The 141,084-nt window shown below is 52.4% G+C and overlaps 3 protein-coding genes and 1 pseudogene across 10 annotated transcripts in view; 1 reads left to right on the top strand and 3 right to left on the bottom strand.

Moving 5' to 3' along the window:
* PACSIN1 (protein kinase C and casein kinase substrate in neurons 1) overlaps nt 1-39,357 on the top strand; it is a 45,150-nt gene extending 5,793 nt beyond the window's left edge. The window contains exons 1-10 of one of the 3 annotated variants that reach the window (XM_084752507.1): nt 22,391-22,489; nt 29,750-29,867; nt 30,609-30,765; nt 32,684-32,919; nt 33,250-33,405; nt 33,797-33,972; nt 35,212-35,332; nt 35,428-35,555; nt 36,122-36,309; nt 36,857-39,357. In XM_084752507.1, coding sequence (XP_084608633.1) covers nt 29,814-29,867; nt 30,609-30,765; nt 32,684-32,919; nt 33,250-33,405; nt 33,797-33,972; nt 35,212-35,332; nt 35,428-35,555; nt 36,122-36,309; nt 36,857-36,966 — 1,326 coding nt within the window. In that variant the 5' untranslated portion in view covers nt 22,391-22,489; nt 29,750-29,813 and the 3' untranslated portion in view covers nt 36,967-39,357. Of the gene's footprint in view, nt 1-22,390; nt 22,490-22,553; nt 22,574-29,749; nt 29,868-30,608; nt 30,766-32,683; nt 32,920-33,249; nt 33,406-33,796; nt 33,973-35,211; nt 35,333-35,427; nt 35,556-36,121; nt 36,310-36,856 lie in introns of those variants that run through there. The other 2 variants (XM_084752508.1, XM_084752506.1) reach the window with 2 other exon arrangements.
* Nucleotides 39,358-42,805: 3,448 nt separating this feature from the next.
* SPDEF (SAM pointed domain containing ETS transcription factor) lies at nt 42,806-49,156 on the bottom strand. The gene is made up of 5 exons (XM_084754180.1): nt 48,671-49,156; nt 46,433-46,630; nt 45,591-45,638; nt 45,342-45,488; nt 42,806-43,182 (listed from the first exon to the last, which is right to left on the bottom strand). The coding sequence occupies exons 1-5, from the start codon at nt 49,098-49,100 to the stop codon at nt 43,004-43,006; spliced, it is 1,002 nt and encodes a 333-aa protein (XP_084610306.1). The 5' UTR covers nt 49,101-49,156; the 3' UTR covers nt 42,806-43,003.
* A 23,569-nt stretch (nt 49,157-72,725) lies between these two features.
* On the bottom strand, nt 72,726-73,109 carry LOC311580742 (large ribosomal subunit protein eL36-like; annotated as a pseudogene). Its single transcript has one exon. The product of its transcript is annotated as a large ribosomal subunit protein eL36-like (transcript).
* Nucleotides 73,110-75,645: 2,536 nt separating this feature from the next.
* On the bottom strand, nt 75,646-140,778 carry ILRUN (inflammation and lipid regulator with UBA-like and NBR1-like domains). 5 transcript variants are annotated; one of them, XM_084754182.1, is made up of 5 exons: nt 140,382-140,776; nt 116,105-116,259; nt 108,508-108,705; nt 92,118-92,446; nt 78,155-78,344 (listed from the first exon to the last, which is right to left on the bottom strand). In XM_084754182.1, exons 1-5 carry the CDS (start codon nt 140,537-140,539, stop codon nt 78,309-78,311), a joined length of 876 nt encoding a protein of 291 aa, XP_084610308.1. In that variant the 5' UTR covers nt 140,540-140,776; the 3' UTR covers nt 78,155-78,308. The 5 variants fall into 5 exon arrangements, with proteins under 5 accessions (XP_084610309.1, XP_084610308.1, XP_084610311.1 ...); XM_084754185.1 differs by having other exon boundaries at nt 92,343-92,446; XM_084754183.1 differs by lacking the exon at nt 92,118-92,446 and having other exon boundaries at nt 75,646-78,344; nt 140,382-140,777.
* Between the last annotated feature and the right edge of the window lie 306 nt (nt 140,779-141,084).

Here is a 141,084-nt window from a genome sequence, read left to right as displayed (position 1 = left end):
GCTTTCTTCCTTTTCTTTTCAGACAGGATTTCACTATGTTGCCCTGGCTGGCCTCGAACTCACAGAGATCTGCCTGCTTCTGCCTCCCAAGTGCTGGGTATGTGCCACCATCCCTAGTCTAGCTCATTTTTTAAATTTTAATTTTTTGTGTGTAAAGGCCTGTATGGATGGACACGTACCACATGCGTGTGCCTGGTGCCCGCAGAAGCCAGAAGGCAGCGTTGGATGTCCTTGGGTTGCAGTTGGTCACATTGTGAATAGATGTCGTCTGAGGCAGGGCCCGCTGCTGTGTGGTCTGGCTCCGCTGGCTCTCGTGCCAGGCCATCACTGGTCTCAGAGCTTGGGCAGGCATGCTGGGAGTGTTGGGGGGCTACTGTGTGAGAAGGGAAGGGAAGGGTAGGGTGCTGTGTTCAGGGGAGGGAGATATAGCCAAGAGATTGGTGAGACAGCTGGCAACTGCTGATGCTGGACAGTTAGTTAATTAAATGTTTGAACCGACGTCTCATGTAGCCACATGACTGCCTCAGACTGGCTGTATAGCCTAGGCTGGCTTTGAACTTCTGGTCCTCCTCCTCCTCCCTCCTCAGTGCTGGGCTTACAGGCATGTACCAGCATGCCTGGCATTGATGACAAACTTTTTTTTTTTTTGGTCTTTTGAGACAGGGTTTCTCTGTGTAGTCTTGGCTGTCCTGGACTCGCTCTGTAGACCAGGCTGGCCTCGAACTCACAGCGATCCGCCTGCCTCTGCCTCCCGAGTGCTGGGATTAAAGGCGTGCGCCTCCACGCCCGGCTGATGACAAACATTTTCAATGACCAACTTCATTGGAGCTTCTAGAACAGGTGACCCAGGGCTCAGCCAATCCTCATAGGGTCTGGAGGGAACCCTTCGTTCCTCAGCCCCACTCTGCAGTACCAGGGCCTTCCTGGGGGCACATGTGCCACCTTGACTCTCCTGGGTCACTGCCACTAAGGGCTGTTTCCTCTTCAGCCTTAAAAAAAAAACGCTTTATTTATTTTGAGACAGGGTCTCACTGTGTAGCCTTGGCTGGCCTAGAACTCACTATGTAGACTAGGCTAGCCCTACTTTATTTTGAGACAGGATACCACTAAATTGCCTCTGTAGCTGGCTTCTACCTTGGAATCCTCCTGCCTCACCCTCCTAAATATTCTGTCTTTTGTTGTGAGTGTATGGCAGGGGCTGGGGGATGGCAGGGGCTGGGGGTGGCAGGGGCTGGGGGATGGCAGGGGGTGGGGATGGCAGGGGGTGGGGGATGGCAGGGGTGGGGGATGGCAGGGGTGGGGGATGGCAGGGGTGGGGGATGGCAGGGGCTGGGGGATGGCAGGGGTGGGGGTGGCTAGGGATTTACTCAAGGTCTTGACATCTCCATCTCCTGTCTGTAGTTTGTAAAAAAAAATTGTAAAAGCTTATTATATTAAGGTGCGTGGTGGCACGTGCCTTTAATCCCAGCACTTGGGAAACAGAGGCAGACAGATCTCTGAGTTCAAAGGCCAGCCTGGATCTACCAAGTGAGTTCCGGGACAGCCAGGGCTACACAGAGAAACCCTGTCTCAAAAGCAAACAACAATGATTTATTTATTTCTGTATATGGGTGTTTTGTTTGCATGTACAGCTGAAGAGGACATTGGAGTCCACGGGACTGTAGCGATGGATGATTGTGAGCTGCCATGTGGGGGCTGAGAATAAACTCGGGGCCACTTGGTGCCTGACTCCACCTCCCCCTTCCCTGCCCGCTCCAGTAATGCAGCCGTTCGAACCAAATCTCAGGTATCAGTTCACTGTGCCTCTCTCAAGGCACAACTCTAACCCAAGGACTTTGTTTTATGTGCAGGGTCACACTGTGTAGCCTTGACCGGCAGGCCTCAAACTCACAGAGATCTGCCTGCCTCTGCCTCCCAGAGTACTGAGACAGGTGTGCACCACTAGGCCCGCCTATGAATTCTATTTTTTTTTCTTTTTTTAAAAATATACTTTATTAATTTATTCATATTACATCTCAATTGTTATCCCCTCCCTTGTATCCTCCCATTCCTCCCTCCCTCCCATTTTCCCCTTACTCCCCTCCCCTATGTCTGTGACTGAGGGGGATCTCCTCCCCCTGTATATGCTCATAGGGTATCAAGTCTCTTCTTGGTGAATTCTATTTTTTAGCAATAAAAAAATGTTTTAAAAAGGCTGGAGAGGTAGCTCTTTGGATAAGAGCACTGCCTGCACTCGCAGAGGACCCAGGTTCGGTTCCCAGCACCAAGGTTCACACACATCTGTATCCCAGGTTCCAGTGGATCCCACGCTGCCTTCTGCCCTCTGAGGGCACTGAATGCGTGTAGTGCGCATGGACTCACACAAAGACATGCATGAAAACAAATAAGCAAATAAATAACTTAAAAATACTTTACTACTGGCCAGGCATGGTGGTGCACACTTTTAATCTCAGCACTCAGGAGGCAAAGGCAGGCGGATGGCCGTGAGTTCGAAGCCAGCCTGGTCTACAAAGTGAGTCCAGGACAGCCAAGGCTACACAGGAAAACCTGACTCAAAAAAACCAAAACCAAAACCAAAACCAAACCAAACAAAAAAACAAAAAACAAAAAACAAAAAACTAAAAAATATTTTACTACTAAATTTTTTTCTTGCATCTGTGTGCACGTGGCTGTTGAGCACACACACTCTCATTTGGAGGTCGGAGGGCAACTTACAGAAGTCGGTTCATCGCCTCCTACCACGTGGGCCTCTGGCGTCAAACTCAGACTCTCAAGCATGGCAGCCTGTACACACTGAGCCATCTTGTCTACCCAAGAGAGGGACTTTCTCTGGGCAACTTTCTCCTTTGTTTTTGCCTGCTTCCCTTCCCCCTCCCTCCCCTGCCCTCCCCCTCCCTCCCCCTCCCTTCTCTTCCCCCTCCTCCCCCTCCCTCCTCCTCCTCCTCCTCCTCCTCCTCTGCTGTAGCCTTGGAGCCCAGGCCCTTACATGCTGGGAAAACACACCTTCATCCCAAGAGACTTCGTCTAACTGAGTCCCCCACTATTTATTATACCTCAGAAGGAACAGTTCCTTGATGCCGTCAGCTGTCAGTCAGGACGCCATTTCCTGTTGTCTCAGATGGATCCTCCTCCTCCTCTCCCCCCTTCCTACTCCTCCCTCTCTACTCCCCGAACCCACCCCATCCCCTTCTCCTCCTCCCCTCTTCTAGTTTGAGAGCTGGGCCTGTAATCCCAGCATTTAGGAGGTAGAGACAGGCGAATAGGGAATTTAGGGTTAGCCTGAGCCACACCTTAGATCTGAGGGTAGCCTGGGCTACATGAGACCCTGTCTCAAAACAGCAATCAGAAGAAGAAGAAGAGGAGGAGGAGGAGGAGGAGGAGGAGGAGGAGGAGGAGGAAGAAGAAGAAGAAGAAAATGCCCAAAGGGCCTGTGCACTGTGGTTGGCTGAGACCCTGGATCCTTTCTGCGCATGCCTCTTACTCCATCTCACTCTTGCTTTGTTGTGAGTCATCTGCGTTGTTTGCACAGACCACAGCCTGGGCTCTGTTGACTCCACAGCGCTGTTCAGCTGAGTCCTCTGTCTGTCCTCTCTGTGAGGTGGTAGCTGGGTCCATCTGTCCTGATGCTGTCAGCTGCAGGAACCCGGCCAAGCTCTGCCTTCAGGATCCTCCCCTGACGCGCGTGGCCCTCTCTCCTCCTGGCTTCCACTTGATGCTTCTGGGCCACTGCGCAGCCACCACAGGGCTGCCTGCTTCCCCACCCCCACCTCTGGGAGCTGCCACTACAGGGCTGCCTGCTCCCCCACCCCTGGGAGCTGAGGAGCATAGCCCTCCTCTCTCCAACTTTTTAATGACTCTCCTGTCCCTCAGAATGAAACTCAAAGCCCTGAAAAAAAAAAAAAAGTCCTAGCCGGGCACAGTGACACACATCTTTAGTCTCCTCAGTACTCAGGTGGCAGAGGCAGGCGGGTCTCCATGAATTGAAGGTCAGTCATAGACCATAGCCAAGCTCTACAGAGTGAGCTCCAGGACAGTCAGGGCTTCAGAGTGAGACTCTCTCAAAACACACACACACACACACACACACACACACCCATGTATAGGTATTAAAAATAAAATAAGCCAGGTTCATCTTGGGAAATGGAACTAGGAGGGTCTGGAGTTTAGGGTTATCCTCTACTACAAAGTGAGTTCCAGCCTCAAACTATAAGGTGGTGTGCTCTGCCTGGGTGCTGGCCGCTCAGCAGTGAAGGACGCATCCCTGTTACTTGGAGCTTCTGCCCAAACCTCAGTTACCCCTGCAGAGCTCTGCGGTCCCTCTTCCCAGTGACTACTGCGTGCTGTGCACCGCGCTGGGTTCCTTCACGCGCGCGCTCACACACCGTCCTTCACGGCGTGGTTGGCGATGCCTCACTTTGCTTTTACAGCGCTGAGACACAGGCCAGAGGCGCAGCGTGCGAGGCGAGCGCTCTCCCTTTGGGCTCCAGCTCCGGGCCTCTATTTCCAGTTGCAGATGGGGAAATAGAGACGCCGAGGGGCCTCGGGCTCCCAGCCAGGTCCCTCAGCGAGAGCGTGAGTCCAACGCCAGACTGCGTGGAGGCTTTCTTCTCCTGCGACTCCCCCCCACCCCCGCAGGGTATCCAGTGTCCCCCTATCACCAGCCCCATCAGGCTCCAGCCCCACCCCCCTCTGCCCGATCTGGGTATTGGGTGACTGGTTGTCATTGTACCTGCCCTATTTGGCAGGCTCTTCTGATTGGTTCTCCCAGTCTCACTGGCGGGGGAGGGGACAGGGGAGTGAGTGAGGGGGCGGGGGAGAGGGGGGAGGGGGTCATCTTCAGCTCTACCCAGTTCCCAGCCCTTTGTCATAGGCTCTGATGAAGGGGCAGACCCTGCTTGGTTGGCAGTGCGTGGGTGGCGCCTCCCTCCCCTTGGCACAGGGCAGCCTGGTGAGCATAGTGAACTGGGCTGGATCAGCAATAGGGCCCAGGACTGGGCTGAAAATGGATGGCAGCCACCGCCAGATTCACAGGAATCAGTCTTGAGATAGTGAGGAGGGAGCGCAGGGCAGGGCTAGGCCTCCTGGGAGGTGAGTGTGAGCAGGAAAAACAGCATGGGGCCTCCCGGAGAGTTTATTCTCCAGCTCCCTTCTCTCCCCCCCATCCCCGTTCCCCCACTACCCTCCCCCCCCATCACTCCTGGTGGAGGCTGAAGCTGCCTGAGGTCTGGGTCTCATGTATCCCAGACTGGGTTCAAATTCACTGTGTAGGCAAAGATGACCTTGAACACCTGATGTTTCTGCCTCTGGTTCCCCAGTTATCACAGGTGTGCACCCCCACACCCAGTTATCACAGGTGTGCGCCCCCATGCCCAGTTATCACAGGTGTGCACCCCCACGCCCAGTTACCACAGGTGTGCACCCCCACGCCCAGTTATCACAGGTGTGCACCCCCACGCCCAGTTATCACAGGTGTGCACCCCCACGCCCAGTTATCACAGGTGTGCACCCCACGCCCAGTTATCACAGGTGTGCACCCCCACGCCCAGTTATCACAGGTGTGCACCCCCACGCCCAGTTATCACAGGTGTGAACCCCCACGCCCAGTTATCACAGGTGTGCACCCCCACGCCCAGTTATCACAGGTGTGCACCCCCACGCCCAGTTATCACAGGTGTGCACCCCCACACCCAGTTATCACAGGTGTGCACCCCCACGCCCAGTTATCACAGGTGTGCACCCCCATGCCCAGTTATCACAGGTGTGCACCCCACGCCCAGTTATCACAGGTGTGCACCCCACGCCCAGTTATCACAGGTGTGCACCCCCATGCCCAGTTATCACAGGTGTGAACCCCCATGCCCAGTTATCAGAGGTGTGCACCCCCATGCCCAGTTATCACAGGTGTGCACCCCCACGCCCAGTTATCACAGGTGTGCACCCCCACACCCAGTTATCACAGGTGTGCACCCTACGCCCAGTTATCACAGGTGTGCACCCCCATGCCCAGTTATCACAGGTGTGCACCCCACGCCCAGTTATCACAGGTGTGCACCCCACGCCCAGTTATCACAGGTGTGCACCCCCACACCCAGTTATCACAGGTGTGCACCCCCACACCCAGTTATCACAGGTGTGTACCCCACACCCAGTTATCACAGGTGTGTACCCCACACCCAGTTATCACAGGTGTGCACCCCCACGCCCAGTTATCACAGGTGTGAACCCCCACGCCCAGTTATCACAGGTGTGCACCCCCATGCCCAGTTATCACAGGTGTGCACCCCCATGCCCAGTTATCACAGGTGTGAACCCCCATGCCCAGTTATCACAGGTGTGAACCCCCACACCCAGTTTCTCTGGTGCTTGGGATAGAATCTGGGACTGCATTCGTGTTAGGCAGGCACTCTGCCCATTGAACGATCCGCCAGCCTGCACCTGTATGTGTGTTTGTTTTGGTTTTTTTTCAAGACAAGGTTTCTCTCTGTAATAACCCTGGCTGTCCTGGACTCTCTTTGTAGACCAGGCTGGCCTTGAACTCACAGAGATCTGCCTGCTTCTGCCTCCCAAGTACTGGGATTAAAGGTGTGTGCCACCACGCCTGGCTGCACCGGTATATGTGTACATATACTTGCTAGAGTGCGTTTTCTCCTTCACCATGTGGGTCCAGGGGATTGGGCTCAGGTCCGCAGGTGTGTGTCATGGGTCCAGGGGATTGGGCTCAGGTGTGCAGGTGTGTGTCATGGCTCCAGGAGATTGGGCTCAGGTCTGCAGGTGTGTGTCATGGGCCCAGGGGATTGGGCTCAGGTCTGCAAGTGTGTGTCACTGGTCCAGGGGATTGGGCTCAGGTCCGCAGGTGTGTGTCATGGGCCCAGGGGATTGGGCTCAGGTCTGCAGGTGTGTGTCAGCCAGTGCCTTTACCTGAGGAGCCATTCACCGCCCCCTCCTTTGCTGTGGAAACAAAGTCTCATATAGCCCAGGTTGGCTCTATTGCTCCTTCCTGTCTCTCAAGTGCTAGGATTAAGGCATGGGCTGCCCCACCCGGATGGGAGTGTACTTTACAGCTGAGCTAATCGGGGCCTTAATATGCTGTGGGGGTTGCAAATGCGAGGACGTGCCGACACTTAGAAGCCATCAAGATGCCCTTTAAGGTGTTAGTAAGTGGTGGGCAGTTTGTCTGGACAGTTAGATAGCACCCGAAGACCTGAGCCATTAGTGCTTGAAAGGACGAACAGAAGCCAAAATGCATTTTACGGAGTCAAGAGCCAGTCTGGGAAGGTTACATGGCTGACTTTAGCTTGTCTTTGCTACTTTGTGGGTCTTCTTTTTCCCACTACTTACCTGCTCATCACCCCCCCCCCCCCCATTTCACGCCCATCACTAGATAGGAGAGAAAGGAGGAGAGAGGGGAGAGAGGGAGATCGAGACCCTTGAGTGTAATATCTTGCCTTTTGTTTCTTCTTTGAGCACAACTACTAACAAACTGAGACCAACAACCACCAACCCCGCCTCTTGGGGCCCTAGCATTTGTATACCTCTAAAAGGTTCCCTGAATTCCAAACGTCACACAATTGCAGAAACTATTTGCAGCTGGCAAACCACACTTCTGCTAGAGCACGAGGCAAATCATAGTCAGCTGCCAGGAAGCAGCTCCATGTTCCACACCTGGGATTAAAACGAAAACATATTCTTACAATATTGCTGTGTTTTTTGTTTTGTTTTTTAAAGATTTACTTATTTATTATGCATACAGTGCTCTGCCTGCATGTACACCTGCAGGCCAGAAGAGGGCATCAGATCACATTATAGATGGTTGTGAGCCACCATGTGGTTGCTGAGAATTGAACTTAGGACCGCTGGAAGAGCAGCCAGTGCTCTTAACCTCTGAGCCATCTCTCTAGCCCATGTTGGGTTTTTTTATTTATTTATTTATTTATTTATTTATTTATTTATTTATTTATTTATTTTTGTCTTTTGAGACAGGGTTTCTTTGTGTAGCTCTGACTGTCCTGGAACTCACTCTGTAGACCAGGCTGGCCTCAAACTCACAGACATCCACCTGCCTCTGCCTCCCAAGTGCTGGGATTAAAGGTGGCGCCTGGCTCATGCTGTGTTTTTTAAAGAAGCCAAAATTCCAGATGTCACTACACCTGCCTGAGGGTCAAGGGAAGGAGAAGTAAGTGTGCAGACAGTGAGTCGATCAGCGGTGCCAGGAGGTTAGCGGGGAACGGGCTGGATCGGCAGGCCTTCCAGGGAGCTATTCTGTATGGTCCTGTCAGGGCAGACACCTGTTATCACAGCTGTCAAGTCCTATAGACTCTACAACGCCAGTGTGACAGATGTGGCCCCTAGGTGCAGGGTACTCTAGGTAGGGGAGACCCTGCGGGGACCTGGCGGGGCCTCGGGGGCCTGGGGAAGCATTCTGTTCCTTCTGATCACTTAGCTGTGAACCTTACACTGTCTAAAATATAAAGGGAGAGCCAGGCGGTGGTGGCACACGCCTTTAATCCAAGCACTCGGGAGGCAGAGGCAGGTGGATCACTGGGAGTTCAAGGTGAGCCTGGTCTACAAAGCGAGTCCAGGACAGCCAAGGCTACATAGAGAAACCCTATCTCAAAAAACAAAAAATAAAACAAAACAAAAACCCCGGGTTTTGATTCTCAGCACCCACAGAGAGGCTCAGAACCATCCCTACCTTAAGTTCCCAGGCTTCTGGCCTCCTTGGGCAAAACATGTGTGTGAAAGTGTGCGTGCGTGTGTGTGCATGCGTGCATGCGTGTGTGTGTGTGTGTGTGTGTGTGTGTGTGTGTGTGGCGGTGCATGCTTTTGAGGCATACCACACCATGCCTGGACCCCTTTTTTTCCTTTTGTGTGGGAGAAAGGCCAGTGTCTCTCGATGGGGGACAGGAGGAACAGCTTTTGCTCTGTGTGCTTTGTGGGGAAGGCAAAGCATGGTGGGGCAGACACTGGAGAGCAGGGAGCAAGCTGGGGGCACTGCCTTTGGCTGCTCCCTTTTCTCAAAATAAATAGCACAGTTGTCAGATGTGGGGGAGCGGAGGTGCCGCCGTGAAACATCTCCCCACAGCCGCCTTGTGACGTGGGTGCCACCGTCCCTGCTCTGAAGATGAGAAAACAAGAACACGGAGGTGGTAACCGGCCCGGGAAGAGGCAGGGTTGGTGTTTGGAGGGGCTCTCGAAACAGGGCGCATCACCCGTGCGGCCTCTTAGGGGGACTTGGTGAAGGTTTGGCAACAGGAGGGTTAGATGCTGGAAGCTTCAGATACCGGAAGCTTCAGATACAGGAAGCTGATCCTAAGGCTGAGTGACTTCAGCTTGAGTTGAGGAAGAAGCCACAGTGGACGCCTCAGCTGACCCCTGCAGGAGCCCACGAGCGGGGCTGACTCCTGAAGGTTGTCCTTTATTGAGACAGTGGCCAGCTCCTCACACTTACCCACGGGCCAGTCACAGGACACAGGCTGTCTCCAGGGAGAAGGGACAACCATGGGCCAGCTCTTCCCCTCACCTGAGGGCAATGCCCACAGGAAAAGGCTCGGCTCCCAGCTATCCGCCACGAGGAGTATTAAAAGTGCCCAAGCCCTGGCAGGGTGATCCTGGGCACTCCCAGCATCCCCTGCGGCACTTGAAGTCTCTGCTCTGGGAACAGTTTACTCTGTGTGGGACAACTTCTTCTGGCTTCTGACTAGTCACTAGGGAAACTGAGCCAGGCCAGTGACACGAGCTACAGGACCGTGACAGACATTTCTTTCCTTTTCCTGCCCCGATAGAGGTTTTGTGTGTGTGCGTGTGTGCAGACATTTGACCAGGCAGCTGCTGACCTGGGTGGCCTGCCAGGTGGCCCGGACACTTAGCTCCTGGATGCTACACTCCTCCTCCGCTTCTGTCGTCTTTGTGGGGTGATGTTTGTTCTTAGGGCCCTTTGGACAATGGAGGCTGATATTCCTGCCGGCAGGGTGAGCCCGGCCTGTTCCCTTTACCATGAGGCACCTGAGGAAGTGGGGCAGCCATAGCTGAAGTGTCATGGTATTGTGAGGGTTGATGTGTAAACCCTCTAAGGCTTGTCACTGGCTGTGGCAGTGAGTGGAGTCACCTCTTCACCCTGCAGTCCTGCCTGGGGGTGGGCGGGGCTGAGCACCACAGATTGGCTGTTCTTAGAGTGTGTTCACTGTCCTACAGATCAGATGGCTCTCTAGACTCAGAGGTTCCAACATGGCACCTCAGCTGCATTTTTTTTTTTTTTGCCTTTGTTATTACTTTATTTTGCTTTTAATTAGCTTTTTTTTTTTTTTTTTTTTTTTTTTTGGTTTTTTGAGACAGGCTTTCTCTGTGCGTAGTCTTGATTGTGCTGGACTCACTTTATAGACCAGGCTGGCCTCAAATTTACAGAGATCCTCCTGCCTCTGCCTCTTTGAGACACGGTCTCGCTGAGTAGCTCTGGCTGTCCTTGAGCTCACAGAGACCTGTATGTCTCTGTCCCTCCAATAGAGTTAAGGGCATACACCATGATGGTTGGCCCTTTTATTTATTTATTTTTCCTTTAACTTTTTTTTTTGTTTGTTTTTTGTTTTTTGTTTGAGACAGGGTTTCTCTGGGTAACAGCCCTTGGCTGACCTGGACTCACTTTGAAAATCAAGCTGGCCTCAAACTCACAGCGATCTGCCTGCCTCTGCCTCTGCCCCCCCAGTGCTGGGGTTACAGGTGCGCGCCACCACGCCCGCCTCCCCGCAGTGCTGGGGTTACAGGTGTGCGCCACCACACCCGCCTCCACCAGCTGTTCTTGTAGAAGCAGGACCTGACTATGGCGGAGGTTCAGGCTAGAGGGGGCTTATTATCCGCCCCTCCCCCCACACCAACTCTGAGCGCAGGACAGAGTCAGAAGGCTCTGGCCTCTGCATTCAGCCTGCAATAGAGGCCTGGGCCTTTCCGTCATTCCCCAGGCTGCCAGAGCTCTAAAACTGCATTTTATATATAACCACCTCGGTTAGCTCATTCTGTGATAACCTATCAGCCTCGAGCTCACTGGCTGAGTGAGACTGCTTGGGGGCATCTCCACCTCCCCAGTGCTGTGATTGCCAGCGTGCGCTGCGAGCCTTGCTCTTTACATGAGCCCTGGCATCTGGAATACCGGTTCTTCACGTACGCATGCCTGGCTGAGCCATCTTTGTCCTCCTCCTCCTCCCACCCCCACCCCCCCACCCCGTCTCCTTTTTTCTTTTTCAAGATAGGGTTTCTCTGCATAGACCTGGCTGTCCTGGAACCCATACCATAGATCATGCTGGCCTTGAACTCAGAGATCTGCCTGCCTCTCTTTTAAACTCATAATCCTTTCCTCCCTTTGGCCTCCATCCCTGCCTAAGCCTTGCACCGCTCACACCCGTGAGGAGCACCTCTCTTCTTACTTGGTTTTCTCTCTTCATCAGCATTTCTAATTTATCCCCTCCCCACTAAGTGAGCAGGATCTCAGCTAGGCATTATGGGTAGAGCTAGCTGAGTAGACTTAATTATACTAATGTGTGAATGACTCACAGCTCTGTCCTTAACTCTCACGGTGACTATTTAGATGTATGTAAGGGGGAGGCTTGAGTGCTGGGGGCGAAGCACAGTGACAGGGTGCTTACTTAGCGTCTAAGCTTGGTCAACCTCCCCAGCACAATTACCATCAAATTAATAACAAACAAATAACTAAACCAACAAATGGTTTTAGAAATGTCAAATCAGAGAAAGAACTAGAAGGGACATAAGAATGGGGCCTGGAGAGTCAGCTGGGCCGCTAAGGGCACCGGCTGCTCCCCGTTACTCACGTCACGTCACGTCACGTCACGTCACGTCACTCCCCGTCACTCACGTCGGCTCGCAGCCATGCATGCTCCAGTTGCGGAGGATTCGATGGCCTCGTCTGGTCTCTGAAGGCACCAGGATTGAGTGTGGTGCACAGTGTACATACAGCCAGGGCACTCGCGCCACATACAATGAAAATAAATCTGGGAGGCGGCTCAGCGATTAGGAGCTATGGCTGCTCTTCGAGAGGACCCGGGTTCAATTCCCAGCATGTATGTGGCAGATTACTACTGTCCGTAGCTCCAGTTCCAGGGGATCTGACCCCATCTTCCGGGCTCCACAGGCATGCATGCCGTGTAAATACATACATGCATACAGGCAAAGCACTCATATGAGTAAAAAGAAGTAAATCTTTATAATAAAATATTAAAAAATAAATCTGGAAAACATGAAAGCAGAAATGAGGCCAGGGCTGGCAAGATGGCTGGGCAGGTGCAGAGCTTTCTGACAAGCCTGGAGGCTGCTCCCAAGCCCCGCGTGGGGGGAGGGAACTGACTTGTGCACATTGCCTCGTGACCTCCGCATTTGTGCTGTGGCGCACTCACTAAGTTGTCTAGGATGACCCTGAAGTTTTTATTCTCCTGCCTCAGCTGTGTGTTGTTGTTACAGATGCCAGCCCTGATGCCCAGGCGTAAAGAATTTACACAATTGGACAACAGTTTAAAAGCAGGCATGCAGCCGCGCATTGTGGCTTCCAACTTTAATGCCAGCTCTCAGGAGGCAGAGGCAGGAGGATGTCTGTGATTTCTGGTCCAGCCAGGGCAACATAGTGAGACCCTGTCTCTTTTTTTTTTCTTGAGACAGGGTCTCTCTGTGTAGCCTTGGCTATCCTGGACTCACTTTGTAGACCAGGCTGGCCTCGAACTCACAGAGATCCGCCTGCCTCTGCCTCCTGAGTGCTGGGATTAAAGGCGTGTGCCACCACCGCCCGGCTGAGACTGTGTCTTAAAACAAAACCATGAGAGTGAGTATCTAGTAGCAGAGAGATGACTGGCACTGGCTGCTCTTGCTAGTGTCCTGTCCCCAGCACCCACATGCCATCTGGTGGCTCCAACAGCCTGCCGCTTCATCTCCAAGGGGTTTGACACCCTCTTTCACCCTCTCTGGGCACCCATACACATTGGACATATGCACACAGAGACATTAAAAAATAAAAATGTCTGGGCATGGTGGCGCATGCCTTTGATCCCAGCACTTGGGAGGCAGAAGTAGGTGGGTCTCTTGACTTCTAGGCCAGCCTGGGCTACAGAGTGAGTTCTAGGACAGCCAAGGCTACACAGAGAAATTTTGTCTTGAAAAAACTAGACAGACAGATAGACAGAAAGAAAGAAAGACAGATATTAATACATTTTAACGGGGTATGGTGGTACTCAGCTTTAATCCCAGCACCCGGGGACAGATGCAGGTGGATCTCTGAGTTCAAGGCCATCTGGTTCTATAGAGTGAGACCCTAACCCTTAAAAAAAAAAAACCAATAAGCAAGCACTGTGGCTGGGTGGTTGGGGACTTGCAAGGCCCTGCCTTCCATCCCCACAACCAAAAGCCAAAATCAAGCAGGAAAAGGCCTTGAAAAGACCATTTCTCCTGAGAAGGCCCGCAGCTGGTCAGGAAACAGTGTCCAATATCAGTGATCACTAGCAAAATGCAAATCAGGTCCACAATGCATTCCACCTCATGCTCACTGGTAATGGCCAATAGCCCAAGACAGAAAATGGCCATGATCAGAGAGCATGTGGGAAAACCGGGACCCAGTGCCTCGCACAGGCCTGCAAAACCGCACAGCCGACGGGGTCCAGGAACTCAAATCTTTGTTTCCAATTCTTCTGGGTACAGAAAACTTTTTCTCAGCAAGTCTCCTAAAATCTACCTAAGTGCTGGGATTAAAGGTCAGCATGTTTTTTAACATGCCTGCTTGGACTTAGAGTGAGGCCAGGAATGCTGGTTGGGTCTCACAGTGCCCAGGGAACCCCCACATGTCAACCAGGACTGAGTCAGAAAGCCCTGTTGGGGACCAGTGTGTGTATGTTCTCTGCACTCCCCTCTCCCAGTGTGTGTGTGTGTGTGTGTGTGTGTGTGTGTGTGTGTGTGTGTGTGTGTGTGTTTACATTGGAGGTGGAACCCGTGGCCTCCCACACGTGTGAAGTATGTGCATGCCACTGAGCACACCCTGGCACCCTCCCCAACCTGCAGTGGGACCCTGGTCAGGAAGGCAGAGGAGGAAGGGTGTGGGGCACTGGCATTTACTTTCACACTGGAGTTTGATGTCCCCACTCACTGCCTTTCCACACTGTCCCCTTGCGGGTCACAATGGCAGAAATAGATGTGGGACTTGCAGGTCCCAGAGTGCCTGGGTGTCGGCATGGGGCACGTGAGCATGAGCGCCCAGCCCCTGTTGTCTCCTCCTGGGGGGCAGGCTCGGCTCGGTTTGCCTCATGCTGTTCCTAATGCTGTTTTATCGGGGCAATGGACCGTCGTCATCTCTAAATATAGACGTGACTGTGGCGGCTGCTGCATCCCTAAGTGTGATTTTTACACTGTTGGGGGGGGGGAGTGGTCAAGGCTTTTGTCCTGTCACAGCAGGAGAGGCTGGAGCATGATCCAGGAACATGCCTAGGGCACCGTGAGGCCTGGCACTGCACCTGTCTGCACTTCCCTCCCCTTCCCCCTTCCCTTCCCCCTCCCCTTTCCCCCTCTCATTCCCCCTTTTTCTTCCCTCCTCCCTCCCCCTTCCCTCCTTCCTCCCCCCTTCCCTCCTCCCCTTAGCCTTCCCTTCCCCTACCCCTTCCCCCACCCCCTTTCCCCCTCCCCTTCCCCCACTCCTTCCTCCTCCTCCCCTTCCCTCCTCCCTTTTGCCCTCCCCTCCCCTTTCCCCCTCCCCTTCCCCCACCCCTTCCCCCTCCTCTTCCCCGTCCCCTTCTCCCTCCTCCCCTTCCCTCCTCCCTTTTGCCCTCCCCTCCCCTTTCCCCCTTCCCCCACCCCTTCCCCCTCCTCCCCTTCCCCCACTCCCTTCCCTCCTCCCTTTTTCTTCTCTTTGTCCTTTGATTGTGAACCTTAGCTTTAAAGACTGGGGCAGGTCCCACAGCCTTTTTTTCTTTTTCTTTTCCCCCAGTCAGGGTTTCTCTGTGTAGCCCTGGCTGTCCTGGAACTTGCTCTGTAGACCAGGCTGGCCTCAAACTCAGAGGTCTCCCTGCCTCTGCCTCCTAAGCACTACCTATTTTATGGGGTGGAAACCAGGGCTTCATGTGTGCTGACAAGCACCCCACCAGGGAAGCCATGCCCCAGCCCTGCACTTGTGTGCCCTGGTGCCACCTTTCACCACTGACTCTGATTAATTGGTGCCAGACTGGCCACTTGTTGGCCACCTCTGTTATTAATTAAGGAAGCTGCAGAATTGGATTGTTTGAGGCAGGGTCTCACTCTGGCTGTCCTAGAGCTCACTGTGTAGACCAGGCTGGCCTTGAACTCACAGAGATCCTCCTGCCTCTGCCTCCCCAGTGCGGGGACTAAAGGTGTGTGCTCCACCACACTGACTTAAATGTATATTTTGACATTTTTATCTGCTCGTCATCTTGGTGGTGTTTTGCTTTTTGAGGCAAATTATAGAAAGCCTACCCACAGCCTCGAAATCCTTCGCACTGATTTAAATGCCTCTCCTGTGCCGTGGAAGGCATAGGCGATGTGATAACAATGTGGTAATCGGTACCTCAACTTGGAATATAGAACGTTCCAGACAAGTGCAGCCTGTCTTCGTCTTCCGTGCCCCACAGTTTTCCTCCCCGCCTCGTTCTCCTGCTTGACGTTCCCAGAAGCCTTCTCTCCTGTTCCTTCTGCTTCCCAGAGCTTCCTTCAGCTTCTTCTGCGGCAGCAGGCGCTCAGTGTCCTTCCCTGAGACCCTGCCCCGGGTCACCCACGAGAGCTTTCTCTTTCAGCCTATTCTCTCTGGGTCCCACCCGTGTCTTCTGGGCCAGCCCTTGGACAAGGCGCCACTCCTCACCGTGTAATTTCTGAGTCTTCAGAACCCACTGTGGTGCTTGGTGTTGCTGCCTGCGTTCTTATCTACTTGGGTCTTGTTTGTTTGTTTTTCCTGTCCTCTCTTTGAAAGCCTTTTTGGCTCTCACACCACCACCGCCACCACCGCCACCACCGCCACCCTCTTTTTGGACTCAGACACAGGCATGGTCGATCACTGGTTATGGCGACACAGCTCTGTCTCTTTCCCCATCCCCAAGCTCCTTTTCTCTCTGTTGTTCAGACTGAAGATTTTCTGAGCTTCGAGTGATTTCCTTCTCCTTGTTTTGAACGTCACTGCTTTCCCTCTCCTCTGTCACGGTTATTTCGCTGCCAAATCCTTCCCGAGAACTAATAAAAAGGCCCCTTCCATCACTGGAATGGTTTCAGACGGTCGGTACGGCTGACAAGTTCCATAGGGTCGAAGGCCTGCTTCCCCCTTTGTGTCCTTGTTGCTCTCTGTCCAGGTAATTCTTCCCGTCACCTACCCACCCACCCATCACCCATCCGTCCATCATCCATTGGCTGCCTACCTATCCATCCACCCAGCATCCATCCACCCATCCACCCTCCCCCCACCAGTCTACCCATCCACAAACTTATGATCCAGCCATTTTCCCACCCATCCTCCATCTGCCTGTCCATCTATTTACTACTTTTTTTTTTCTTTTTGAGATAGAATCTCACTCTATAGCACTGCCTGGTTGGAACCCAGCATGTAGGCCAGGCTGGCTTTGAACTCACCTGCCTCTGACTCACCAGTGCTGAGATTAAAGGTATGCACCCCCACACCTGGCCCATCCGTCTGTCTGTCCACCCATCTGCACCCCACACGAGTCCATCCATTTGCCAGTTTTGGGTTCCTCCCACTTCAGGACCCTCGCCTTTCCCGGTTCCTCTGCCGGAAACACTCGTCCCACAAATCAGGACACGCCTCCCTCTCTTTAGGTCTGTTCACATGTCACCTCTTCAAAGAGAGGCTGTAGTCTCGGTGTAGCTCAGTGGGATGGAGATTCTGTAGCACCTGCAAGGCCCTGGGCTCTGAACGCACCTCACAGGGACTAGCACTTGACGTTACGTTTTATTTATCGCATAGCTCCCCTTTTGGCATGAAAGGTCCTTGACCTTACACGGATGGTGCCTGGCTAGTTATCTGCCATGTGCCCCACCCCTATCCCCAGGGGAGCACTGCATATAGTAGGTGTGTAGGAAATACGTACAGAGTGTACTCAGGATACCAGCATGAGATTTATCCAGACAGAGCGCAGTGCTGGTGCCAACTTCATCTTCTCGCTGTGTACTGGATGGAGGGTGAGTCCCGTTCACAGGGTCCCAGGCTCTTGTGAAATACAGATGCTGATGTGGGGTGTCTGTGGTGAGGTGATTTCTGCACGTCTTGATGGGTAATGCGGATTGTGACTGCTCTCTGTGTCTCTCTGTCTCTGTCTCTCTGTCTCTCTATGTCTGTCTGTCTGTCTGTGTCCATCTGTCTGTGTCTGTCTGTCTGTCTGTGTCTCTCTCTCTGTATGTTTATAACCCATACCCTCACCCTCACACCTGTTTAGGTCTGTGCTCTCCCACTGACCTCCATCCCCAGCCTGGGACCCAGGTTTTAAACAGTGGAGCCTCATCTGCTTTGAGACTCCCTCACTCTCTGTAACTCCAAAGCCCTGTGCCTGGTGCGGGATCTCAGCAGGCTGCTCACTGGGGTCCAGCACCCTCCTACCGGCCTGAGGGGCTCACGTCTCAGCGCCCATGTGTTCAGCGTCCCATACATACAGACCCTCGCCTGCTGTATTACTGCAGAGATGCTTGGGGTCGAGGAGGATTTTGGCATTTTGACAGTCAAGAGAACATTATGCAAATGGTATGCAAAGCAGCAGCTAATGAGCCCTGATTGCATTGGCCCTGGTGCTGAGGGACACGTGGATAACTGTGCAGGGAGGGTGGGGGTGGGTGGGGGGGAATGTTTTGGAGGCTGGGTAAGAAGACACAGCAGGGGTGATGGAAGTGGGTGTCTGTCGCAGGGGAGGGCATGCGAGCAGCTGCCGTGTGGCCTAGGCATGATACTGTCCTGACTACGCTGTCCAGATTAAGGGGTGGGAACAGGGGCTAAAGGTCAGTCATGGGAGAACTGAGGCCCGCAAGTGGGGGAGCAAAAGGCTGTGACTGGGTGGGTGACTGGGGCCTTCCCAGCGGTAGAAGGGCCAGATTAGGCTAATGGCGTGGGGAGCGTGCTCTCTATGGAGAGAGAGAGAGAGAGAGAGGTGACAGAAGGGGTTTGCTCCTCCTCAGGGTCTGTCTGGTATGGGATGGTGTGGGAAGCCAGGCGACAGATGGGCCAGGTCAAGGTCTCTGGGAGGGGGCAGCGGTCTTCAGTGTCCCTGGGTGGAGTTCCTTGGCTTGGGGACTAGCTGGTGGGTGGAGGACTTTGCTACAGCACCTGAGAACCCCCTCCCTCGCTCCCTCCCCCACTGTGGCCTTCTCTCTAGAACACTGGGCACCTCTACCTTCTAGGCCTGAGGACAACTGACAGCAGACATGCCCTGGGTGTGCCCTGTGCCTGCCACTTCAGATAAAGTGGCTGTTTCGCCTTTGATGGCTGAGGGTGAGCACGGAACTGGCTCCAAGCCTTACAGACTGAGTGGCTGCTGCCATGTTTTCCAGTCAGGTCTTTCAGAATGCAGTCACAAAAATCGTAAAGATTTAAGGACTGAGTCAGGTGTGATGGCACACACGCCTTTAATGCCAGCACTTGGGAGGCAGAGGCAGGAGGATCTCCGTGAGTTCGAGGCCAGCCAGGTCTACAGAACAAGTCCAGGACAGCCAGGGCTATACAGAGAAATCCTGTCTCAAAAAAAAAAAAAAAAGCCAAAAAGATTTTTGTGTTTTTGTTTTTGTTTTCATTTTGAGACAGGATCTCACTATATAGCATCGGTGCCTTGGAGCTCACTCAGATTGGTCTTGAACTCACGGAGATCTGCCTGCCTCTGCCTACTTAGTATTGGGATGAAAGGCATATACCACCACACCAAACATTCTAATATCTTGTGTCCTTTATAAATAACTTTATTGTCTTTAGAAAACTCATTGTAAGGTCAAACTTTTAGTCTTATTGATCCCATGTTGTTCCTTTTAAAATTGCTTTTCAAAAAAAAAAGAAAGAAAGAAAGAAAGAAAGAAAGAAAGGAATAAAATTGCTTTTCCCCTCTTGACTCCATTCTAACGGTCCACCACCGGGCTCACGTTTTCCGTGTCATTTGTGTCCTCTTTCCCTTGGGACATTAGGCTCACTCCCCGATTCTCCTGGTGAATCAATCCAGTGCTGTTTCTCGAGGAGTAACTGCTCTTCTGGCTAAGGAACACACATGAATTGAAACATTTCTACTTCTGTAGATTCTCAGGTTTATTTTTATTTTATGAATGTTTTGCCTGCTTGCATGTCTTGTATCATGTGCATGCCTGGTGCCCATGGAGGCCGGAAGAAGGTGATAGACCTCCCGGAGTTGGAATTACAGTGATGAGCCGCCATATGGGTTCTGGGAACTGAACTCAGGTCCTCTGAAAGAATAGCCAGTGCTCCTAACCCAAGTGCTTTCTAGTCCAACAAAGATATACATACATACATACATACATACATACATACATACATACATATATACACACACATATATGTACACATACATTTTATGTATATGTGTGTATATATGTATGTGTGTATATATATGTATGTATGTGTGTATATATACAAACAAAGAGGGCTGGGATGTAGCACGGTGCACAGTGGTTGAGCACCATTGTTCTGAAGGCCCTGGGTCAACGCCCAGCACTGCAAGAGGAAAACAAGACCAAACAAACAAAACACGAGGCTGTTTGTTGTTTGTTTTATAGCGGAGCTTGGCCCATGAAACAAGACTTCCGCCGTGAATCTTTATTTGTGTGTTTATGTATAAGCACTCTGTTTGCATATGTGCAAGCACGCCAGAAGAGGCATCAGATCGCATTATAGATGGTTGTGAGCCACCGTGTGGTTGCTGGGAATTGAACTCAAGACCTCTGGGCGAGCAGCCAGTGCTCTTGACCTCTGAGCCATTAGCAGAGGAGGCTGGGGACCCAGAGACCATGTGAGGAGCTCTGAGGGACAGCCTGCCTCTTGCACTGAGTGTGTATTAGGAGCAACTACATGCAGAGATACTGTAGTGTGGTAAGCCGTGCTCACGCAGCATGGGAGGGCAAAGGCAGGGAGGTGCAGGTGGAGAAACATATGGGAGGGAAACGGGCCTTGGGTTGTAAACAACAGCGCGTTTCTGTGTCCTCGCAGTGGAGAACTCTGGTCTAGATCAGTCCCCTCCGTCCTTAGTGTTCCGAGAGCCAGTGCTCTTAGATGCAGAACAAGGCTGTTGGCATCAGAGAAGGCATCCCCGGAGGGACAGAAGCTACAGCGACTCTTGCCTGAGGCTCCACTGCCTTCTCAGCTGGGGACAGATGTCCTGTAGGTCAAGCATATAGCCTGGTCTGGTCTCCTGCCACCACTCTAACTGGGGCGGTCACAGGGCTGTGTGGAGCCTGGAATTCAGAAGATAGAGATGGCTGCTTCCTAACTCCAAGGATGGCCGCAGTGGCGTGGGGGGGCCCAGGGCTCCAGGCAGCATCAGGTCTGGATCACAAAGAGGAGTTTCAGCAAGGGACAGTGGCGGCTTGACTCTGCCCCTGGTCCCCCTTCAGCTGCACAGCTGAGTCCCAGCATCCAGCACGGTACTGCCTGACTTATGGGAGGCAGAGCCCTGTGGCCAGAGCCTCTCTGAGGACCAGGAGAGCTGGCTGTGTTCGGGGAGCCCCTCACTCTTGGCCTGAGGGCTGAGATGCGGAGCTGGGATCGTATAGGACGTTTGAGTGTTTTGGGTTCTGGATCAGTGTACATATGTGTGTACACGTCCACTGATGTTCATGTTGTATGTGTGCTTCATGTGCGCAGGCGAGTTGGTACACAGACTTGTGGGAATTCGTGGATGCACATACATACGGTAGACGCTTGTACATGTGTGTTGTGGGTACGAGTGTGTACTGACACACGTGGGTGCACCCATCAGATGCGTAGTGTTGCCTATAGGTGAGCCTCAGAGGCCTGGGTGCCAGCAGACAGCTGGGGAGCTTCTGTGACTCTGAGGCTCAGGTCCGCTCTATAAAATGGAGTACTCAGGAGGTGGAGGCAGAAAGATCAGGAGTTCAAGGCCAGCCTCAGTTACATAGCAAACTTAAGGGCTGCATAAACCCCTGACAGACAGACAGACAGACACATGCACAGGCACGGCTGGAGACATGGCTCTGTGGTTGAGAGCATGCATTGCTCCTGCAGAGGCACTGAGTTCAAATCCCAGCACCCATATCTGAGGATACCTCTGGCTCCAGGGGAACCAATGCCTCCAGTCTCTGTAGGAACAGGCATAAATAAAATAAATCTTAAAAAAACAAAGAACAAAAAAAAACAAAAACAAAACCCAAACACCTGGGAGCCATGGCGATAGCTCGGCCAATAAAATACTTGCCAAAAGAGCTTGAGGACCTGAGTTCAAACCCCCAGTACCACATAAAAACCAGTGGTGCACGCCTATAGTCTTCCACTGGGGAGGTGTGGACAAGAGGACCCCAGCACTCCATGAGCACTAGTCCAGGCCACCTGGTGAGCTCCTGACTCAGAGGAGGAACCTTCACTTAAAGCTCCCTGAGGTCGGAAGCCGGAGCTTGTCAACTGGCCTCCACACACACCTGCATTAAAAAACTGTCTTTGTTTTGTTTTTTTGAGACAGGGTTTCTCTGTATAGCCTCGACTTTCCTGAACTCACTCTGTAGATCAGGCTGGCCTGGAACTCAAGAGAATTCCCCCTGCCTCTGCCTCCAGAGTGCTGGGATTAAAGGCGTGAGCCACCACTGCCAATTATCCTTATTTTTAATAAGGCGACATGGTGGTTCTCCACCATCCAGCGCTCACTGTATAGTGAGGCCCAGGCTAGCCACGACAACACAGCGAGACTGTCTCGCATGTAAATCCATAAATCTGTATAATGGGTACGAACTCTCATGGTTCTGGACTGTGTGAGGATATTTCACAATCAACCTGGTAGGTCTTGGGGGGCGGGAGGGGGGGGTCTGGCCACTGAACATCGCGAGATGAGGTGTGAAGGCCAGAGGTGGAGCAATGCACTCCCTGCAAGGAGGCTGGCCAACCGTGCTGGCAGCCGGGTCACCGCGGTGTGGTGGTGCAGAAAGAGGGCGTCCCCTGCCGTCCACCCCGGCGGACGACTGTGCGCAGCTTTGCCCGGTTGCCATAGAAACGAGCAGCAGCGGGCGGTGGGTGGCTGAGGAAGGAGGCGGGTCGGGATGGGGGGGGGGCAGGCCGGCGCGTGGGGGCGGGGAGCTGGCTCCTGCAGTTCGGGCGCTGTCGTCGCCTCCAGAGCCAGAGCGCGCCGGAGGGGACCCCGAGGACGGAGCCCGGAGCCTGACGCCAGGCCCCCCGCCCCCCCGCCCCGCCCGCCACCACGGAGCAGGTGGCCGGCCAGCCCCTCCGGCCTGGCCCAGGGGGGCCAGTAAGCACCCACCTGTCCCCAGTTTGGTGCTCAGCCGGGCTCAGGTAGGCGATGGAAGGTCTGGAGAAGTCTGCGTGGAGAGTGGGGACCCAGCGCCCCTGCCTTCCTGTTGGTCGCACTTGGTGCAGGTCCGAGGGGCTCGGCGGCGGGCGGGGGGGCACGGGAGGCTGGGGACCCGGCACTCTGCATCGCTTCGGGACTGTCTCCGGTCTTCTGTGGTCTTGTCACTCCTCTGTACCTCCTTCCCTGTCAGCACCACAGACGTGGATTTAGAGCAGCCCCACTCCCTGGGTGCTAAGGACTCAAGGGGGCAGGTCGGTGTCAGACAGGGAGGGGCCAGGCGTGGAGAGAAGCGCGCTTGTCTCTCACCCCCACTCTAGGGGATCTGCGAGTCATTTGTCCCAAACCTCCCCCATCTGACACCAGAGCCTCAAGGGGTGACTTCTGGGTGGTCTTGCACAGTGGGCTGAGTCAGCTCAGCCCCTCCCACTCCGTGCTCTTATTGCCAGTGGGATGACCCTGCAACTCTCAAGAGGGCTCCGGTCCCAGCCCCCAGCCAGCCAGGGATTTCCATGTTGGGGCGGGCCTCCCCAACTCTGTCCATCTGCAGCAGTGCTGCTGGGGACCTGCTCACTGCTACTGGGGGAGCAGGGACACTGCAGAGAAGCCGCGCCGCCGCCGCCACCGCCGCGGCAGCTGCTCCTCCTCCGGAGGGGGCAGAAGGGAGCCTTGTGAGGTGCTGAGCAGGCATAGCCTGGAAACCCTGCTCAGAGGGCCAGAGGATGGTACCTCAAGAGTGGGCTAGCCCTACTTCTGTGCCTAGCAGTCCCTGGCAGTTAACCCGAGTTCTTTGCTTGGGCCTCCCTCCCCTCAGAGGTCAGGCTGCGGGGTGGGAGCCTGCGGCGGTTTATGGCTGTGCTGATGTCTGCAGACAGCAGGTGCAGTCTGGGAGTGTGGGTACAGATTCACGTCTGTGAAGTCAGGGGCCTGGGAGATGAGAGAGCAGAGGTGGGTTGGCAAGAATGGGGTGAAGGGGTACAGATCACCCCCTCTCTGAATTCCACCTCCCCTCTCCTCCCTCACTGAAGCTGGTGGTATGCCCTGACCTCTGCAGGCAGGTCTCCCAGCACCAGCCCCTAGCCTAACCTCTACTTCCCTCTTCTGGCCCTGTCCACCCCACCCCCTGTTCTTGGCAAAGTTCAGTTTGTTTGTTTGTTTGTTTGTTTGTTTCGTTGTTTTTGTTTATGTGCACTGACATTTTGTCTGCAAGTATGCCCGTGTGAGGGTGTCAGATCTTGGAGTTACAGACAGCTGTGAGATGCCATGTGGGTGCTGGGAATTGAACCTGGGTCCTCTGGAAGAGCAGTCAGTGCTCTTAACCACTGAGCCATCTCCCCAGCCCCCAAAGTTCAGTTTTTGCGTGATGTTTGGTGTATCCTCCGTTGCCGCTAGACTCAGGAAGGGGGTCCCCCCCCCAGTTGTCTGCAGCCAAACCGCCTGCTCATAAACTAGACTGAGACCCCCGCTTTCCCCTGGAGCTTCTTCCACACAAGAGAGCCCAAGGGAGGCCCTGGCACCCAAAAGCCTGGCCTCCCCAGAGCAGCTCCATCCAGTCCATGCCAGCCACCCAGACCCCAGAGTCACCCCTCCACTCGCCTCAGCAGTAGCCAACCTCTAGCCATCTTCCTGGCCCCAGAGTCACAGTATTCCCACACCACCCTCTGTCCCTCCCTGTGACCCCCTCTCCCAGGTGCCCTGCCCTCCAGCCACAATCTCTGTTCTCCTTGCCTCACTGTAGGCCTTCTCAACCTTGGAAATGAAGGCAGACCACGCCCAACCTCTGCTCAGTCCTTATAGTGGCTCCTGTCATAGCTGGGGCAGAGATTCCGGCTGCCTTCTGAAGTCCCGCCCCTATCAGCATCCTCCCCCCTCCCCCCACCCTACCCCCAGCCCCTCTGCACCTCCCTGACCCCTTCTCCCCATCCCATACTCACTCTGCTGCAACCACATAGCCCATAGAAGCCATGACTCTGGTCATGACTCCACCCCGGGGCCTTTGCACCGCCTGGGCCCTCTGGCTGCGTGCTGCTCGGAGCTCTGTCCCTTACCTCCCTTAGGCCTTTGTTCAAATGTCACCCCAGAACGGCCTCCTCTGGCCATCCTGCATTGAGTAGCGCTGTTGCTGGTCCCAGCATGCTGTTCCCTGTCCTTTTCTGTGTCACCTTTCTCCACAGTCCCTGTCAACACACAGCCTGCTTTGTCATCTACTCATCCTGGTTCCTCACCTGTCCGATCCCTTTGCAGTCTCATCCCCACAGGCTCAGAGTCCCCACTGCAGCGTGCGTGGGTCCTGAGAGCCATGGCAGCCATACAGAGCCAGCGTTCCTGCCCTGGGAGCCGGTGGCCAGCTTTGTGCTTGGGGATTTGGTCCCTGCAGTGGGAGGAGGGGGCAGTGGTCCAGGGGCCCAGAGTAGATCAGAAGCCCAGGTAAGGGATGACCATGTGACTGTCCTTGAGAGACTAGAAAGTGTGGGGGAGGGGGAGCGAGCTGCCACATCTGCCCTCACCACACCCTATCTTGTCACCAAAGAGAGCCAGTACTTCCTTCTTTCTGTCACCTGGGTTCTATACTATGGGGAGAGCCCCCCTTGTGTCCCTAGCAGGAGTGTCACTCATGCCCACATAGCTGGCAACCCTGCCTTGGATGCCGTGGGCTCAGGACAGACAGCCTGGTGCCTAGAGAGGGCACCAGCATTGGATCCCTGGTTAAAAGGGGACAAGTCCAGAGCAGAGGGTAGGCGGCTGGACTTCCTGCCAGCCCCCACTTCTGCTCCTCACCTGTAGGTACCTCACTTAGGGACCCCCAAACTTGCCCTGAGACAAAGGATGGCCAAGTGGAGCCCCTGGAAACCTAAGATGGGGGAGGCTAGGATCCCTTGGGGCTGCGGTGTGGGCCAAGCCTGCTGGACAGTTCCAGGCTTTTCTTTACTGTCCCCATCTAACACATGGGACGTGTGCACCCTAAGGTGGTGGGGGCATCTGTGCCCTCCCATCCAGCAACAGCTCACCCTGGGAAGCTGTGTTGATCCGTGGGGCCGGGGTGGGAGCAGAGGCCGGGCTGTGTTGAGAGGGGGTGTGGCAGCTAGGATGGGGTAAAAAACAGGCAGAGGCTGCCCTCTGATGACCCGAGGCTCCCGCTAAACCCTTCAGGCAGATGAAATGGAGGTTAGGTGTTCAGCATTTGGTTGTTGTTGATGATGATGATGATGGTGATGGTGATGATGATGATGATGGTGGTGGTGATGATGATGGTGGTGGTGATGATGATGGTGATGATGATGATGGTGATGGTGATGGTGATGATGGTGATGATGATGATGATGGTGATGGTGATGATGGTGATAGTGATGGTGATGATGATGATGGTGATGGTGATGATGATGATGGTGATGATGATGACAAGGGAGGCCTGCAGAGCCAGTGGCACAAGCTGGTGTAAGTTAGCTGTACAGAGAGGACAGCTTTGAGTTCCTTGCTCTCCTGCACTTCCTGGGTGCTGGCATAGCTACACTGTCCACCAGAGCCAGCCTCAGCTCTGCCCAGCGATGCTCAGACAGCATGCTGTGCCAGCTGTGTGCTCCCCACAGTCCAACGTGAGCCTCAGCGTCTCCCACTTACTCAGTCCTTACTTCACTCCACCCTGACCCCAGCTGCAGCCCACTGTGCCTAGAGCTCAGGACAGACAGACGGACAGACAGACAGACAGACAGACAGCTCTGGTGCCTGCTGGCTGTTGCCATGACTCTCATATCCTGGAGGAATGGTAGCTTGCTGGGCAGCTGGTCACCGTGGAGTGACTGTCCCCACCAGCCAGTCACACTGTCTTCCCGTGACCCTTGGACAATACTCACTGTGGCCACCTCCCTGGGCCTGGGCACTTCGTCTCTCTGTGGCTTGGTGACTGCCACCTGTTGTTATTGCTGATGACAGGCTACAGGGAAACTGGGCGTGGTGGCCTTCTCCCTAGGAAGTCCAGGAGCTTTTCGGGCATGTCACAGGAAGTGCCAGATGCCAGCCGCATCCACTTCCTGAGCCCTGAGAGAAAGCCCTGTCATTAAGAAGAACGTGGCGTTTTGTGGGAGAGGAACCTCCTCCTGCCTCAGTGTGTGTGTGTGTGTGTGTGTGTGTGTGTGTGTGTACATGCACGCTACCAGCCAGGTGGCACTGGGAGCTCATTGGACGTCTCCTGCCTCCCTAAGCACGTCCCCATGTGAGTACAGCCCTGGGAGGCTGGCATGCGGAAGACCTAGCGGCTGCTGTGGGCTGGGCTCGCTGGCTCATTGAAATTTTGGGGTGGGGGTTTAGATTTGGTTTTTCTGTGTAGCCTCAGCTGTCCTGGACCAGGCTAGCTCGAACTCACAGAGATCCGCCTGCCTCTGCTTCCCGAGTGCCGGGATTAAAGGCGTGCGCCACCACGTCCAGCATTTTTTTTTTAATCGTGCAATTGTGTTTATTTGTGTGTGGGTGTGGTGCTGCCTGGAGTTACAGGTGGTTATGAGCCATCTGACATTGGTGCTGGGAACCAAACTCAGGACTCCTGGGAGAGCAGCAAGCATTGCTAAGCACAATTCTTAAGTCAGGTCACTTTCCAGCAGTGGCCGGAAGAGCCACATGAATGGCCCTGGGTCACAGTGCAAGTGGGGACTGTTCCTCTTTCGTTCCACAAGCTGCTTCAACTGGGAGCCCGTGAGAGTCCAGCAAACCATGTTGCCCGCTGCCTGCGCGCTCAGCCTGACATGCCAGGTCATATGAGACAGGGTCTCCTCATGTAGCCCTGGATGTCCTGTGTGGACTAAGCTGACCTCAGACTCAGAGAGATCCTCCTGCCTCTGCTTCCTGAGGGCTGGTATTAAAGGTGTGCACCACCACACCTGGCTTTTTTTTTTTTTGTTTTTCGAGACAGGGTCTCTCTGTGTTAGCCTTGGCTGTCCTGGACTCACTTTGTAGACCAAGCTGGCCTCGAACTCACAGTGATCCACCTGCCTCTGCCTCCCGAGTGCTGGGATTAAAGGTGTGCGTTGCCACGCCCAGCGTGACCTTTTCTTTTTTAACGTGCATGAGTGTTTTGCCTGTATGTGTGCCTGCATGAGCATTGCATACAGTGTTCAAGGAAGCCAGAAGAACATCACACACACACACACACACACACACCACCTTGGGCTGGGGAGACAGCTTAGCAGGTAAAGCGTTCACATACGAATCTGAGGACTTTAGTCCAGATCACCAACCGCTTTCTCTTGATGTAACAGACGTCATGGCCAAAAGCAACTTGGAGAGGAAAGGGTTTATCTGACTTACACTTCCCAATCGCAGCTGATCACTGAGGGAAGTCAGGAGCAGAGGCAGGGAACACAGCTCACTGGCCACCTAAGCCTGCTTTCTCGCTGGGCCCAGGACTCAGGGGTGGTACCACAAAACGGGCCTGGGCCTTCCCAAATCAACCATAAACCAAGAAAAGATTATTTTTTATATAACTTATTTATTTTTATTTTATGTGAATTGGTGCTTTGCCTGCATGTATGTCTGTGGGTGTCAGATTTTGGATTTACAGAGAGTTGTGAGCAGCCATGTGGGTGCTGGGAATTGAACCCAGGTCTTCTGGAAGAACAGTCGTTGCTCCCAACCACTGAGCCATCTCTCCAGCCAAAGAAAAGATTCTTAAAATCATGCACATTATTGAGAAGAAATTTTAGTTCGTTCGCAAGCAGCGACATGAAAAGCCTTGGGTGGACCCAGTGCGATAAGCCCCTCCCACGCCCCGCCCACACCGTCCACATCACATGCTTCCTCGAAACTGACCACCATTCCCATTTGCTTTGCGGTTGTCCCAAAATAGTCCCCCTTTTATAGTTTCCGGGCCAGGCTTATCTGTATGCCACTTTGGTGGCGTGGCTTGGGATGGGGTGCCGGCTGCACTGTAATTTACTTGGCCCGTGCCCTGGAGACATGGATTTGGTCACCCCCAGCCTTTTGTGTGACCCCCACACACACACACACACACTGTTGCAGTGCGCCAGCTTGGGCATGCCTGCCTGGCACCGTGAAGGTCAATTCCTAGAAGCGCTGTTCTGAGGGAGCGTGGGGAGTGGGTCCCTCCACCGTCCAAGGAGACCGTGGGGAGTGGGTCCCTCCGCCGTCCAGGGAGACCGTGGGGAGTGGGTCCCCGTGAGGAGTGGGTCCCTCCACCTTCCAGGGAGACCATGAGGCGTGGGTCCCTCCACTGTCCAGGGAGACCGTGAGGCGTGGGTCCCTCCACTGTGCCACTCGGTTCTCCACCACCAGGCCGGGGACACTGAGGCTGGGGGAAGGGCGTCCCTGAGGAAGGATCCTCATGTGTTATGGCCACTCGCATTCTCTGGGCAAAGCCAGTCCACCCTCGCCCAGATGCCTCACTGGTCAGGCTGCGATCCCCATAACTGCATTGTACAGACAAGGAACCCGGGCTGCCTCTTTGAAGACTGGACCCTTTGGCGCTCTGCGGCTGTTTTCTGATTCCTGAGCCATTCTCCGCTGGGTGACAGGGAGGCCCAGTAGGGGAGGAGTGTGCCCCCTGGCCCCTGGGGCAGAGCGTGGCCTAGATTGGACAACCGTGATGTCTGATGACAGATCCAGGGCAGACACAGTGCCCAGCATGTTGTATAGATCACAGTGTGACCCCAGGGGCTGGAGAGCCACATGCCCAGACATGTGTGTGTGTGTGGGGGAGACTGTAAGCAGCTAATGGGGCTATTGAGGCAGGGCCCGGCCGTTAGACTCAGGGAGGCCTTAGCTCAGGATGTCAGTGGGAGAGAGACCTCCCAGGGAGTGGCATGGCAGAAGCTGGGCCTCTGGGGGTCGAGGACAGGGGCTCTGTGTTGGGGTCAGGAGAATCTAAGACCATCTTTTGGACCTAGTGTCAAGATCCAGCTGGGTCAGGATGGATGGTGCTGAGGAGAGTGGGGGTGGGGTGGGGGGATGGGAGGTGGAGGTGGGGGGGGGGTGCTCAGCTAGAAAGCCCAGTGGAGCTCACTGGTGTGGAGAAGATGCCTGTAAATTGAGAGGGGGCGGGGCGCGCCTGTAGGAAGATGGATTCTGAGGAGAGGTGCTCAGCTGAATCCTAGGGGGGTGTGGAGATGACTAGGGGTAAATCTTGGGGTTCATCATCCCAGTTTGAGGCTCCTCACAGGGAACCTTCCCTCTCCGGGTGAGTCAGGGACACCATGGACCACTTCCCTCATCTCTGGATCTCTCTCTGGCCCTTGCAGCCTGTGAACAGCCAAGCCTGCTAACTGCAGATTCCCAGCCTGCGGGGCTCCCTACAGCTGCGCCATGTCTGGCTCCTACGATGAGGCCTCAGAGGAGGTCACGGATAGCTTCTGGGAGGTAAGTGGAGGTCTAGGCACCTGCCTGGTCCCCTACTCAACCTGTGACCTCAGCCTTGCACCCTAACTCCTTGGGCCTCTTCAAAAAAAACCCCAGTGTCTCCAACAGGCAGAAAAGACCTTGAAAGTGGGGTAAGATTAAATTAATGTCCTGCAACTCTTTCCAAGCAGCCCCCAGAATGAGCCACGCAGCCGTTCCCACTGTACTCTCTGCGTGGCGGCCAGGGGAGAACTTTTGAACCAGAGAGTGGGGTGAGCCCCGGGAACCCCCAACAGCCCCATAGAGGTAGAGGTGTGACTACAAGCCCGCATTTCAGGGCTGTCTGAGAGTATTTGAAATCTGGGGGGTGGGGAGCGTGGGGGAGAATATTGCTTTTGGCTTTGGAAACCAGAAGGGAAACTGGCAGGCCTAGACTAATAAGTGCTTAATGAGATACCCACAAAACATAATATTGTGTCAAGAAACATCACCTCGGCTCAAGCTCATATGACTCGTGTAAATATAATAGAACTAGCTCACGAGAGCAAAATGAATAATTCATTTGTAGCCCAAGTCCAGATTATATAAAACCTCTGCTTCTTGTAGCAGCAAGGAAGTTTCGGAAGAGGGTAGGTGCAAACCGCGGAATCTGACGGGGAATTCGGGGACACCCCGCAAGGTGGAGGGCCAGAGGCGGTGCGCCCCCTGCAGGCCAGGGCCGGCAGCACAGGGCGGCGCGGTCACTCCCTGCTCCGCCGCCAGGTGGGGAACTACAAGCGGACGGTGAAACGCATCGACGATGGCCACCGCCTGTGCAACGACCTCATGAGCTGCGTGCAGGAGCGCGCCAAGATCGAGAAGGCGTACGCGCAGCAGCTCACCGACTGGGCCAAGCGCTGGCGGCAGCTCATCGAGAAAGGTGCTCCACCCGCGGGCTCTAGCGGGTCCCCCAGGGCGGGCCCCTGCGCGCCCAGCATCCCAACGCAGAGCTTTCGCAACCAGGGTCTGTCTCCTGCACCAAAGCAGGCACACACACACACACACACACACACACATACACACACATTCACACACACACACATATTCACACACACACACACATTTTGAAAGAGACTCCTAGAAAAGTCACACACAGTGCAGAGAACCCCTGGGAACTCCCGCCAGCCTCACCAGCAAACGTCAGCATTTCACTGCCGCTCTCTTCTGTAGCCCAGGCTAGCCTCCTGCGTTCCATGTGGCTAGTAATGACCCTGACATCCTGATCCTTCTGCCTCCCACTCCCCAAATAGAAGATTACAGATGTGCACAGCCATGCCCAGCTTCTCTCTCTTCCCTTCTCCCTTCCCCCACTCTTTTGTCTGAAACCAATTCTTACGATGTGGCCCTGGCTGCCTAGAACTCGCTATGTCGACCAGCCTGGCAGAGACATCCACGGGCCGCTGCCTCCCGAGTGTTGGGTTTAAAGTGCACACCAGTAGCCAGGTGTGGTGGCGCACGCCTTTAATCCCAGCACTCGGGAGGCAGAGGCAGGCGGATCGCTGTGAGTTCGAGGCCAGCCTGGTCTACAAAGCGAGTCCAGGACAGGATAGCCAAGGCTACACAGAGAAACCCTGTCTCAAAAAAATAAAATCAAATTGCACACGAGCATATCTGGCGGCGGCTGCTAATTTCAATCCTCCTCCTCTTCTTCTTTTTGGATCAAGGCTCTGCTGTCCAGCCCTTGAGATCTGTCAGACATGCTTTTCCTCCACCATCAGGGCGTCTGTTTCTGAACTGTTTGAGGGGAAATTGGAGCTACCAACCTCATCCCCATCCAAGCTCTGCAAATACCCAAAAATAGCAGTTGTTCCTGCCCCCTCACTCAGCTACCAGGGCGCTTAAAGTGGCTCATAAAATAAGCTGGGCAGCGGTGGTGGCGCACACCTGTAATCCCAGCCCTCAGGAGGCAGAGGCAGGCGGATCGCTGTGAGCTCTAGGACAGCCAGGACTACACTGAGAAACCCAGTCTTTAAAAAAAATTCAAATAGTTCATATACACCTTTTTTTTTTTTGAGACAGAGTTTCTCTGTGTAACAGCTCTGGCTGTCTCTGTAGACCAGGCTGGCCTTGAACTCACATCCCAAATGCTGGGATTAAAGGCATTCACCGCCACCGCCCGGCATACACTTTTTTTTTTTTTAAGAGGTTGGTCTCCAATTCCCTAAATATCACAGAGTGTCCTGGAACTTCTGATCCACGCCCCCACCCAGAGTCAGCAGTTCCTGTTTACACAGTGCTGGAAAACTAACAGGGCTTCCTGCGTGTTAGGCCAGCACTCTCCCTGCTGAGCTGGTCCAGGGCCCAAACCAAATCACACCTCACACCCAGGTGCCGCGACCCTGGGTTCCTATCATGCGGAAGTTACAAGTCCAGGGTTGCTTGCGCTTGTTCACAGTCCTCATGGGGGGCGGGGCTGCACTGCCTGGCAACAAATGAATGTGAAGTCTGGTCCCCAGCATCTCAGACCCCAGTCAAAGCTTAGAGGGCCTGCCCACCCTACGGTCGGCGCTGTTCTGAGCCTGTAGCAGCTCCTGCGTTACAGGAGACACACATGATGGGGAGGTCTGAGGCTAGCGTGAGGGTGGAGCAATCAGAGAAAGGCTTCCTGGCAGTAGTGGTTATCCTGGGTCTGAAGAGGATGCGTAGGCGCCCTTGGGGAGACGGGAGGAAGATGTTTCCGTTGCCATGGGAAAAGAGGGAGAGCGTCAGAGAAAGGGGAGGAAGAGGAGAGTGCTGAAGGCATTGCGCGTTGGCATCTCCCGCCCAACCCTAACTCCCTGGTGTGGTGTTCCGCCCAGGTCCGCAGTACGGCAGCCTGGAGCGGGCGTGGGGCGCCATGATGACGGAGGCGGACAAGGTGAGCGAGCTGCACCAGGAGGTGAAGAACAGCTTGCTGAATGAGGACCTGGAGAAGGTCAAGAACTGGCAGAAGGATGCCTACCACAAGCAGATCATGGGCGGCTTCAAGGAGACCAAGGAGGCGGAGGATGGCTTTCGAAAGGCCCAGAAGCCCTGGGCGAAGAAGATGAAGGAGGTACCTCAGACGGGCAGGGCAGGTGGCAGGTCAAGGGGGTGGGGCGTGTCACAGGAGGGCACCTGGCCATAGGGAGGCTACCCACGAGGGAACACCTGCATCCTCCAGAAAGAACGGTCCAGATACGGTGCTTTCCCCAGCAGGCGGCCAGCTGCCTCCACAGATTCCTGTGCCTGGCACATCTGCAGGACCATGAGGGGCAGCACCTCCAGGACCAGTAGCCTCTTGCCTCTTACAAGGGCAGCTCCGCAGTGGAGGGGTGTGAGGTGGGCAGGCAGGTGTTGGTGACGGGTGACCACTCGTATGCCCACCCTGGCCATCACCCCACAGCTAGAGACAGCCAAGAAGGCCTATCATCTGGCTTGCAAGGAGGAGAAACTGGCCATGACGCGGGAGATGAACAGTAAGACGGAACAGTCAGTCACCCCTGAGCAGCAGAAGAAACTTCTGGACAAAGTGGACAAGTGCAAGCAGGATGTGCAGAAGGTACCTGTGGAGAGATGGCTGCAGGGGGCGGGGGATAGAGAGATGGCTGCAGGGGACGGGGGGGGGGGGGGGGGGGGCGGGGGATAGAGAGAGGGCTGCGGGGGTGGGGGGCGGGGGATAGAGAGATGGCTGCAGGGGGGCGGGGGGCGGGGGATAGAGAGAGGGCTGCGGGGGTGGGGGGCGGGGGATAGAGAGAGGGCTGCGGGGGTGGGGGGCGGGGGATAGAGAGAGGGCTGCGGGGGTGGGGGGCGGGGGATAGAGAGAGGGCTGCGGGGGTGGGGGGGTGGGGGTGGCCCCTTCCCCCCTCCCCCCTCCCCCCGGCCCTGAGGGTGGTGGCTGGAGCTGCAGGCCTGGTAAAAGCCTCCCCCGTCCTCCACCCTGGCACCCGCAGACTCAGGAGAAGTATGAGAAGGTGCTGGAAGACGTGGGCAAGACCACGCCGCAGTACATGGAGGGCATGGAGCAGGTGTTCGAGCAGTGCCAGCAGTTTGAGGAGAAGCGACTGGTCTTTCTGAAAGAAGTCCTGCTGGATATCAAACGGCACCTCAACCTAGCGGAGAACAGCAGGTACCCGGGCACGGCCCACCGAGTGACCGGAGTGCAGGCACCCCAGGCCTGGTGACAGGGAGGGGAGGGAGGAGAGTGGAGGGCGTGTCGCTAAAGCCTGCAGACGCAGCAGCTGACTGGTTAGCCCAGGAACACAGGCTTGGGGGGTATGCAGGCCGTGGTGAGGCCGCTGGGTCTGAGGGCCGTCCCAGGAAGTGCTCCACTCCGGCTGGAGGGGAGACAGGAGCTCTGCTCCCATCACTCAAAGCAGGTAGCTCACAGCTGCCTGTAACTCCGGCTTCAGAGCTCTGTCGCCCTCTTCTGGCCTCTGAGGACACTTGCACTCACAAGCACAGGCACACACATACAACATAAACAACAAATAAATACTAGGCAGGAGAGACGGCTCGACAGTTAAGAGCACTTGCTGCTTTTACAGAGGGCCAGAGTTAGATTCCCAGCACCCGCTCACCTTGGCCTCCAAGGCCACAAACACACATGTGGTATCCACTCCACTCCCCCAGGCATGTAAATAAAAACGCCTTTAATCCCAGCTTTTGGGAAGCAGTGGCAGGCAGATCTCTGTGAGTTCGAAGCCAGCCAAGGCTACATAGAGAGATTTTGTCTCAAAACAAAAGTTGCAGAAAGAAAATAAGTCATAAAAAACAAAACAAAAAATAGGTGAATCCAGGCGTGGTGGCACATGCCTTTAATCCAAGCACTTGGGAGGCAGATTACTGTGAGTTCGAGGACAGCCAAGGCTAAACAGAGAAGCCCTGTCTCAAAAAACAAACAAACAAAAAAACGAGGTGAAAGGCCTGAGAATTCACTCAGCAGTTAAGCAGTGCGATTCCCAGCATCTGCACTGTGGCTCAAAACACCTGGCTCCAGCTCCAGGGAATCCAATACCCTCTTCTGAGAACACCGGGGACACACATGGTGCACACACCACTGCCATACACATAAAATAAGTAAATACGTTTTTGTTTGTTTGTTTTTCAAGGCAGGGTCTCTCTGTGTACCCCTGGCCATCCTGAAACTCACTCTGTAGTCCAGGCTGGCCTCAAACTCACAGAGATGCACCTGCCTCTGCCTCCCGAGTGCTGGGATTAAAGGGGTGCGCCACCACCACAGTTAGTAAATACAGTTTTAAAAACAACGAGGGAACAGCCTTCTGCTTCCCGGCTGGGGGTTTGCCCAGCATCTTGGCCTCTGAACGGGCTGAGAAGAAAGCCTGTGCCATCCCCTCCTCCTGCACAGCTACATTCATGTGTACCGAGAGCTGGAACAGGCCATCCGGGGGGCCGATGCCCAGGAGGACCTCAGGTGGTTCCGCAGCACCAGTGGCCCCGGGATGCCCATGAACTGGCCGCAGTTCGAGGTGAGGATGCTCAGGGTAGCAAAGTGGGGTCCTCGGCCGGTTGGGAGGGGGCTGCCGGTTCAGACCCCTTCAGCCTGACTTCACTCGGCCCCCAGGAGTGGAACCCGGACCTCCCCCACACCACTGCCAAGAAGGAGAAACAGCCTAAGAAAGCAGAGGGGGCCACACTGAGCAACGCCACCGGGGCTGTGGAGTCCACATCCCAGGCTGGGGACCGAGGCAGGTGAGTACCTCCCATGGAGCTCCTGGTTAGGAGAGAGAGAGAACCATATACTGAGACCGGTACATTTTACCCAAGAAGAGAAGAAATGACCCCAGACCGTAGCTGCTGTCTGTCTGAGAAACAGGTGGGTGGGGGATCCTTCGAGACACCTGCTGAGAGTCACACGGTATTCCAAGCACTGTGCCCCCTAGCGCGGATGGAGTCAAGCCTCAACCAGTCTGGGGATGGTAACTGTGCCCTCTAAGGATAAGGAGGAAAGCGTAAGTCCAGAGAGGCTGGGCAACAAATCCCACCTCAGAACCAGGGAGACTGTCTAGCTGGACCCCAGACAGCACTCCGTTCACAGGGTCAGTCTCTGGGGGGCCTCTTCAGCACTGTCTCCCCCAGGAGCTGAAGTGCTGATGTAAAATGTTCATGCTGCCTGCGGGTCACAGGCTGGGGCCCCCCTCCTGTGTGCTCTGATCTCCGCTCCAGCCTTGCAGAATCTGGACCCAAGCTCTGCTTAGGAGAGGGTATTGACAGAGATGAGGTCAAAGCCACTGACACTTCCTCCATTTGCACCCAAGTGTTAGCAGCTATGACCGAGGCCAACCGTACGCCACCGAGTGGTCAGACGATGAGAGCGGAAACCCCTTCGGCGGGAATGAGGCCAATGGTGGCGCCAACCCCTTCGAGGATGATGCCAAGGGAGTACGCGTGCGGGCGCTCTACGACTACGATGGCCAGGAACAGGATGAGCTCAGCTTCAAGGCCGGTATGGAGGCGAGGTGGGATCGGAGTGGGAGGTGGGGCCAGGCGGGCGGGGCTGTGTGTGGGTGGGGCGGGAAGGGGCGGGGCTGTGTTGGGCGGGAGGTGGGGCCGGGAGGGCGGGGCTATGTGGGGTGGGGGCGGGGCTGTGGGAGCGGGGGGTGGGGCCTGGTGGGCGGGGCCATGTGGGGTGGGGTGGGCGGGGCTATGTGGGTTGTGGGGTCGAGTGGGCGGGGCTAGAGAGAAGACCAGGCCTGAATTGGGCGGTGAAGACAGGCAGGTTTCAAGGATTGGTCAGGGCAGAGGCCTGAGCATGGGGTCTGGGGCAGAGATCCCGTTAAGTGCTGGCTGAAGTGGATCAGGGCATCATCTGGATGTCAGGTGGGGATGTAGCCCTGCATCTAAGTCCAGGTAAATTAGTTAGAGCATTGGGCGGGGTGAGGGGGGGGGAGGGGTCCAGCTAGCAGCTCTGTGCTGACGGACAGGGAGGGTCTGAGTATCTGTCCACCTGTACAAGGTGTCTCTGTGTTCGTCCCCCATCCCCCCCTTTCCAGGAGACGAGCTCACCAAGCTGGGAGAAGAGGACGAGCAGGGCTGGTGCCGCGGGCGGCTGGACAGCGGGCAGCTGGGCCTCTACCCGGCCAACTACGTCGAGGCCATATAGCGACCTTGCCCACCCAACTCTTCTCATCCTTGTCCACCGCCTTCCACCCTTCCCCTCCCCTTGCCATAGAGTTCCAGACATATTTTCCGATCAAGCTTTTATTTTTTTAAAAGTCAAAACCGAACAAAAGAAGATATACGAAGAGACGGCATTTGCGGCCTACATAGAGGCCAGAGTAGCGGGGCTTAGGGTGATGGCCTCCCCACAGCGTGGGCAAGGATCTTGGGCCTTAGCCCAGTGTCACATCTGCTCTACGGAGTCCACCAAAGAGTCTCCTGAATCCTGAGGGATACCCTCCGGATCCTTCCGGCCTGCCTCACTCTCCTGTCCCACCCCGGGCTGCCAGCAGCTAGCTACCCTTGTCACCTGAGCCTGGCTTCCTAACCTCTCCTGGCCCCCTTCTGCCACCACCCTCCTCGTAAAGGCCTCCACCACACTCCCAAGAAGGTGTTCCTCCAGTCTTTAGTCTTCCACTCTGCCCTGGGGGTGCGCCTCTCCTTCCAGCCCCAGTTTTTTGGGTTCAGTAAGGCTGGAGGGAAGAAATGGTCACCCTTTTCTATGGAAGCTTCTGGGGAGCTGGAGGGAGCAATGGTGTCCCTGGCACACAGGAGAGTGACAGGAACAACAGACCCTCTGTCCGTGCAGTGCCAACTCTCCCAATGCCAGGCCCATTCTGAGGGATGAAAACCCTGTCTGTGCCTGTGGGCAGAGGCTCCTCCTCAGAGCAGAGCCACTGGGCATCTTGCAGAGACCCCTGCCTGTCTCCTAAGACCTTGGCACAGGGCAAAGCTTCATCCCCCAACCCCAGGGCAAAGCCAGCAACAGTAGCAACCTCCTCCTGTTATCTGGAGAAGAAGCCACCATCCTGCTTTCTCCCCCCAACACTGTGTCAGCATCAGCCTCTGGGAAGCCAATCCACTCTTGGCCAACCTAGGAGACCCTGGGCTCAGGGGAGCATCCAGCTTTTACTAGAAGGGGAAGCCAGCAGCTCAGGCTGGTTGATGTATCTTTCTTCCTTGTCCCTTTTAGCTTCCCAACATTACCCGCCCCGCCCCCCCCCCCCCCCGCAATGCTGGCAGTCCCCCACCCCCATTTCTCTAAGCCCGAGCCTCCGTTAAAGGACTCCAGGGGGTGGGAGGGGACGCAGGACCCTTGTGGTTGGAAAGTGGGTAGCAGCTCTCCCTTGGGTGGGTGGGGTGGGAAGCAGACAGGTCGGGTAAGACCCCCTACAGTGGCAAGTGCTCAGAGGCCGTTTCTGTGGGAACAAAGACATGAGAAATCCCTTGTTCACTGCTGGTGTCTGCTAGGCCTCGGGACTACGGACACCCTTAGCCTCCTGAACCAGGAAGCCCAAAGAAAGAGTATACACAACCCGTGTTCTCCCGGACCCTTTAGCGCCCTGCTGCCTCACCCCACACTGTTAACGTACCCCCGTACCCCTTTTCTTGAGTAGGGCTGTGGCAGGGGCCTGTGTTAGGTCAGTCCTCCCTCAGGGCCAAGAGCATGGCACCCACGTTACAGGGCTGCCAGCACCCATGTCCTTGTCACTGTTTGCCCTACGGCCTTCAGCTGCAGCCTAGACAGGGTCCTGGGCCCCTCAGAACCAACCGGAAGTGGGATTCAAAGCCCTCCTTTCTCCCCTCCCCACCCCCCCCCCCCCCCGCTGGCAGGGGTCCTCCACCCTCACCTCAGAAATGCAAGAAGCCGCCACGTCTGCACCTTGGGGCCTGGGCTCCCCCTCTCTGCGCCAGCGGCTTCCCGGCACATGGGGAGGGGCTGTGGCCCTGACTGGACCCCAGGCCCACCCCACTCGGTACACTTGCGGCCCACTCCTGGCCAGTGACTGGAAAGTCTATCCCTTACGAACAACCACCTTCAACGACCCCATTGGTGACCAGATTTGCTCCTCATGCTCCTCAGCATGCCAGTGCTGGAGGGTCTCCCCACCCCCCATCCCCCCCGGAATTCCCCAGAGCCCCGAGCCAAGCCCCACCTGTCATTGCTGGTGTCTGTCAGGGCACTCAGCCCTGGGCTGGACCACACTGCTCGCCATGTCCACGCCCCCTCCTGTACTCCCCGGGGGCCCCTTGATGCTGCTCGGGGGAGCCCTGTAGGGCTCGGTCGTGATGTGTTTCGTCCCCAGTTAACCACCGTCCTGCAGCCTGGTTCCAGGAGGAGCCAAGGCTGCGCTGCGCCCGCCGCCACTGCGTCTGCCGCCCTAGGCTTCCTAACTCCATTAGTTCCGACACTTGTGAAACTCCGAGAAGTGCTGTGGTCTCAGCAATGCGCCTGTTTTGTACAATGATTGTGTAATTTAAAGGTATATAAATATAAATATATATATCTATCAGTTGTGACTGTACGGCTGTCCATAAAACCAGAATTCTGTCATCCTGGCTGGACTTGTCGCCTGAGTCGTGCGTCTTCAGTTCTCGGGGATCGTGTTCTGGGCCCTTGGTAGGGTCTTTGAGATGAAGATGCCCATCCTGGAGTTGGCCCTGTGCAAGGCCAAGCGCTGACCGAGCTGGGCAACTGAGGGCACAGGTCCCACCTGAGGGAGGTCACCGAGGCTCTGGCCTCCGATACAAAGTGAGAAGTGAGGCACTGACCCGGGGAGCTAGGCTGTTGAAGTCCCCGACTCATAGCTCTCAGGCTGGCTGCACCGTCCATTGGCAGCATTCTTGGCTAACATATGAGGCTGTTTCCATGCCCGGCACCACAACCAGCCAATAAATAAACAGCTGATCTTGTGGTTCAAGGGTGAACTGGGTCTTTGTGTAGTTCTGAGTCTTAGAGCAGAATTCTAAAAAGCTATTGCCGAGGCCTCCCGTGGTGTGACGCTGGTCTTTTCGCTCTCCTGCCGATTGCTCCTGCTGTGAACACGTTTTGTAAGAGGCCTCCTAGGAGGCTCGGCCCTGGGAGGAGCTCAGTTCTCCCTGCCCTGCCAGGCCAGTCCCTGGACCACTGATGTCCACCTGCAACTCAGCCAGATCTTTTCTGAGACTGGTGCCTCCCTTCCCCTTCCTTAGCTTCCCCATTCTGTGTCTTGGGGGTGTCTTGAAGGTTCCTCTGACCCTGGCAGTGTGGTAGGGCCTCACACAAACACAGCCCCTCCCCCAGCCACCCTCCCCCACCCCCCACCTTCCCCCTCCCCAAACAGCCCTTCCCCCCCACCCCACTTCCCCCCTCCCCCGGGATGCACACACCGAGAGAAGCTGGGATGGCCATCCATCTGCCTTGATCTCCTAAGCCCGTCCCTATTTGAAGCCCACTCTTATCCGAACAGGACTCCTCTTTTTTTTTTTTTCTTTCAATTCTCTTTCTTCATTTTGTTAACTTGTTTACATTTTAAAAAAACTGCTTGTAAATGTATGAGAGTCGGGGCAGAGAGCAGGCTTGAGCGCACATGTGCCTCCACTCAGCCCCGTGGAGCGCAGGGGATGACCTTGGGCTTCCTGGTATAGACCTTTACCTGCTGAAGCATCATACCAGCTTGCCTTTCTTCCCCTCCCCCTCTCTTCCCTCCTCCCCCTCCCCCTCCCTCCCTCCCTTTTTTCTGTTCTCCATACCTCGGTCCTTCACTCATTCCCTTCTTTCCTTTCCTTTGCTAACGATTTGGATTGAAGAGCTGGCTCAGCAGCTAGGGGCACTGGCCGCTCTAGCAGACCCAGGTCCCATCCCCAACACCCACAGGGCACCTTGCAGCCTTCTGTGACTCCAGTCCTAGGGACTCCAACACCCTCTTCTGACCTCCTAGGGGGCTGCATGCACTTGGTGGTATTCAGGCATACGTGCAGGCAAAACACCCATAACACGTAAGCAAATCTAAAAGTAATAAAAAGTCTCATGTAGCCGGCCTCTATAAGACTGTGTGGCTGCGGGTGACCTTGAACTCCTGGTCTGCTGGCCTCCAGGCGAGGTTCTCATAGGAATGTGCTAGCAGAGGGAGGGGAAGCCATGGTATGCTGCTAGCTCACAAGGCGTCCACTGGGCAGATGCAGCCTTCTTTGGAAGGTCCCTCAGTGGAAGCCGCCCCTCTGGTCTCCCATAGCTTCCCTCTGTGGAGCTGTCCCCCGCTCCCCGGTCCATGCCTGCAATCCCCTCCCCAGCCCTGCTGGAGCTCTGAGCCTGACCCTGGCACAGCTGGGACATCCAACTGGGTGACTTGAGGGACTAGTGAGGGGAAGGATGCCCTGGCTGGGGAGAAAACCAGTTTAGCAGAGCTGGGCCTGCCTCTGGCTAGGGTCCCAGACCGCCTCTTCCCTGGGGATGGCAGATAGCTGGGGCTTAGGAAAGCAGAGGCCTGGGTAGAGGGGCCACCCCCGCCCCCATTAAGTCTAGTCCCACATGGCTGATGCCAAGGCACTGTTTGTCTCATCAGGAGACAATAAAAGTGCTGGGGACAGAAGGCAAGGGGTATAGGATGCCTTTAACCTTTGGTGGTCCAGGCAGGCATGGTGGCACACACCTTCAATCCTAGCACTCGGGAGGCAGAGGCAGGCAGATCCCTGAGGTTGAGGCCAGCCTGGTCTATCAAGCAACTCTAGGACAGCCAGGGCTACACAGAGAAACCCTGTCTCAAACAAACAAACAAACAAACAAACAAACCAAAACAAAACAAAAAAAGGAGACAAAAACCAAAAACCCCCTGGTGTTCTGGGTGGTACAGCTAGCTCCCTGTCCTTTCTCCTAGAAGTTTGGCCTCAAAAGCTAAGGGCTGTGGGGCAGGGGGTGCCAGCCCATGAGAAGGAAAGGCAGAGGAAATCCTGTTCCTGGGAAGGGATGGGTGAACTCACAGCCCTGGCACCCATGGCTGTGTGGCTGTAAGCTAACTGCTGACCCTGGACCACTGATGCATACGTGCAGAACAGAGAAATGACCCTGACTTCACGGTTTTGTTGAGAAGGTCAACCAATGACAAAAAGGCAGTCGGGGTGGCTAGCACATGGTAGGTCCTCAGGATGTTTGATCTCGGCAAAAATATCCGGGGAGTGTGACACAGCTGTGTTACACAGGAGAATGGGCAGGCGGTCTGATATTTCCACATGCAGACAGGAACACTCTCTGCTCCTCACACTCAAGTGGTTCTTGTGCCCAGGGAAGGGACTCACGGCTCCACCGGTGAGCCTTGTGAAGTATTTGGGGGGACAGAGCTGCAAAATCCTTACAGCCTTACAAAGCCACTGTCCCAAAGATACTGAACCATCCACCATCACCCATAGGCCACCATGTGGCTCAGCTTTCTTAGGTGGCCAAGCAAATTACAAGAGGCTCTGGGCCTCTCGCAAGAAAGCCAGACCCTGGCACACCTGGCATATGTGGGCACGCCTGGCAGCAAGCCCTGCCCTTCAATAGAACAGATGCACGCATAGGCTGCCTTCCTTACTTTGGGCCTGTGTACAGACGCCCCGTCAGCCTGGTCCACCTCCTCTCAGGCACACCAGGGTGCGGAGGATGCAATAGCAGGCCAGACTAGCCACTTTGGCCTGGAGAACCCTGTGCCTCCACGACATTTACCAAACAGCTACCATATTCTCCTCTTAGGCTCGGCTCCGTGACACTTCCCTCGGCAAGCGGCCCCTTGTGGCCACTGCCCTAAGCACCTCGAAGCACGGCCACCCTTGACCACTGCTGACCTCCAGGCTGTGCCATCCACAGCCAGGCACTGAGGACCTGTCAGTTATCTTGTATCTTTATTACCCACTCCTTGGGTACCCCTGGCTCCCCAACACAGGGTGAAGACATCTCTTAGCACCACGCCAGGGACAGGATGAGTGGGAGGGGCAGAGAGCAGTGACATCGAGGTCCCGTGAGTTGCCGCGGTCCAGTCCCTGTGCGCTGTAGGTGCTTCCTCTGGGAATTCTGAATTCTCCATTTGTGAGCGAGCAGCCCTGGCTCCCTTGGCCCTCCAGGGGCCCCGTGTACTTGAACAGTCCAACCTGAAGAGGTACCCAGAGAGGTCATGTGTAATCCCAGATCAGTGAGCGACCTTGGATTCTGGGGTGCCAGTGGCCGGCCCCCAGGACCTCTGTGGCTCTCAGACGGGATGCACAAACTGATAGACGAGGCGCTGAGAGATGTCAGGCTTGCGAATGATGCCCTTCTTGTAATACTGGCGGATGGAGCGGCTCAGCTTGTCGTAGTTCATGGCCGGCCGGTTCTTGCGCACACCCCATAGCCGGGCCACCTGCGCAGAGTCCTCGATTTTGAAGATGCCTGGAGAGAAGAGCGTGGGGGGAGGAGGGAGGCAGGTGAAGGGCATGGAAAAAGGAGACTGAAGAAAGATCAGTTTGGGGGAAAGCAAAGGGGACAGATGCTAGGGACCTCTTCAGCCCTGGACCCAGGACAGGCTGAGACCTAGCAAACACCTCTCTCCCTCCCTCCCTCTCTCTCTCCCTTCCTGCTTTCTTTTCTCCCTCCCTCCCTCTCTCTCCCTCTTTCTTTTCTTTCTTTCTTTCTTTCTTTCTTTCTTTCTTTCACTCAAGGCAGGGTCTCTATACATAGCCTTGGCTGTCCTGAAGTGCTGGGATTACAGGCATGTGCCACCACACCTGGCATTAGCAAATACATTTCAATAAATCTTATTTTTATTACCAATTGAAATCCTGACTTATGCATAGTATTAGACCAAATGCAGGTTGAATAACCCTAATCTGAAATTTTGAATGTGTCGGAGTTTGGAGTTTTGGGATTTGGGATTTTTAAAAAAGATTTATTTATTTAGTATGTATACAGTGTTCTGTCTGCATGTACAGAGGGCACCAGATCTTATTATAGACGGTTGTGAGCCACCATGTGGTTGCTGGGAATTGAACTCAGGACCTTTGGAAGGGCAGCCAGTGCTTTTAACCTCTGAGCCATCTCTCCAGCCTGGGAATTTAAAAAAAAGATTTATATATTTATTATTATTACATATACAGTGCTCTGTCTGCATGTACACTTTCATGCCAGAAGAGGGCGTCAGATCACATTATAGATGGTTGTGAGCCAGCATGTGGTTGCTGGGAATTGAACTCACGACTCCTGGAAGAGCAGTGCTCTTAACCGCTGAGCCATCTCTCCAGCCCGGATTTGGTAATATTTGACGGCCTTTCTTGGCCAGAAATCCATGCCAGGGCTCTGAAGAGTTTTCAGTGGGGAGCACTTAGGGATTTCGGACTAAAGGTCAGATGACCTGCATCATTACTGAGATCCCACATTGCAGTTCCGGACCTGGAATGCTTGTGCTATATATGGGGCTCACGTGAGACTCTGGCTTGAAGCTATGGTTTTATTAATTCTCTTTACTCTTTTAATTTATTGTTTACGGTCACATGAATGTCTGTCGGCAGATGTGTTCTGAGTGTGTGGGTCTACAGTGGTCAGAAGACAGTGTTCATCCTCTAGGGACTGAACTCAGGTCTTCAGGTTTGGTGCCAAACACCTGAGCTCGTGAGCTTCTCACCAGCCCCAAAGACACGGTGTTTTCTGTTTTTTATTCATGTATAAAAGTGTTTTGCTTGCATGTCTCTAAGTGTGTCCCTGGTGCTTGCCCTGGTGCTGGAGTCAGAGGAAGTTGAGGGCGGATGCATGCTGCTGGGAATTGAACCTGGGTCCTCTGCAAGACCAAATATATTTCTCTCTCTCTCTCTCTCTCTCTCTCTCTCTCTCTCTCTCTCTCTCTCTCTCTCTTTCCAGACAGGGTTTCTCTGTGTAGCCCTGGCTGTCCTTCCTGGACTCTCTTTGTAGACCAGGCTGGCCTCAGACACACAGAGATCTGCCTGCCTCTGCTGCCGCCCCACTCCCAGTGCGGGGATTAAGGGCTGAGATGTCTCTCCAGTCCTGTTTTGACTTTTTTGAGACAAGGTCTCTCTATGTAGACCACCAGCCTCTGCCTCCCCAGTACTGGCATCAAAGGCCTGCGCCACCACGCCCTGCTGAAGCCAGGTGTTTTCCCATTCTCAGGCTGTGTTCTAGGCCTTGTGAGGTCCTGATGAAGTCTCACTACCAGGATGAAGCCTGATGGAGAGGCCGAGGAGGACACAAGCAGCACCCTAAACTTTAAAAAGCTCCTTGTTGCAGGATTGTAGGTCTCTGAGTGGCACATTTAGTACAGGGGGAGGCGGAGTCAGTCCAGGCCACACCCCCACGCAGCCTCCCCTCCAAGAGCCCTGCCCCTACCCCATCCCCCATGCCTCCAGCCCCACAGAAACCCCACCTTCTCTGCCCTCCCCAACCCACCCTTTATATAGTAGCCACGCCCCTTGCCTAGCCCCTCCCTTTCTGCAGTCAGAGCCAAAGCCCCACCTGTATAAGCCCCACCCTTTCGTCTTAGCCCCTCCCACCCCTGTGGCAGATATCACGTCTCCTTCCATCTCCTCCCAGGCCGATTCTACCTTTCTCCTTGTTGAGCCAGCGGATGAAGCGGCCGTAGCTGTGGGGCTTGAGCAGCAGTTCTTTGAGGAACTGCCACAGGTGGATGGGCTGCCCGGAGCACGACGAATCCACCTCACCATCCGTCCAGGCCTCCTCGCTGGTGGCGGCTGGAAGCCGGGGCGGACAGGGTGAGTGGCTGCTGCGACCACTCGCTTCCCAGGGCAGCCTCCCTCAGCCCCACCAGGCCTTGCTGCGCATGCCCAGCTCACCACAGTAGTGAAGGGCCCCTGGTGAGGTCCTCTCCTTCATCCAGGCCGCTGTGGGACAAGGAGGGGGAGGTTGGAGACCCAGCATAGGTCCTCCGTGTTCCCCTCCTCACTGTGAAATGGGGTTGGGATGTCCCTTGAAGCTGTGGCCTGGCAGCAGGTGCTGAGACCTCCTCACCTTGGCGGTTGCATCAGCCCTCCAGCCACCCGATCTTTCTGTCCACCCTTAGGGCATCACCCAGGGCCAGAGTCTTTCTTGCTCAGGTCATATCCGCTGTTCAGGCGCTGGGACTGGGGCAGGCACTAACCACTCAGAGTCACCTGAGTGGGTCCTGTGCCCCATTCACCCCAGACTTCTAAGGGAAGGAGCTAGCACTGGGGAGGCAGAGGCAGGCGGATCGCTGTGAGTTCGAGGCCAGCCTGGTCTACAAAGTGAGTCCAGGACAGCCAAGGCTATTACACAGAGAAACCCTGTCTCGAAAAACCAAAGAATAAAACAAAATAAAGCTAACCTTTAAAAGGAGTTTCGGGGCTGGAGAGATGGCTCAGTGGTTAAGAGCACCGCCTGCTCTTCCAAAGGACCTGGGTTCAATTCCCAGCACCCACATGGCAGCTCACAACTGTCTGTAACTTCAAGATCTGACACCTTCACACCAATGCACACAAATTAAAATTAAATAACTTTTAAAAGGAGGGGGTTCCCTTTAAAAGGGAAAGTAAGAGCTGGGCATGGGGATGCACACCTGTAATTCCAGCACTCAGGAGGCAGAGGCAGAAAGGCTGATGCGAGTTCAAGGCCACCCAGGGGCTGGGAGAGACTCGGCCTGTGCTGTCTCACGTCTCACCTGACTTCCAGATGTCCAGGTGGGCATGCAGCACGTCCCCGCCCAAGGGTGCGCGCTGGCGGAACTGCTCCTCCGACATGGCGCACAGCTCCTTGCCGCCCAGTTCCTGAAAGGCCTTCCCTGCTGGAGGCAGCCGGTACTGGTGCTCGGTCCACAGAAGCCACTTCTGCACGTTACCAGGGCTCCAGTCCCCAGGGTCTGAGCAAGAGACACCATCTTAGCTTAGGCACTCCCCCGACGGTGGTAGGTAGTGTGGGGCATGGCGCACCTATGAAGCTTTGTTGTTGGGACCGTGTACTCCTGGTGGGGGTAGGGGTGGGGATCCAAGCCTTGGGGAGTTCCGTGGAGGTAGACACTACACACACACACACACACACACACACACACACACACACACACACAAAGTGAGAGGGAAGAGACAGGACCCTAAAATAAGCTTGCGGCCTCTGCAACCCATCACATATGGGGGTCTCTCCAGCCCACTACAGGGCCTTTCAGAAGACCGCAGCTCTGACTGGGACAGGACCTGGGTCACCCAGGCTTTTAGCCAGAAACAGCCAAGCTTTGCCAGATGCCTGCTGCCTTCCACAGTCTTCTCAAGGAAACAAACAAACAAACAAACAAACAAACCCACCCAGGAACTCCTCCATCTTGGAATAGAGACGAAGAAACTGAGGCACGCTGTGGGAGGCAGGGAGTGGGGGGGGGGGGGAGGCTCTATGCCCTATCTGGTGCTTAGCAAATGGCGAGCAGCTACGGGTCACCGACTATGTGTGTACTCTGGGAAAAAGCTCTTAGGGAGCCTAGCAGGGCACACAGCTGGAACCAGACTGGGTCAGAGTGGCAGTGTGGCCTCCGGGTGAACACTGGTTCCAGCCAGCGTCCCAGCTGAGTGACCTGCAGGCTAGACTGCTCCCACCTCACAAGCCCATTTTCCTCCCTAAGGTCAGTGCGGTTTGTTTCTGTCCGCATTGTTCTCAGTGCACACCCCTCCCAAGCCCTGTTCAGGAGAAGAGGTGCCGTGTGGGGGGGGAGCCTTCTGGGGTGGGGCTCTCTGGAGTGTGGGAAAGTGGAGGAGAGATGTGGCAGGAGTGGCCTCGAATGGGGACAGCACCTGGGAGCGTCTTGCAGATTGAGGGTGGTGATGCAGAAGGTGAGCGAGGGGTGAAAGAAGCCCCTCCTTCTCATGGCAAAGCTTGTAGGGTGCAGGAAAGGACTCCCTGGCCTGTAGCAGTTCCACTTGCAGCACTACCCACCCAGGCGCGCGCGCACACACACACACACACACACACACACACACACACACACACAGAGTCTGTTCCAATCTGTTCCTTGGAGTCTCCTCCTCATCACAGCCCGCCCCCCACAGCTTACTAGGGCCCCATTCAGCTGTTTATTTCTGACTTATCAGGCCAGCTCCACACAGCGACCGCTAATGTCCCGTCCATTGCTTAGTCCCTCAGCCCTGGCACAGGGCCAGGCAGGTGACGTCAGCCGACGGTTGTTTATTGAGTAGCTATTATGTCCAGCGCTGTCTAGGAACCGGGATATACAAATCCTCTGACGAGGTGTAGGCAGCAAGCGAGGTGGGAACAGTCATACTCTCAGACCTTCTGACGGCAGTCACTCACGTCACAAGAAAATGGAGGAAGGGCCAGGTGTGGTGGCGCACGCCTTTAATCCCTGCACTCGGCCCAGCACTGAGGCAGGTGGCTCTCAGTGAGTTCGAGGCCAGCCTGGTCTACAAAGTGAGTCCAGGACAGCCAAGGCTAACACAGAGAAACTCTGTCTCGAAAAACCAAAAAAGAAAGAAAGAAAAAGAAAAGAAAGCCGGGCGTGGTGGCGCACGCCTTTAATCCCAGCACTCGGGAGACAGAAGCAGGTGGATCGCTGTGAGTTCAAGGCCAGCCTGGTCTACAAAGCGAGTTCAGGACAGCCAAGGCTACACAGAGAAACCCTGTCTCGAAAAACCAAAGCGGGGGGGTGGGGGGGGAGAAGAAAGAAAGAAAACGGAAGAGACCAAGTGGCTGAGACAGTGACAGGAGGGGGGCGCCGAGTCCCAGAGAAGGTGGGGAGCCAGGTGGAACTACGTGTATGCTTTTCACCCCCTAAGTGAGGGCCCGGGCGGGCGCGGCTGGCACAGCTGCTGTGTGCCCTTGGCTGCCGTGGTGATCAGGTCTGCCTAGCAGGTGCCCACCCTGCCTGTGTCCCTGGTGGAGGTGGCAGGGAGGCTCTCACCTGCTGTGATGTTGAGCAGCTTGCACGCCGTCTCGATGTCCTTCAGGACCTCGCCCACAACCATGGACTGCACCTGCTCCAGGGACCGCTCATCCAGGCTGCTCCCTGAGGCCTGGCTGTCGATGACCGGGCACTGTTCCGGTTCCTCCAGGAGTTCCTCCCTGCCACTGGCCATGGGGACTTTGGTGACCCAGCTGCCCTCCTCAGGGTACATGTTAAAGTAGGAGAGGTAGAAGGCAGACAGGCCCTGCTCAGGGGTAGCAGGTGAGGTCGGTCTCCATTCCTGCTTCTCAGGGCCCGGTGCTCCCGCTGCCGCCGCTGCCGCCACCGCCACCGCCGCCTTCTCCACACCTGTCCGCAGGGACACATCTGGGGACAGCAGCAGGCAGCCAGGGGACACATTGCTCAGGCCTGGGCTGGCGCTGCCCATGATGCCGCAGCTGTGACTGCGTCTGTAGAAATCAAAGGAGAAAGAGCTCAGTGGGTCTGATGGCCGTGCGTGCTCTGTGGGGGACCACTAAGCTGGTTATAGGACTCAGGGTTCAGCAGGCAGTGGGCTGAGCCTGGGAGAGAGGCCTGGGGGCTTCTGGGTCACTGGGCAGTGAGTACAGGGCTGGCTGGAAAACACAATACGGTGCATGTGTGGGCAAGGTGGGGCGTGGACATTGCGGGGGCGGACAATTTTTTAAGGTCGCGTGTAGCACAGGCTGGCCTAGGTCATTTGGTCTTCCTGCTTCCTGCAATTCGCAGGCACTGGGATTGCAGGTCCTCAGACTGTGGAGGGGCACAGGGTACCTTGACCCATCTCAGGCCACCCTGCAGGACCCCACTGTGCAGCTGGCTTTTGCCACGTTGTGGAGTGTAACAAAGGAAAAAGCCAGGTCTAAGGGGGAAAACAAAATCTTGGGTTTCTTCAAGAGCCACAGTTAATCCATGTGAAAACGTCCTACAACTCAGGAAACGGCTTCCTGTTCTCCTGGACTAGCAAAGTCTGATGAACGCAGCTCTCCCCACCTCCTTGCTCAGTGTCCACCCCCTGCTTGCCCAGTGCCCAGCCTCCAGCACGGCCCGGCAGGCTCCTGCAGGGGACAGGCAGCCCACAAGGGAGGAGACGCTGTTGTCTCTGTCCCAGCTCTTCCTTTCAAAGAACCCTTTAAGTGACAAGGAAGAATAGGTTTGGGTGGGTGGGGTGGGCGGGGTCGAGTGGGGGGGCGGGGTCTGGAGTTTCAGGGGAACAGAGGGCAGGCCTGGATGAAGCTCAAGTTCTTCTGTGCAAACATGCGTGTGTGCCATGGGCCCTCGGTGTTTACCAAGGCAGTGTCCACAGCCTGCTCTGCCTCTGAGTCCCCACCCTGGCCTGTGCCCACACCCTAGGCCCCAGGTGGGGGCCCCAAGCCAGGAGAGCCTCCCTGAGTCTTGTCCCTTCTCTTTCACCCCGCTGTGGCCTCTTGCCCCGTCCACATCCCCGGCAGCCCCATGCCTGCCACGTTAAGACAGTCCCTGCCAGCTCCCTGGGCCCCGTGCCCAGCTGCTGGCTTTCCTAGAGGCCGGAGAACCTGATTACCTGTAGTCTTATGTTTGCCTGGACTCAGCCACAGGTGGAAGGGGAGACAGGTGCTGGGGTCGAAGTACTGTTGTAGGAGAGGCCAGTGGGACAGCACTGGCCCCGGTACTGTCCCAATGCCACATCCCTACCTCATCTGTCGAGCAGGCTTCACCTATGCCCTCCCCTTTCTTCTTATTCTTGTTTGACTGATGAGTCAGTCAAGGTACAAGGAAGGTCTTCCGGACCCGTCCCCAGCAGAGACTCTGCCACCTCAGTGCACACAGCAGCCTTCCCTCCCCTCACTCTGCCTCCTAGGGCCCAGCTCTCCCCTGACTGGACCAATGGAACAGAGGGGAAGGCCCCTGGGGCCTAATGGCTGGGGCACCTGGCTGCACCTCTGGCCTCTCACAGCAGCCGCTGGACTGGGGCAGGAAAAGAGGGTGCTGTGGAGAACTCAGGTTCCATCCTGTCAGGGAGCCCCACAGACACACAGTGCTGGACAGTCATGTCAACGTGACGCAAGCTAAAGTCATCTGAGAGGAGGAAACTTCGCTTAAGAAAATGCCTCCACAGATCGCTGTGAGTTCAAGGCCAGCCTGGTCTACAAAGCGAGCCCAGGACAGCCAAGACTAACACAGAGAAACCTTGTCTCGAAAAACAAATCAAAAAAGAAAAGAGAAAAGAAAAAGAAAAAGAAAAAGAAAAAGAAAAGCAAGGAAAAGAAAATTCGTCCAAATCTGGGTGTGGTGGCCCACACCTTTAATCCCAGCCTTGGGAGGCAGAGGCAGGTGGATTGCTGTGAGTTTGAGGCTAGTTTGAGCTACAAAGCAAGTCCAGGACAGCCAAGGCTATACAGAGAGACCCTGTCTCGAAAAACCAAAAAGAAAAGAAACAGACCTGAGGAACCCATGAGGAGCAAGCCATGGGGAGCAAGCCAGTGAGCAGCACCCCTCCATGGCCTCTGCATCAGCTCCTGCCTCCAGGTTCCTGCCCTGCTTGCGTTCCTGTCTTGACTTCCTTTGATGAACAGTGCTGTGGACATGTAAGTCAAACGAACCGTTTCCTCCCCAGTTTGCTTTGGTCGTGGTGGTTCATCGCAGCTGTAACTAGGACAGCTACCCACAGCCTAGGCTAACAACAGACTCCAGGGTCTCGCCTCCCAGAGGCAGATGCTCAGGCTCAGGAGAGTGTAGCCTGGCTGTGTGTGGACCCTACTCCTTGGGCCACAGGCTCCTGCTCTGGCCTCCTTCCTTCCTGTTTCCAGCTGTTGTGCCCACCTCACCATTGGCTCCCTTCGTCCTCCAGGCTTCATCCTGGCTCCTCCTCCCTCCCCACCGTCAGGTCCCTTCAGCCTTTTGTGGAACTCCTCTACTCAAGCCCACAGCCTGCAAGGCTCCCGCTGCCGCCTGCCCTGCTCTCTGGGCTGCGAGGGGCCTCGGTCGGCGGAGTGCTTGCTTAGCGTGTGCAAAGCCCTGGGGTCCATCTCTAGCATCGGTGAAACTCAGAATGGATGAAGGAACAGGGTGGGGACTAGTGCCAGTCAGCATGGGCTCCTCTGGTTTCTTGCCTTGTTCCTTGCGGGGGACACAACCATGGCCATTTCCCCTCGTGTTACTGCCCTGTTTCCCAAGATGACGATTTCTTCTCCCGGGTTCCCTAATCCCTGCTCCCATGGAAGCCTTCAGGTGACCCACCGACAATGGGCATGAACCAGGAGGCCACTGCTCTGTAGATCGCCTGAGGTCATCCTCCGTGTCTCCTGAGTGACGCCTGCAGCCTCCAAACTTTGAGCTGGTCTCAGGGGTAAAGCCACGTGTCTGGATTAAGGCTCAGTGGGGGCTGGCCTGATGTTGCCCCAGAAGTCCTGGTTACCTCTCCAGACAAAAGAAGGCTTGGTAACAGCTGGCGCAGGCTGGGCCAGGAGGCAGGACCACAGCGGAGGGTGAGTGGCTAGGCATCCTAGCTTGCTGTCCACCTCTCAGTAACCCCTGTCCCCTGGTGAAGAGCCTCACAGAGTGTGTGGGTCTTTCACACCCCCACCCCAATACCCACCAGCTGGTCAGCACCTCGGAGAGAGCCCGGCCAGTCTAGGTTTTAGGGAGCCCCAAGCTTCCTTGCCAATTTCTTGCCACTCCCTTGCTCATCTCTGCCTTTCGGGGCCCCGCCTTCCTGGGGACCCGGCAGCGTCGCCCCCTCATATCAGCCCTTCAGAAGAACTGGACTCAGCTGTGCGGTGCCCACAGTGCCAGCCGCACCCCACTAACACGCCCACCTGCTACCCCGCGGCAGTCTGCACTTGGCTCGGGCTACGTGGGAGCAAGGGAAGGGACAGAGCTGTGGGTCTCCAGCCATGCCTGGCATCTGTGCCCACGGGTGCTGAAAGGCTTCCTTCTGCCACCATGTCTCTACCTCCCGCTGTTAGCCCAGGTGGGGCTTTTGGAGTCCTATAGCCACCCTGTCAAGTTCAATGTTGCCTGGCTTTCAGAACTTGCCAGCAAAACTGCAGTTCATGCCTTCACTTGGCCTCCTGTGTGGGTGTGAACCCTCCAGTGAAGCTCTTTTATTTAGGGACTTTTGGGGTCCATGTGGCTGCTCTCGCGCTCTCTCTCTCTCTCTCTCTCTCTCTCTCTCTCTCTCTCTCTCTCTCTCAGGCACAGGCCTCTCACATCTGTGCGCAGTGACCCTCCTCAGAGGAAGGCAAGGTAGAAGCAACTTCTCTCTTCCCTCTGGACAGGAGCGAGAAGGCAGGACTCAAGACCCACTCCCAGACAGGAAGTGCTCACAAGGGACAGGAAGCAGGCCTCTTGCTACCTGAGAGAAGTGACCTGAGCCTTGCCCCCTCCCACATAGCCTCAGCCTGAACCCCTGAATCTCGGCCCTGGGAGGTAGGGGTGCCTCCATCTGGAAGAGCCCTGGGAGGCCTCGCTGACATTTTCTTCTGTGCTGGGAGGTCCTTTCCCCACGGCCCCTGCAGGGTGCTATGTTGAGATGAGGTCCCTAGCTGGCCAGGAGTGATTACAAGGAATGGTGGGAGTGACAGGCTCAGACCTCTGGCTGGCAGCTGGAGCCCAGAGCGTTAAATGTCAGAGAGGGCCCAAGGCGGTGGCAGTTTGCTTTGAGAAGAGCTGTCCTACCTGCTGAGCTGCCTATGGGGGCTCTGGGATAAACAGGGGAGGGTCCCAGGCCAGAGCTGAGCCCCGCCTCCTGCTCACCTACTCTTAGGTCTGGAGGCAGTTTGTTAAGTGGCTGTGCGTGGCTTGGCGTAGACTCTCCTGGGTCTGTTTCCTGCAGCCACTGGGCATCCATGGGCTGTAACCCCTCTGTCTTAGGTCTGGGTGACAGGTAAAACTCAGAGGAACAGCATGCTCATCTCCGGCACCCACCATACCTGGCATGAAAGAGATGCTGGCCACTCACAGCCTGGCTCCTAGACCCAACCAAACCATCCCTGCCCTTCCTCAGCCTCCTGGTTCACCTGCGTGCTGGGATGGGGCGATCTTCCAGCAGGCAGCAGATGCTCGGCCAGCCAGGACCATCCACATGGCGGCCAGCACCTGCTTCCTGTGCCCTCTACCTCGGCCTGGGGAAGCTCTGGAGCCTGTTTACTTTGTTCCTCAGGGAGCAGCTGGTGTGGGGCACTGCGGGCTTTATTGGGGGTTGTCTTGAAGCTGTGTGCTTGGGGAGGTGGGGGCAGGAAATGAGCTTGAGTCTCAGTCTTGACCTGGGGCTGGATTGGGGCTGGTGGACCCTGCTGGGAGTGGAGTTAAGGAGGTCTGGGGCTGTAGTGGACCTGTGCATGTGTGTGTGTGCACACATGCATGCATGCACACACACATGAGCACGTGCATGCACTCACACGCATGCACACATACACGCACTCACACACACAGGCATGCACACACACAAGCACACACACGCACAAGTACATGCACACACACATGAGCACATGCACACACACAGAGGCACACATGCACTCAGGCACAGGCATAGGCACAGGCACACCTCAGCCAACCTCAGGGCCCCCCCAAGTGCTTGGGGGTACCCCTCAACTCCCTTGTCATTCCTACCTCCCACTTCCTCCCCTCACTATAGGAGTCTGACAACTCTTAGAAGTGCCTGGGTGCTGGCAGGATGGCTCAGCAGTTAAAGCCTGACAACTGAGCTCGGTACCCAGGCACACATGATAGAAGGCAAAGTCTGACTCCAAGCTGGACATGGTAGCGCCCAGGAGACAGGGCGTGGGTGGATCGCTGAAGGCCCTCAGGCACCAAGCTGTCCTCTAAGCTCTACATGGACCCCCCTTACCCTTGTATGCACATACTCTCAAAATAAATGCAATCTTTAGAAACCTAAACAGGCAGAAGTGAGTCCCTTCAGGACGGGGTTTACTTTGAATTCAACACCAGCCTGTGCGGCAGGACTATAGCCAGGGCCACAGGGACCCTGCCTCAAATCCCAGCCAGCCTGGTGAGCTGGGGGCTAGCCTGGTCTACATAGTAAGAATGGCCTCAGCAACACACACACACACACACACACACACACACACACAGAGAGAGAGAGAGAGAGAGAGAGAGAGAGAGAGAGAGAGAGAGAGAGAGTGAGAGTTTTACTGTTCTTTTGCTGTGTGTTTAGATGAGGGTCAGGTGCCTAAGTTTGCCCTGCACTGACCCCTACCTCCAGCCTGTGCCACCCTGCTCAGCCAGTTTCCTGAGCTCTGGACGTGTCCCTCTTGCTTTAAGTCCATGCCTTGAGGCCCTAGGTCCAGTGAGCCCCTGTCTGTCCACTGTGGCCAAGCCAGGAAGACACTCACTCCTTCCCTCTGGCAGAGCAGCCAAGGTGGCAGCTGCCTGCGTTTCACCATCAGGGCAGAGCTGGCCAGGCCCAGGGGTGCTAGACTTCCACATGGGTGTGCTCCCCTCAACCTGCATAGGACAAGCTCCTTGCAGGGCTCACAGACATTGGGGCCCCTAGAAAGAGAGGGCGGCCCCTCAGCTCTGGATCTGACCCAACAAGGCAAACGGCAGCATATGGGAGGGACAGGACTGTCCTGTAAAGTGTCCCTCGTATTCGGAATATGACCTCCAAGCTCACAAAGTATGCCTCTGATTTGTGTCAGCCACCGGCCTCCCCACAACCGACAGAGAAACCCGTGGAAGGGCACACTGACTCCTGCCACACTCACCTGTTAGCCACCCGGGTGTCCAAGGAGTCCTCTGTAGAGCTAACCTCAGGGACCAAGGAGGAGGCAGTGGGCAGCTTGGACCACTGCTCGGGCTCAGCCAGACATCAGCAGGGGGGGGGGGCGGCAGGGATGGAAGCGAAGGTGGCTCTCAGGTGGGCCACTAGGGCTTAGGCACCCCTGACATGAGTCTGAGATCTCAGGCCTGTGGGGCTATAGGCAGGCCCCTGTCCCAGGCTCAGGGTCACCTGCTGGGACCATGACAAGGCCCACCCTGGGGGTGCTTTCAGGGGCAGCAACAGGCTGGAGGGCTGGGTGTGGGAGGCAGAGTGGACAGCAGACAGAGTGCAGGAATGTGCTGGAAGGAAGTCAGAAGTGAGAGGCAGAGGTAGCCGCCAGCTTTCCCATTATAAGTAATCCTTCCTTATTTACCTGAACAAATAGGCTCCCTGCCTACCTCAGACCGCAGGCGGGCTCCTGGTTAACCCTTGAGGGCCTTGCCTCCTGCGGGATAGAGGCCCTCCCTGCCTCCCTCCCTCTCTCTCCCTCTCTCTCTCTCTCTCTCTCTCTCTCTCTCCCCCCCCCCCCAGACTCTCTCTTTTAAATGACCATCCCCAGCATGCTCACTTTACAAGGACCAGTGTCGTTGGGGCTCAGGGTGATCATCCCAGGACCAGGGAACAAATTAGCAAGAGCAATGGCAGCGCCACTCACTCGTATGGAGATTGCCAAGACTGGCCAGGGGAGGCAGTGAGGGCTTCCTGGAGGTGGTGCTGTCTACCTCCCCAGTTGACCTGCTGGCGGGAGCTATGCTCTGTGTACCCCACAATTTCCTTCAGGCCCATCACCCCATGATACAAAGGACCCAGAGCAAGGCCAGCCAGCAGCAAGCACGTCCTTTCTCAATCCCTGAAAAGGAGCAGCAGAATGGGTGGGGGGGTTCACAGCCTGGACCCCCCACTCCTCTACCTGCTCGGGAAGAGATACAGAGCACGCTTAGCCTCTTCCTCATACCTCAGGGGCAGAGCTGAGTGAAGACAGACTGAATCACCTCAGAAAGCATCTCTCCTGTCAGCTGAACAACACAGTCTCACTATGTGGCCCAGGGGAGCCTAGAACTCAGAGATCCATCCACCTGCCTCTGCCTCCTGAGTGCTAGGATTATAGACAGGTGTTAGCTACCATGCCTGGCTTTCTTTCTTTCTTTCTTTTTTCCTGAGCCAGGGTTTGTCTGTGTAACCTTGGCTATCCTGGACTTGCTTAGTAGACCAGGCTGGACTTGAACTCACAGCAGTCTGCCTGCCTCTGCCTCCCAAGTGCCTGGCATCATTATTTTTTTAATTAAAAAATATTTTAGGGGCTGAGCGTGGTGGCGCACACCTTTAATCCCAGCACTTGGGAGGCACAGGCAGGTGAATTGCTGTGAGTTCTAGGCCAGCCTCGTCTAGAAAATGAGTCCAGGACAGTCAAGGCTACACAGAGAAACCCTGTCTTGAAAACCCTGATCCATCCATGCTGCTCCTCCACCCTTCAGGATCCTGTCTCAGGTCCCTTTCATGGGCCCTCAAGGCACAGGACTCCTGCCCTGTTTTTGTTTGTTTTGTTTTGAGATGGGGGTCTCACTATGCAGCTGGTTAGTCTGAAACTATGTAGACCATGCTAGCCCTGCCCTTGAGGGAGAGGGTAACACGGACCATTCTCTAGGCCTGTGATTGCCAGGGTGGGCCACCTGCCTGGCTTCCCTCCACCTGAGATCCTCTTTTTATACTTCTTGTTTGTTTTCGACAGGGTTTCTCTGTGTGGCCCTGGCTGTCCTGGAACTCACTCTGTAGACCAGGCTAACCTTGATCTTAGCAATCCTCTTACTTCTGTCTTCCCAGCATCCCCCTAGGACAGCTGGAGTACCATCAAACCCAGGATGACCAGGTCTGGGGCAGCTGCTGGCACACCCTCCCGCCTTGACTCTCTGGCCACCAGCCAGCCTGGTGTGGACAGCTTGAGCAGGGACCTGAAGTCCAGGGCTAGGTGTCAGCGACGCTTGGCTCCAGTGTTGGGGTGGGGGTGAGTCCTAGGTGGTCTGTGAGGCTTGCGCACACATCTTGGGAAGGTCTGCTGTCTGTCTGTCCGTATGTCAGCGGATGGCTGCCTTCCTGGTTTGCTTTCTTCTCTTATCTCCTAGAACTCCATCCTCTTTCTGAGGAATTTCGTTTTGTGATAACCGCAGAGGAGTCTGGGTCCATTCCAGCTCCAGAGGGAGGGGACTGGCAGGTCCCTCCAGACCCAGGCTCTGGCTTCAGGGACACAGGAGGTGTGCAGCGCGTTCCTTCAAGGTGTGAGGGGTCCTTCGAGGTTCTCACCTGGATGGCAGAGAGAGGGAGAGACAGGATGATCAGGAAGCCTAGTTCATGAGACAGGAATTGGCCTAAGGACACACAGCAAGCCTGAGATCTGAACCCAGACCCAACCTGTGCGCCCAGGAGTGCTGACTAGGCTAACTGATGCCTGCAAGCCTGTGACCCAGCCTCACTGCCTTTGGGGCTCATCTGCAGGTACCTGGTAGAGGCTTCTGGCTTGCCTAGGGTCAATGCTGAAATGATGCCTCAGAAAGTGGCTCTTTTCTTTCTTTCTTTCTTTCTTTTTTTTTATTTATTTATTTATTTATTTATTTATTTTTAATTTTTATTTATTTATTTATTTTTTGGTTTTTCGAGACAGAGTCTCTCTGTGTAGCCTTGGCTGTCCTGGATTCACTTTGTTTTTTTGTTTTTGTTTTTAAAGATTTATTTATTATTATGTATACAGTGTTCTGTTTGCATGTATATCTGCAGGTCAGAAGAGGGCACTAGATCACATTATAGATGGCTGTGAGCCACCATGTGGTTGCTGGGACTTGAACTCAGGACCTTTGCAAGAGCAGGCGGTGCTCTTAACCACTGAGCCATCTCTCCAGCCCCTGGACTCACTTTGTAGACCAGACTGGCCTCAAACTCACAGTGATCTGCCTGCCTCTGCCTCCCGAGTGCTGGGATTAAAGGTGTGCACCACCACCGCCCGGCGAAAGTGGCTCTTTTCATACCTGGGGCATGTCATCACCTGCCCCAGGTACACCTGGTCCCTTATTCCAGATTAGCATGTGTTTCTCCTCTGTGCCTGGCCTAGCACCAAAGTCCCTCTGTGTCTGCCTCAAAGGGCAGAGACAGCCCTCAGCATCCAAGGGCAGCTACCTCTGGGCCAACTGGTTCTGTGAACAGTTACAAGACACCACAGATGCTGTCCCCAGGCCCAGGGTCTCTCCACCATGTCCTCCTCTGCCTGAGACACCCCATGGAGAAGGCTATTGCTCCCTGCATCCAGGCCTGGCTGCCACCCTTGCCCTTCCTGCAGCCTCTCCCATTCATTCAATGCCACTGCCTGCTCACACCTGAGATGGCACCTAAAGAGGTGACCCCGGGGGCTGGAGAGATGGCTCAGAGGTTAAGAGCACTGACTGCTCTTTCAGAAGGCCTGAGTTCAATTCCCAGCAACTACATGGTGGCTCACAACCATCTATAATGTGTTCTGATGCCCTCTTCTGGCCTGCACAAGCATAATAAATAAATTAATTAATTAATTTAAAAAAAGAGGTGACCCTCAGGGCTCCTAGCCGGGCAAGCCTGTAGTCAGAGATGAACTCCAAGCCCAGGGAAGCTTGTGGGCCTGTTGTGAGTGGGGCGAGACAGACGGGACATTTGGACACGAGTGTGCACACAGACACACACGGACAGCACGCTCCTCACCCATTCGCCCGGCGTTAGGAAGCACAGCTGCCCTCGGCCTGGTCTTGGTCCTCCAGAATCTCTTCACTCCACACGGAGCGCTGAGCTCTCTCAGGCCAGGCATTGCCTCTGGCTCCTGGAGTCAGGTTTGTGTCGGCAGGTGTGGCAGGCAAGCCAGGGAAGGTATGTAAGGTGAACAGCAGCAGGCTAAGGAGGCAGGGAACTGTAGGCCTCCTTGAGGAGAAGGTGGGCTGGGGGCATGCCGTGCCACCTTGAGGCCCACGCTGCTGGTGTCCCAGGGTGTCAGGACTAAGTCCGTCACTGACTAGACTGGCTGCGAGCCAGCTGCTGCACCATGACCTCCAAGTACCTAGGCCAGGCATCTTCCATGGTCTCACTGGTCCCTTTGCGATGACACAGCTGTCACAGGCTTCAGTGAGGACACTGAGGCACGGGGAGCTCGTAGCTTGTGCCCGGTGAGGAACGTGGACCTGAGCCAACTCTTAGCCACCTCCAGGGCCTCCCTGCTTGGGGTGTGGCATCAGTCCCTCCTCCTTCTCTGCCTCAACACCAGGTGGACCCCAGGCCTCCGCAGGGGGTGGAGGTGGTGGCCTGCGTCATGCCCTCACCCCGGGGAGCTGGCCTCTGCCTTTCCCCTACTGACGCAGAGCCAGCCGGCCCCGCTGGGCCTTACAAAACCACAGGTCCGATAAGAAAACAATCAAGTCTGTTTTGTTCCTTTGGAGAGGCTGGGCCACGAGGCCACTACCTCGGTGGAGGGACTGCTATCAGCAACCCTGCCCCCCCCCCACACCTCCAGCAGCCCCTTTGAAATTTACCCACCTTATCAAACTCCTGGCTTCCCCTAAAGTCCGGGGACAGTTGTCCTTTGTGTGAGCTCCGCTTCTCACCCGTGGTGCAGGGACTACTACCGAGGGTGTGTGTGTGTGTGTGTGTGTGTGTGTGTGTGTGTGTGTGTGTGTGTATGTGGTGGGGGCAGGGTATGTGTGTGTGATGGGGTCCAGGGAAAGAGCACCTGGGGCTGCCCACCACGAGAGGCTCCCAGTCTCACACACAAACCTCGTCTGTCAATGCCAGGTGCACACTCCTGTACCTGAACATCCAAGCTCCAGCATTCAGCTCACCCCTCCTCTGGGCAGCGTTCCTCCACAGGTGCCAGGTGCTGGAGGACCACATCCTTCCTCCCCCTCCTCCTCCTCCTCCTCCTCCTCCTCCTCCTTCTCCTCCGGCACTTCCTCAGCAGAGGAGACCTGCTTCAGGCCTGCCCCCTGTCCCCCCACCTCCTCACCGCCCCACAGCCGCACCTTCTGCAAATGTTTATTAAACATCTACAACACGCCAAGTCCCAGGGGCCACGGCATCGATGATGAGGGACCCCCAGCCTTGCTCTCCCGCAGAGCCGGTGTTCTCTCTGTGGAAACAGATTACAAACGCGGCCACTCAGTGTCAGAAGGGGTGAGGTGCTGCCGGGAGGTGGGAGGTGGGGGTGGGGGGCGGAAATGAGCCAGGGAAGGAAGACAGACAAGTTTACACACAGGGGGTTGGCAGACACGCTGTGCAGGTGGCACTGGAAGGGAGCGAAGGCTGGTCTCCCCCTCCACGCACTCAGAACCACACAGCACAGGAGGGAAAGCCCAGAGAGAGGGAGACCCAAACTGGGTGTGGGAATCATGCCTGTGATCGCAGCACTGGGGAGGCACGGGTAAGCAGTCTGACAGTCAGTCCAAGGCCAGCCTGGGCTACATGGAAAGTTTTGTCCCAAAATAAAAGGGCTCTGGGATTGAAAGTAATAAAATGGCCTGGATTTAATCCCCAGGATGGCCCACACAGAATCAGGTGGTGACTCATCAGCACGTCATATTCTTGTTTTGTTTTGTTTTTCCAGACAGGGTTACTCTGTGTGTAGCTCTGCCTGTCCTGGAATCACTCTGTAAACCAGGCTGGCCTCAAACTCACAGTGATCCGCCTGCCTCTGCCTCCCAAGTGATGGGATTAAAGGCATACGCCACCACTACTGGGCACCAGGTTATTTTTATTTTTTTAATTAATTATTTATTTATACAGTGCACATCAGATCACATTATAGATGGTTGTGAGCCACCATGTGGTTGCTGGGAATTGAACTCAGGACTTATGGGAGAGCAGTCAGTGTTTCTTAACCGCTGAGTCATCTTTTCAGGCCCCAGGCTCTTTTTTAAATTATACCACACAGCACAGTGACAACCGAGCAAGGGTTAGACTCCAGGAGCCCCAGGGGCACTCAGGAGTCTTGGCTCCTTCCCCGCTATTACACTGCGAGACCCCTGTGACGCCTCTAGTCGGGCGTTTATAAACTGTGCCCTTGGCACTGATGGAAAAGTCGTCAGGAGCCCTCTCCAAGGATGATGCTGGCAACACTGAGGTGTACCCTCCCTTTGACAGGTCCCTGGACCATGGTGCCACCCCACGACCTCAGTGAGCCCCTGGCTAAGTTCTACGACTTAGCTAAGGGGTCAGAGCCACATGCTCAGACCCTCAACTCCACAGTCACCCCCTCTCGAGCAGGGGCCACAGTCCACAGGCCTGCGGCTGGGGCTCAGGGCAGTGGACGAGTGAATCTGTAGATGGATGGCTAGGAAGGGAGAAGGACAGGTCAGTGAACAGGTGGATGGACAACGGACGGGAGGGGAGGTGCCTGGGTAGCTCATCACGGGTGGGTGGGTAAGGAGTCTAGGCTGGCTGGCTGGTAAGTCGCTGTGTGGCTGAGTTGAGCAAGCCAGTGGCTGGGTGAGTGACAGATGGACAGAGTAGTGGATGGGCTGGACAGACAGGATTTGTCAGGGGGTGGGGGTGGGGGGTGGGGATGGTGGTGGCTAGAGCTGAGGCAGGTGTGGGCTCACCTCCGGATGGACAGGGTTGGGGAACAAGGTTTGCTCCCTGCGGTTGTGGTAGGAGACCTGCCTGTGTGGCCAGGGCCATGGGTGTACGGGAAGAGGAGGGTCAGGGCAGGGTGACAGGAATAGGACCCGTTTCCTGGTGTGGGGTTCTCACCTCTCTCACCACACCCTGGGGGCTCCCCTGAAATGACTCAAGTCCTATCAGGTACAGGGAGGGGCGCAGGACCCAGACCACCGAGTCAGGTCTCTTGGGGAGGAACACGCTGCAGCATGCCTGGGTCAGGAAAGGTTGGCCTCAAGTCACAATTGGCAATTCGGGTGTCCCCTCTCTTTGGGTGCCTGCTCTGGCCACAGAGGGGCTGAAGCGTCTCTGAGGGCCCTGATGGAGGGGTCAGGACAGGACAGGCAGCCTCTGAAGCCACCCTCCTCTGAAACGGTCCAGCTGCGGGGCTGAGGGCCTTAGTGGGGAGGGCCCTCGGTGGGTGGAGGGAACCCAGCCCCCCTCTTCCCACCACAGTCCTCACCTGCTTCTTCACCTCCAGGAAGGTACCCCCCAATCCCCAGCTTAAAGAGGGGAAAGAAGAGGGAGAGTGGGGGAGGGGCTAGGCAAGAGCCCTTAGGAGTGTGGAGCTGTCAAAAGGGGGTACCTGTGGCCACAGGCTGGGCTAGCCTGATGATTTTTTTTTTTCCAAAATGAGAGGAGAGGGTCTGTGGAGATGTCCCGGAAAGCCAGGCAGGGGCCAGTAACCCCGTCTGACCTAACCCTCAGCTCCCATTGCCTAATTATTTGCATTTTTATTTTTGAGGTGGGGTCATGCTCTATTGCCCAGGCTGACCTTGAACTCGTGAGCCTTGGCTGTCCTGGACTCGCTTTGTAGACCGGGCTTGGCCTCGAACTCACAGCAATCTGCCTGCCTCTGCCTCCCGAGTCCTGGGATTAAAGGCGTGCGCCATCGCGCCCAGCTCTGATGATTCATTTTAAAGGTATAGAGGCGGCTCAGAGAGGGAAAGAGCTGCCAGAGTCACACAGCACTAAGTGCTTTGCGGGCACCCTTCCATGTGTTCCCTCCCAGCAGCCCTCTGGGCCAGGGAGCTACTGTAATCTATATACAAGACGGTGCGGCCTGGGGATGCCAAGGAAGTTGCTGGTGACCAGATCGGTTATGAGTGGCAGGTGCTGACATGTCAGCCCAGGTGGCCTGGCTCCAGAGCCACGTGCAGATCTAATCCTGCTGCGGCGGGACTTGGACCCCGTTAGCTGTGGAACATCCGTTCTCCCTCCCGGTCTCTGAGCCTTGGTAAGAACACATCGGATAATGATGCCACTAGTTGAGTTTATCGGCCCTTTCTGGTCACTATGAACTGATAGTTTCCTATAAAACCTCACGCTCAGACGTACTAACTGCGGGGTAGATGAGAAAACAGAAGCGCAGAGACGCTTAGCAACTGACCCAGGTACACACAGCTAGAAGAGAGCAGCTAAAATGCATAGCTGTACCAGCCTAAGGTCCCGCTGGTCTGTCCTGTCTGTACCTGGGGCTGATCAAGGGGCCGCGGGGCCAGTGGGTGCTGGGGGAGTTTGTCCCATCCATTGCTCTACTCTGCCTCTGACAAGGCTCCCACGTCACGCAGAGAAGCCAGGATCCCGCTGCCCTGTCTATTACACACCTGGCAGCTGCTTCAGGAAGTGGGACCCACCCAGCATCTCGGGGGTCACTGCCCAGCGGGCAAGGAGACCCACATCCACCAGCTTTCCTGTTACCAGCTTCCCTCGCTTGCCCACTTGGGCCCTCATGGGAGCCCAAACCAGTACCTAGGGCTGTGGGTCACCAGGTATAGAAATGGGGGCACCAGGAATAGAGGAACAGTAAGGGCTGAAGTGGGGCAGGAGGCCTGTGTGGGCCTTGACCCCTCTCCCCGGTGAGCAGGTATGAATGGGATGCGGGACAGGCCACCTTCCTGCCCTTAGACAGCGCCCACCTTGCAAGTGGACGGTGGGCAGGCACTCACTCTGTACGCCTAGCTGGCCTAGAACTGGCTTTTTGTTGTTGTTTGTTTGCTTGCTTGTTTTTCGAGACAGGATTTCTCTGTGTAGCCCTGGCTGTCCTGGAACTCTCTTTGTAGACCAGGCTGGCCTCGAACTCACAGAGATCCACCTGCCTCTGCTTCCTGAGCACTGGGATTAATCGTGTCGCCGCTAACAACACATTAAGTGGTAGAGAGGGCACAATACGGCTGGGGGTGGGGTGGGGCGTGGATCATGATCCAGCCCGTTTCACAAACAGGCAAACTGAGGCAGGCTGCAGAGGGAGGCGACGTCACAGACAGTAGCAGAGCTGATCAGAATGGAGGCCACGTGGTCCCAGGCATGGCGGGAGCCAGTCGCCAGCGGAGGTGCCAGCCAGGGCCAGATGAAGACTTTTTTTTTTTCTTGCTGACCTTCACGGGGATGGGCTCAGAACCTGGACCAGTGGGTATAAAGCCAGGGTTTTCCTCTGACTTGCCGTGCAATAACCGCTAGCTTCCTTGCTCTCCTGGGGCCTCGGCCTGATCTTCTAAAAGCCAACAGGAACCAGTCATGGCGGCAGTAGCTGAACTTGGGAGGCTGAGGCAGGAGAATCCCTTGAGCTCACGAGTTCAAGGTCAGCCTGGGCAATATAGCATGACTCCACCTCAAAAATAAAAATGCAAATAATCAGGCGATGGGAGCTGAGGGTTAGGTCAGACAGGGTTACTGGCCCCTGCCTGGCCCTCTGGGACATCTCCACAGACCCTCTCATCCTCTCGTGATACACCAGCAACATCTTGCTCACACCAGCTCTTCACACTGTGTGAGGAAGATCTTTGCCACTTACAGACAGGAAAACTGAGGCCCAGAGATGACAAACAGTGGCCACGGCCCCACCCAGGGTAGATGACTGCCAATTCCAAACTGCCATGTCTCTTATCTCCTCCAGGCCAGGCCACCACCAGGCTCGGAGGCTATGGCAGCTGGCTTCCCCTCCAGGCCTGGACTCCCGGGAGAAGGCTTCCGGACCCCACAGCCAGCTGGAATCCGGAGGCCTCCTGGTACCAGACAGTGGTGCTGTGGGTCCCAGAAGCCTTTTCTTTGGCAAGGCTCATCCCTCCTAGGTGGGCCTTGACCTCACTTTCACCTCATTTTACAGGGCAGGAAAGCGAGGCAGAGGAGCCAGGCAGGAAATGCCCAGTGAGAGCTCTGGCTTAGTTTAAGTCAACTGCCGCATAGGTTTCCCCTTCCGTGTCCATGACCAAGGAGATGGCAGGGATGAATCATCTAGTTTAGGACGTGACAAATGGGCTGTCTGCGATGAGGAACCCAGGATGGAGACCCTAGCGCGCAACTGGGGGGTTGGCGGGGGTGGGGGGCTGGCGCTGGGTACCGGCTCTGATCCAGCTGCCCCATGAGCTGACACACTTTGCTGCCTGCCGCCCCTGCCTCTCTCACTGCCTAGGCTGGAAAACTGGGGCCCAGGCTCTCTGCCAGGGCCTTCCAAGGGACACTTGGCTCAGGGGAACCCTCTGATGTCACGCCTTGCTCACTCACACTGGAGAGGGACCGGGGCTAGGCCACAGGGGTCTGCACTGGGCCTTCCCAGCAGGCTCAAGAAAGCTCAGAGGTGGCTGGACGGGCAGGCGTGGTGGCGCACACCTTTATTCCCAGCACTCGGGAGGCAGAGGCGGGAGGGGGGGGGGTGTCTCTGTGAGTTTGAGGACAGCCTGGTCTACAGAGCGAGTCCAGGACAGCCAGGACTGTTACACAGAGAAACCCTGTCTAAAAAAGCCTAAAAAAAGAAAGAAAGAAAGAAAGAAAGAAAGAAAGAAAGAAAAGAAAAAGGAATAAAGAAAGCTCAGAGGTGACCTGACCCAAGGCCTGGGGGCTGACATTGAGAGGTGGGTTGGTGGCTATCTTCGGATGAGGAGGAATGGAGATCTGAGCATGGCAGGGAGACTTGGAGGGACAGGAGAGGAGGTACCCCAGTGTCCCCCACCCCACCCAGGCCTGACGCATGCCCTACACCCTCACCTTACACCAGAGCTACTGATGTGGTCTCTACTGGGTGAGGCCTCCTAGGAGGGGCTGTTTGTTCTTAGGGCCCAGGTTCCAAGGTGGCTTTATGGTGCCATCTGGAAGATGTGACATGGGCGGGCGGGCTGGCACAAGGCCAGGGCAGAGAGCAGGACCCGTGACATGGTAAGTACCTGTCCCCCAGCTGTCGTCTGGCCCTAGAAGAGGGCAGGGCTGGGGGGGGGTCTAGCCTAGATATTCAGATGGTCAGTGACCAGCCCCAGCTCACACTTGCCCGGTACAAGTGACACTGGAGCTAGGGACCCAGGGCAAGGGTGGCACAGAAGACTTGGCGCAGCTACCTCAAACCCGGGGCAAAGCTTCAACCTCCCTGCGACTCAGTTTTCTGGACTGTAAAGTGGGAAGGATTTATTTCTTCTTTCTGTGTGTGGCTGCTCACAAACGCCAGAGGCCAGGTGTCTTCCTCAGGCCAGCGAGCCCTGGGGAACCACCTGTTTCCTTCTTTCCCGTGCCCACATGTGTGTAGGTGCTCTGTAGAGGTCAAAGGTCAATGTTGGGTGTTGTTTTCCTCAGGTGTTCTCCATCTGGACCTCAACAGTTCTGTTAGACTGGCTGACCAGTCTCCACATGCCAGTGCTGCATTACACACCAAGAAGCATTGACTGCCGGTCTGATTTTTTTTTTTTTTTTAAAGACATGATTTTGAGGCTGGAGAGATGGCTCAGAAGTTAAGAGCACTGGCTGCTCTTCCTCAGGTCTAGAGTTCAATTCCCAGCAACCACATGGTGGCTCACAACCATCTATGATGAGATCTGGTGCCCTCTTCTGGCCTGCAGGTGTACATGCAGGCAGAGCACTGTATACATAATAAATAAATAAATCTTTTTTAAAAAGAGAGAATGTTAAAAAAAAAAAAGACAGAATCTTGCGTAGGTGAAGCTGGCCTCAAATTCACTATGTAATTAAGAATAACCTTCCCTTCTGAGCCTCCTGCCTCTAGCTGGAATTACAAGTGTTGTGTGCCATTGTGGCCAGTTTATGGGATTCTGGAGGTCAACCCCAGGACCTCGTGTGAGCTTGGTGAGCACACACCCCCGGCTTCCCTCAGCTCCCAGAGGTGTTTGACAAGCATCCTTTCTGAACATCAGCTTCCTGTGAGCTAATTCTGTGTGAGGCACACATGCGCGTGAGGCTGCAGGGGGCCTCCTGAGGGGAACCTGTCCAGTCCTACTGGCTATTACTACTTCAAAACAGGAGGCGACACCAGCGCTCCCAGGCAATAGGGCGAGACACTCGATCTCCCCTTTTGGCACTCGGGAGCAGGCTTCTTCCCAGCAAGGGTGCCAGGGCTTAAGACACTGTGCCCTGGCAGTGAGAGGGTTACTCAGCCCACCTGGCACTTTGATACAAGGCTGAGCTCCCTCCAGAGCTTGCTGGCTCTGGAGATTTTCCCCTGCTGTTCCTTGGAGTCCGTGGACCCCGAACCCAGCGCCCAGGTCTGAAAGGAAGAGTAGGGAATCTGGGAGGAGCCGATGGACCCAGCTGCAGACTGAGGCACCTCAGGACCGAGCGTCCCTCCTCTTACCACCACAGACCCCGATTTCTCCCTCCTCCTCTGGTCTGGGCCAGCCTCTCAGGGCTGTGTTAGCAGCATTTGAACTGGACCTTGGAGCTTCTCCCACACAGTTGCCTTTCAGGGTCTGGGCCCTGGAATGGACATCCGCTCCCAACAACTCCCAACAGCTCCCAACAGCTCAGCAACCCTCCTGACCCCAGGGCCGGATGTCTGATCTCTCTCTCTCTCTCCTGATGACTTATCTTCCAGCCTTGCAGTGACCTGAGGGCATCCTGTCTTGGTGTGGGTCTGTGTCAAGATGTCTCTGTCCCTACTTTAACACGGGGGTGGGGGGGGAGATTGGGGGGCCGGGGGCGGGGCCAGGAGTGCTCCCTGCAGGGTCTCGGGACTTGGGGGTGCTGTTTCTCACATCGGCACCCTGGAGTGGGGTGTCCAGCTGTTCTGGGTCCCTGCTGGGTGCTCAGCCTGAGCCTGCCCTCCCTCCTGCTAGACACCAAGGGTGGTTTGGCCGGACTCTCATGTGTCTTGCCAGAGCAACGCTGAAGCTGAGCAGCCTCCGGATTTTTGTTTAGAGGACCCACAGCTAGCTGGAGTGTGGGAGGGGGTGAGGGTCTCACAGAGGGAGCGGTGCACAGGGCTTGTGGAGAAGAATGAGAGGTCTCCCTAAATCTGCTTTCACCTTAAGGTATATTTTATTATTTACTTTTATTTAAGTGTGTGTGTGTGTGTGTGTGTGTGTGTGTGTGTGTGTGTGTAATGTGTGTTGAGCTGTCCCTCCAGCCCCCGCCCCCTTGTTACAGGGAGAATACAGATTTTCTTGGAGCCTTCCCATATAGCCCTTGGGCAACCAAGATTTGGCTGGCTGGCTGCACGTTTGGGGATGGGGGTGGGGGGGTAGGAGGGGGTGGGGGGTGTTTGTCCTTAAGCAGTTCTTCTAAAAGGAGCCTGAGTTAAACCTGATGTGATTGACAAAGGCCTCAAATGTCTATGGTGCTTTCACTCAGCCTGCCCTGCCCTCTGACCCTTGCGAACAGGGTTTGTTTTCAGGGTGAGGGTGGCTGCAGGCATGGGGATATTGTGTGATGTAGCTGTCTGGACTCAGAGAGCTTCCAGGTTGAGCCTTGGCTGGGGAGATGCTCAGTGGTTAGAGCACTGGTTCCTCTTGCAGAGGACCTGGGTTCAATTCCCAGCACCCGCATGGCAGCTTACAACTGTCTGTAATTTCCAGTTCCAGGGGATCTGACACCCTCACAGACACACATGCAGGCAAAACATCAATGCATATAAAATAAATTAAAAAGTTAAAAAAAAAGTTACTTTCCCTTATTAAATAAAAAGGGCCATTTACCTATTCTGGACAGTGGCTCCTCTTGTCAGCTCCCCTAGAAAGGCACATGTGGGAGCTGCTGGGGTGTCCACAGCCTTCCTTGGGTGATAATCTCCCATGTGCGCTGGAGAGGGCACAGCCAGCTGAAGCAGGAGCTTTGTGTTCTTTTTAGACCAGGCTGGCTTTGAACTCAGAGCGATCTGCCTGCCAATGCCTCCCAAGTGCTGGGATTAAAGGTGAGTGCCACCACGCCCAGTGCAGCTTTGCGTTCTTGACATGTGACATGTCAGTGACAAATTTAGCTTGTCAGAGGTTGTCCTAATGACGCAGAATTTCCTGACTGCAGGAAAGCTGAGTGACAATGGTTCATTATGAAGCTGGCTTGCGTACATATGAGGATGAACTTTTATTTTTATTATTTGAGATAGCATCTCGGTGTGGCTCACACTGGACTCACTACCTAAGCAGGGATGACTGCCAGCCGGAGTGTGGGCTAATTCTAGCTGAGGCGGCATTCATGTGAGACTTCCATCTCCCACCAGCTGAGATTACAAGTGTGCACCACCATGCCCTGTGCTATATTTGGTGCCACCATGCCCTGTGCTGTATTTGGTGCCACCGTGTCCTGTGCTGTATTTCGTGCCCTGTGTTGCATTTGGTGCCACCATGCCATGCCCTGTGCTGTATTTGGTGCCACCGTGCCCTGTGCTGTATTTGGTGCCACTGTGCCCTGTGTTGCATTTGGTGCCACCATGCCATGCCCTGTGCTGTATTTGGTGCCACTGTGCCCTGTGCTGGATTTGGTGCCCCCATGCTATGTCCTGTGCTGTATTTGGTGCCACCGTGCCATGTCCTGTGCTGTATTTGCTGCCACAGTGCCCTGTGCTGTATTTGGTGCCACCGTGCCCTGTGCTGTATTTGGTGCCCCCATGCCATGTCCTGTGCTGTATTTGGTGCCACCATGCCTTGTGCTGTGTTTGGTGCCACCATGCCATGTCCTGTGCTGTATTTGCTGCCTTGGCTGAACAATGTTCACCTTTATCTTATTGTTTGCCGTGTTAGGGCCTAAACCTGGGGATCATATATACACTAGGCACGTGCTTTACCACTACACTCCTCAGCCCTAAGTGTGAGCTTTGGTGTGGACGTGTGCTGATGTGAGATGCCTGGTGCACACACGTGGAAAAGGGTGATGTGTACATTGCCTGTGCTGTCGGTCCCTACGCAAGCAGGGCACAGAACCACACTTGGGCGGTTGTGTGTGTGTGTGTGAGGCATGCAGAGGGCTCTGCATGTCCTACCTGGAGACTGGGCGTTCTTCGACTTAGTTACACAAGTACTGGCTGGATTCAGGAGGGGCTGCTCCCCTGCCCCCTACTGAGGGGGTCTCTTCCAACAGCAGCAACTTCTCAAAGATGCAAATTCCTCCCACCCCATGCAAAGGAGTCCTGAGAACCTGAGAACCAGGGCTGCCTCCCCTCGGGGCCCAACCGCCACTGCCACCGTGGTCACCACCTGAGTTGGCTAGCCACACTGCTTCCTCCCCGGCCAACTGTTGATTCTTCTTCCCCGAGGGCCTTGGCATCCCTGCCTGGCTCTGGTGTCAGGAAGGGAGTCTGGGCAGGAGGGGCCCACATTGACAGTGACTTAGGAATGCTCAGTGCCCCCTCCCACGGTGCTGGAGAGGGACCGGCTCTGCAGACATCTCCCCATGGTACAGTGTGGGCTCTACTCCCCTCCCAGGACCCTTAGTCTACCCAGCCCCACAGGTGGATACCCGTGACGGGGGGTGGGGGGGGTGGGGGGGGTGGCAGGGGAGGAGGAGGAGGGTTTCTAGCCCTGGAGGACCCATGGAGGAACGGGGGACAGACAGCTCACCACACAGAATTCCTTTTAAATTAATGTGGCAACAAGTGCTCCAAACCCACCAGCTCCTCTTAGAAGGTGCTGTGCCCTTCGTCCCAAGACACAGGGCCCTGGTGGAGTGTGTTCAGTCCTCAGTGGTGGGAGAAAGCAGACAGGCAGAGTGACAGTAAGAGCAGCTGGGGCTGGCTGCCGCCTGGTGCCTACCTGGCCCCGGCCTCCAGGCCTAGCCCTGGCTCTGATACTGTTCCTGTGGACACCTGGATGCAGACCTGTCAGCCCCCTGCTGCACCCCCCCCCCCGGAAGTGGTGAAGCACAGTGGCCAAACTAATTCCTGTCATTCTTAACCTCAGGCACATCTGGAGCCCCAACCTTTCCCCAGGAGTCCCTGACGGTGCCAGATGTTTGAACTGGGCTCTCTGAGCTGGACCAGGTAGTCTGCTCAGAGGAAACAGGCCAGCGCTACCCTGGGAATTCCCTTATTACTATAACCAACACATCTGTCCCCCTTCTGCCTCTACCCCTCAAATGCTGGGATGGTAGGCACGTGACACCTCACCCAGCTCTGACTCTTGTCCTGAGTGTCTGACTACCCCCCACCCCACCCCCACCCCCCCCACCCCAAGATCTTTCTCAACCCAGCAGATGGAGGCGGGATCCTGTAAGGTTCCCCGCCTCGTGCCCCCCCCCCACTTGTCAAAGAGAACGCCCAAGGCCTCCTGTGGACATTCCCTACTCTCCACCCTCAACCAAGACATCTGTTGGAAATAAGGGCTGTGGTCCTGGGGAAGGGAAAGACTGTATCTGCCCTGAGCAGGCTATCAAATGTCCACTGTTCCAGTCTTTTCTCCCAGGGACCCGGACCTGGCCACAGCTACCAGGCAGCCATGATGCTCCAATTGGACACCTGGCCAAATGCCAGGTTGATGAGGCCAGCCATTTTTATTTTTGTGATCCTTCTGGATTTAGAAACTGTCTCTATTTTCAGATCAGACCCAGGCTTTGAGGATTACTACCTGGTCCCAAATTAGCAGTGCTCAAAGTCCCGCTGCCTGGAGTTTGGGAGCAGAGGCTGCCTTTCCTGAGGAGGGCTGAGCCACGTGCCTGGTACAGCACACACTGTACCCAGGAAGGATGGCCGACCTCAGAGAGAGCTCACTTCTATTCCCCAACCCTCCACCTGGTCAGAGGATGCTGAGATAAGGATGCTGTTCTTTCCCAGGGACACTGACAGTCTAGTGGGTCAAGGGCCTCTCTCCCATCATGCCCCAAGTCACAGAGCAACTCGCATCTGTCAGATGGCCTGGCTGTCCTCAGGAACCGAGACCCTTGCATGGCCAGTCTGTGAGATGCTCCCCTGATTTGAACAGCAACACATGAGACAGTCACAGGGGCACTAGGGACCAGGAATAATCTGGAAGCTAGGACAGAGGCAAGGTCACTTGCCACCAGAGAGGGCTTTGTGACAGATGAGAGCCTGCCTTGCACCTTGCTGTCACCTCAGCTGGTCCTCAGGCTCAGAACTGCCTAATTTCCCCTGGACTGAAGGTTTATATCCACCTATGGGCCTCACACATTGAGCCCTACCACATTGCCCCATCCTGCCTTGCTCACCTTAGGTGGTAGTGACTCACGCATCTGGGAGATGCTACGTGCTCAGGCCCAAACTTCAGCAATCTCCCACCAAGACTTGACCTTTTTGCTGCCATCTTTTCTCTTTTGCTCCATCCTCTCCTCCTCTTTTTCTACTACGTAGCTTAGACTGCCCTTGAACTCCTGATCCTTCTGCCTCTACCCCTCAAATGCTGGGATGGTAGGCACATGACACCTCACCCAGCTCTGACTCTCGTCCTGAGTGTCTGACTACCCCCCTCCCCCACCCAGCACGATGCTAAGCTCCTCCCACTTCCTCTTGGCTCGGATGTGCGTGCCCACCCTCTTTTTGATGAACTTGAGCACGCGCTTGTCCTTGGACACCTTGAGCAGCCCCATGGTGCGCCACTCATAGGGCGAGAAGCCGCACACCTCCCTGATCATGTCTGCACGAGCTTGGTGTGCTTGGTGAGGCGCCCGCTGTGCCTCGGCTTGCTGACGTTCTTCGTCACTCTGTGGCCCTTGTTGAGGCCCACGGCCATGGGGTAGCGCAGGGCCATGGCTGCTGCTCTCTGATGGCGGCCGGGACAGGAAGCCTGTAAGGATTTTTGGGTGGCCCACACCTCACGCTGACCAGTCATTTCTGTTCCATCACCTGAGTCCACCCTTCTGTCCTTGCAATTATCTCTGCTTGGAGTGTCACCACCAAGTCACAAGCCTCCCTAACCATCTTGACAATCCTGTTTTCTCTCCAGTTCTGGTCACCTCTTGACACATGACATCTGTGTCTGCCTCATCCAACTGGTACACAGTTGCCCTAACTTTTTTGGGGGGGTTGGGGGGCTGTAGAAAAGGCTCAGCTGGTGAAGTGCTTGTTCAACAAGTGTGGGGACCGGAGTCTGAATCCAGCACCTGCAATCCCAGCACTGGGGGATGGGCAGAGCCAAGTGGGTCCCCAGGACTTGCTGACTAGCCAGGCTAACCAGTGAGTGCCAGCTTCCCTGACCCCCAAAATAAGGTGGAGAGCAACAGAAAGACACTTTGCGCCCCAGATGCCTGCATCTCAGGACTAATGTGTGGCCCCTGACTCTGAGGCAGCTTATCCACTTTAGAGGTTGGTCAGTGTGTCTGGGGGGCCGCAGGGGGGTGGCTGTTGTGAGAGCCTTCAGTGCTTGCTCTCTCTTCAGCTGGTCAAGGCTGGACTCCAGGTGGTGTCTGGGAAACAGCTGGGTCACGGAGGCCAGGGGAGGGGAGGGGCCTTCTCAGGAACAGAGTGGGAACCCCAAGTACAACCTGAGCTGGGCAGGGAGGTGGCTTGTTTTGCCAGGAGGGCTGGGTCCCCGACCACTGTAGCTGCCTGGCCTCCATCTCCCAGACTCAGCTGAGAGCCCCCTCCCTGTCACCTAGCCTTCGTGGGAATGGCTCAGGCCACAAGCTACCACTGAACTTGTGTCTTTCTCCCAGGGCTCAGTGACTTCTTGACAGGTTACAGCCCCAAAGATAAACAGATTCTGCAAATAACTGTTCAGGAGCAGGGGTGTTGGGCCCATCCCCCTCCCCTGCAAAGAGCAAACAGCTGTGGCTGGAAGTCAACAGGGTGCAGGTGTACTGTCATGGGTGAGGACATTTGTGGGGGTCCCTGGTGCTTCCTGGGAAGTCTTGTACCAGCTCTTGGCACAGGGGATCAGCTCTTTGTGAGGCCTGTGTCTTTTACCAAGTCTATATCCAGAAGTTCCTGGGGCTCCTTTTCGGAATATGGGTAGGTGGTCCTCCCTTGCACTCCCTATATCCTAGATCCCTGGCTCATGAGCATCTCTTGCACACAATGTTGCCGGGCCGGGGGAGCGAGGGAGGCCCATGCATGGTCTGTAGCACCAAGCTAGTTCTTTGGCTAGTGAAAATGCCAGCTGCCTGGGAGGCCTCAGTCCAGGACCTGGCATCCAAGCTTGCCTCACCTAGAGCTGAGACCCGTGGGAAACTCCTTCCCCTGATACTCCTCTACAACACAGGCAACGATGGTGGGGACTTTGAGATAAGGTCTCCCATAGCCATGAATGACCTGGAACACCTGGCCTACCTGCCTCCACTTCCCAAGGAATAGGATTATAGGGTATGGACCACCAAACCCAGCCAGACTGTAGTTCTGAACTCTGAAGATTTGGCGACATTAAATCCATTCACTTTGTGTTGGCCACTGAAACCTTTCATTCTGCCTCAGTGCTCTCGAACCTGCATGTGAGCCCCAAGGCTACAGGCACTCCCACAGGAGGCTGGTTCCTACTTCATTTGTCAGCTGTGTGCAGTGTGTTCCTAGCGCTCATGTTTCTAGCCCAGCCCAGAAGCGCTACCCATGCCCGGCTTGTCTTGTTTTCCAAGAGGACTGAAGGCCAAGGTGCTCTGCCTTCTAGCACTGTCCGTCTGCTGTGCAGGACACACAGTAAGGGCCAAACAATGAATGCCATGGCTGGTTGACACGATTTTGGCTGGTGTTTCTTCTGTGCAGGGATGGCGTGATCAGCAGAGGTGTGGCACCTGATGACACTCAGACCATCTGGAGGCAGTTACTTTTTTTTCATATATATATATATATTCATATTACATCGCAATTGTTATCCCTGTATCCTCCCATTCTTCCCTCCCCTCCAACTGTGACTGAGGGGGACCTCCTCCCCCTATATATGCTCATAGAGTATCAAGTCTCTTCTTGGGAGTTCCTGTACTTTCTGATCATTGGGTACCAGAAGATACAAGTGTAACCCAAGGCTGATTTCCTGCTGAAAGCTTGACTCTGACATGGCTCCTGGGTCCTATCTAGTGTCTGCACCTGGCTGTGACACTATTTTTGGGAGGTTGTGGAAGCCTTAGGAGTTGGGGTCAAGCTAGCTGCAACATCTAACCAGCCATGAGCCATTTAGAGTGATAGCTCTACCCTGGCCTGTCTGGCCAGCCAGCATCTGAGCAGCCTCCATCTTCCATCCCCACTGAAAACCACACACAGAGCAGCTCTGGCCACATGTTAAGCCCTCTGAAGCCATCAGAGTAAATTTCTCCTTGTTGGGCACTGCCACGGCTCTCCTACAGTGATTAACATGCTTTCCATCTTGATCTGCAGTGTGGACCCGAGCCACTGTGGGGTTACAAGGGTCAACAGGCAGCTCAAGGGCACAACAAAACTCACACTCGAGAAAGGTTTTTGAATGTTAATTTAATCATACAAATACTCATTTACATGGTAAGGAACCCCTCATCTTCACCTCCTAGGCACCACGAGGCCCACCAGACACCCACCACTATCCAGGTGGGAAGGGCCGCAGACTGCCCCCACATTCACCCAAGGAAACAAGGGGTAGCAGGGTAGGGGTGGGGACAACACATTAGTCTGCCTTTGTGAGCCCCAACAACTCTCACCCTTTCCTGCTGTGAGCTCAGGCTACATCTGGGGTCTTTATGCTCACGCCTGCCTTCCCACCTTGGCTACTAGCTGTCTTGGTGAAAGCGCCTGGTGTACATGACAGCCAGTCCATACACAGGGAGAGGAGGCTGTCTGTAGAAAATGCCCCAAATTCAGCTGTCCCCATGGCAAAAAAACAAACAAAAAAACAAAACAAAACAAACAAAAAAAACCCCAAAAACAGGCATGCACACGTGCACACACGCATACACACCTACACACACCTCACTCCACACAGATTCTTCCCAGCCTGCACACACCCAGCCCTCCCCCCCCAATTCTCTGAAACTCAGTGTGCGCCTCACCGCATGGGTGCCAGAAGGGGTTCTCCAAAGAGGCGGCCTAGTGTGTGTGAAGGTTCTAGGGGCTGCAGCAGAGCGGGAACCAGGAAGCCGTGGTCAAGGCTTGCGCGCCTGCTCTTCTGAAGGAGCTAACTGTCCAGGACGCACAGACACGGCTTGTTTCTGGGAAGGAAGCCAGGGTACCTGAGCCGTTACATTTGCCAAGTGAGAGTGCTATAAGCAGGAAGGGGCACAAGATGGGAGGACACCCGGGACAGTGGCCCATGAGGGAGGCGCCTGCTGGGAAACTGAGGAAGTATGTATTAGTAGGGGAGAGATGGGGAAGGCTGTGAGGCAGGGCTGAAGCCTCTCATGGCTCCAAGAGGACAGCTGCTCCAAGGCCACAAGCAGGAACAATGGCTGGGCATGCATGTGCTCTAGGGTGGCAGTGTCCTCAGAGACTGGCATCAGTTGTCTGGCCTTAAAAGGTCTCAGACAAAACCCCCCTGAGACGTGTGGCTTGGGCACCCGGTAGGGCCTGCCTTGGCTAAGGGTCCAAGTGTGCAGAGGAAGTGAGTCCCAGAGAAGGCCCAGCTAAGTGCCCAGCTGCGCTGCCCTTCTCCACCTGCCCCAGGGACTTCCTTGAAGAGACAAAGCTTATTGTCAGGTTGCTTTTGGGGGACATGGAAAGGTAAGGGGGATTTTCATACAAGCTCTTCTTTCATAATCAAGTATTTAAAATCAACAGTCTCAGAAGAGGATGAGGAATAACAAACACCCTGCAAATTTTGGAACTCAAACATCCAGACAGAGACAGACAGGCAGGCAGGCCGGCCAGCCCACACCCATACCCGCACCCAGGCTGGAGGACCTCCTACAGCCACTCATACCCTGGTCTCCCGCTCTGCTCACAACCCTGGGGCACACGGGGGCTGGAGGCAGGCAGGGAACGCCGCAACCACACCACATCCGTGTCCTGACTCTCAAGCCACTGGTTAGGGAAGGAGGGTTAAGAGGGGAGACTTTGCATATTCTTGTATCTTTGGCAGACAGCTGTTCCAGCCTGGTTTAAGAGTCCCATGGTGACATCCACGTTTCAACCCGTGTGGAGTCCATGGGACACTGTGGGCACCTGCCCAGGGAGCAGAAGCCTGTACCCCCGCTGGGCGGCACTACAAGCCCCCTGCTGACTGTGGCTTCTCAGGCAGTGCTCAGCACTGGGGCTCCTAGCTTGGGCTGAATCATTCCATAGTAAGTGGGCTCTACTAACAGGTTGTAAGAATGCACAAGGAGGTGTGGGGGAGACAGAGAGAGGAGCTGTGTGACAAGAGAAGCGGGTACAGTTCACACTGGCTAATGAGCGACAACCCTGTGTGCATGTAGCACGTGCACACACCCACTGAGGGCCGCTGCACCAAGGATCAGTACTTGTGGTCACACTCCCTCTTGGAATGTCCTCCAGGCTTCTGCTGGCCACACAGGGAAGTCCTTACCTCAGAGAGACTATAAGAAGCCCCAAGGTTGACAGACACAAATGTCAAAGGTGTAAATCAACAAGATTAGAGAAAAAAGAGGAAGGTGATCTCTCGTTGGCAGATGCCACTGGTGGCGGCACAGCACACACCCAGCAAACATGCCACGCCGGCCTCAGTGTGACGACCAGCTTCCAGAGCAAGCACGGGTCTGTAGGTGTGCTGCACCTTACTTAGAAGATAAACACCGGGAAGAGGGAAAACTAACATGTGCTCAAAACTACAACCTCTCTGTAGGTAAAATAATTTGTTTAAAAAGATGGCTTATTTTCCCCCATTTAAATCTCCTCCCCTTCCCGAGTGAGCTAACAACTTATTAGACTGACGCCATCACCAAAAGCCAAGGTGGCTGCGTGGACTTCTTCTCGGCCGCCTCAGCACCACTCCTGCAGTTCAGCACTCACACATGCACACTGAGTTCACTCAAAACTAGTCTCTTTCGTCCTCTTCTTCTGGGATTGGGGGGTGGGTGGGGGTCTGAGCCAGGGGTCCGTGCGATGTGCTCTGCAGTCCAGAGGAACCCCCTGCCCTCTCCCCCCAAAGTCAGGCCTTCTGTCTTTTGTTAATTTTTCTTCTTGCTGACACCCGTTTAAGACTGGCCGAAGGGATAAGGCCCGTGGAGCCCCTGGAAGAGAGTGAAGACGGTCAGTGACAGACACACAGCGCTGCCTCACAAGCAAATGCAGCCCAGTCACAGAGGCATGGGGGTCACTGCCCTGGCCGCAGAGCATCTCAGACCGAGGACCAGGATGTGCCCAGCTGAATCCCATACCAAGCCTCAGAGAGGAGAGGCCAGCCAGGGAGACACTGCTTGTCTTGTGACAGGCAATTCAACTGATGCCCACTTTCTTCCAGCTAGGCTATAAAAATTTCACACATCCTTGACAGCATGTTCTCAAACCTCTGCACGGCAAGAGGATGCATAGATGAAGGCGCTTGCTGCCAGGCCAATGACCTGAGCTCAATTCCTAGAATGTACATGGTAAAACAACAACCGATCCCACAAGTTGTCCTGATTGTGACATGCATGCTGTGGGGTGTGTCACACACAAGACGAATACACACACACACAAGTTTAACAGCTGCTGCCTGTCCAGCACCAGACACCACAGCACCAGGACCTGCCCCTCTCGGTCCTTAATTCTCACTTCCATCCTGACAGTGCTACATGGAGGCCTTCTAGGCGGCACTCAGGACCACATCTGAGGACCACAGGCTCTGTCCCTCTTGCTGCGTTTCAAACCTACTGAGACACTTACCTTCCTCTGCCCTGGGAAGGGCTGGTTTTACTGTGGGCTTAAGCACAGCACATGCATGGGGGAGCCCACGGAGGCCAGGGGCAGGGGCTGGGTCCCTTGGAGCTCAAGCTACAAGTGAGTGGATGGAATCAAACTGCATCCTTGGCAAGAGCGGCCAACTGCTCTCAATGCCTAGCCACCCGGCCTGCTCCCTCAGGCTTCCAAGTACTGGGATTATAGGCCCATTCCAAAGGCACTTCCTCCACTCCTCGCCCGACTCTAAAGACTTCCATCTTGTCTTCCCTACATTAAGAACGAAGCTCTGGCAGGGTGAGCTTGATCCTGGTTTACCAAGTGAGCCCAGGACAGCTACGGCGACATACAGAGGAGGAGGAGGAAGCGCTAGAGCCACCACAGGACTGGGCTGAAGCTTGACACGTGCATCCCCTTTCCTTGGAGGACTTAAACACAGACCCTAAAGGGCTAAGGTGACTGGTGACCAGGCAGAACATGAGTGACCGGAGGAACTACGCTGAGCTTCACACTCATCTAAAGAGCCCCAAGTGCAGGCACAGCGGGGGCAGGAAGGCAGTCTCATGTCTCAGTAACTGAAGAACAGGCATTGCTCAGAACACCTGGAGTAAGTCAGGTTTGTCACAAGAATTATTAGTTTTTGTGTTTTGTTTTGTTTTTTGGGGGGGCGGGTACACAGGGGCCTGGGCCCTCCATATGGCTACAGCCTTGGAAACTTCAGGAGTGGCTACTGGAAATTGTACAACTCCCCAGGCGATATCAGAGGGGGGGGGAATATGAGTGTGTGTGTGTGTGTGTGTGTGTGTGAGAGAGAGAGAGAGAGAGAGAGAGAGAGAGAGAGAGAGAGAGAGAGAGAGAGCGCGTGCGTGCGTGCGTGCGTGCGTGCGTGTGTGTGTGCGTGCGTGCGCTCGGGCTCGCAGAAGGCAGCACAGGAGGGAGCTGGCCTTCAGGTCTTTGCTGCAATAGCACTTCCCATTTTACACTTACATCTCTACAGACACAAATGCTTCTTCACCACCCAGGGGAGCTAAGCTGGCCAAGGGCGCAGCACTGCTGAGCCAACAAGCTGGTGCTTAGAATGACAGGCTGCCACATGTCTACAGGCCCTTGCAGTAGCCACGTCTTCAGTAGGCAAATGAAGGCTGCAACCACCTTGGCGGCTCCCCCAAGCACAGGCTCTCAGGTTCCATCTTGTGGGCTCTGGTGAGTGCACAGCTGGAGGCCGTCTGCCTTGACTCAGCTCTTCCCAGCAGCAGCTACTCACCCAGAACGACCCACAGAGGCAGCTTAGTCTCTTCAGACTGGGAACCAATACAATGCTCAAAGGTCAGAGCAGAAACCACCACAGGGGTCACAAAGAGCTCCCTCCGCACGTGGTGCCTGCAGCCCTCCCAGACCTGTGGCTTGTCTGGAACTACTTAAATAAGGACGAACGTGACTTCTACAGAGCTGACCTGACCCCTCACTTGACTAAGATGAGACCTAAGCACTGTGCTGGGACAAAGGTGTCCACCTGGGTGTTTGATTCTCAGCCCGGCTAGTGTGGATCTTACTAGATTGTGGTTGTCCTTCATTCTCTAGCCTAAGAGCTGAGGTTCTATGTCTTCTGGAAAGAAAAGATCCACGTAATTCTCTTTCAAACGAAGAGCAGTGTACTCAGAGAGCTGATGTTTACTTGGTGCAGGAAGGTGGCTTGGGGGACAAGATAGTTCCCTTCCCCTAAGTTATACCTTCACTTCAAGGAAGGAGGGAGCCACCTGTCTTGAAACCATGTTGTGACCTAACTCTTGGCATGCAGGGTTATACATGTCACAAGCAGACTACACCAGCTGCAGAGAAGACTGCCAAAGGCTCCAAGAACAGCATGTCAGGCACCGCCCATAACTGAGGCACAGAGAACGCAAGGCCCATTAACACCCCAGACTCTACAGTTCTACAGCCTAGGGGAGGAGGCCTGGAAGCCGTGGTTTGCAGCACAGACAATGCTCACCCTCTGCTGACGTCTAGTGAAAACTGTGCATGTGCTACATGGATGTGGAGACAGTCGTGCTGGGGACCTAGAGCTCACTGATCTAGCTAGATTAGCTAGGAGGCCCCAAGATCCTCATGTTTCCACTCCCCAGCACTGGGATTCAGGGACACACCACTGTCCCCCAGGTTTCATGTGGGTGCTGGGGATACAAACTTAGCCCCTCATGCTCCTGCAGCATGCACTTTACCCACCGAACACCTTCACAGCCCTGACTTTGACTTGTAAGAGGAGCAGAAGCAGGGCCTTCCCTACACTTCCCCTCTGTGCATGCTGCAGCATCTGACCATGCCAGGGAGCTTGGAATTCAACTCTGACCCAAACAATGATCAATCCATCAGCGTGGCAGAGAAAGCCACCCTCCTTTATAAGCATTACTAGGCACAGCAACCACTCCCTAAGTAAAGATTTTTCTTACTAGCTGGGCAGTGGTGGTACACACCTTTAATCCCAGCACTTGGGAGGCAGAGGCAGGCAGATCTCTGTGGGTTTGAGGCCAGTCTGGTCAACAGAGCGAGTTCCTGGTCAGTGAGAGCTGTTACACGGGGTAACCCTGTCTCGAACACACACACACACACAGTCATTTTTACTGGTGGTACCTTATTCACAATTGCAGAGAAATGGGTTTCTCTTTGGAGCCAGGGAAGGAGGAGCAGCTCAGACCTGTAGCAGCTGAGGTGAAATCTTCCCTAAGCTTTGGAAAGAACAGTTGTCAAGGGTGTGGGCATCCTGAGCACAAACTAGCCAGAGAGCAGGTGGCAAGGCACTGCAGCCAGCCCACAGGAACACAAGCTCCACGCCCACCCAACAGAGATGGCTCCTGCTCGCCCTGAGGGGCCAGCTGAACGATCACAGCAGCTGCGTCAGGCCCTGACCAGCAAGCCACAGTATTTTTCTGAAGTATTTTATTATGTATGAATTTATCACCCAACTAACCCAATCTTATCATCTCCAACAATGTAAGATCTAGCAGTCGTATGCTGAAGACTCAGCTGGGTGTTAACTTGCCCAGCAGGTGCTGCCCAGGGTCAAGCCTTAGTACCTTTGGGGAAAAAATCTGGTTCTCCTGACCCAGTTGGTAAAGCAAACCCAGCATCAATTATTGTCTCAAACGGTCTTCTCGATGCTGACCCTGTGGAGCAGCAGGAGTCATGGCTAGCCTGCGAGCTTCTGAGGAGAGCACCTATTAACACAGGAGTTCCTAAATAAACCTTCCAGAAGAGGGTACACAGAAGCGTCTGAGTGTGTTCGGGATCTCTTGCCCGATTTTGTTATTTTGTCTTTTTTTTTTTTTTTTTTTCCAGAGCTGAGGACCGAACCCAGGGCCTTGCGCTTGCTAGGCAAGCGCTCTACCACTGAGCTAAATCCCCAACCCCCTCTTGCCCGATTTTGGAGCGTATGTACGTACATAATGAGCTGGCTGAGGGTGGGACCCAACATTAAACACATTTATATCTCATGCATGGCTTACTCTGAAAGGTAATTTTTATTTTATTTTTATTTTTGGTTTTTCAAGACAGGGTTTCTCTGTGTAGCCTTGGCTGTCCTGGACTCACGCTGTAGACCAGGCTGGCCTCGAACTCACAGCGAACCACCAGCCTCTGCCTCCCAAGTGCTGGGATTAAAGGTGTGCGCCACCACGCCTGGCTTCTGAAAGGCAATATTATGAGGCAGTTTAACTTTTTTTTTTCTTTCGAGACAGAGTTGTCTTGGCTGTCCTGAACTTGTATAGACCAAGCTGGCTTCAAACTCACAAGAGATCTGGCTGCCTCTGCCTCCCAAGTGATGGGATTAAAGGTATGCCCCACCATGCCAGCCTCAGTTTGACAATTTTTATACGAAACAAAGGTTCTGGTGTAGAGTATTCCACTTGAGGAGTCCTGTTGGTATTCAAAAGTTTCATATCCTACCCAGGCGTGGTGGCACTTGCCTTTAATCCCAGCACTCAGGAGGCAGAGGCAGGGGGATATCTGTGAGTTCGAGACCAGACTGGTCTACACAGCAAGTCCAGAAGAGCCAAGGCTAAACAGAGAAACCCAGTCTGGAAACCCCCTCCCACCCCCAAGTTTCCTGTTCTGTATTCCTGCTAAACCTCCCACTTTTCTATTTGCACTGGGCAGGCAGAGCGAGGAGGAGGTGGAGGAAGTTCTGCCCTGACCCTGACTGCACATGTGAGGAGCTGGGCCCTGCTGAGGGACTGGCCACCCAGGGCTGCAGGCTGACCAGCACAACGGAGTCCAAAGCTCTCAACTAAGGGAAATGGACTTACATGTTGGGGTAACCCAACCAGCAAAATCAAAATATTAGAAGTCAGCCCCTCTGCCTGCTGGGTGCTGAGGGAGGCTTGCTGGGTGTGGGGGACACCTGCTTCACGCATACGGAGCATGTCATGGTAGCCTGGACCACGGACCCTGTCAGACTGCTTAAACGGTTAACTCAGCTATCAGAGTGCCTGGTGAAGCCATTTTATGCTCATCCCTGTAACACTTTCCCAGCTGTCTGAACTAATGTCTGTTGTTGTCAAGGACGCCATCTGTCCACCTACCGATCAGCCACTCAGCATCCACGCCGCCATCCTTCCTCTCCGTTTCACCCACACACACCTATCCCCACGGCCTCTGCCCACCCCAGCTTCCCGTGACCAACAGCAGCTGCGAGTAGCCCATACAGCGCAGCCTTGGGCGAGAAGCACACACGCAGAGCGTTTCTGACTTCCGGTCCTCCAGACCTCAGAGTGCTAGAACCACGATGCGTGCTGGGAGACAAGCTTGCTCTGGCCATCTGCTAGGGTAAGGACAAGCAGGCAGGAGAGGCACCATCACGGGTGTGGCCATGCAGCCCTGGCACTGAGCTGGGAGCTCTACCCTGCTGAGCCATTTCAATTCCTCCACCAGCTGTCGACTCCCTTTTCCCACAACTGAGAGAAGAAAGTACGTCGTCTCCTCTTCTCGTCCCAGTCAGCCTTGCTGCTTTAATCTCGCTGTTCCTAAGCTGGGGACTGTCTTGTTAGTGGTGGTTCCTTTAACACTAAAAGTGACCCTCACCCTTGTGAGGCACTGTGGGTTGCTGGTCAACGTCCACGGACACACCCACCTGCGGTTCCCTCTGGGCCTTCTTGTATGTAATTTTCCATCTTTCACTTCAAATCCACTATCTACCAAGACACCACTTTCCTTGCTGTCGGAACATCACAGTGTTTTCTTTCCAAACCCCCATGAGAACTAGGAGTCAGCTGGAGTGGGGCTGCAGCGACGGCTCAGAGGCTAAAGAGCACTGGCTGCGCTTCCAGAGGTCCCAAGCTTGGTTCCCAGAACTCTCATCAATAGGGCTGCTTACAGCTGCTTGTTATAACTCCAAGGGATGCAATGGCCTCTGCAGGTGTACACACACACACACACACACACACACACACACACACACACACACACACACACACACACACTCTCTCACTCTTAAAGAAAAAAAAACCTCAGGTGCTTTAATCTCAGCACCTGGGAGGCAAAGGAAGGCAGACTTGTTAGTTACAGCCAGCCATGGCTATACAGCAAGACCCTCTTGCAAACCGTGACACCACCCTACTCAGCTATCATCCACCCAAAGACGCCAAAGGGAGTAAAAACACATTCTATCCTTGAATTCAGGAGTCTGGAACACGAGAATTAGGCTAGCATGGGCTACCTGTCAGCAACAAACAAAAACGTTAAAACGCTCAGAGGGCAAAGACAAGTCACTCTGCTGCTCACATGAGCTGTGCCATGCACACTACATCCACACACAGAAAACAAATGTTAAAAATTAATAGAATAAAATCTTGAAAGGAAGCGGGCTGGAGAGGCGGTTCACACCTTTTCAGGGGACTAGTGTCCAGTTCCCAAGCACCCTTATTAGGGAGCTCACAACTCTTATAACTCTCAACTTCCAGAGAATCTAATGTCCTCGTCTGTGTGGGCACCTGCACATACATGGCATACACATACAGACACACGCATACAAGTCAAAAAGAAATGCTCACATCCCTTCCCATGGCAAGGTACAGCTGTAATCAACTGCTACCTCTGCAGCAGGGACTCACAGAGGCTGAGCGTGGAGGTGGCTTGTGACCTGAGCAACATGAAAGCTACTCTACGCCGGGCAGACAGCTGGTACTCAGGCAGCATCACAAGCAAAAGCCCAAGTCCCTCGGGCCTCTTTAGGGGAAGGAGGCCAATTCTCCCACCCGGCTACGAGAACTCCTTCTCACACTTTGCACAGCTCTGTTGGGAGTACAGTCCGAGCAGTGGTGACGAAAGCTCAGCACCTGCAGCAGCAGATGCTTACCTGTGGGTCACACTTTTGTTCACGGACCCCACCTTAAAACCCCCAGCAGAAATTAAAATGTTGAACATAAAGCAGAGACTGAGCTATAATGACCAGTGTGAAGTGAGCTGCAATCCTGACAACACAGCTGTCTCTGCTGCAGGCTCGCCCAGCGTCAGCAGTCTGAAACAATGCCCAGAGCCCCAAAACAAACACAGAGGAGCTGGACACCTTAGAAACTGTTGGTGCAAAGGACAGTTCCTGGACATACTTCTCAGCCCCGGTCAACCAGCAATGCTATGTAACAAAAAACATTTTCTAGGGCCCATGCTGTTTGCTTAAGTTACTTTAAAATGCACACACAGCCCATGCCAGCGCAAACACCAGCAGAGCCGGGGCCTTTACTGGCTCCTCCAGGCTTCAGTAGATGGCATCATCATGACAGCATCAAGCCCAGAAGCCCTGACACACACTTTCTGTACAGAATGTGCTGGGCCCCAGAGCAGGGGCGGGCGGGTCCCTTGCAGCTGTCTTGCTTCCTCCTTGGCCATGGTTCTGCAGCTGCCACAGGTGGGTGAGCAGTCTCCATATCTGACGCAAGTGGACAGACTGCCTGCAGAGGACAAGCCAGTCTACTCACCGCAAATGTCATCACATGATCTAGCTTGTTTGGGCCATGGCCTACTACTGAGTACCGTGACAGTGTGGCAGGCCCTGGAGTACTGTGTAGCTGGAGAGAGCTCTAAGGGGCAGCAGGGTTGGCTCAACAGTTAAAAGTACTTGTTACTCCTGAGAAGGACCAGAGTTCGACTCCTAGTGCACACACATGGCAGCTCCCAAACACCTCTAACCCCAGTCCCAGTAGATCCGGTGATCTCTTTCTGTCCTTTTTGGGAACCAGGTATACATATGGTGCATAGACTTAAACTCAGGCAAAATATTCATACATATAGAATTAATTAATTATTATTTAAAATAACACTTCTAAAAGGAATATTTAAAAAAAAAAAAAGGAAGGAGGAGGTAAAGGGGAGGGAAGGGACCAGGTGTCATGGTTGTAGGTCTGTAAGCCCAGTTGAGGTAGATGGGTCTCTGAGTTGGAGGCCAGCCGGGTCTAGCCAAGGCTACAGATTAATACCCTTTTCCCAAAAACAAAACAAAAAATTTTGAAAAGAAGGGGTGGTGGTGGAATAAACTTTGTTGTACACCCCAACACCGAAGAGGCAGAGGCAGGCAGCTCTCTAAGGAGTTTTTAGAATAGGAAGTACCAGGCCTGTAGGGCGACAGTGAGACTTTGTCACCAACAACAGAAACCCAAAAAGTCACACTCATGTTTGCATTTTCAAAAGTACAGGGCAAAGGTGGGAACGTAGGCAGAGGTGGTGGTGGGCACGTGGGCACAAAGCGCAGCACCTGCTGCAAAGTGGAGGCAGGCGTGTGCCGACCACCTCACAGAAAAAAACCACATGCCAAACACCAGCCTGCAGCTTCAGATACAGCTCAAGTAACAACATGAGTTCCCTGGGGTTCAGCCGCCTGCTGTAAAGGCTCTTTGCAACAGACAGGAAGGCCAGCACCTGCGGCCCCACAGCCTTGCACTTGTCCCCGCCTGTCCTGAACTGCAGTTGTCTTAGCGCTCTGGAAGGGCTCAGGGAAGCATGCAGAAACCTGCTCGAGAGACGACTGTCCACTCCCTCTTCCACACTCCTGTACAGCTTTCCATTATCAACTGTCCAAACTGGGGCTCCTGGGCCTCAGAGCTGAATCACAGTGTGAGAATGCACTATCCAGAGTGTGACCCCTGGGATGCAGGCCATCAAGGTGGAAGGGTTCACTCAAAGGGCTCTGGTGATCACCAGGACTTGGGACAAATCAGCCACACCTGAGCTGACAATGAGGCCAGTCAACTCCCGACAAAAGCGAGGCAGCTTTCAGAATCTTTGGAGCGGGTCGGCATACACTTCCCCTTGGAGGCTCTCCCAGGGCTGCAGCTGGGGCGTGCGCTCTCACCCAGAGCTTAGGACTCTACAGTTCTCCACATTGGCGGATGTGCGGAAGGAGAGGGCCCTCCAGAGATCTTTGTACTTTGTCCTCCCAACTTTAACAAGCTCAACTCTGCTACAGAGGCAGCAGGAATCCATCTGCCGAGACCGTGCATAGGCTTCGAAGAGCACCATGTCCTTTTCCAGCCTATTACCCTGGGTAATTCCAACCCACTGCCAATGCAGTGGTTCCAACAGCAGCCCGAGAGGCAGAACCCCCAGCACACACTGGAGGCCAGGCTGACCGCAAGCACTCTACTGTAAACACCACATGGTTTGTTTGCTAAGAGTTAAGAGTTCAGGAGGTCACTGTTCTAAATCCTCAGGAATTGGAATGCTGTGAAAGTGAGACACCACAGGCAGCTCTACGTTAGTGTCTCACCACAGGTCAACGCTGCCTCTTTCCTACCTTGATGGTACTGGTCACCTTGGTTCACGTTGGCCTCAACAAAGTTTTTTTTTCTTTTGTTTTTGTTTTTGTTTTTGTTTTTCGAGACAGGGTCTCTCTGTGTAGCCTTGGCCGTCCTGGACTCACTTTGTAGACCAGGCTGGCCTCGAACTCACAGCGATCCGCCTACCTCTGCCTCCCAAGTGCTGGGATTAAAGGCGTGCGCCACCACGCCCGGCTCAAGCCTCAACAAAGTTTATTCAGCCAACAAGAGGATCTGGGGAAAGGAAGCAAGCACACCAACCCAGAGACAGACCTCTCAGTCACATGGCACCCACACTAGAGTCCTAGCTGTTTCCTGCTGGCCGTGTGACACTGGGCAAGGCATGCAGCCATTCAAAACTTCTGTTTCCTCACCTACAGGCAAAGTAACTGACAGCACGCCTGGGCATTTAGGAGCAATTCAAAAAGCAGCCCTCGTCACACATCAAGGACACATGTCACAATGTCAAGCACATCTGCTTCAAGAGCCAGCCAACCCAGTGTTCTCAAGTAAAATAAACTCAGGCTTACCTACTGCTTTACTCACTTGCTGATTCAGTATGCACATGCGCCTGAGTACAACGCCTGTGCACATGTGCGTAGGTGTCCTAGGAGCACAGAATAGGTGTTGGATTCCCTGGACCTGGACTTACAGGTGGGTGTAAGCAGCCAGACACGGGGGTGGGGGTGTAGGGGGGGTGTAGGGGGGGTGGGGGGGCTGGGGGGGCGTGAACCATCTCTACAGCCCCTTACCTTTGACTTTAATGTCTCTTTTAAAAATTACATGGTGTGTGGCCGGGCGTGGTGGCGCACGCCTTTAATCCCAGCACTCGGGAGGCAGAGGCAGGCAGATTGCTGTGAGTTCGAGGCTAGACTGGTCTACAGAGTGAGTCCAGGATGGCCAAGGCTACACAGAGAAACCCTGTCTCGAAAAACCAAAAAAAAAAAAAAAAAGAAAAGAAAAAGAAAAAAAAATTACATGGTGCTCATGGGGAGGTGAGAGAACAATGTGGAAGCTGGGTCCATCCTTCCAACACAGGGTCCTGGGGACGGGCCTCACGTGTCATGCTTGACACCAAGTTCCTTCAACCACGGTCTCAGCATCAGACAGATGTTCACTTGTATCCGTTTGAGTTTCACACCAATATACATGCCTATATATTAAATTTATCTACTTTTATATGCATGGGTATTTTGCATGTACATGCAGTGCCTGTAGAGGCCATAAGAGACCAATCCCCTGGGACTGAAGGATACCTGTGAACTGCCATATGGGTGCTGAGAATTGAACCTGATCCTCCTCAAGAGCAGCCAGCGCTCCCAACTCCTGGGCCATCTCTCCAGCCCCTTAGTACCAGGTATTTCAAAGCCATTTGTGATTCTTTCATTCACTCCTCTTTAAAGAAACATACTGTGAACAACTGAGCCTGCCCCACTGCCCATACCTCAGCACCTAAAGCTCTCTATAGCACTGCGCATGCTCTGTCCATGTCCACTCCCAAGCCTCACCTGACCTTTGCGACCCCTCTCCTTCACCAAGCCCTACTGTGCATTCTTGCTTCCCCACTGACTGTTCTGCTGAGTGAGTCTGACTTGACTCTGAATCGCTCCCCCTGGCTTTGTGGTTAACTGTGTCAGGGACCCGCGCTGCTGCTCAGGCCCTCACTGACTGTACAGCAGTTACTCCAGCAGGTGGAGCCAACAGATGTAACTGGACACAGAAAACTCACACAGATGCTTTGTACTGTGACAGCCACAGAGGCCCTGAGCTCTCTTTAAGATCTAGGTTTCCCATTAGTCCATTCTGTCCAAGTCTTCCTGGATTGAATCCTAGCAGGAAGCTATGTTTTTAAAAATGTATGTATTTTCTGTGTGCATGACAAGGCACACATGTGGAAGTCAGAGGACGGCCTGCGTTTTCTCCTTCCATTATTTGGGTCTTGGGTTTATCAGCTCCTTTATTCACTGGGTCATTTCACACTACCTGTTACTTTTATTTATATATGTTTAAATTTTTATGTGTAAGCCAGGTGTGGTGGTGCATGCCTTTAATCCAGCATTCAAGAGGCGGAGGTAGGTGGACCTCTGTCAGTTCGAGGTCAGCCTAGACTACAGAGTGAGTTTGAGGTACTTAGGTGTACGGGTGTTTTGTGTGCACGTGTGTGCGCACACCATGTGTGTGCCAGGTGCCTGTGGAGGTCAGAAGAGGGGGCTGAGCCATCTCCCCGGCCCTGAAAAGTTTTGGTTGCTGCTGTTGTTTTTAAGATTTATTTATTATTTATCCAGTATTATGTCTGCATGTGTGCCAGCATGCCATAAGAGAGCACCTAATCACATTACAGATGGTTGTGAGCCACCATGTGGTTGCTGGGAATTGAACTCAGGACCTCTGAAAGAGCAGCCAGTGCTCTTAACCTCTGAGCCACCTCTCTAGCCCTAAAAAGTTATTTTTAAATGGAGGTGTGGGAGAGTAAAATAGCAAAGCTAGAAAATGAGTTCAATGGCCTCTCCACAGCCTAGCATTTCCAAAAGCAGCAGGGTCTTACACTGTCCTGTGAATGTGTGAATAACCATCGGAACTGGCTAAGGAGGAGATGGTCCACGGCTAGAGATGACTCCAGGTCCTGAGCCAGGAATATCCTAAGACAGCACTCATGCTCAGTGCAAGGCCCAGCTGGACAAAGCAGTCTTCTAAAAACTATGAATGCATGAACTGCTCCTGCCAGCTCTCATCTGTCCATGACCTGAGCTGCATCAAGTCTGCAATGTGACTTGGCATGCTTGGCCAGGGCTGGCTGCTCTGCCTGCTGTAACAGGCTAGCTCTGGAGGGGTCTAGTTTAAAGAGACAGAGAGAGAAAATTCAGGGTTTAGGATTGTAGCTCAGTTGGTAGGGGGCCTGCCTAGCATGCATGAGGCAGCGTTTTATGCCTAACCCAGCACAGGAGGCGGCGGGGTCTGTGAGCTCAGCATTTGTGGACACAGGAAAGCAGTAAGTATAGGGCTGTCCTCCTCAGCTATACAGCAAGTCTAAGGCCAAGCTACATTATGAGACGCCGTCTCAAAAAGAAAAAAGAAAAGGAAATTTTGTTTGAATGTTAAGATGTGGAATCTTAGCTGGGTGTGGTGGCGCACGCCTTTAATCCCAGCCACCAGGGAGGTAGAGGCAGACAGACTGCAAAGCAAGACTAGCACAGCCAAGAAACCTTCTCTCGAGAAAAAAAAGAAAAAAGAAAAAAGAAAAAGATGTGGAGCCTTGGCTAGGATTTGTGGAGCCAGGCCTTGTGACCCCTAACCTTGGGAAACAGAGAGAGGAGGGTCCTGTCTCAAAAATACAGAAAGTGGACTCTTTCCTCAGCGCAGTTACTGGCTGGCTTACTTCTATCCTAGACTGCTGACACGGCTGCACAGCCTCTGCAATGACCACCCCATCGCCCTTAACACATCAGTGCTGCACCCTCCTGCGTGAACAGAGCTAGCTGCCGTGGACTGACCACAACCTGCCATTCTTACAGTAGACTACCCTGACCTCCGAGGCTGAGGCTGAGTGAAGCCAGTGTGCCGCACAGGTGACCTGGGAGGGTTCTGTCCATGCCAGGCTGTGGGGCTTGAGGACCTAGCACAGTCATGGGAGAGGAGTGCACACAGGGCTGAGCCGTGACAACAATCCTAGCTTGGGCTCAGACCCAAACCCGCAGCTGGGAGTCACCTCCTGACTCTGTGGGAGCCACTGAGCTGGCACAGAGAACCATGGCGGCTCACATCCTACAGGAGTCTCTGACAGTCAGGACGGTGACACCAGTCAGTTCCCTTCTCACCTCCCACTTGTGGGGCAAGTCTCAAGCCAAAGCAAACTGTAAAGACATCAACACGAGGATCGTGACAGAGTAAATCGTCAAAGCCAACAACATTTTAGGATAAAATAATCGAGCTTGGCTTTTTACTCGAGGGAGAACCCGCCTAAACCAAGAAAACACAGCAGGAACCTGCTGCAGACGGTGCTGCGATGCCTCTAAGCTCAGTGCACTCCCGCCCTGAAGCACGGCTACAGCATGGCTAGTGATATTTTGACAGTTTTAAAAATATGAACGGTGAAGAGCCTCAGTTTTCAACACTCAGATCAGAGCAGAGACAGAAGTGAGGTGCACACATGGGTGAAGCAGTAGCCACAGGACACGGGACAGAGAAGGCTTTTGTGTCGATGCTATTGATAGGAGCTGAGTGGTCTGGAGCACTGCTCTGAGCAGTGGAGCTCTAGTATTCTAGGTTTGCCACGAAGGAGCATCACGAATCCCAAGGCCCACCACCTGCCCCTTCTCCGAGGGCACCTACCTTACTGTAAGTCACTACTGATAAGTTGTTTGCGTGACTGCTGGGGGACAGAGTTACAGAGTTCTGTGACAGTCTCTCCTGATCTTGCTCGGTTTGGTCAGGAGCAGGAGCCCATGTGTTTTTGCTGATCGAGTCGAACCCGGAACCCCCAGGGTCTTTTAAGTTGTTTTCATCTGATTGTCGGTTCTTTTGGGGAGAGGCAAACGGGTTGAAGTTTCCTTCTACCTTGCGATGTGGCTGTGTGTTGAATTCCGTTTCAAAAGATGACAGCTGTTGCGTTACTCCTAAAAGTCCACCCACCTCCACACTGAGAATCACCCAGATGACATCTGAAACAAAAAGGCAGCTTGTATCAATGCCAGGCACCCCCTTAGCCCAGGGTAATCACCACTGAAACCCCAACCACTGGGAAGAGCCACTCTCCACAGCCAGCCCTCTGAAAGCTGAGGTGCCGTGTGCATGGCATGTGCTTCCCTGCCTCCAGCAATGCCAAGGGCAAGCTCCACGCAGCCCTGTGCTGGGACCCACAAAGCTGCACGAAGGCTCCAGCTGATGGCGATATATGCAAGTCAGTACCCAGAGCACATGCAGAACTGGAAAGTTCCAGCTCATAGAATGAACCGCTGTGTGTGGCTTCATTTCACTTTGCATGCGCTTAATTCTGAAAATCCTGGGAAGGCAGAATTCTTAAAGCTAAAAATCTTACTCTTTGTTATGACTAAAATCACACTTAACCCTTGTCTCATGTGGGAAGCAATTTAGACGAGCACATGCTGTTCACAAAGAGAAGTGAAGGCAAAGGCATTATAAATAATCAGTGTATAAAGTGCACTAGGCAAACTTACAGGGCATCATGGTTTCTAGCAAGTTCGCTGAAGAGTCAAAACAGTTCAGGCTTTCTAAAACAACCAGGTCTTCACCAGCACTGTTCTGTAATGCAGGGAGACCTGACTACACAGAGCCATTACTTTTTTTGTTTTAAAGATCTAATTTATTTTGGTTTGGTATGTATGAATGTTTGGTCTGTGAAGTACAGTGCCTGCAGAGGCCAGAAGAGGGTGCTAGATTCCCTGGAACCAGGGTTCCAGACAATTGTGAGCTGTGGGTGCAGGGAACTCAAGTTGGTTCCTCTTCAAGAGCAGCCAGTGCTCTTTCTTAACTGCTATGCCATCTCTAGGCCTTACATTTTTTTTTCTTTAACAAAGCTGTACAGGCCAAGCACGGTGGTGGCTGCCTTTAATCACAGACCAGCCAGGACTACACAGGAAGCCTTGTCCCTAAGTAGATGAGTACCATAAGATAACAGGCTATAACTTTATCTCTGATTTTTTTTTATTGTCAAAGCTAGGGCTCAAACAGGAAGTAAAGGAACTGTCTCCTTTGATGCTGAAAACAAGTGTGAAGAGCTGCTGGAAGGCTATGGAAGGCAACCCAGGTTTCAGTTCAGCTATGCCGACTGTAGTGAGAAGGGGCAGGGAGGAACTGAGGCCCATCCTCAGTGTCTCATTGGGGTCCCATGAGGAGAGTTCTTACAGTGCTGCACTGCCCACCATAACAGTTTAGCAGTTTATGAGCTGAACTGAGAACTGGCCACCCAGGAGCTAGGCATAGGAAGCAGAGCTGCAGCGACACCTGCTGTTCGTATCTGGAATTAGCAATTCTTTTTTCCTTTGAGAACAAGAGGTGACAGCCATCAACCAAGCACACTAGCAAGATTCCAGTTCACAGTGTTCCAGGCACACATTCCAGACATGTAAATAAACTGGCAAATGCACTCAAGAGGCAGACACAGGCAGGTCTCTGCGAGTTTGAGGCCACTTTCGCCTACATAGTGAGTTCCAGGACAGCCAGAGCTATGCAGAGAGACCCTGTCTCAAAACAAAACAAAACAAGCAATAAACTGTAAGTCCTCATGCCAGCTACTACCGTGGACTGTGTTCTGAGATGCAGTCTATGTAGCCCTGACTGGGCTCAAGTTCTTACTCTCCGAGGAGTCAGAGCCACTATGTTCAGTTAAGACATCTTAGATGAAGCATGCCACTTTTACTAGGTCAGAAGACTTGAAATCTACACTGAATAAGATGGAGTGATGTGGGCCTTAAGGGGCAAGCTGGCAGCAGGTCCTGAGGAAGTCACCCCACACCTTTCTATCTAGTGAGCACATCCTGCCTGTGTGCATCTGAGTAGGTGTATAAGCTTGTGAGAGCATGCACGGAGCCACAGTGACGCCAGGCGTCTTCCTCTTAACACTCATCTCTTGAGCCTGGCCTCTCACTGAACCTGGAGCTCCCCGAATGTCTACGCTGGCCAGTCAAGCACACTCCAGGATCCGTCTGTCTCCGCCCACCAGGCTGGCATTACAGACACGAGCCACGACGCCTGGCTTGAACCTGAGCACAGCAGCTACCTCACCCATGGAGCATCTCTTGCCCATGCATCCCATTTATTTACAGCACAGTTGCTCCTGCTTCCTTCCCCTCTTCCACCCGTCTGGTGTAAAGTCTGGTCTATGCTCAGCATGCTCAGATGTGGTCTGGGCCTCACCCACAGCCCAGGAAACAGAGTGCTCATGAGAAGGAAGGCCGCCGTCTGTATGGAGACTCAATGGTGCGTCCTCCCCAGCCTGGAGAGCTCGAGCTTCTTTATACCCAAGCCACCTCTGCCTTGCCCACTGGCTGATTCTACAGAGCAGCCGTGAGAGGCCTCGGATGGCAAGTCCGATGCCCACTGTGGGCAACCTCACTGTCGGGGTACAGCACTGAGCTGCCCGATCCAGAACGAGTCCTTCTCTGCAGATGAGCCCCAGGACGCTGACTGCTTCCAAGTCTGGTCTGAAAGTCTCAATCACTGACCTAAGAACTAACTGGTTGGAGATGAGGCAGCAGGTCAGTGTTGACTAGAAACACGAGGCCCTGAGTGAATTCCCAGTACTATTTAAAATAATAATAATGATGATGATGATGACGATGATGATTAAAATGGCCTCTTTTGAAAAGAAAAGAATTACAAACTAGAGATTGTACTGATAATATATAAAACAAAATATTTACTGGAGGATCAACCAAATAAACTACTATAGTGAAATGATGTCACTTTCTGGGAGGACCTGGGGTCTAGAAGTGAGAGTGAGGAATAGCCAAGAGCAGACTTGGACCTCTAGTGCGGAGCATACAGCTCTTTTAAAACTCACACTTGTTTATCCCCAGCAGGATGCTGGAAGCCTGAGCACCAATGTAACTAAAGCTAGAGTTAAATCAGTCCCACTTTCAGGACTTTATATGCTTACGAGCTTTGACAACATTAGCTAGAATAAACCAACAGGATGCACTGGAAAAATAGCCAAAAAGGTAAATTCAAGTGCCAAGCAAAACCACCCTGGACTCAGTAGCCAAATGGGAAGCCTGGCTTGCAAGTGTCTGGTTTGAAGGCAATTAAGAAAACCATCCACAGCCGGGTGTGGTGGTACATGCCTTTAATCCCAGCACTCGGGAGGCAGAGGCAGGCGGATCACTGAGTTGGAGGCCAGCCTGGTCTACAAAGCCGAGGCTACACTGAGAAACCCTGTCTTGAAAAACAAAACAAAACAGAAAGTCGTCCAAGAAGGACAAACTGAGTCAGAACTTGGAGCTGGAAGATGCTGTGGTACATGGAGCTGCCTCAGGGGTAGATGTTACAAGCAAAATACAAACGTTCCTCTGTGGAAATACTTCACAAACTAGAAAAGAAATAATGCAGCTGGCCAGGACCCAGGCAGGGGCATCACGTGTTCATGACCCGCCTGGGCTACGGCCTGACTGTAGGCAGTGCCAAGGCTCTCCTCAGAGCCTACTGTGTTAACACATCTCAGCAACAGAGACACATCCTAGATCACAGAAAAGGTGTTTAAAACAAGCACTAAACCTTGTCTGCAGACCCAAAGCAGCACCCCAAGATGCAGTTTCTTTCTCCAGAAGATGATGAGATCACCCTGAAAGCTGCTGGCCAAGTACACCACAGATAAACAGCAGCAGCTTCCGAAGGGAGCCGGCCACACTGCAGGAAAGTCAGGGACACAGCACAGAGGTCACGAGCTCCACACACGCCAGCGAAGCAGCACAGAGGCAAGCACAGATGGGCACGGCCCGAGCCGAGCTCAGGCAACCCTCAGGAGCATGCAGCACGACGCAGCCAGTGCCCAGAGCTTGTATCTAAATAAAAGCACAAACGCTCTCAGGAGCTCCACAGTTAGAGCAGGGAAACACAAGACAAATCTCAGTATCACAAGAGAAGCCATTAAACAACACAAGACAGTGGGAACTGGGGGTGTATGCCTTTAATTCCGGCACTCAGGAGGCAGAGGCAGGTGGGTTTCTCTGTGAGCTCAAGGCCAGCCTGGTCTACAAAACAAGTTCCAAGACAGCCAGGACCACACAGAAAAACCCTGTCTCGAAAGAAAACACAACAAACAAAAAACCGCCCCCCACCTCCCAAAAGCTCAAAAACAGAAAACAGAAGATAGAGGCCCGTGACAAGGCATACATAAGCATCACACTGACAGTACACCCCCATGGCTACAGCTGGAGTTGGTTACGAGCAACAAGTATTACAGTAGTCGATGACCAGGAGACCAGAGGTGCACAGCAATGACCGCGTACTTGAGGAACTCCAGACAATGCCCTGGGCACAGTCTTCCGAAAGGAAGCACAATGCTATACCCTCTCTTCCACTAGGGATGGACTAGAGTCTCAACCTTCTGAGCGCTGTGACCCTCTAATACGTTTCTAGCTATGCTGACCCAACCGTAAAATAATTTTGCTGCTACTTCGCAACTGTGATATTGCTATTGTAATGAATTTTATTGTACATATCTGATATGCAGGATATCTGACATTCGACCCTTGTGGGGGTCACGGGAAGCGCTGGACTAGAGAGCCAGCTGGGTGCTTGAAGGAGCTGAACAGGGAAAGGGAAAAACGGTAACTTTACAGCGGAAAGCCTGGCACACACACTGCTGAGCACAATGCGCTCATCTCCTGAAGCATGTGACCCCAGTGCAATCACAAGATCACCAGGCAGTGCTGACAAGTGAGCTTTCAAGACAACTGACAGAACTCTTTCAAGACCACCCAGGGTCAGGAAAAGTGAGACTGAGAAAGCCACACAAGAAAGGAGACTGGAGGTAAGAAAAGCAAGCGCAGCAGCCTTAGGTGGATTCCAATGCGCTCTTCTGGCTTCTTCAGGCACTGCATGCAGGTGATGCACACACACATTCAGGCAAAACACAGTTTATAAATAAATGAAAACTCACACAGTGAGCATGAGGACGTGAGTTTGGACTCAGCAACCATGTGAAAGACAGCTGTGGTATGCACATAAACACCCAGTACTCGGAAGGTGGAGATGGGTGGACCTGGGGCTTGTTGGCTGACTTTGTGGGCTCCAGATTCAATGAACTCCACTATCTCACAACATAAATTAGCCTGGGTGACCACAGTGCATGGCTTCACTTAATCTCAGCACTCAAGGGGCAGGGCAGAGGCAAGTAGATCTCTGACTTCTAGGCCAGCCTGGGATACATACATAGGGAGATCCTGTCTCAAAAACAACAACAAAACAAAAACAAAAACAAAAAAAACCAAACCAAATGAAAATAAAACCAAAACCTAGGCTGGAGAGGTGGCTCAGAGGTTCTTCCAAAGGTCCTGAGTTCAATTCCCAGCAACCACACGGGGGCTCTATGATGAGATCTGGTGCCCTCTTCTGGCCTTCAGGCAGAAGACTATATAAATAATAAAGAAATCTTAAAAAACAAAAACAAAAACCACCCAAAACCCTAGAAGATGAAATGCAACTGGGGCAGACACATGACACAGACCTCTGGCCTCATGTATGCAGGTATACACATGCAGAAAAAAAATTAAATGCCCAAATTATCCATCTGGTCCAGTTTTTTGTTGTTGTTTTTTAAGATTTTTATTTATTTATTATGTATACAATAGCTATGATGCGTGTACACCTGTACACCAGAACACATAATAGATGGCTGTGAGCCACCATGTGGTTGCTGGGAATTGAACTCAGGACCTCTGGAAGAATAGTCAGTGCTCTTAACCTCTGAGCCATCTCTCCAGCCCTTTGTTGTTGTTTTTTGAGACCGGGTCTCTCTGTATAGCCTTGGTTGTCCTAGACTCATTCTGTAGATCAGGCAGGCCTTGAACTCAAGAGAACTACCTACCTCTGCTTCCCCAGTGCTGGAATTCCACCACTTCTACCTGCAGTCCACATTTTTATATTTTTGGTTGTAAGCCTAGCCATTAACAGCTGGGCCATCTCCCCAGTCTTAGTCTACACATTTCTAATGTGATGGGTTTAACTTGTACTAACCAGCTGGGCATGGTGGCGCATGCCTTTAGTCCCAGCACTTGGGAGGCAGAGGCAGGTGGATCACTGTGAGTTCGAGGCCAGCCTGGTCTACAAAGTGAGTCCAGGACAGCCAAGGCTACACAGAGAAACCCTGTCTCAAAAAACAAACAAACAAACAAAATTGTACTAACCACCAAGTGTTTTGAATAGTTAAAGGCAAAATGAATAGACGTGTGGCCCCACTGCCTCAGACCTGATTACGTAATAAGCTGGTGGTAGTCAGGAGCTGCCTAGTGACCACACAGGACACAGGACTGGCTATGCCTGGTCTTCCTTCTCTTCAAAGAGAACCTGCTTTGTCTTAGACTTCAAGGAAGCTGCTCTCTGCCCATGGCTGGACTAAGGCAAGAACAAAAAGAACAAAGCAGTATAACCTGCCTTTCAATGTTCTCTCCCGAGAGAGCTACATCCCTCTTCAGGCGCAGATTCCCTGACAAACTCCGGGAAAGACCGCAGTAATGCAGGTCCTTTGAAATGCTCCTTCTCGGTTTCACTTTACTGGCTTTATCCAGTTCCACAAGGCTTAAACTTGACCAAACATTTTCTCCAGCTCAGGGGTGAGCAGAGATTTGGGGGCCTGGTTAAGTGCTGGTGTGAGGGCTGGTCTGGGCTGGGCTGGTCCTCTTGTAAAAAGGCACTAACGCCACGCTCAGCCATTCCCACCCTAGTGGCCCCTGCTGGCCAGATACACTGAAGCTGTGCACCACCTGGTGGCGAGTGTCATCGGCTCCTTCTGGGGTACAAAGAACACGTCTCTATGTTATCTTGGTCTTGACACCCCAAAACACCACTCACCACAGCTCAACCAAACTATCCCGCTTCATTCTAAAAATGAAGTACTGTCTCCTGTCAACACGTGGAGGGTCACTAGTGACGTCTGTTTGGGAGCTGGGTGTGACAGCGCATCCCTGAAAGCCCAGCAGGGACAGGTAGATCTCTGAGTTTGACATCAGCCTGGTCTACAGACTTGAGTTCTAGGACAGCCAGGACTAACTACACAGAGAAACCCTGTCGTGAAAAACCATAAACAAAACAAGAAACCCTGGTGCTTGTTCAGGCCCTTTCTGTCCCTGCCTGGTTACTAGTTCACAATGCCCGCTGCCTTTCTTACTGACAACACATGGAAGCACGGCTTATTTTTTAGAGCAGTCAGGTTCATCATGAGAAAAGTGCACACGTCTCCTGCCTGCTCCCAGGGTGGCCACAGCCTGCCCCAGCTTGTTGAACTGATGAAGCAGAGGCCCTGACAGCACCGAGGCCGCGGCCGCACTGTTCACTTTGGTGCTGCGCATTCCGTATGTGCAGGGTGCACTGCGCAGACGCATCCTGCCACTCACACCCCTCCTCCTGAGCCAGGCCTGGCAAGTGCAGCTCCACCACCCCAGCTGGGCCTTTCTAGCTGAGCTTCTTTCGTTTGAAGACACACGATGGAGGCTCACCTGTGCCTCTTCATAATTATACAGCTCCTGTCAGCAAGAGGCCTGCTCTGCGTAAGGAAGGGCTCTTCCTTTTCTCATGGTTTAAGAGACTGGAAGGTATAGATAACGCCTTATCAACCTGTCCTTAGAAAACCCTTTCTGCCATCTGTTAGCATCTCCAGGGTATGTTGCAGAGCCTGTGGAGGTTGTTTCAGCACCTTCTGCCTCTCTCTTTTCCAGATTATTCTGAAACTGTCTGTTTCTATTTAGGCCTGTGTAGGCCGTGTGATGGTGATCAAGAGGCTAAAGCGAGGAAAATGAAGACGCAGTGAAGTGAGGAGACCTGTGCGACTTCGGTCGTTTTTGAGTTGGGGATGCAGCGTGTGCACTGGAGAGAGCACAGACATGGGTTACAGCGGCCTGTCTGTGTCTTCTGACAGCGCTGCATTGTCCTAATGACTACAGCTCTATGTTGAGGCTGTGAGTGTCACTCCTATGACATGTCCCATCTCTGGGGCTTTACTGTGCTTGATGCTGCCCATACTTCCTAGGTCTGTGTTTGGTGTCTGACACCAACTGGGCAAGCTACAAGCCTTTACTGATTGTTTCTTTTCCCAGTATTAGGCACATGTGTTCCATTTTGTGTGACTGCGACATAGCTCCTTTCTGCTTTTTTAAAAAAGACATGGCATGTATTGTGTGTACGCACACACACATGCTTGTGACTGTGGGTCAGGAGAGGACATCAGATCCCCTGGATCTGAACTAGAATTCTCAGGAAGAGCAGAAACTGGTCTTCAGCCCTCTTTCTCTTTCCTCTTTGCTTTACAGTTCAGAAATTCCGATGATCAGCCTCCAGCTCCGAGATCCCACTGTCAGTACACTGTACTTCTTTCTTTCTCTCTTACCCTGGAGTCCTGCAGCCTTGCTCACATTCTTTACCTGTCATTGTGTGCTCTCTCCTATGTCCCTTAGTGCCAGCTTGCACACTTTGAAAGTTCCCAGGCTGAGCGAGGCATGGTGGTGTGTGCCTACAATCTCAGCATTTGGAAATCTGAAGCAGGAGGATTGCCACAAGGCCAGCTAGGACTATACAGTGAGACTCAGTCTCACAAAATAAAACATATCAAAACACTCAGGGGTCGGGGGTGGGGAGGCAGAGGCAGGCAGATCTCTTGAGTTCGAGGCCAGCCTGGTCTACAGAGTGAGTTCCAGGACAGCCAGAGCTACATAGACAAATTCTGTGTCTCAACAAAAGAACCAAAAACCGCCAGGGAGTGGGGGTGGTGTGGTGGTGGCAGTGGCGGCACATGCCTTTAATCCCAGCACTCGGGAGGCCAAGGCAGGCAGATCACTGTGAGTTCAAGACCAGTCTGGTCTACAAAGTGAATCCAGGACAGCCAGGGTGGCCCCCCCCCCCAAAGTTATGTATATGAGTGCTAAATCAGAGGGTGTCAGAGAGAAGAGGGCATCAGATCCCATTATAGATGGCCACCCTGTTGGTTGCTGGGAATTGGGCTCAGGACCTCTAGAAGAGCAGCAGTGTTCTGAACTGCTAAGCTGTCTCTCTCCAGCCCTGGAAGCACTTTTTTTTTTTTAAAGCAAAGGCATCATGAAACACTGCTGACCCGACACACAGCTTTCTGCACACACCACGCTGAATCTCACACATTTAGCAGGTGTGTCAGTGAACCCAAGAGGAAGGAAACCCTTTCATCACCACAGCCAATAGCTCTCAGTCTTCAGAAGCCAACATTTATGGTGTCAGAGTGCAACAGTAAGAAATTCACACCAATCTACCTGGGGGAAGTCCTTTCTAGGGCCCAGATTCTTTTGCTCTGAAATAAGACACTAAAGAAAGGCTGCATTCGATGCCCTTGCTGCTCTGTGACCTGGAACTTCAACTCTCCTTGATAAAATTTTTCAATGACTCCAAACAAATACTGGTGAGAGCTGAGTCAGAAAACCCTTAAGCAGCATCTGGGAAGATGGCTCACTAAGGCTGTGCTGAGTAAAGGAGAGCGTAAGACTTGCATGGGGGCATGTCTCCTCAGAAGCCAGCTAGACTGATCCACACAGGGATGACAGAAAGACAGACTGATGTACTCAGTGAGGACAAACAGGACAGACAAAGGCACTGTTTTAAGTGAGGTGGAAGGCAGGGCTGACACCTACTTGAGCAGCTGTGTACATAGTAAATAGATAAAGAACCCTTAAGGAAATGGCCTTAACCAAGAAGGGTCCACACCAGACGAGCTCACAGCTGAGGTGGGGTTTTACTCACAGCAGACCTAACACTATGGTTCTAAGAGTGCCACCAACTGCTCCAATCCTCTCAGTCCTGTGAAGTGGACACTCATCCATTTTACCTATGCAGAAATGGGGTGGCACCAGGCATAGTAGCCCACGGCTCTAATCCCAGCACACTCCGGAGGCAGAGGTGGATTGCTGTGAGTTTGACAAAGCAAGTCCAGGACAGCCAAGGCTACACAGAGAAACCAAAAACAAACAAACAAAACAATCAACAAAACAAAAACCTCAAGTGGGCTGGAACGTGCTCCTCCAAAGGTCCTGAGTTCAATTCCCAGCAACCACATGGTAGCTCACAAGCATCTATAATGAGACCTGGTGCCCTCTTCTGGTGTGCAGGTATACATGTAAAGCAGAACACTGTAAACATAATAAATCATTTTTTAAAAAGTCCTCAAGTCTTAGGTCACACAGAAGGTCGCGTCACTAAACATTTCTAATTTCAAAATATAAAAACAAAAGGAAACCCTGACTTTAGTGCTATTAAGCAAATGCCTGACTCAAGTCTTCTAGACTATGGCAAAACAAAGGGCAAGTAAAACTCACTAAGCACCCAGATGGGGAAGAAGGCAGAGCCCACGGGTTCACAATAGCAGGCAGGGCACTCCTGCCTAGGGCCAAACCATCATCTTGGCATACTCTTGGCACAGCGGGAAGCACAAGCTCAAGACAGGACAGAGCTGGGTCGGACGCACATGCCTTTGATCCCAGCAGAGACAGGCACATCTCTATGCCTTGGAGACCAGACTGATCTACAAAGTGAGTTCCGGGACAGCCAGGGCTACATAGAGAGGCCTTGCCTCAAAAAAAACAAAACAAAACAAACAAAAAAAAACCCAAAAAACAAACCAAAAAACAAAAAAACAAAAACAAACCTAAAAAGACAGGGCAGAGAATGAACTGACTGCTAACTTAGGTCTTTTGTCATTGCCAGGGAAACCCACAATAGCACCGTGGCAAGTGTCAACCACCATTACAGGGACAGACTGCAAGCTGTCTAGGCTCAGTGACCCCACTTTTAACCTCACGGCGAGTAGAGGCCTCTAAATCTAAGGTAACCATCACATGTAGGCAGTAACTCAGGAATACAAGCCACATGGAAGACTCAAGACCTCAGACCAGCAGCCCCATGCACTGACTCAGGTGAGAGCCCACGCATGAGCTGCTCTTAGCCTGAGGATTTACTGCGTTGCATTTTGCCTGCCTCCTTCTCTTTGTCTGTCAGAGAGCCTAACAGGCAGCGTTCTGGACAAGAACACACAAGAGTACTTAATAAGAAATTCCCATCGCAAAATAATTCAACAAAACTTTGCATGCATTTGCATTTGAGTTCTTACTTCCCATCTTGTGAGTTTCTGAATTGAGGGTGATCTTACATCAGTGTGCTCATTCGGCCGGGAGATAGCTGCCTGTGAGCCAAGGTTTACATGGTGAGCTCCAGAACAGGCAGGGCTACACAGTGAGACCCTGCCTCGGCAAACAAAACAGACACAAACAGCTCGTAAGTTAAAAAGAAACTACCACAACCTTAAATTCATGCCCCTAGACTCATGCTGCACAAGGTAACTTTGCTTCAGCAGGTGTAGTGGTGCTGTTTTCAAACCACACTGTGTTGGGGGCGGGGTGGGGGTGGGGTGGGGTGGGGCGTAAGAACACACTTGTAATCCCAGGACTTGAGACTGATCTCTGTGAGTTAAGAGGCCGAGCTAGTCGTCCAGGAAGGTTAGACGTACATAGCAGACACCCTGTTTAGAGAAACACAAACCTCAAACACTGTGGTCCTTCTGCCACACCCTTTGTGGTAGGGACTGTGGCCTAGTGAAAGTAGTCACAAAGAAATGATGCTGACTAACACACCAACGCAGGCCCCAGTGACAGGGAGGCTTCAGAGCGTTCAGGCAGAGACATGCAAGCACGTTGCTAGTCACTGCCCCATACAGAAGATCATTGCTTTATACAATGTGCTTTCTAGGCTCAGAGGTCCCGCACACACCCATCTGCATTTCAGAGATTTGTCTGAAAAAATGCAGTGTTTAAATATACTGTATGTTCTGAGACTGCAGTATAATCACACCCTTTCCTCCCGCCAAGCCCTCCCTTCACTCTCTCAAGTGGGGGCTTTGACTTCGACCTGGTGGCAGCACACCTCCTCTCAGCTAGAGAGCCAGGCCCTCCTTACACACTTCAGACAAGGCAGTTTACAGCAGTATTCTACCCAAGCCAGAACCTTTTGTTTCTAACTCAAGGCTTGCTCCTGGACACCGAGCATCTTATAAGGAACATTAAAGGCAACTTCTATGTCTGAGAGTCAGCTCAGAGGTTAAGAGAGCTGGCTGCTTTTGCAGAAGACTGGGCTTGGTCCCCAGCACTCATGCAACTCCAGTTCCATGGAGAGTTGATATCCTCTTCTGGCTTCTGAGACAGACAGACAGACAGACAGACAGACAGACAGACAAAAACAAACACACACACACACACACACACACACACACACACACACACACACGGACGGCAAAACACTCATGCACATAAAAATTAAAATATTTAAGGTGAGGTGGGGTAGGAGGGTGCACACTTTTAATCCCAGCTCTCAGGGACGCCATGTCTCTGAGTTTAGGCCAGCCTGGTCTATGTTGTGAGTTCCAGGGCAGCCAAGGTTACACACTAGAACCCTGTCTCAAAAAACAACCAAACCAAAAAGAATGCACTTTCCCCCCCCAAAAGGAGTTAAAACAATTATACTTGCTTACTGTATGTGTGTGACGCTCACATGCTGCAGCCCTGTGGCCTGGCTCCTTCCTTGCCACATGGGGCTCACGGTACAGAAGTGAGCTCACTGGCTGCAGGCTCTTTCTCCACGGAGCCATCTCACTGGCGTGAAGAGAGAGACGAGACGTACTAACTTGTAAAAAGGAGCCTAGGACAGTGGCCCATACATTAATCCCAGCACTCGCAGGAAAATGGAAGACTTCTAGGCTACTCTGGGCTACAGTGAAAAAAGGGCAAAAAAGCTGGGAGAGGCAGCAGACAGAGCAGCAAGACAGCCGTGTGGAAGCCATGGCTGTGCAATCACAGGTGAGGGGGGAGGAGGGAAAGCCTCACATCACCTGACTAGTGGAGGTGTGCTACAAAAGACTTGAAGGCGGCATGATGGCAGCTCACATGGAGCCCAATGTGGGGCACACTGTGGGCTGGAAGCCTGGTAAGGGAAGGTTCACTTCCAGCTGCAGAGAAACAGAGCTGTGTAAGTAACTGCTGTGCATGCACAGGAAGCCTTAGTAACCAAGGGTCGAGTTTCCACGTGGACCTGCCCCAGGCTTGTGTCTGTGCGGCTGATCCTCACTTGGTGCTGCTGTTGCGGGAACGCGGGCCTGCCTGCAGACACAAGCCACTCTGTGTGCCTCTGAAGGCCAGCCTGCTTCACCTCTGCTCGAGAGATGGACAAGACGGCAGCAAACGCACCGACACTAGGGCAGAGCAGCCACTGCCATGCCTGTCCTGCCACGGCCACCTGGCACCTTCTGAAACAGAAGGGAAACACACCGCCCCTCCCTGCAGCTGCTTTCCTCAGAGCAACAAGACAAGTAACTAACAGCGAAGAGAAAACCAAATCCCACTATACACACTGCTAACTGCAGCAATGGAAGGTACAAGTGAAAGAGGCTCCTCACTATAAGCTAAGGACAGCCTGGGCTACACATAGAGGTCCAGGCCAGCCTGGGCTAAATCCAGAAATTCCGTTTCAAAACAAAACACAATTTAAAAGATACAGTAAAAGCTTCCCTGAGAATGCCATGGAGCACATGTGTGTAATCCTAGCATTTGTAGTCTAGGGCAGCAGTTCAATGCTGGAGCTGGAGGTTGCTCAGTGGTTAGCATGCCTTGCTCTTGCTGAGGATTTGGGTTTAGTTCCCTGCACCAACACTGAAGCTCACAGCGTGTACAGCTCCAGTTCCAGGGGATCGGACACCTCTTTCCACCTCTAAGGGCTCTTGCACGCACATAGTACACACATAGTTATAGTCAAGCGCATATACCTTCACATACAAATTAAGTTTTGGGCTTTTTGTTTTGTTTTGTTTTTTGGTTTAGTGGCAGCCTGAGGTATAATGCAGTTACAACAGCCTGAGCTTCCGCGCACATGCACACACACTCTAAGATACAGCTTAGAGTGTGTGTCTCGCACACAAGAAACCCTGGGTTTTATCTCCAACAAAAGGGAAAGAGGAAGGTGAGAAGGCAGGGGAAGGAAAAAGGGAAGGACACAACTGGCAAGGGTGGTGCCACATGCTCACAGGCAGAACCCTTGGGTGCTGGAGGCAGAGAGTAGGAGGTCATTGGTCACTCTTAGCTACACAGGGTTGGAACAGCCTGGGCTACACCACATCTGTCTCAAAGGGAGGGTTGCTGGAGAGGAGCTCACTCTCACAAACCCAGGTCAAGAGACTGGCGTCCCCTGTGGTCTCCAAAAGCATTACATGCTGGCAGTGTGCAGACAGGCAAAAGCCCACCCACACAAAATAATACAGTAAGTTACAAGGAGGGGACTGGGAAGGAACCAGTGAGTTTTCCTGGGCCGTAAGGAGTAGGAACGAGAGGGCAATGCAAGGTATTGAGCTGTGAGGGTGAGCAGAGATCTGCTGGGAAGAAAGATTTCCCACAATGACAAAAGGAGCGAGGACACAGAGACACACAGCTGTGTAGCATCTCTGGGAATGGTGTGGGGATGGGGGTTGGCCAGGCTCTAAGGTATCTTCATCTTCTGCCAAGGAATCTGCCTCTATTACAGCAGGCACAGGCAGATGATGCCACGTAAGTGCTACAAAACATTCTTTCAGACTGTAAAAATATCCAAAGTCTCCATGGGACGAGTATGAGAACACAACTTCCAGAGTGAATGATGTAATAATACCTACGGCCCTCCTCACTCCAGACAGTCAAGAACTCCTCAAAAGGCACAGGCTGCAGCAGAACCCACAGGAAATGTCTTGTGCTTAAGAAGGGTAGAGGTGGGCTGGAAAGATGGCTCAGAGGTTAAGAGCACCGTCTGCTCTTCCAGAGGTCCTGAGTTCAATTCCCAGCAACCACATGGTGGCTCACAACCATCTATACCCTCTAAAGCCTTCTTCCAGTGGATAGGTGTACATGCAAATAGAGCACTCATATACATAAAATAAATAAAATCTTTTTTAAAAAAATTTTAAAAGGGTGGAGGGAACAGATGACCACTTGTGGGTTTTGTCCAATTACTAAGGAGGCTGTTGATGGAGAGGTCAGCTTTTTAATCCCAGCCTAAGGAACACCCACATAATCAGTTTAAAAAAAAAAAAAAAGACAGCCAGGCATGGTGGCACACGCCTGTAATCCCAGCACTTGGGAGGCAGAGGCAGGCGGATCGCTGTGATTTCGAGGCCAGCCTGGCCTACAAAGTGAGTCCAGGACAGCCAGGGCTACACAGAGAGACCCTGTCTCAAAAAAAAAACAAAAAACAAAACAAAACAAAAGACTTGAAGCGCTGAAAGCATCCCATACAGGCAACTGAGAGCAGAGAGCAGCTGATGCCTCACAAGCAGGAACTAGAGGGTAAGATGCAGCTGAACAGAAGGAGGAAGACTGTAAAGGCTGCTGCTTGTTCACTGGCGGTGTAGTGGGCAGAGCATGGCCTAAGCAGAGTAAACATCACTGTTAAAAAGTAGGTTCCGGGCACAGTAGCCCACGCCTTTAATCCCAGCACTTAGAAGGCAGAGGCAGGCAGATCTCTGTGAGTTTGAGGCCAGCCTGGTCTACAGAGGGAGTTCAAAACAGCTGGGGTTGCACAGAGAAACCCTGTCTCAAAAAACCAAACAAAAAGTGAGGCAACAATAAGAGCAGGAGGTGTTAGTATTGAGTAAGTCTCAGGGATGGGAGAAACACCCACAATTTGTACGCTGTTTGATCTTCCCAACTTCTGTCTAGGGACGGGTTTAACAAGGCCTGCAGTCAGTCTTCTGACAGTGCCCATGGGTTACACAGCGAGGCCGGCACCCCCAAGAAACAGCTGTCTCTCATGCTGGGCATACCTCACACAATTAAAGTTCAAGTTCTAGGGTCAAAGGAAGTGCAATAGGCTGGGCCAGTGTGTCGGTCTCAAGGCATTTACCTGCACGGCTAAGGCCATGCCGCTACTGCACCACATTCAGTGGCTTCACGAGCAACGGCATGACGCTTACAAGGGGCCGCCTTGTCCTTTGGTCTGGGCTGCATGAGGACATAATACTCACCTCCGTAGTAGAGTCCCGTGGCAGTGCACATCCGCCACTGTCCCTGGTACATTCCTGCTCTGCTGGGGCTGCACATCTGGACGCTGACATCTGCAATCTCTTGGGGCTCTAGTGATCTCACCATCACCATGTTCACATGTCCAAACTGGTCTCCCCCGACATATTTAAGACAAACCCCTGGAGGCCAGGCCTCTGCCCCTGAGTTCAAGCAAAAGGAGGAAAAGTGTTAGGCAGTTATCCGTCCCACTCTGGAAGAGGCCAAGACTACCTACCCTCTGTCCCTGAGCAACTAATGTCTCCTGCATTCAGCAAAGGGAATTTGAGGGTGGGAGAAACGGTTCAGTGGTAACTGCACTTACTACAAAGCCTGATTAACTCAGCTTGACTCCCTGAATGCACATAAGAGAAATCACCTCCCTCAAGGTGTGCTTTGGCATACTCAAGCCCCTACCCCACCCCCTGTGTGTTTTAAATGATTTATCTTTATTTTATATGAATTGGTGTTTTCATGCACGTGTGTCTGTGTGAGGGTGTTGGATCTCTTGAAGCTGGAGTTCCAGACAGTTGTGAGCTGTCATATAGGTGCTGGGAATTGAACCGGGTCCTCTGGAAGAGCAGCCAGTGACCTTAGCCACTAAGCCATCTCTCCAGGCCCCAAATGAATGTTTTTTAAAAAGGAATTGTGAGACATCAACTGCCTGACCAACGTCTACCTTTATAAGTTGGCAAATGTCACTGAGGAAATCGTTCCTCCTGACCTGCCAGGTGACCCTGAAAAAGGTCACACCATGCTGACTCCTACAAGCCCAAGAATGCCCACAGGAAGGAGGCCAAGCCCACATATTTCCTATTAAAGGAAATATGTAGGCAGCCATTTCACTTGAATTTTTAAAGTAAAAACAAGGCCAGGTCTGTGGTATAAGCCTGTAGTATCAACATTCAGGATTTGAGGCAAGAGTATTCTGAGTTTGAGGCTAGCCTGGCCTACATAGCAAGTTCCAGATCACACCAGCTAAAGCATCAGCCTTTGCTTCAAAACAAGGAAGGGAGTAAATAGTCTGTTCCAGTATTTCCTAGAGACAAGAGGATGAAATACTCATGGAATGACATCTCTATGCTATTCTCTCTTAAGACAGTGTTTTAGGGTCAGGGCACTAGGTCAGTCAGTAAAGAGCTTGCTTTCTAAGCACAAGAACCACACCCTTAGTTGCAGCACTTGGGAGGCAGAGGCAGGTAGATCTCTGTGAGTTCGAGGCCAGCCTAGTCTACAAAGAGTCCAGGACAGCCAGGGCTCTGTGTAACAGAGAAACCCTGTCTCAAAAAACCAAAACCAATCAAACATACAAACAGAATGAACCCCAGAACTCATGTACAAAATGCTGGTAGGGACTGGGAAGATGGTTCAGCAGCTACAGTGCCTGCTGACCAAACAAGAGGACTAAAATTCAAATCCCCAAAGTCAGGTAAATGCTATTAGACATGGTAGCCCTCCTGCAATTTCAGTCTTAGAAGAAACAGGCCCCTCAGAAAAGGCTGGCCACCAGGGAGTAAGATGTGAACTCAGGGTTTGAGAGAACGTGACTCAAATCTAAGGTGGAAGATCCATAAACCTAGAGCCCCCATTAGAATGTATGTGCACAGGCACCCCCATACATGTGCACCCTCACACAAATGTGCAAATACACATTCATAAACACATACATGTACACTAAAGATATGAAAAAATAATAAAAAAGGCTGGGCAGGGGCTGGAGAGATGGCTCAGCGGTTAAGAGCACTGTTTGCTCTTCCAGAGTTCCTGAGTTCAATCCCCAGCAACCACACTGTGGGTCTCAACATCCATACTGGGATCTGTTGTCCTCTTCTGGCGTGCAGGTGTACATGTAGATAGAGCGCTTACATACATACATACATACATACATACATACATCTTTAAAAAAATAAAAAAGGCTGGGTATAGTGGCATGTGCTTGTCATATCAGTCACAGATGGACAAGACATGGATCAGTCAGCCAGCCTAGCCTTCCAGGCAGGACACACTTCAGTAAAGGGCTGTCTCCAAAAAAAGTAGACAGTACTGGCCTACGCACATACAATCAGCTCATGTTGCCTGGTTTAATTCTGGGATCCTTAATTATAAACTACCCAGGGGCCTGTGAGACTGTCTAGGTGTCATGTTCAAAGAATGAGAGGGAAGATCCAAAGGACGGGGATCTCTCCTGTAAAGTGAACTGTGGTCCAGGAGCAGCAGCTTTAAGAGGAGGGAGCAGCACCACCAGGCTTCAGAGCATTGATTTCCTCTTCCGTAACTGTGGTATGTGCTCCCTTCTTTTCTTCAAGATTTGTTTATTATTATGCATACAGTGCTCTTCCTGCATGTACACCTGCAGGCCAGAAGAGGGCATCAGATCACATTATAGATGGTTGTGAGCCACCATGTGGTTGCTGGGAATTGAACTCAGGACCTCTGGAGGAACAGTCAGTGCTCTTAACCTCTGTGCCATCTCTCCAAACCCCACTTTACTTTTCCCCTGAGACAGGGTTTCTCTGTATAGCTTTAGCTGTCCTCAAACTCACTCTATAAACCAGGCTGGCCTCAAACTCACAGTAATCTACCATCACACCTAGCCTATTTTTGGTTTTTAGAGACAAGGTTTCTCTGTGTAGCCCTGGTTGTCCCAGAACTGGCCTCAAAGTCAGAGATCCTCTGTCTCCAGAGTGCTGAGATTAAAGGTGTGCGCCACCATGCCCAGCTAAGGTACTCCCTCTTTTAAAACTAGCCCACACCTACCATCCCAGCAATGAAATAAAATGTAACAGGAGGATTAGTGCCAAGTGAAGCCTGGGTATACTGACATACGAAACACTATCTTAAAAAGGTAGTGATGGCGGTGGAGAGACATGTGACCAGCAATCAGAGAGCACGCAGCTCTGACAGAGGACAGTCTGGCTCCCAGCACCTAGCAGCTCACAACTGCCCTCACTGCGGCTCTATGGGATCTCACATTTTCCTCTGGCCTCTTCAGGCTCTAATACACAAACCTGCACTCAGACACACGTCTATGCACAATTTAAAAATTTGAAATATTGCTTAATCCAGGAGTTCAGGGCCAGTCTAGGCAGCATGGCCAGGTGGAAAACAGACAGCTAGCCAACTGCTCCCTTAAGTTAACAGTTTAAAGGGCAACCAGGGTTGGCAGGAAGGTGCTGACACACTGGCGCGGCTCCCCCCCACCCAGAGGTACCTGTAACAATGTCTGTTAGCACAAACATGCAAGCAGCTATGTTTCATGAACCTCTAAGAAAAAAAGGTCAGCCACGACCGTGAGTGTGAGGCTTGGCTGTTCCAGGCAGACAGCCTGAACCGCTGGGACCCACACAACAGCATGCTGCTGTATTCAGAGGGACACATCAAAGGGTAACATTTACTGGTTTAGGTAGGGTCCTCCTCCTCCTGGACACTCCTGAAAACTGTGCCTGCTCAATGTGGTGCATGAAGCATCTCTTGGAAGAACAAGTGAAGCGGTACCTACTATCAACTCCAAAGTGTAATGCCATCAGAGTCAAGACCTAAACACCAGCCTTCTGAGCTACCAATGGTGGATTTCTACCTCTCCTTGTCACAATGCCAGGACAGGTGACCGACAAAGTAAGGACATGGGGTCCTCAGCATGGTGGCACGTGTCCCTAGTCCCATCACTGAAGGACAGAGGGATCACAAGCTCAAGGCCTACCAAGCTATCCAACAAGACGCTGCTCTGAAAGCAGATCTGCTGCACTGCAGGGGGGAAGGGCATACTGAGCGCTGTCTGGATTGCCTGAAATCTAGAGCTGGGACAGCCAAGTAGGTCTCCATGACAAGTTGGTAGGTCTTTCTAGAACACAAGAAAGCTCATATGTGCTTTATGACTTTGGAAATTAAGTTCCACATATGATTAAGGTAGTAATGCTGTTATTGTAGAATATTACTTTATTAAATCAAACAACAACCAACCACCATCCCACTGTTCTGCCATGTGCCAATTTTGAGATAACAGTATCACACATTCACTCACTCTCTCCTCCCTCCTTCTTTCTCTCTCCCTCCCTGCCCCCACCGAAACAAAGACATCCAGTAGCTCCAGAAAGCCTGGGCATGAACACAGGTCTGTGGCTACTGGTGTCTGGAGATGCGTGAACACACACACGATGTGCAGAAGACAAGTCTCCACAGGGGGGCTCTAGTGGCCTGGTGTGGGGGCACTACCCCATGGAGACAGTCTGCAGTTCCCTCCACATCCAGCAAGGCAACCACAACATGCTACAATGTGATAAATAAGCACAGGCAAATATCTTCTCTGTAATCAGCCTGAGAAAAAGGGGAGAAAGTTGCCTGTTTTAATCATCTGAAAGAAGAAAATGGGGGAGGAATCGCAGCCACAGAGCAAGTAGTTACACAGTGATTGATACCTTACCTCAGGAGGGAAGGAGGGCGGGGGACAATTGGGCCTTTTCAATTTCCTTTCCAAAGTCTAGTTTCATTTTCATTTCTATGCAGCTCTAACACACACATGACCGTGCGCACATGCAAGCTGCTCATGTGGAAATCACAGCTGCATCTGTGAACACCCAAGAGCAACCCCTGACAAGTGTGGCTGAGGCGTGTGTCGGGAAACTAAGCTGCAAAATGATTACAAAGAAAATCTGTTTACATTTTTTTTAGTGTATGTGTGTGTGTGTTTGAGACAGAGAGAGGGTATGTGTTTGAGACAGTGTGTGTGTGTGTGTGTGTGTGTGTGTGTGTGTGTGTGTGAGAGAGAGAGAGAGAGAGAGAGAGAGAGAGAGAGAGAGGGAGAGAGAGGGAGAGAGTGTGTGTGTATTTGAGAGAGACAGTGTGTGTGTGTGTGTGTGTGTGTGTGTGTCTGTGAGAAAGTGTGTATCTGTGTGTTTGAGAGAGAGAGAGTGTGTGTGTGTGTGTTTGAGAGAGACAGTGTGTGTGTGTGTGTGTGTGTGTGTGTGGTCACACATGCCATGCTAAGAATTGAGCCCAGGCCTTCTGTATTGAAGGTAAACTCTACCAGGCAAGTTACATGAGTAAGTACCTAGCCCTACTTACATCTTTTGTTTTGTTTTGGGTTTTGGTTTTTTGAGACAAGGTCTCTCTGTGTAGCCTTGGCTGTCCTGGACTCACTTTGTAGTCCAGGCTGGCCTTGAACTCACAGTGTCGCTTGCCTCTGCTTCCCAAGTGCTGGGATCAGAGGCGTGTGCCACCACGTCCAGCTCTACTTACATCTTTACTGAGAAGACTCTACAGCAAGAAAGTCTCAATCCCAGAAGCATGCATCTCATAGTTAAATGGCAAGGGCTGATTTGAAGCATGTGAAGCTAGCCTCTCTGGGCAGTTAGTTACTGGGACAGCTACGTGCAGTCATTACATACCTCACCCTGTGTGTGCTAGTCTGGCAGCTGAAGCGAGAGGCGCCATGGCAACTACTATGCACCTAACCCTCCCCTTGAGCTCTTTTCTCTAGAAGCAGGCATGAGTGTGAGTCAGGAACCAGACATGGCTGGAGCCTACCCTGTTTCTACACTAATACTCTATTTCCTGAAGACACAGGCAAACAGTACAATGCTGAGTACAAACCAGCACACAGCCATGTCTTCTAGTAACTCACTCCCTGTGCAGCCCCTAGTCAAATGGATCCAGGTTGCAGGGATAAAGCTACAGTATATGGGGGCTGGAGAGAAGGCTCAGTGGTTAAGAGTACCGGCTGCTCTTCCAGAGGACCTGGGTTCAATTCCCAGCACCCACATGACAGCACATAACTGTCTCTAAATCCAATATCTGACACCCTCACACAGATATACATGCAGGCAAAACATTAAAAAAAAAAGCTACAGTATACGGGCATCAACTTTAGAAGAATGAAAACCTGTTTGTGCATGGTACCCAGACACAAGAACTGCCTTTCACACACACAAACAGCAGCAGCCTCAACTGTTTTAGGTCAGAAGAAAGGCAGGCTTTGGGGTTCTGAGCTGGTATGCTACCTATCAGAGAGCCTCCCCCACATCAGCAGAGCTATCTACTGAGTAAAAGACGGAGCCAGGCATGGTGGCGCACACCTTTAATCCCAGCATTTGGGAGGTAGAGGCAGATGGATTGCTGTGAGTTCGAGGCCAGCCTGATCTACAAAGCCAGTCCAGGACAGCCAAGGCTACACAGAGAGACCCTGTTTCGAAAAACCAAAAAGAAAAAAGATGGACCAGAGGCATTACAGAAAGCAAAACAGCTACTCTACAGCAAACCAGACTTTGTTACTGCCTCAGGACACTGCCTCCCCCTGCCTGCCTGCCTGCCTCCTTCTCCAGCTCAGGGGTAGTCAGTATCTCCCTACCTTTCCTTTCCATATCCTGGGATTAATAGCACACTCAGCTTCTTCACCTGGTGGTGGGGCATGTCTGCGGCCCAGACTGAGTAGGCCTTGTGAAGTGAAAGACGGCCTGCTTGAGGCTAGTCTGGCTATAGAGTGAGACCTTGTCTCAAAACAAATGGCTAGTAAGGTGGCCAAGTGGGTAAAAGGTGCCTGTCTCAAGCCTGAAAACTGAGCTCAATCCCCAGGACCCACACAATGAAAGGAGATGGGGTGTCATTGGTGCAGCCGTAATACAAAATACATGAAATAAAAACATGTATTTAAGAGCCTGGAGAGCTGGCTGCTCTTCCAAGCCACCCAGGCTCAAATCTGGTTTGTAATTCCAGCTTAGAAGATGGTACTCCCTTTTTCTAGCCCCTTTCAGCATCAAGCATGCACACACTGCAACCAAAACGCCCTTCATATAAATTTATAAAATGCATATTTATTTTAAGAAATACTAAAGAACTCACAAGGTCAGACCATCGCTTCCCTCCTGTAAGTGTGTAAGACACTGGCCTAACCTTACATCAAACTTTCGAATAAATCATAGTTTCCGAACAAATTTCACTCAAAATATTTTTCAGAAGCTAGCATGATGGTGTCTGCCTGTAATCTGAATACCTGGGAGGCAGAGTAGGAAGATTCTCCAAGTCCCCACCTCAAAAAAGTGAAAATACAGCTGGGCATGGTGGCACATGCTTCTAATCCCAGCACTCGGGAAGCAGAGGTGGGCAGATCGCTGTGAGTTCCAGGCCAGCCTGGTCTATAGAGTGAGTCCAAGACAGCCAGGGCTACACAGAGAAACCCTGTCTCAAAACAAGTGTAAAAGAAGAAGAAGCCAGGTAGCTTAGTTTTACAATGAAGCTTAGTTGTTTAGGGGTTAAGATGTTTTTAGATCTTGATAGGTGTTCTAAGTTGATAATGACAAGATGTGATAGAGATTGATTTACATTCAGAATTTTAGATGCACCAAGATAGGAAAGATGTCTTCTTCAAGGTTGTCAAACACAAATAGCCAAAACACTAAGAATGTAACATTTATATAATTCCTGATTGTGTCATGGTTCTTCTTGCCATAGGTAAACTATTGTATATATGTGTAACAATATAAATGTATATGTACAAACATAATTTAAAAAGAAGGTGAAGGAGGAGATGGAGAAGAAAAATCAACATAGAAACTCCTGTCATAGACTTACCAGAATTCTGGATCCGCCATGTTTTTATAAACTGAGTATCAGGAGGAATAGACTCGCCTTCTCCTATGGTGACATCTTCAACAAAGGACATGGAGGGCACGCTGATATTTGGGCTCTCAAAGTCATAATAGGCGCCGATTGCTGCTTGTAAGTTCCTACAGATAAAAAGACAAAAGACTTCAGTATGGTCTAAAGGAGATTATCTGAACTGTCAAGCCTAAGGAAATCCTTTCTTAGATTGATCACAGAGCCAAAGGTACCCACTATCAACCCTCAAAAGCCGCTGCTCACTGCTGAGAAACACGTGGGAAAGCAGACACAGAAGCCGTATGTGCAGCAGGCCACGGCTGTTGACAATGAGACGTATGTGCCACAAGGACAGAAGAGCATCAACTAAGAGCGTCTCCAAGGCCGCGGGTGGCAGCAGAAGCCTCTAACTCCAGGTTTGGGGAGAGGCAGGGAGATCAGCACTTTGCAACTTTGTTTTTAAAAGATTATTTTAAGAACATTATTTTAAATTATGTAGAGGTGTGTGTATGTACACAGCACTGTAGGTGCCCAGAGACCAGAGGTATCAGATCCCCTGCAGGTAGAGTTACAGAGGCTGAGAGCCCATGACATGAGTGCTGGGAACACAGCCTGGGTCCTCTGAGGAGCAGCAAGTATTCCTCACCTCCCCAGCGCCCTCCATAAAGTAAACATGGAAACAGAAAAGCAAGCTTGATGTGCTGGTCCGATGTGCTGGTCTGTGCCTTTAAGGATTAAAGTGCCCGGCGCTTGGGAGGCAGAAGCAGGAGGATCCGGCTGGTCTACATATGGAGTTCAAGGACACTTAGGCGAGACCCTGTCTCCATAAGACAATATAAACAAAACAAACTCACAAAACCCACTTATTTGTTTATTATGCGTGTGGAAGTGTGGGTGTGTACATGCCATGGTTCACAGGTGCAGATCAGAGAACAGCCGGCGGGAGTCAGTTTTCTCACCCCACCATGTGATTCCTGAGGATCAGATTCGGGTCATAAGGTTTGGTGGCAAGCATTCCTACCCACTGAGCCATCTCCAAGGCCTGAGGTCCACTTTTAAAGTACTTTTTTTTTTTTTTTCAAAAGAAATCCACGTACATGAAACAAAATATGCACTGTCCAGCAGGAAACAGAGCCTGCTACCTCTCCCCAACACTTGCACACAGGAACAGTGTCTCTACCAAAGCTCCTGTACGTGCACGCTGCACACACACTGGGTGCTCTCACTTCCCACGGAGACACCGTGCTCACTGCTTTTGGCTATTCTCCCTTGACACTTGGTCTTGAAGGTGACCCTCTCAGTAAGGAGTAGTCTCTGTCAGTGAGTGGGCTCACTGTGGTCACTATACGGTATTCATTCCACCATTTAACTGTGTCTAACCTTCAGCTTTTCCATAGTGCAAGCATATATCACCCTATATATATGCACATTACTTATAGAAATAAATTCATTTATGCAGTACTTCTTAGAGGCTGTACTGTGTTTTCATTGTTGGATACAAACAATGCTCTCACTGTGCGTGTGGCATGGCTGGTTTCCCTGCTGGATAATGGTCAGTGTTTCTTCACTGTGCTGGATTTCTGCCAACATGATAAATAAAATATCTCACTGACATTTTAAAATGCTTTTCTCTTTGCTGGGTGTCATGGTTCAAGCCTCTAAGCACCCAGGAGGACAAGGCAAGAGGATTACAGTTTGCAGCCAGCCTTAGCTAAATACGGAGACTGTCTCCACAAGGTGTCATCGGTCTCCCCTCCCTCCCCTTGCCCCCCCCTTTAAGAGAAGTGGCCACTTTTTTACATGTTTAAGAGATACTAGGGTGCTGGAGAAAGGGCTGGGTGGTTAAGGGCACTTCCTGCTCTTACAGGGAACAGAGGTTCAATTCCCAGCAACTGCGTGGTAGCTTATAACCTGAGATCTAGCTCCAGGGCATCCACACCCTCCTCTGACCTCTGAGGGCACCAGCCAAGCAGGTGGTACACATACGTACATATAGGAAAACACGCATACACATAAAATAATCTTTACATTTTTTTCAAATAAAACTATTTGTGAGGCTGAAGAGATGGTAAAGTGAGTAAAGTCCTTGGTGCATAAGCATGAGAAAGTGAATCAGGACCCTAGAGCCCGTGTGCAGGGCTGGGGTGGACGACAGAGGCAGGAGGAGCTTAGGTTCATGGGTCAGGAGGTCTAGCCACCAGGTGAGCTCAGGGTGAGACACCTTTATCTCTATAAACTGGGTATGATGTCATAAGTCTTTAATCCCAGCACTTGGGAGGCAGAGGCAGGAATATCTCTGTGAGTTCAAGACCAACCTGGTCCACATAACCTGAGTTTCAGGCCACCCACAGCTACATAGTGAAATCCTGACTCACAAAAAGCTGAAGAGCGATGGCCATCCTCCCACCTCTGGCCTCCACACAGACCAGCATGCATACACACTCACCTCAAGAAGCTCTATTGGTTAAGTTGGGTAGGGTACACCGGCCTGTAAACCCTACAACTCAGGAAGAGGAAATAGGAAGACAAAGAGTTCAAGACCAACCCGGACTACATGAAACCTTGTCTCAAAGCAGAAAGAAACAAAGAAGAAAGAAAGAAAAGCAAAATGCTATTTGCAACTTCTTTCTTGGAAGAGCCACCTGGCTAACTACTCATAAGAAGCCAGGCACACGGCCCGGAGTCCTCCCCAACAGAACAGCGTCCAAGCAGGTTTGGTTCAGGTCTCCAGGGCCAGAAACCAAAGGCCACAAAGGCTGTTTAAAGAGCTGTGTCCATGATAGCACGGGTTCTCTTCTGGCCTTCCATCTGAGCTCACCCCAGTTCCCATAGCAGACAATGAGCCAAGCTGCACGCTTCCCGCATGACTCACTGTGCGCCATGGAGCCAGTGGGCTGCTGCACACACACAGTGGGAAACAACTGCACAACACACACCTAGGCACAGCAGATGTTTTCTGGCTAGGGCCTCTGTGCTTGCTTCTCCAGGTGTTTGCATTCTTAGGCAAGCATCATGTGATGGTGGCCAGTCCTATAATCAGTAAGGACTGGAATTGCCACATCAGCCGCCTGCCTGTCCCATGTGTGTGATGAAATTTACATGGAGCAGAGCTGGGCCAGGAGCCAAACTGCACCTGTCCACTCACTGCTGCATACTAAGGCTCGACTTCAGTCTTTCCAGCAGTTTCCTATATGGATAACAATGACCAAAACCGTAATATAAGGCTGGCTATACCGGAGGTAGCCCACAGACAGACTGAGAGCACATAAGCAATCAGCACTACCCGTAAGGACTGAAGGCAAAGTGTGAGAAAATAAGCTTAGTTTTCAATTTGCTCATTTGGAAACACTCAGTATTTTCACTGAAATGTCTTTTTTTTTTTTTAAATGTATAAAGCATTCTGCCTGCATGTGTGTCTATGTGCCAGAAGAGGGCACACAGATGGTTGTGAGCCACTGTGTGGGTGCTGGGAATTGAACTCAGGACCCCTGGAAGAGCAGTCAGTGTTCTTGACCTCTGAGCCATCTCTCCAGCCCCATATCCATCTTTTTGTAAAGACGGACTTTCTACCTTAGTCTCCTGCTCGATTAGCTATAAAGTCAACTGGGAGGAATACGCTCTTACACATCGGGACAATCAGCAGCCTGTGTCCTACCTTACTCGTGAGTGTGCCATCGAGTCAGCCTCCCTGACCACTAAGGAACACTAAGCAGAGCCAAGTCACACTCCCTCACTAGGGAGACACGCCCTCCTCCCTCAACTTCCCCATGAACCCCAATCACGCTCATCTATACATGCTTGGCATAGGTAATTCAGGCAGAAAAAGACCAAGAGTCTTCTGAGAGCCCAAACTTAAAATGAAAATCAAAGTAGAAAACTGGAATGCCAATCAGAGGTGGGAGGGAGCTGACAGGGCAAATCACTTCCAGAGACAGGTGCCTGCAGCTACCAGACACAGCAGGGCACACCTCCTCAGGGTTCTGGTCACGCAGATCACTACCCCAAGCCTGGGCCAGCAGACTAGAAACAGCTCATGCTCAGGGCTGGCATGTGCGTGCCTGTCTCCAAACCGCAGACAGGAAGGACCCTGCTGCAAGAAGGCCTCCACTCCCAGCGTTCCCAAGTGCTTCTAGGCAGAAACACTCTTCAATCCACATTCATTCAGTTAAAAACATTCTGAAGAACAAAGGGTGCTCAATACCACCAAAACCAGCGCAACACCCACTAGGGGGGAGGTGCGACACTATGGTCCTTGCTGCCTGGGAACTGCACCCACCAGATGATTAAAGTGCTATGCTGGGTGTCACTACCACCAAAAAAAATATTTTTTTAATGTTTTTTGTTTTTTGTTCAGACAAGGTCTCACTATGTAGCCCAAGCTGTCCAGGAACTCAGTTAGGTAGCCCAGGTTGGCCTCGAACTCAGAGACTCACTTGCCTGAGTCCCAAGCCCTGGGATTAAAGATGTGTGCTACCATGCCTTGCAAAGACAAAACAAAAAACAAAAACAAACTTTTAAAAGAGCATCACAGACCAGGTGTGAGACACACATGAGTAACCGCAGCATCAGGGCAAGAGGAGCACCACAAGTTCAAGGTCAGCCTGGGCTACATAGCAAGACTGTACATGGTGCGCGGGGGGTGGGGGTGGGGGGATGGAGGGGTGGGGGGTGTTTAGGACTGAAAATGTGTGAGATTTTATTTTTTGGGTTTTCAAGACAGGGTCTCTCTGTGTTAGCCTTGGCTGTCCTGGACTTACTTTGTAGACCAGGCTGGCCTTGAACTCATAGCGATCCGCCTGCCTCTGCCTCCCGAGCGCTGGAACTAAAGGCGTGCGCCACCAAACCTGGCTTAAATGTGTGAATTTTTAAAAACTGTTGTGTTTGTGTTCATTCCAGCATCACAACAATGCAGAAATCAGAAGATTCCTTATTGGGCTTGGTTCTTCCCCAACACCATGTCGATCTGCACAGTGAAGCACGGGCTGGAGAGATGGTTCAGTGGTTAAGAACACTGGGCTCTTCAGAGAATCCTGGTTCAATTCCCACCCACTCTGTGACTAACAGTCGTATCTGTAACTTCAGCCCAAGAGAACTCAATACCCTCTCCTCCCTGCCTCTGTAGGCATACCGTGTGTGTGTGTGTGTGTGTGTGTGTGTGTGTGCGCGCGCGCGCGCGTGCAGGCAAAATGCTCACACACTAAAAAACAATATACAAGAAGCAAACATACAAGCTGGTACTGTGGCACATGTCTGTAAGCTCAATGCTGGGAAGTGGAGACGGAAGGATCAGGATTTCACAGGGCCAGGCTCCATTAACCAAGGTCAAGACTACTTGGGCTACACGAGATCCTACCCCACCATCTCACTAAAGCTAGACATGGTGGTTAACGTCTGTAGTCACAGAACTGAAGAGGCTAAGGTAGAAGGGCTGTCTGGAGTTCAGAGCCAGCCTGGGCTACACAGCAAGTTTTAGGTTACTAGCCTGAGGCACAACAAGACCCTGCTCCCCCCACAAAGGAGAGAGGGTATGAAGGGGACTGGAAAGATGGCTCACCGGGTAGAGGCACTTGCTGCCAGGCCTGAAGACTTGCGTTCCATCACCAGAGCCCACAATGTGGAAGGAGACCTGCCTCTTTGAGAAGCTCTCCTGCCTTCCACCTGCAGCTGTGGCTACCATGTATTTACCCACGCGCGCACACAGTAAATGCAAGAGGAAGGGAGAGAAAAGAGAGAAACCTGAAGAATCCAGAATATACACTATTGGGCTGAGAAAACAACTCAGGGTGGCTGCTCACTATGTACCCACTCAGCTCAGAGCAGTTACATAACCCACAGCTGTGAGTGCACACGCAGGCTGCGCAGCACGCCCTTTATCCCAGTGTCTGCCCTTTGCTCTCAGACCAACACAAGACCATACTGCAAAGAAAGATCAAGATTAGCCCTCAGCAGACTTTCAACAGAAACCACCCTGGATTACCTGGCCAAGTCTCATGTTTGCTTTCACTCAATAACAGGGAGAGAGTCTGAGGAGAACCAGACAGATGGCAGAAAGGGCATTCCATTGTGAACATGGGGAAAGGAGGCCCGGCCTGCGTGCAGGGATCTGGAAGCAGGGAGCCCCAGAAGGAACTCCTGCACTCCAGCTCGGTCAGTCCACGTTCAGACTGCTGACTTAGAGAGCTGGTAAGAAGATGGACTTACGCATGAAAGCCACATGTATAGTAACTTACTGCAGTGCAAAACCTAATGCAAGGTCTGAGTGTAGACTGCACACCACTAACACAAGGCGGCTCCCTGCTGAGTCACTTCCGTCACAAGCCTCTGCTTCCAAGAACTAAAAATGCATGGTTAGAGTAACTCCTTGCTTTGGTCACTGGGCTTAACTTCCCGAAACGATTTACAACCACTGTGTCTATGGTAACTAGAGTTTCTGGAAATGCTGGGACATGAATGTGGAATGCCCAAATGCCGCAGGGTGACAGCACAGAGCATGGCTCAGATCGTGAGTTCTGACACGATCAGGTCAATCTGCAATTAAGGAGAGTTCCAAACTGATCTAACCCTAAGCCTGCCAAAGAGCTATTTCTTAATTAAAAATACAACTTTTGTGGTTTTTTTTTTAAGATTTTATTTATTATAAAAGTATTCTGCCTCTAGGTGTGCCTGCATACCAGAAGAGGGCGCCAGATCTCCTCATCTCATTACAGATGGTGTGAGCCACCATGTGGTTGCTGGGACTGGAACTCAGGACCTCTGGAAGAACAGTGCTATTAATCTCTGAGCTATCTCTCCAGCCTGGGTTTGACTATAAATTGCCAAAAATATCTCAATACATATTCCATTCTATAATCTAGCTCTTACTGCTGTACAAATTATTAGGACATAAAATAAAGGCAGAATTTATGGGCTTTGCTGAGAAATAACATACACCTTTTACAATGTCATTGATTCCAATGTTTCTCTCGTGTCTAGGATTTCCTGCCTCTGAGATCTCTGCACACTGTGCTGCCTGCAGGTACCAGCCTCACAGTGGCTGCAGGTTCATTTCCCCTTAGGGAACATGCTTGCCATACCAGCTCTGGAGATGCTATGAAAGTAAGCCTTGACATACTTTATGGCCACAGCACACAATACTATGCACACTTAACATCTGCAGATGAGGTAAGCAATTGTATGCTCTTTCCTCCAAGCGAGAAGATAAACTAAATTCTTTAGACTGACAAATGTAACCACTGTTACAAAGCACTAGCAAACCGTGACAGGACGTTCAACTCTCACCTCAACTTGGCTGCAACTGGAATCTCAGGTACTAGTCTGAGGATATATGGCTGCTTCCTGGCAGCTATGAAAAGCTACACAGGCTGTGAGTGTGCTGCAGGCTTTCATCCCAGCATTCGGGAGGCACAGGCAGGAGGACAGGCAGATATGATACATGAGGAGCGGATCTAACACAGGAAAAGCCAGTGCCAGGGACCCTACTTGCTCTTCTTCTTCTTCTTTCTAAATTCATTTTAAGATTAAGCCTTTCAATTTCTTTTGTCACTTTGACCAGTATATTTATTATTATATATACAATATTCTGCCCGCATGCCAGAAGAGGACACTAGATTTCATTATAGATGGTTGTGAGCCACCATGTGGTTGCTGGGAATGGAACTCAGGACCTCCCCCCCACACAGGGTCTCTCTGTGTAGCCATGGCTGTCCTGGACTCGCTTTGTAGACCAGGCTGGCCTCGAACTCATAGCGATCCACCTGCCTCTGCCTCCCGAGTGCTGGGCTTAAAGGCGTGCGCCACCACTGCCCGGCCACAAACAGTGCTCTTAACATCTGAGCCATCTCTCCAGCCCCCAGGGATCCTACTTCTGACCTCCATGGCACCTGCACTTGTGTGTACTATTAGTAAGCAAGTGGGTGCCCATGTGTGTGTGTGCGCGCGTGTGTACACACACACACACACACACACACACACACACACACACACACACACGAGCTACACATTGAGACCATCAAGAAGAAGGCTTATTCAGCCGGGCGTGGTGGCGCACGCCTTTAATCCCAGCACTCGGGAGGCAGAGGCGGGCGGATCGCTGTGAGTTCGAGGCCAGCCTGGTCTACAAAGTGAGTCCAGGACAGCCAAGGTTATACAGAGAGACTCTGTCTCGGAAAAAAAAAAAAAAGGCTTATTCAGGTAAAAGCACTTGTTGGCAAACATGATGAGCTGAGTACAATCTGTGAGATCACATGATAGAAGAAGAGAAGCAGGCTGTCCTCTGACTTGCACATGAGAGCCTTGTCCCACATGTGTACACACAAAACAGACATGATAACCAAATACATATGGGGTTCTTTTTGAGGGAGAGGGATGTGTTGCTTTGGATTTTTGAGACAGGGTCTACTGTGTAGCTCAGGCTGGTCTGGAATTCTTGCTCTAACACAAGCAGCTTGAGAAGACCATGCTGCTGCAATGGTCCTCACCGTGTCCCAGCTCTAAGGCTGCTGAAGGGTCAGGGGAGGCCAGGGAAGCATATGGTCCACACTAAGTTCAAGGCCAGCACAGGCTGCAAACAACTCTATCAGCAGGCCCTCTGGGGACAGGCAGCCCTGGGCTCTGGCCTGTGCTACTGCTCCTGTGTCCATGCACATACCCTTGGTGCTGACAGTAACTCTGCAGCTATGGAGAAAGATGTCCTTGTTCTCTCTGCAAGGCTTAGGAGTGGCATATCAGGATGCTCGAGACTAATCATAAATGCGCAGGGAAAAAGTTTATGCAGCCCATAATGGACTCTGATGCAGTGTTCATAGGGTGCAGGGCAGTAATGGCTCTGGAACACGCTGGCAGATTGTCACAAACCTGCACAATTTAGCATACCAACTACCAAGTCTACCAAGTGTTTACCTCAAAGAAGCTGACAACCATGCTTATGCTAGGTCTCATGAGTGAAATAGTTACAGTACCATGTGTTCAACAGAGCTGGGTGCCGTTCAGTGCAGAGTGTGAAAGCCTGGGCTCCATCCTTGGCACACAGAGAAAGCAGGTAGAGAAACGACATAGAAGACAACAGCACCATCACAACAGGTACATGCCCAAGTCCACACTCTCTCCACACAACAGGAAGTTTCTCAACAATAAAAACAGATGAAACCCTAACACTTGCCAAGATAAGCATGGACTGTATACACCACAGAGGAAAGCCAGCTCCAAGACGACCAGCCTGGACCCCAGCAGCCAACACTGGGGCAGACACAGCCATCTCCTAGTCAAAAAGGAACCTGGCCTACAACAAAACCCCATCTCAAAACACACAACAAAAAGACAATAACGCTGACTAAATCACCCAGACAAGAGCAAAAATAATGTCATCAGTAAAAAAGCGGGGGTGGAGGGTGGCGCACGCCTTTAATCCCAACTCTCAGGAGGCAGAGGCAGGAGGATCGCTGTGAGTTCGAGGCTAGCCTGGTCTACAAAGCAAGTCCAGGACAGCCAGGGCTGCACAGAGAAACCCTCTCTGGAAAAACCAAAAGAGATGTCAAACTAGGCAGGCCAGGGAGGTGGTACAGGCCTGTTAATAATCCAAGCATTTATGAAACAGAGCCAGGAGAGTCAACCAAAGTTCAAGACCAGCCTGATTTCCAATGCCAGGCAAATCAGGTCTGAGAATCTGACTAAAATCATCCTTTTTCAAAAACAAAACAAACAAACCAGAAAGACAAACATACATTTTCTAAGTAGAAGCCACCGTGGCAGTACATATGGTGGTGCGTCTTTGCTAACCAAATTTGGATGACCCTGTAGTAGGACAATCATGAATTGAAGGTCAGCCTGGATATAATGTGCGACTTGACTCAAAATAGGAAAATTTCCAAGGCCAGGAGCAGTTGGCAGGGCCCATCAAGGCTGAGCACACTGTGTGAAAACATGCTAAGGTGCAGTGCAGTCTAACCAAAGGCTCAGGGGTTGGAGCAGCTAACAAAAGCTTCCAGAAAGTGAAGAGAATATGATCCATTCAAAGATCCAAAACAATTATATCAGCAACCAACCAGGCCTTCAAAATCCTGAGAAAAATATAGCCAGCCTTCAAATGGACAGCCCAGCCAAACGCCTCTCAATTATGGGTCAGACTATGAGAAAACTTGGTTCAGAATGCCAAAGCCTCCAATATTTCCACTGCACTTTCAAAAAGCTTAATTTTAAGGGGATGGAAGATTGTCCAAGAAACAGGTCTAACAAACAGAAATGAGAGCCTAGGCTGAGAACCAGGAAAAGGCGCAACTAGTAAGACCAGCATGGAGCTGACGCTCCGGAGCTCTTTATTTCTTTTCTTTTCATGAGACAGGGTCTCTCTACATGGCCCTGGCTATCCAGAAGCTCATTACGTAGAGGGGTCGGTCTCGAACTCAGAGATTCTACTGCCTTTGCCTACCCAGTGCTAGAAGTAAAGGCGTATGCCACAATGCCTGGCATAGAGTATTTTTTGTTTTGTTTTTGTTGACTTTTTTGAGACGAGGTTTCTCTGTGTAGCCTTGGCTGTCCTGGACTGGCTTTGTAGACCAGGCTAGTTTCAAACTCACAGCAATCTGCCCGCCTCTGTCTCCCTGAGTCCTGTGATTAAAGGCCTACACCACCACACCCAGCTGCAAAGATGATGATTTAACTTAAAAACAAAAAACCCAACCAAACAAAACATCCAGAGCCAGGGGTGACAAGGCAAACCTTTAACCCCAGCACTAGGGAGGCTGAGAGAGGCAGGCAATCTCTAGTTTGATGCCAACCTGTCTTCAGAGCAAATTCCAGGACAGCCAGAGCTAGGGAAAAAAAAACCCTGTCTCAAAAAACAAAAACAAAAACCAAGGGCTGGAGAGATGGCTCAGTGGTTAAGAGCACTGACTGCTCTTCCAGAGGTCCTGAGTTCAATTCCCAGCATCCACATGGTGGATCATAACCATCTATAATGTGATCTTCTGGCCTGTGAGTACATATGTAGGCAGAGCACTGTATACATAATAAATAAATAGAAAGAAAGAATAGAAAAGGGGGGGACCCAAATCAAGACGGGCAGTAGTGGCGCACGCCTTTAAGCCTAGCACTCAGGAGGCAGAGGTAGGCGGATCTCTGTGAGTTCGAGGCCAGCCTGGTCTACAAAGTAAGTCCAGGACAGCTAAGTCTACACAGAGAAACCCTGTCTCGGAAAAAACAAAACAAACAAAAAAATAAAAAACAGTAACAAAAAACTCTCAACAACAACAAAAATCTAGAAAATCAAGTAAATCAAAGATGATGAAAATCATTGTATCTAGAACAGCAAAAGACTGTGCAGAAGAAGCCAGTGCTTGGGGTGGTGGCTCACACGTGTGGTTTCAGCAGCAGCGCAGATGGAGCAGCAGCAGGGACACAGCCAGCCTACAGATGCATGGGAAGAGGTGATGTGTGCGTGGTGGCATGGCTGGAGGACCTGAGCCACAGCACTCACCAAGCCCTAGGTTTGGGGGAAGCACTTCAGAAAAGAATCCAAATACACTAGTGGCTCAAGCAGCAGCAAGCAATTAAATGGCTGTCAACACAACTAAAGTCAGGCCACCCAGACATACAAGCCTGTCACAGCACTAGAGAGGCAAGAGGATATTGTTCAGGGTCAAGGGCAAGGCCATCCTAAGCTGCACAAGAAGACCCTGTCTCTAAGCAAGGCAATAATAACAAGCCCCCGGCAGCCCTCATGCAAGGCTCTGTCAACGTTCTTTTTTGTGAGCTGAAAGGAATAGGTGGTTTCCCTCTGTCTTCCAGGACACTCCGGGAGGCCTCACCCCTACTCTAGAAAATCCCAGGTGTGCCTGCATCGCACCTCTGAAGTGAATTTATATCTTGTTTAACATTAGCAATCCTTCCATTCCCTAATCACTAAAGTTACATCATACCGGCTTGTCACATTTCCAAACATCAGCTATTATAAGAAGCCTCCTTTGGGGCTGTCAGTTCCTGCCTATCATGTACAGAACCCTGGGTTCCGCTCCCAACAGCCCAGAGCCGGACAGTGTAGCAGTGTGGAGCAGACAGGAGGAGAAACACGTTGGGGAGCAGCAGTGGGGGTGGGGTTTAAATGTGAAAAGAAAAGCACAAAATCAAAAATAGTAAAGACTAGATTCATTTCCCAGCACCAAACCAAAAGATGGAAGGGACCAGATGGATTATACACCGTTTAAAACATCCACACAGAGAGGAGCTCGTGATTAAAACAAGTGCTGCAAACCAAGTTAAGAGACAAGCTGAAGGGAAGGTATAGGGAAGGGAACCAAGGCTTCCCACATGTGGGGAATATACCCTAATGAATTATAATCTAACCAGAGATGGACGGACGGACGGACGGACAGATGGACAGACAGACAGACAGACAGACGGAGAACACGAAAGCAAATGTAGATCTTTCTTTTATTATTTATTTGGAAGAGGAGGTTTGTTGTTGTTGTTGTTATTTTGAGACAGGGTCTCTCTGTGTCAACCTTGGTGGTCCTGGCCAACACCACACGGAGAGAGTATATCCTCAGATTGCAAAGCCCTAGACCCTCTCGGTGCTGCCACTGCCAACTGGCAAAAATCACACCCCTCAAGAGACAATTAACAGGTGTGAAGAAGCTAAAGCTCAAACTAAAATCCCACACTTGGGATTAGAACAAAAACATTTATTTTCATTAACACAATTGAGTTTACAAAGAAACCAAAACTTCCATACAGGAGAGCCAACGGCAGGTAGGCACCTGGCCTGAGATGACCACCACACACAGCACAAGCCTGTCAACCAGCACACCATGCCTGTGCACACTAACTACTCTATCTACTCAATGTATAAATTATCTGTGAAAGAACTTTCATTTGCCCACCATTTCAATTGTTGTCTCAGGATTACTGCCTCCTCCTGCTAACCTAGGCCTGGTCTTGGAAGCTTCTAGCCACCGTACAATCTAACCCAGGCCTAGAGTGTTTCAGCCTCCGAGACGTAACTGCTTAGTGAGCTCGCCCTCACTTGCTCTTCCAGCTGTTCTGACTCAGACTCCTCTCCCAGGGGATCTATTCAATCTGGCTTCTCTCTGGGCCTCTGAATTGTTCTACTTGGCCTCAGACTAAACTCCAGCCATCTTTTCTAATCTCTGGCGGCTCCGGTCTTCACCTGAGTTCTCTCTCTGCAACCCACCTCTCTATCACTGTCCTCTCCCTCCTTCTCTGTGTCGCTCCCTTAAGTAGCTTCCCTTTCCTCTCTCTTCTCCTGAGAGTTGAGTGGGCTGGAGAGATGGCTCAGAGGTTAAGAGCGCCGCCTGCTCTTCCAGAGGTCCTGAGTTCAATCCCAGCAACCACATGGCGGCTCACAACCATCTATAATGTGATCTAACATCCTCTTCTGCAGATAAAGCACTCACATGCAATAAATAAAATAAATAAATCTTAAAAAAAAAAAAAAAGAGTTGAGCATATCCCATTCTGTCAAATCTTATCATTTTCTTTTTCTGCCAGTTAAACATTTCTTTCAAAACTGAGTACTTCCTTCTACAAGCTATCTTTACCTTTATGTTTTGGACTAAAGGCATCTATCACTGGGTAATCCCAGCACTCGGGAGGCAGAGGCAGGCAGATCTATGTGAGTATGAGGCCAGCCTGGTCTACCAAGAGTCCAGGACAGCTGGAGCTGTTACACAAAGAAAAAAAAAACCCACACACTGAGATGGCTCAGTAGTTAAAAGCACTGACTACTCTTGTAGAGGACCTAGGTTCAATTCCAGGACCCACCCAACTCCAGTCTCAAGCAATCTAATGCCCTCCCTTGGCCTCCTAGGACACCAGGCATGCACATGTTACACAGACATACATACATACAGGCCAACACTCAACACACTAAATATAAAGAGTGTGTGTGTGTGTGTGTGTGTGTGTGTGTGTGTGTGTGTGTGTGTGTGTAGACAGTTTCTCTGTGTAGCCTTGCTGTCCTGGAACATCACTGAGGAGGATTTTTTTTAAGTAAGTCTACACTCAGTGCACACACAGACACCAGAGATAGGTGCTCTGATCTGTGTTAGATGTGAGGTTTTTTTTTTAAAAGGAGGGGGAGGGGGACCTGAAGAAATAGCTCAGAGACTAAGAACACTGGCTGTTTTTCCAAAGGTCCTAAATTCAATTCCCGGCAGCAACCATGTGGTGGTTCACAACCATCTATAATGAGATCTGATGCTCACTTTTGGCATGCAGGTAGAATACTGTATATATAATAAATAAATCTTAAAAAAAAAAAAAGTCCTAAGGCACCTGGGACAATCTCTCATCAAACAGTTAAAAGGATGTCTTTCTGCAAGAAAGATCACAATGTGAAGACCCAGTGGCTGTCTTAGTCTGGAGGATGTTGGCTGGCTGGATTTTATCCCAGCACTCAGGAGGCTGAAGCAGGTGGACCTGAGTTCAAGGCCAGCCTGATCTACAAGGTAAGTTCCAGGACAGCCTGGGATACACAGAGAAACTGTCTCCAAAAAAATAAAATAAAATAAATAATTTTTTTAAAGACAGAAGCAGCAAGTGTTGCTGTTGGTGTTGCCATTGAAAAAGAAAAATGTTGGTTGCGCGGTGGTAACAAAGCCCTAATCCCAGCATGTGACAAGCAGAAGCAGAAAGGTCTCGGAATTCAGGCCAGCCTGGTCTACAGAGTGAGTTCCAGGACAGCCAAGGCTACACAGAAAAGCTCTGTTTCAAAAAACCAAAACCAACAACAACAAAAAAGAAAAATGTTAAGGCAACTTGGGGATTCGGAAGTGCAAGTCTACAATGCATCCATCGGAACATAAAAATCCCTGGCACCAAAAATGAAGACACAAAGGTTGTTTTAAGACACAGTTTCTCTGTGCAGCCCAAGCTGTCCTCGAACTCATAAAGATCCCCCTGCCTCTGCCCCCAACATGCTGGGATTAAAAGCATGTGATGCAAGTGAGAAACAGAAGAGAGAAAACACTTGCAGAACTAGCAACAACTCAGAAGTTAAGCACACTGGATGCTGCTGCAGAGGCCCCAGGCTCAGTTCTAACATCCTTTTAGTAGCTCAACCGCCTGTAAGGGCCGTTTCAGGAAATCTGACGGCCTTTCTGGCCCCCATGGATAGCAGGCAGACTCGGCACACATACCAGGCAGATGAAACACTCATAGACATAAGTAAATCGTTTTAAAAATTAATTTTAAAAACTCACCAAGATTTTCCATAAATGGAAAAGAGGGGGAAAAACATAAAAATCAGATGTTGACTGGTTCAGCAGCTGGTAGAGTCCTGCCTAGCAGCCACAGCAATGCATGTGGGGTTGGGGAACAATAGGGCACCCTGAACATCTGTAACCCCAGCACTGAGGAAGTGAGGTAGTTTCAGGTTACATGGCCTATGAGAAACAATGGAAAGCAAAACAAAAAACCTGGTGTGGCGCCTCCCACCTGTCATTCCTACACTTCAGAGGCAGGATGGTGGAGGTTCATCTGTTGTATTTTGATGCTAATTACTGCTTGCAGTCTCTGTGCCCCACCTTGTACCTTTTTGACCAATAAAAGGCTATCACACCTGGGCAGGGCAAATGGAACAGGCGTGGCTAAGGTTCCAGGGCTGAAGGTGGTGACAGTGGGGAAGAGGAGGAGGAGGGGAGAGGGAGAGAGGGAGAGGAGGAGGAGGAAGAGAGAGAGAGGGAGAGGAGGAGAGAGGGAGAGGAAGAGAGAGGGGGGGGGAGAGAGAGAGAATATGAAAATATATCTTGGGAAAAAGGAGACAGGAGGGGAGGGGAGGAAGAAGGCGGCTGCACCATGGGTTAGGTGGAGGAGAAGCATGTGGATGGAGGATTAGGCCCAGATGAAGAACATTAGCAGGCTGGAGAGATGGCTCAGAGGTTAAGAGCACTGTTTGCTTTTCCAAAGGTCCTGAGTTCAATTATCAGCAACCACATGGTGGCTCACAACCATCTGTAATGAGATCTGGTGCCCACTTCTGGCATGCAGACACAACATTGTATACATAATAAATAAATCTTAAAAAAAAAAAAAGAACATTAGCAAATATTTGGGATTATGGATGGGAGGTAGCTTGATAGAAATTATTACAAGCAGCTGGTGTGGGGTTGGGGCAGGGATCCCATTAGCTGACACAGCACAGTGATTCAAGTATGAACAGTCAGCACGTCTCCCAATTTTTAGAATCACAGCCATGTAACATCAAACCGAGCGTTTTATGTGTATGTAGGGCACATCCATGAAACACAATTGGAAGGCTGAGACAGAAAGGTTCTATGTCACTAAAGCCTGGGACATAGCTGAGCTTTTATCTCAGTGCAGGAGGCCCTATGTGAAGGAGGGGAAAAAGAATGTCCTGGCAGTTGGCTCGGTGGATAAAAGCTTGTTGCTCTGCAAACCTGATGATGAGCTGGTCCCTGAACTACCGAGGAAGGAGAACTGATGCCCTGAGTTGTCCTCTGACCCCTATATGAGCATCAGGGAATGTGCACAACACACAACAGCAATAAGGACAGAAGCATGGCCAGCCTTCCCACTAGCTAAGGCAGGAGGACCAAGCAAGTGTTCACAGCTCCACAGTGAAATGAGGGCCATCAGAGTTAAATACTAATCTTATTACTATCATGAACAGTTCAGCAAATGCTCACTGAACACCCACCATGTCTACAACACTGTACAAGAAGCTCAGGGGCATTTCCAGAGGATGCGTGTGATGTTACATAAATGTAAGAGTTCAGAGAAGAGTGTTCTAAGAATGATGCTAAACTAAATGTGCCAATTCCAAAAAAACACAAAAAAAGCCCTGTGATTTCCTAAGCCAGGAAGAAAGGAGAGAGGACATTTTAATCGGAAAAAAGTAGCTTACCGCTAGGAAAGCAATGCTATGTGGGGGAAATAAGCACAAATAAATGTAATGAAAATGCCTCCACCAAGGAAGGCCGTATACACAGAGAATGGGAAAGTATGTACAAGCCATGTGTCTACCACCCAGAACATGTAACAGTCAACAAACACGTAAGAGATAAGTACCTAGGAAAATAAGAATCCATATCATAAGGAAGAGGCTGGCAAGCCCACTCAGCAGGAAAGGTGCTTGCTATGCAAGCCTACTGATCTCAGCTCATCCAAAAAGTTGTCTGTTGTATGCGCACAAAAACATCCAAAACATCATAGCACAGTACTGTCTCACATTCACCAGGGTAATTAAGTTGTCTTAGGGATGATGTGAAGAAACTAGGGCAGGCTTCATTCATCACTTGTAGGGATGTAAATCATCAGTCACCAGGGAGTGTGTGGAGCAGTTCTCCTAGCCAGCTCAACGCAGCTTTCCATGCCTAAGTGACGCAGGTGCTCACATGGCTACAGACAGCACTGTTCACAGCAGCCACCATAAGCGCCTAGACGCCCTCCACAGGTGAAGGCTATACACACAGAGTGGAGTGGTACTCGGCCACACAGCACAAGCTCTAATAACTAATAACGCAAAGGTGCAACTCAAACACTCAGTGCTCACTTAGCAAGTGTGAAGCTCTGGAGGGAAAGAGAAAGACAGGGCAGAGAGGAGAAGGAAGAAGCCAGACCCAAAGGCCAAATGTTTTATCACTCTATTTATAGGCTAGCCCCACCTGAGGTCACAACTGAGGGCAGTTGCCAGGGATGGTGGGGGGGCCACAGCGGGAGGGAGTGGGGGCGACTGCCTTGCCTCTGGGGTGACTGCTGTGAAGCACTGTGAGGCACTGGGGAGACTTCACCGGGCCTGCTGGCTCATACCTGTCATCTCAGCAAACTAAGAGGCAGAGGCAGGAAGAGCCAACCTGGTCTACACAGCCATTTGCAGGGCAGCCAGGGTTATACAGCAGAATCCTGCCTCAAAACAGGACGGTTAATAGCAATATTCTATGCCAAAACAATCAACTCCACGCTTGTCACTTACGACCTCGTCACTCCTCTCCAAAGCAAAACTCTCCACAGACGTCTGCGCACATCCTCAATCATGTTTGAGGTTTCACTGTCACGTTAGTGTAGACTCCAGAATCTTCCTGGGTACCACACAACTTTCCTCTGTGGTTGCAGGTACTGAATTTCCTATCAGAGCAAACTATCACAGGAGTGACCGTCTCCTGCTTTTCTTTATACTATTGCTAGCATCTGCCCAAAAGCGTACTTGTTTACGTCCTGCCTAGTAGGGCTGGAGAGATGGCTTAGGAGTTAAAAGTGCTTATTTCTCTTTCAGAGGACCCAAGTTCCATTCTCAGCACCCACAATGGGGACTCACAGCTGCCTACAACTGCAGATGCAGGAATCCAACACCTCTGGACTCTACGGGCACCTGCACTCGTGTGTACATACTGATACATACACACACAAGCATGCCCATAATTAAAAAAAATTAAAAACAAAACAAAAAAACAAGATAGGCGGTGGTGGTGCACATCTTTAATCCCAGCACTCAGGAGGCAGAGGCAGGTAGATCTCTGTGGGTTTGAGGCCAGCCTGGTCTACAAAGCAAGTTCAAGATAGTCAAGACACAAAGAAACCCTGTCTCAACAAACAAACCAAAAAAAACAAAAAACAAAACAAAAAACCAACAACAAAAAGAAAAAAACACGAAGGGCTGGAGAGATGGCTCAGAGGTTAAGAGCACTGTTCTTCCAAAGGTCCTGAGTTCAATTCCCAGCACCACATGGTGGCTCACAGCCATCTATAATGAGATCTGGTGTCCTGGTGTGCAGTTAGTTGTACAGGCAAAACACAACATTGTATACATAATAATAATAATAATAATAATAATAATAATAATAATAATAATAATAATAATAATAATAATAATAATAATAAAAAAACAAAACCAAATACTCCCTGGTAGCTAGTGTTTGCTGTTGCACAGTAGATGAGCTCTGGGGTGGTGGTGGGTGGGATATGGGAAAGAAACTACCCCTGGAGCTGGGTGGTGGTCAAGCCCAGCACTAGTCAGGCACAGGCAGGCAGATTTCTAAGTTTGAGGCTAGCCTGGTCTTCAGAGCCAGTTACAGGACAGACGGGGCTACACCGAGAAACCCTGGTCAAGAAATCAATCAATCATCAAAGACTTTACTGAATAAATGCTACACAACATTCTTCAACATTAACACTGAACAGATGGAAAGTGAGAAGTCGTGAAAATTACACAGGCGTGTGAGATCTGAATACATACAAAAGGTAGCACGAAGCAGGGCTTAAATGTAAGTAACCAAGACAGCAAGTGGCACCATGGTTAAAAAGCATCATCTTAAAATGAAGATTCTGAGGCCGGCTGTGGTGGCGCTCGCCTTTAATCCCAGCACTCAGGAGGCAGAGGCAGGTGGATCGCTGTGAGTTCGAGGCCAGCCTGGTCTACAAAGTGAGTCCAGGACAGCCAAGGCTACACAGAGCAGCCCTGTCTTGAAAAACCAAACAAAGCAAAGCAACACTTTGGTCCTGTATGTTTATTCTTTTGGGAGGACAGGGTCTTACACAGCCCAGGCTGGCCTGGAAGCCATCATCTTTCCACACCCAGGTGCTGGGATTCAAGTGTGTGTCCTTGCTGCCCAAGTAATTCTGTTTTGTATTTTTTGTTTTCTTTTGAGACAGGGTTTCTCTGTGTAGCCCTGGCTGTTCTGGACTCACTTTGTAGACCAGGATGGCCTTGAACTCACAGTGCCCATGCCTCTCAGAGTGCTGGGATTACAGGTGTGCCCGACTGCACCCAGCTTAAAGATTTTTTTTTGGTAGTTGAAATTAATGTTTTTACAATGCATTTTTAGCATTTACAAACACTTTCAAAAACAAAGGCATAGTCTTTTCAGTGCTGTACCTGTAGGACTTCCGTTTTTAAAAGGCCATCAGTGACTATGTCCTAATGAGTAAACTCAGTGTCCAGTGGCCAAACTGAGGGCTAGGGTGTAGCTCAGTGGTTAGAGCAGTTGCCTAGCGTTCACAATGCCCTTCATCGGTTCAATCCTCAATACCAAAACAACTAAATGGAATATGTTGTTGGTCAGTGGAGCTTTCTTCATACATGTGACTGGGCTAGGAATAGAGAATTTGTAAGAGCCAGTTAAGGTGGCGCACGCCTTTAGTCCCAGCACTCGGGAGGCAGAGGCAGGCGGATCACTGTGAGTTCGAGGCCAGCCTGGTCTACAAAGTGAGTCCATGACAGCCAAGGCTACACAGAGAAGCCCTGACTTGAGAAACAGAAGAAAAACAAAACAAAAAAGAAGCCAGGCATGATGGTGCACACCTTTAATTCCAGCACCAGGGAGGCAGAGACAGGCTGATTTCCGTAAATTCCAAGCCAGCTTGGACTATAGAAGGAGTTTCAAGACAGCCAAGGCTACATAGTAAAAACTCTGTCTCAAAATAAAGATTTTGTAGGAGCTCAGCGGCCTACAAGCCAGCATGTGGAAGGCTGGTACAGGATGATCACCAAGTTATAGGTCAGTCTGGGCTAAGTGAATCCTAGTAGTGTATCCAAAAAAGTACACTGAATGAAATGTATTATCCTAACTAGGTTTAAGTGTACAATTCATTGTTGAATAGACTTTAAACTCATTTTCCATTCTCTTTCTATGTGGTCAGCACAAATACTTTTTTCTTGGAGACAGAGATTCTCCATGTAGACCAGGCTGGCCTCTCACTCAGATCACCTGCTTCTGCCTCTAAGTGCTGGGATTGAATGTATGTGCCACCACACTCAGGGGCACAATATTTTAGAGGACATTAATTTAGGAGTCAGCATTGGATTGATTTGAGTAACAGGTGGGAGATGGTGTCAGGCATTCTTAGTGAGGTTCATACTGTGTGGCTTAGGTGCTGAAACCTCGTAGGCTCCCTCTCAGGATCTTCAGGGAGCCGTGAGTTATTTTTGCTAACCGCCTGAGCGCACCACGGGTGAAGTGAGTATTTTTATCTCTCAGGAAGGGTTTCATGTACCCCAGGCTGGCCCTGGATTTGCTATTTAGTTTAGGACGACCTTGAACTTTCAATCCTCCGGCCTCTACCGGAATTGGGGATCATAGGTAGACAGCACACCTAGTGTATACACTGTGCTAGGGAACAACCTGGGACTGTGGGTGCTAGGCTATGGTCCCGGTCTGGAACATATGTTCTCTAGGAAAAAACTGAGGACACATTCTTACACAGTAGCACCTTCCTGTTGTCAGCATCGTCAGAAACCTCCTGTTAAGTAAAGGTGTAGAGCCGGGCATGGTGGTGCACGCCTTTAGTCCCAGCACTTGGGAGGCAGAGGCAGATGGATCATTGTGAGTTCGAGGCCAGCCGTTCTACAAAGTGAGTCCAGGACAGCCAAGACAACAGAGAAACCCTGTCTGGGGGGGGGGGGGGGGGCCAGGTGCAGCCAGAGAGATGGAGCAATACCCAGTGTGAAAAGTCACCTTTACCTCTTGTGTGATCATCCTGGTGGCTCAGGGTACAATGCATCTTGAGTACTGAGTACACAGTTTGGCGATGTGGTTTTGAGAACTTTTTTTAACTTAAAAAAAAAATGAGTGTGCGGTAGTGACACATGCCATTAGCTCAGGAAGCAGAGGTAGGCAAATCTCTTGTGAGTTCCAGGCCACCCTTCCTGGTCCACAAAGGAAGTTCAGGACAGCCAGAGTTACATAACAGATACCCTGTCTCATAAAAAAACAACAGCAGCACTTGGGAGGCAGAGGCAGGCCAATCTCTGAGTTCAAAGCCAGCCTGGTCTACAGAGTGAGTTCCAGGGCTACACAGAGAAACTGTCTCAAAAAACCTAAACCAAACAAACCCACCACCACCAAATAAACCCAACTTTTACCTATTGTTACTTTGTGGAATGCTGCATGCAGGTGTATGGAGGTCGGGTCTTTTGAGACAGGGCTTCTCTGTGTCACAGCCCTGGCTGGTCTCAGGGGAGCTCACAGACATCTGCCTGCCTCTGTCTCCTGAGTGATGGAATTAAAGGTGGGCACCCCTATACCTGGCTCAGGGAGTCAGGTTCGTAAGTTACTTTTTCTTAGCCACAGTACCTCACCTGTTCCTCACTTTTCAAAAACTGCAAAACAATCTTAGATGGCAGAAATCCTCCAAGCATATAAAATTATGCTGGTTTTGTAGTTAGAATAACTGTTGCAATAAACACTGGCAGACAACTCACCTCTGTAATCCCAGCACTCAGACTAAAGATTTAAATGGTCAAGTCAGGAGAAACTGGGGAGAAATAATGTTCTTTCCTACCAAACTGGCAACAACTTGCCAAGATTCCTAGTATAAATAAGAGGGAAAAAGGAGCTAGGAGATGGGACGCAGGTGGACTGAGAGCCAGAGCTCTTAAGACCTACTCTAGAGCAACACCCCTTCCTGCTTTAGGTCCATAACCCACCATTCTGTTTCAGGCATAGGTTGATGCTCAGAATTCTCTTTGTTTGTTTGGCTTTTTGTTTTGTTTTTCAAGACAGGCTTTCTCTGAGCAGCCCTGACTGTCCCGGAACTCACTCTTGTAGACCAGGCTGGCCTTAAGTTCAGAGATCCACCTGCTTCTGCCTCCTGAGTACTGGAATTAAAAAGCGTGCACTACCACCTGACCATTTTTTTTTCTTTTTAAGATAAAACTCTCACCGTGGTGCCCCTGGTTGGCCTGGAACTTGCTATATAGACTGGGCTGGCCTTAACTCACAGACATCTGCCTGCCTCTGTCTCCCAAATACTGGATTTAAAGGTGTGGACCCACAAAACACACCTAGTTGGTGCTCAGAAAGTTAGCTACAATCCTTGCAGCAGATCACCTGGAGCTCAGGTACAAGCAGAGGAGCTAGAGGGACAGCTTGGCAACTAGGAGTGCACACTCCCCACACTACCCTGGCACAGGGCAGGAGTTCAGTTCCCAACACCCACTAATAGCAGCTTACAACGCCCAGGAACTCCAGCGCAGGTGTATCTGATGCCTCTGGCTTCCAAAACAACTTTAACACACATGCACATACTCAAGTGTAATCAGAAAATAAAAAGAATTAACCTGTGTGGTTTTTTTGTTGTTGTTGTTTTAAAGATCAAAACAGAACTCAATACTTTTTTAACTCTAAAGACTGAGTCCTATATTTAATGCCTCCCAGAGTTTACCAAATGCAAAAAAAAAAAAAAAAAAAAAAAAAAAATTAAGGCCACTAATGAGAACATCCACAGAAGTATTGGTTCTCAGGACAAGCACCATGGGGCAAGCACTGGGATAACAAGCTAAGCTCACAACCTCTTTTCAGGCATTGCTTGAGGCACCTGGTGGAAATAAACGGGAGTTTGTTCACAGGATGCCAAGAGAAACAAGATTCCACACGTCAGGGCACTGAATGCTCAACACGGGGCAAAGGGCACGCACCTCCTTCCTTTTCGATCAAATCCAGATTGGTTGCTTCACCCGAGAGCCTCTCAAAGGCAGCCTCATGGTCTCCGGTGCCTCCCTCACCCTGTGTGAACTCAACTACCCTACCTGGAGACACCTCCGTACCGAGATAGTCTTCTGCCCCACTTTGGTCTTTACACCCCAACTACAGGCCAAAACACTTGGTCCCCAACCCAACCGTTTTTATACTGGTGTTCCGTCAAATAAACCCCACCTCCATTGCCTGTATTCGGCAAGCTTGTCAAAGTTCCCAAGGCCAACCCTCGGCCCAGGACTCCAGTCTCTTCACAAAGTTCCCGCCCCCAAGACCGTCTCCTTTCCTCCACTTTGTCTTTCCCCAGGTCGGGCACTACAGGTCCTCCATTAGACCTCACTTTTCCCTGGCACATCTCCTTTCTTACCGTTCTCAGTTTATTATCGTTTGCGATCCCCCAACCCGCCCCAGAGTTATTTTTTCCCCCCTCATCTCTCCTCAGATGGCAACACACACGATCTAGTCTCAGCTCCCGTGCCCAGGGTTCGACCTAACACACTCCCCTCAAGTTTCCCCACAGTCCTGTCACCCTCAGCCCCTTCACTCCACACCTATCTAAAAGAAAAACCGCTTCGCAACCCCCTCCCCGGTGCTTTCTACCCAAAGAGCACACACTTTTCGTCCCAGGTCGGCTCTCCCTTGGCTTCGGGCCCAGGGCTCTCCCCTCTCCCCATACTCCTCGGGCCGGACTCCCCAGCCACCCCCCAGCCTTGGGCCCTGCCCTGGCCGGCCAGCGGGCTCGGGTGTTGCTTCCCTCGGGGCCGCGAGGCCGCTGCCAGCGGGGCTGCCTCCGCGTGGGGCCGGCTCACCAGTTGGTCATGTCCAGGAAGAAGGCGCAGCCGGCCGGGTTGAGCTGGAAGCCGAGGAGCCGCTGGAACTCGGAGATGAGCACGTCCTTGTCCGTGGTGCCCAGGCAGCTGAACTTCTGCATGAGCTCGGGGTCCAGGTCCACGTCCATGCCCTCCATGGCGGGCGGGAGGGCCCGGACGCACAGCTTCCTCCGCCCCGGACTGCTTCCCCACGGGCGGCCGCCGCGCCCGGGCCCGGGCCCCACGAAGGCGGCGGCCCGCTGCTGGCCGGCGCCGCGCGCGCTGCTCCGAGGCAGGCCCCAGGCCTCTCACCGCCTCACGGGCTGCGCGCGCCGCGCCGCACCGCTCGCTCCCTGTCCTGCTAGCGTCTGGGCTCGCGCTTTCCCCCCCCCTCCCACCCCCCCGGCGCCCGCCTCCGCCGCCGCCGCTGCCGCCGCCGCGGTTCGCAGCACCGTCGCCTCCGCCTCCTCGCGCGTCGCGCCCAGTGCGCACGCGCGGAGGGGGCCGCCTGGGCCCCGCCCCTTCCTCTCCCGAAGGCCCACCCTTAGTGACGTCATAAGCAAGTGACGTCCCTGGCGTGACCTCACCGAGGCGAAGCGGAGGTCCGGGCCAGGAAACGGGAAGCAGGAAAAGGGCAGTCCCGGGCGGGTCTGTGGCCTCGCTGGAGCCTCCACGCTGCGTGGGAGGAGTCCGTGAGCTTGGG

The sequence above is a fragment of the Acomys minous genome (assembly GCF_964271855.1).
Source record: "Acomys minous genome assembly, chromosome: 13".
Lineage (NCBI taxonomy): Eukaryota > Metazoa > Chordata > Mammalia > Rodentia > Muridae > Acomys > Acomys minous.
The sequence above is the reverse complement of the archived record's forward strand: the minus strand, read 5'-3'. Positions and strand labels throughout refer to the sequence as shown.

Bases quoted from the DNA above. Each gene is read 5' to 3' on its own strand.
- SPDEF (XM_084754180.1), bottom strand. From the start codon at position 49,100: ATGGGCAGCGCCAGCCCAGGCCTGAGCAATGTGTCCCCTGGCTGCCTG. The intron at 45,639-46,432 runs GTGAGACGTGAG...CTTGTCCCACAG, and splicing joins CCTGGACATCTGGAAGTCAG to CGGCCTGGATGAAGGAGAGG. The intron at 43,183-45,341 runs GTAGAATCGGCC...TCTTCTCTCCAG, and splicing joins CTGGCTCAACAAGGAGAAAG to GCATCTTCAAAATCGAGGAC.
- ILRUN (XM_084754181.1), bottom strand. From the start codon at position 140,539: ATGGAGGGCATGGACGTGGACCTGGACCCCGAGCTCATGCAGAAGTTC. The intron at 108,706-116,104 runs GTAAGTCTATGA...GCTTGAACTCAG, and splicing joins ATGGCGGATCCAGAATTCTG to GGGCAGAGGCCTGGCCTCCA. The intron at 92,447-108,507 runs GTGAGTATTATG...TTTTTGTTTCAG, and splicing joins CACGGGACTCTACTACGGAG to ATGTCATCTGGGTGATTCTC.